Below are 118054 nucleotides of genomic sequence, written 5' to 3' on the forward strand. Positions count from 1 at the left end.
ATGACCTTGGCAAAGCTAGAACTAGCAGACTGAGCGTGTTCCCAGGGGTACTTGTTGTCTTCCTAAGGGGGACCATGGACAAGTCACTTTGCTTCTGGGAGCCTCACTTGCAAAATGGGACACCAGGAGTGCTTACCTCTCAGGCTCAGGGGGACAACTCGCCACACGTTAAAAACAAGTCTTTTTAGGAGTGCTGACTCCATGCCCGTGGCTGAATTGAGCACACTCTGGGAACACATCAGTGCCCTGCACGTTCTAATAGCGTCTTGTTGTCACTTCGGTTCTCCTGGTCACTAGAAGATGTTTAGTGCCCAGGTCCCCCCACCTGCATCGCGGTCCATGGTTTGGGTTTGAAGAGAGGATTCATGAGTAACTGGATAATTCTGCCTGAAGCCCCCAGCAGCGGTTCAGCCCCGCGGGGGAGTAATTCTAGGACCGTAATGTGAGTGTGTGTGTTGGGGGGGAGAGGCTGGCAACCCAGCTTTGCATTTATTTACTCTGACAGCTAAATTGGTGAGCAAAGGGGAAATCAGATGAAAGCCATTTCAGAGTAAATACTAAATACAAAATTTAAACATTCGGTTGTGACAAATGGGGAGGGGATGGTGGGAAGAGCACCTTCCTCCCCCCGCCCAGGACCCTGTCCTCCGAGGGTCATCTTCCTGGGCATTTCCTGTTTAAAGAAAGAGCACACCAAGAGCCTCAAGACCCCAGGCCAGCCATTTGCTTCCCCCCCACCCTGGCCTCAGTATCCTTGGTGGTGAACTGTGAGTGTTGTGGGAGTCAGGGGTCCTGGGAAGTGATGGAGAGGACCTTGGAGTTAGACCTGAGGTCACGGCCCCGTCCAGCCACTTGCTGGGTGGTTGAACTTGGACAGGTCACTTATCTGAACCTAGGTTTCCTCAACTCTGGGGATACTATCAACTTCAGAGCAGTCGATGAGATCTTCAGTGTGGAAGGCCTTTTTCTATTGCAAATGGGAACAGTTATAATCACCCCAAATCGCCTTCTGGTGTTGACATCCACGGAATACATTCAGGTCAGCAGACACATATGAAGCACTTACTCCATACCAAGCTCCCTGCTAGGCACAGGGGACATGGAGGAAGCTGCCCTGGTGCCTATCCATGTGCAGCCCACAGTCTATTGAGAGGCGACAGCGCCAGCAACGCAAGTGCGGGGTCGTGGGTGCTACACCAGACGAGCAGAGGGACGCTTCACTTGGCTTACAGGTGGGACTCTGGGAAAGGAATTACAGAGGAGGCTGCCCTCCAGGCAAGTCGTGGGAGCTGAGAAACTGGGAGGCAAGTGAGGACTGAGGGATGAAGAGCAGGTGCCCAGGCAGTGTTGGGGAATGAGGCTCGGGCGGTGGGTAAGGGATCAGATCATGGAGGTTGGAGTGCTGAGTTCAGGAACTGGATCCATGCTGAAAGCTTGGACAGTGGTGCAGGGAAGCAGCCTCTTGGCTCTGCCAACGCAGCATGGCACGGAGGTTACGGATTCCAGGTTTGGAGTCAGCCGGCCAGAGTGGATAATCCGACTCCGTGCACACTCCTTGAGGGTCCTAGGGCAAGTGACAAATTTCATGAGCATTCGTTTCCTCAACCATGAAATGGGCATTAACAGAGAACTGAGTCACAGGTGCTCACGGAGCATCCTCAAGCATCAAGGTTGCATCAAGGTTGGTGCTGGCCTGGTATCCAGTACGTGCTTAGTCACCTAGAGCCATTGGCATCACTAAGAGGAAGCAACGAACACACAAGGGCGCTAGCCAAGTGGGACTGCACTCAGGGCTGGACTCCCTGCCCCCACACTCTGCATCAACCCCTGAAGGGTTCCTGTCCCAGTGGAGGGACAGGAAACAGCTTGGAAACTGACTGGAATAAGCCCAGTGGAATACGATCAGAACTTCAACCTCAAAACATAGATCGTGGGAGGCCATCAAGGGCATTTAAAGCATGAAGATGAGTTGGCCAAATTGGAGGTTTGGAAAGATGTCTTAAGCTGTTGGCTTGAGGACAGAATCAAAGGGCAAGAGCGCTCCTGCGGCAGTGATGAGGTTGCTGTGGGGACCAGGAGGAGGGAAAGATGGAATAGAATTAAAAGTTAATTATTATATAGCTATGGCACTTTATTATGTTACATGTGACACTAAGTTTATAATTTTACAGATAGCACATCCAGGCCCCTAAGCAATTTACACATGAATGTCATGTGTGTTATGATCATGTGTGATACATACAACATATGCAAACACATGTGCTTGCATGCATTATGTAAGTTATTCTCATCTCTAATTTTAATATGCAAAGTTGATTGTTTAGGAGCCTGGCCGTAGGCAGTGGAGAAATAGGAAATGTCCAAGATAGTGCCTAGGTTTCTGATTTTTTTTTTTCTCTTCCCTCACTAGGCCATTCCCAAAGACACAGACTGCACAAGGAATGGGGAAGGGGTCAGGGGGATTCAGGAGCTCAGTCTGGGTCCCACGCAGCAGGTGGGGGTGCCCAGGAGTGAAGGGGGGACAAGGGCCTGTAGCTCAGAAGAGAGGCTGGAGTGGAGAAGGGAATTGAGAGACGGCAGGGAGGAAGGGCAGGTGAAGCCATGGCATTGGAGAGAGCTTGCAGCAGCCAGGCTGCACCCCACCCCACAGACACACAGACACACAGACACACACACACACACACACGGGGGGGAAGGGAGTTGACTTCTTGCTTCCTGGGGGAGGTAGCATGCCCCTGGCACTCACCTGAGATACAGAGACTGACTTAAATTATACAGCCCGTGCTAGGTAGAGGGAAGTGCTGAAGGAGACTTAGGGATTGAAGCAGCAGCAAGGCAGTGACCGTGGGGTGGGGGGTGATGAGGACAGTGGGGGGGGGGCAATGAGGACAGGTAGGAGGAGTTAGACAATGGTGGGGGGAGGACCGGGAGAGGCCATTGTGTTGGGGGTGAACAAGCAGTTTGGCCTGTTCGGGGTAAGGCTTACGGGGCAGGTTGTAGGGGGCCTCGTGAGCCTGGATGACCCCACAGGTCCAGGTGTTCCAAGCATCGTCTCTCATCTGATTAAACTCAAGCTCTCCCGGGCCCTTCTTCCTTCAATGCTCTTAAGCCTTCGCCTGGCTTTCGGCGCTCTGCGCAGGTGCTGTTCCCTCTGGGAAACCATCTGTGCCCACCCCTGCCACCCCCAGCTTGGTGGGGGCCCACGCCCTGCTCTCCCGCAGCCCCCGAGCCCTCTCTTTATCAGGCCCACAGCACACAGGGACCTGGCCACGCTCTCTCTACCCCTCCGCACCAGGGACACCCGTGGCCAAGGAGTAGCTTTCCTTCCGATGACGTCACCCTCCAGACAGCTTCTCAGATGGGAGAGGCCAGTTTTCAGAAGAGGGAAGCTTCATTTCTGTTTCATATTTGAAGACTTAAATTTTTTAATTATAGTTTTAAGCTTAGAAAGGTCACAGGGCGCATCCAAAATAAAATGCCATTCTGTACAGTCATCCTAGCCAAGTGACACTGGAGGAAAGAAGACACAGACCAGATTCTGGGGTGCGTTCCGACAGATCCGTTTGTTTTTAAACCTGGGACTCAGCCTCCCTCCAGAGACCACTGAGAACCTGCTTGAGGAGGAAACCAACCTGGAGGAAACACAATCAAGAGATTTCTGACCACAGCATTGGAACACCTGGGCTTTTCAGTTACAAGAGCCAATACACTTTCTGCTAAGGTAACTGGGGTATGGTTTTTGTCATGTGAACTGAAGAAGGGGTCCCAACCAACCTGCTCTCCCAGCTGGGGTGGGGCTTGGCTCTGGCACACCTGATGTCAGAGCCCTGGAGGGACCACGAGGGGTTGCAGCCCGCATTTGTCCCACCTGCCAGCTTGCATCGTGATCCCACGGGGGCTGGATAGCCACTTCCCTGTCCCCAAAGACGTCTAGGGGGTCAGAACAACTCTTTCATTCCCTGCAGAAACACCCGAACTTTTCGAATCGCAAAGGTTTATAAAGACATTGTCATTAATGGAATATCATTGAGAGCAGGAATTGCAAACTTAGAGTGGATATTTTAAGCTTTGTGGGCTATACAGTTTTGTGGGCAACTGATCAACTGTTATTAAAGTGAGAAAACAGCCACTGACAGGTAAATGCCTGGGCCTGTGTGGTAATAAACTTATCTCAGAGACAATCAAATGTGAATTTCAGACCATTTTGTGTCACAAACTAGCATTTTTTTTAAAAAAAGATTTATTTATTTGAAAGGCAGAGTTGAGAGACAGAGAGAGAGAGAGAGAGAGAGAGAGAGAGAGAGAGAAAGAAAGAAAATCTTCCATCCACTGGTTCACTCCTCAAATGGCGTCAAGTGCAGGGCTCTATCCAGGTTTCCCACGTGGGTGGCAGAAGCCCGAGCACTTGGGCCATATTCGGTTGCTTTCCCAGGCACATTAGCAGGGAACTGGATCAGAAGCGGAGCAGCTGGGACTCAAACTGATGCTCACCTGAGATACTGGCACAGTAGGCAGCAGCTTAGCCCACTGCATAACACAGGCTCCACAAAATAGCATTTTTCGTTTGGCTTTTTCCATGAACCATTTAAAAATGTAAAAACCATGGTTAGTTTGCTTGTGGGTTATACAAAAAGAGGTGGCATGGCCAGTGTGCTAAGAACATACATGGGATCAAATGTTTGCCTGCCTGGGTTCTCCCTATAGATCTCATTAACTATATGATTCTGGCCAACTCATTTTGTCTCCCTAGGTTCCAGTTCTTCTATCTGGACAAAGAGGAGGCTTCTTCTTCTTCTTTTTTTTTCATAGTGTCTCAGGTTCTTTGGCTCTAATACCAGGATTTTTTTTTTTTTTTTAAGATTAATTTATTTGAGAGACAGAGAAATCTTCCATCTACTGGTTCACTCCCCAAATGGCTGCAATGGCTGGAGCTGGGCTGATCGGAAGCCAGGAGCCAGGAGCTTCTTCCTGGTCTCCCACGTGGGTTCGGGGGCCCAAGCACTTGGGCCATCTTCCACTGCTTTCCCAGGCCATCACCAGGGAACTGGATCAGAAGCGGCACAGCTGGGATCAAACTGGTGCCCATGTGAAATGCCGGCGTGGCAGGTGGAGGCTTAACCTACTATGCCACAGTGTGGGCCCCTAATACCAGGATTCTGATATCTCATTTAGCAAACACTTAGTGAGCATGTATTAGATACCAGACATTGTTTTAAGTGTTGGGGGATACAGCACTGAGAGTTCCTTCTTAAATGGAACTTAAAGAGATGAAATGAATTTACATAGAATGTTGAGTAGTGCTAAGTGCTATTGACAAAATGAAGAAAAGCAAGGGGTTGGAGAACAGCAGTGCTGTGATATCCAACGGGAGGCCAGGCAAGGCCTTTTCATCATTAAACATTTGAGCAGAGCCAGGAATCAAGTAAGGAAGGGGGCAGTGAACACTGAGGTGCCTGCAGGTTAAGGCACTGCCTCAGATGCCTGCATCCCGAATCAGAGAGCCAGTTCCAGGTCTGGCTACTCCTTACTTCCTGTCCAGCTTCCTGTTAATGTGCTGGGAGGCAGTGGAGGATGGCTCCAGCACTTGTGTGAGACTCTGAGATTAGAGTTCCTGGCTTCAGCCTGACCTAGGCCTGGCTATTGCAGGCATTTGGCAAATAAACTGGTAGAAGGATACTCTATCACTCTGCTTTTCAAATAAAATAAAATTTAAAAAAAAAAAAAAAGGAGAGAGTATGTGGGTTTTGTAGGAGGAGAGCCCATGAACAGGCCTTGAGGGACAGGGGGGAGGCCAGGGTAGATGGAGCACAGTAAGCGAAGGGCAACGGCAGGCTATAGGGTCCACAGGCAATCTAAGAACTTTTAAGTCTCTGGATTTTATTGTGTGACAGAAAGCCACTGAGAGGAGAATATTTTAAAAGGATTTAAAAAGGATCACTTCGGAGGGGCCAGTGTAGTGGCACAGTGGGTTAAGCCATCACCGGCAACACCAGCGTCCCAAAAGGGCTCGAGTTCCAGCTGCTCCACTTCCAATGCAGCTCCTGGTCAACGCACCTGGGAAAGCAGCGAAAGATGGCCCAAGTGCTTTGGCCCCTGCACCCATATGGCAGACTCCGATGAAGCTCCTGGTTTCAGCCTGGCCCAGCTCTGGCTGATGTGGAATGAACCAGTGGGTGGCAGATCTGTCTGTAACTCCGCCTTTCAAATAAAATAATTTTTTTTTTAAAGGATCACTTTGGCTAATGGGTAGAAAACGGAGTAGTGGAGGCAGGGAGACAGAGCTTCAGTGGGGTACTGCAAGGGTCCAGGCAAGAGATGATGGCAGTAGCACTGGAGGTGGAGAGAAGTGGTTGGATATAAGATGTATTTTGAAGGCAGAAATCATAGGATTTGAAGGACCAGACAGGAGGAGGAATAAAGAGAAATCAAGGATAAATAAGTTGGCATCAAATCATATTTTAGGGGCATCATGATTACACATAGGAAATGTTTAATATTTATCAAGCAAGAATAAAATTTCCACATCTATTTATTTGGAAATGTATTGTGCATACCTGAATAGACAAGGGACAGGGCTGTAGAATACTTGGTTTCACAAAAAGTTTTTTTTTTTTTTTTGACTGTTTCTTTAAAAGATTTTATTTGAGAGAGAGTCACAGACAGAGGAGAGAGAAAGGTCTTCCATCTGCTGGTTCACTCCCCAAATGGCCTCAACGGCCGGAGCTGAGCAGATCCGAAGCCAGAGACCTGGGGCTTCTTCCGGGTCTCCCACATGGGTGCAGGGGCCCATACATCTGGGCCATCTTCTGCTCTCCCAGGCCATAGCAGAGAGCTGGATCAGAAGAGTAGCTGGGACTTGAACTGGCACCCAAATGGGATTTGGCGCCTCAAGTGGAGGCTGCTGGCCCCACATGTTAATTTTTGACATGCTTTGGAAACCTTTGCTGTGATCCTCTTCCCAGACACTAAGTTGCCAATTCCAGAAAATCTACTGGTTAAGGATGCACGTGGCATTTGATGCAACAGCCAAGATTAAGACAGTTCATTCCTATTTCTTCAATTTGATACTCTTGTATAAAACTGTGACATATTAGCAAAACAGTTAAACAAAGAAGAATTCTACTTAGCATACAGATAATCTAACAGGGTTGACTAGGTTACCACTTGTATCTTGCAAACCTTTCATCCTTTTGGCAATTTGTGATGTATTTATTCTTTTGAAACCCCTGTTTCCAGAGACTGAACACGATATGATACTCTCAGGTACTTCCATGACCTACTCCTTTTCAAGCAGTTCCCTTTGGAGCTGGAACAGCCAGGATCTTTCTCTCTTCTCTAGCAACAGGAGGGCAGGCACATGGGGGAGAGCTGCCAGGGGCCGACCCTCCAGCTACAGCCCTGTGCAGATGGCCCTTGGAAGCAGGGCCCCAGCTGGACACACTGGCCTGAGCCCTTCGTGATCAAAGCCTTCCACAGAGGTGCAGTCTTTACTCCAGAAAAGGACGAGAGAAGAGAGAACCACAGACGCTGTCTTGCATTTATTCACACAGAGGGATAAGAATTGGTACAAATAATAAACATTGCTTTAAATACAAATAAATACCTCTGGTTTCTAAAGGAAAAACTCTATATAATTCTAAGGTAAGTATTTTCTAAGTTCCTATTAAAAATAGAAGACTATTTTGCATTAAATTCTACTCCACTACAACCCTTTGAGGACTTAAGGATAAAACGGTGAGTTCCATACTCCAAGGAGTCACCAGAAAAATGGGAGGTAGTACTCCGACCTCCCTGACCCATCCTCCAAAAGGAAGGAGACACTTGCATCATAGATAAACACAGTTAATAAATGCAGAAAGTATTTTATATCTAAAGATATCTAAAAAGATTAACCTTGGGAAAAGTGGTAAGAAGTTCTCTAAACCAGTTCGGTGAATTCTGAAACCTCACGATGCTTAAGTTCCTCTAACGAAAGCTTCCTCGCACAAGGAAGCAGAGTGATGAACAGTCTGTGATCACCTGAATGGTTCCCGGAGTAACAGAGGGGATTCCCTGGTAAAGGAGCAATGGTCCTGGCCAAAGTTTGCCAAACCTGGCACCAAAAAGACTACAACTGTGCTCAAGAAACCATGCCCAAATCTGCTGGCTTACTTCTCTCCATATACTGCTGTATGTGGGATGTTCAAAGCGGCAAAAATATCGAGCGGAAAGTATGTCCTATGAACGAGGAATCAGTCTCATTACAATCCTGGTGCCAGAGTGGCTGCTCCACCGGCTTCCAGGGCTCAGTGCATGGCCTTCCTCATCCTACACAGACAGGATCATTTGCCCTCCTCTACTCGGACCCCTACACAATTATTAGAAAATAATGTATTTGATAGTGACCTATAGCAACGTTTATGTTTTCAGAGAAATTTTGTTCTGCTATTCAGACTGACCATGATACAATTTCAAACACAACAGTCTCATGCTATAAAACAATCTCATGCAGTAGTGCATTTTTATAAATCCCACGTTAATAATACTTGTATCAGAGAAGGCAGTATTATTTATATTTAAAAAATGATTACTACAGAATAAAAGTTGGATTTCTAAACAGAACTTCCACTGTGGTATAAAATGCTAAATTTGATTCTACAATTTTGTTGATGCGAACAATTTTAAGATATACACCATGTTTTCCTAATTGGGATTTTGAAACAACAAGCATAATTTTTAAACAGATCACTACAATGTTTGCTCAAAGAATCATCTCCCTTTTGCCAAGAACGTTCTCTTTTTTTAGTCCAATTGGAGGGATTTTCATAGTAAATTCTGCAACAACAGTTCAGAACATGATTTAAAATCTACCATTTCCCACCATTTCTTACTTTTTCTTTATGTTATGAAGACATGAGAGCACAGAAAAATGCTCTTTTTTTTTTTTGTGATGGACATTAATAAATTTAGTTTCCTGGTTTGAATAATAACATTTTGTGTGCTTGCCTTTTTCTCTGGCACACTATATAAGGTTTCTGGGGTCACAAATCCAAACAGATCAGCCAACTAGAGCATCCCAGTGTTCAAATCACAAGTTTTGGAGACAATCCTATTTATTCTGGATGATGCTCAATTCCACACATACTTCAAGGACGACACATCCATAAGAACATCCAAAAACGTTATGCTACCAAACTAACATGTGACTGTGCTCTGTCAGACAGTACCAATTACATCTACAAGGTACAAAGGCAGAGGACTTTAGGTGTAGAGACCAATTTGCTTTCGCTGCTATGGTAATTCACAATCATCATCTTCGAGATTTCCAGGCTGTTCTAGAATAAGGAGTAGTCCTTTTTTTATCTGGTGGTTTAAAGTAGGAATAGACAGGCGCTGCTGGGTACTCTGCATCGGGATTTTCTGCCATCATTTTCAGCTTTGCTTCAATGGCTTTTATCTTTGCAGTGACACTGGAAAAAGGGTAACAGAGGATCAGAGAGGAGCAAGGTACACTCAGAAAATGTCTGTGCGTTTCATCTTCTTCCTCTTACCCGCATCAGAATGGCAACAAGATATTAAATAACGAACATTTAAACCTTTGATTTAGAAGACTAAAAATAAATAATAAATAACCAGAGCTCTCATTTTAAGAGAGAGATCCAAGTCTGAACCATCTACTGTTTTAATCTAAGTCCAGATACTGCCGGGAGTACTTCCTGTGTATTTACATCTAATCTTCAGATAGACAACCTTCAGCACCTTGGTGTTTCACAGAAAGCACTCAAAAATAATTCTTGGGGCCGGGACTGTGGCCTAGTGGGTAAAGCTGCTGTCTGCACTGCCAGCATCCCATATAGGCATTGGTTCGAGTCCCGGCTGCTCCACTTCCGATCCAGGTTTCTGCTATGGCCTGGGAAAGCAGTAGGAGATGGCCCTGGTTCTTAGGCCCCTGCACCCGTGTGGGAGACCTGGAAGAAACTCCTGGCTCCTGGCATTGGATCAGCCAGCTCCGGCCATGGCGGCCATTTGGGGAGTGAACTAGTGGATGGAAGACTTCTCTTTCTCTCTCTCTGCTTCCGCCTCTCTGTAACTCTGCCTTTCAGATAAATAAATAAATCTTAAAAAAATTTTTTTTGTTCAATTCAAAATGACACTAGTAAGCAGGTTATAGTCCTTATTTGGCAGATGAACAAACAAAGGCACAGCAAGATGAACTTGCTCAGTGCTGAACAGCTGGTAAACGACAGAGCTGAGGGCTGGATGCAACTGCCTCTACAGCCCATGCTGCTCACTGCTACACCAGAACACTTCTCAGTCACTGAGTAACAGACAACATGCTGGCAACCCTACAGGCTCTTTTTATGGACCGATGTGTGGAATCACAATGAACGGGACACTGTGCCCAGCGTTTTACTTACAATGTTTCTAAGCCTTGCAAAATCCGCACAAGAACTGGTATCCTCATTTTACAGCAGAGACAATGATATGCCCAAGATTCTCTCAGGTAACCAACTGCAGAGCTGAGCTTCAGCCCCAGTTTGCCTACTGCAAAGCCCTTACTGTTTCCTCTCCATCAGGGTGGGAGCCGACCAGCTCTGTCTCACAGCAAGGGGGAAAAGTTGTGAGGGGTTTGCTTCTGATCAAGGCCACCGCTTACCCCAGACCAGATTGCAAAGCACTCAGGCAGTATTTTTTGCCATCGGGATCCTATTATTTTGTATTCTTGATGCCATGAATGGTCTACAGTCAGTGAGGAAAAGTTGGAAAGAGTGTACACAGTCTTTCAGAGATCCCTGGAAGGTATGCATCTGCTTCACACATCCATAAATTTACACGGGCAAGAAAGTAAAAAAACCAAATTACAATAAAAATAATACGGAGGTATTAGTGAGGTAGATTCTGGGACCTCTTTCATTAATGGAACAGCCAATCATTTATTCTGTGTGAGTCACAGGGAGACAACTGTCTCTAATTAAAAATAGAAGTTGATAAAAAAGACATATGCTGACATTCTCTAAACTGAAAAATAGATAGAAAACACTAGGCTATCTGGTAAACAACTGGCAAATACTGATCCTAAGAAACTGAACACGTGTTCACTGTAATGTGAAGGCCACTGTGCATAAGTATGGTCATCCTTTCCCATCAGGAGTTGATTTAGGGAAACCTCTATAGAGACCAGTCTGTGACCATAAAAAATTAAGAAATACCATGACATGAAACTTAAACATAAGATTAATTTCAATTTATCACTTGTGAAAGTTTTTCAGGGCTACCTCTCTGCCACAATTTAAGAGGTGCTGGGAAGTCTCTTTGGTTGGTGCAGATAACATACAAAGAAGGTATTTTCTTCTTCATCTGGCCTTCTGTCCACGTGGACATCACTTTCCTGGCTCGAATATGACTTCCGATCTTTCTCTATCGCTGATGCTCCTCCACAAGCCTTCATCCCCACCCCCAGACCAGGCTTCAGGGTGGTAGGCCTATGTTTACAGCCTACAGCTTCTCTCAAGTGGTAACTAAAAGGCTGAATTTTGAAGCCTGTCTGACTCTGAATTCTGACTCTGCTATTTGCTCCCGCATCATCTCAGCTAAGTGATTTCACCTCACTAAACTGCAGCTTCCTCCTATGTAGAATGATTTTCAAGGATAATTAAATGACACATTGTATGCAGAGTGCTTACTACAGTGCTTGCTTCATAGTAAGCTCAATAAATCCTTGCTATTGTTACTGTTATTGTTAACATTTCTCCCTAGGCTACAATCTAAAAATAAATAAATAAATTAAAAATCAACTTCTGCTCAACCATCCCACATAGCTTCACCCTTTTCTATCCAACCCTTAGTTCTCCTGTTTTGAATTAACTCCAAAGAAATAACTGACAATTCATAGAAACTAGAACCAAAACTATTATAGTTCCTGCAATGGTGCACAGAATTAAATGTCTGCAAACTAAATTTTGTATACGGGAACTTATGACTGGGGAGGAATTAATGTATACAAATGCCAAAGGGATCCAAGGCCTTATTAAAATGCTTGTTTTTAGAGAAAGGACTGTGTCTGCCAAGCATGAGGCTCAGTGTGTGGCAGCTAAATCTGTCCCTTTGTGAGTGAATGAATCTCCAAGTGGGAATACATAACCTGAGGGGGCAGCTGGAAGCAGAGGGAACGTATACATTCTGGAGGTTAACTGAACATCTCTCTCAACAAGTCACGTTAGTAGAATCTATTCTACACCTAGTCTGAAGATCTGCTGCAGTGTGAATGAAGGTGTAGAATGAGAAACAGCTTCAGTGCGTGAACACTGAGCCTGACAGTAGTACCTTACCTTAGGTTAGACTGAGTGGGCTCAGTGCTTGAGGATGGCTCAAGACTAATTGGAAGGATCTTATCATTCTTGTTATGATCGTATCTCTGAAAGGGAGAAAAACAGAAATTACTGCATCTCCAGAAACCAGCCCTTTATTGTAGTGCGTGGATTCAGAAACTCCAATCCCACCAGTACATCATCAGCTTGTTTTCAGAAAACTCTAGGACTGCTTTAGGCCTAGAATTAATGCAAAAATCCCCATGATTCTGGCCAAAAGCTGTAAGTTTAGAAGTTGAGAAGTTTCCATCTAACCATTAGTCCACCTTATTTGGCAGGGAAAGATTTTCAATTTTCGGATTCACAGACAGTACACAGCAAGGGCCCCCTTGAACATCCTTATTTTAACATATTGCCTCTTACACAATTTATTTTGATTCAAAATACTTTAAAATCCTGCTAGATTTTGCAAAGTACAAGTGTAACAGTCAACTCTTAAGAGGCCTGAGTGGAGAAGACAGGTAGTAAGGACTTGTAATTGCTGAATCAGCAAACATTCTAAAGGAAAGGCTTGGTTTAATTTGAAGTTAGAAAATTACCTACTTCTTATATAAATACAATATTAAAAAGTAATCAGGAACCTGTGGTCAAAAAGATTTATAGGAGAAGAGACCCACAAGGCATAGACATTTTCACATGAAAGGCAGGAATGAAGGATGATTTCTCTTGTGTGCCTTTTCAATGAGATGCAGAATGAGAAAATGACAGCCAGTTTAGCAGATGAGACTTGATTTTCTCTTGAGTAAAAAAAAAAGCATTTGGTAATTCTCCTTGTTGTTTCTAATTTTATGGCAATATGTCCTGGAAACTGAGAAGGCTCTGTGATTACCTGAAGCACTCATAGGAACCCAAAGTGTCTGATCTCTGTTTTTTACGTTGGGTAGGGGTAGAGCATCTTTGATCAAAAACCACACTCATACAGCTGAAGACTCCACCTCTGTCACCTCTGTCACAAATCTTTTTGGCAGACACGCCTGTCAAGACCCCACTGCAGGAGCGTCGACTCCTGGTTCTGCTCCGGTGTGCACCCCTCACTCCACCATCTCTGTGCCAGCTGCAACAGAAGGCCATTCACTGCTAAATTTTTTAGACAGCTGCAGTTTTTCTAGTGCATTCTCCTAAGAGACCAACTACAGGACAAACAGAGTAGTTTGCCACTTCTCAGGGCTTGCAGACTATAGAGACACCACAAAGACACACACACACACACACCCTAATAACTCTCATGTTATTAATAACATCTCTGGTGTAAGGATATGCCAGTGTTTTAAACACTCCTACAAACTGCCCATTTCTCCAGCATTTAGAATAAACAAATTCAAACCCTCCACAAGGCTGAGAGGCTGGGAAGAGTCTAATAATGCCTAAAGCAACTAATTTTAAAAATAAATACATTTTGCCTCCAAAGAACCACTCCCACCAAAGAAAGAAAGAAAAAAAAAAAAAGAAGTCTGGGTATACACACCAGCCACACGGAAAAATCAATCAGAAACAGGATCTGTGGGCACGAGGGGAAAAACAACGACGGAACTTAATCCCTCCTGAGGTGCTTTTTAAGACAAAAAAAAAAAAAAAAAAAAAAAAAAATCTGGCAACACACATAGTAAATATGAGTAAATATGACTAGGAGACCGGAGACCGAGGTGAAGGGGCGAGGCTGCACACGGGCCGTGGACAAGTGTCTCTCGTAGATCCACACGGGATGAGACCTCACCTCACCTCTGCGGCTTCTGAGACGTACCTTTACCTGCGCATGTGCCCATCGCACCACCAGCTTCTTAGACAGAGCCAGCTTGCCATTGAGACACTGGATGGCTTGCTCTGCCTCCTGTCCAGGAAAGGGATAAAGATTAGTCAGAAACACAAATACCTAACGAATTTTATTTGTTCCTACAGTGCTTACACTAGACTTGATGGCTGAGTTTCTACCAAAATTACTTTTGGAAAATAATTGGCAAAGGCAGAATAACAAAAAGGATCTGAGTTTTTTAAGTTCAGTCAGACAATGCTTTGAATCTTGGCTCTGCTGCTGGCAGCACAATGTCCAGCATGTCACTGAATGTCTCTGGGCTTGTCACCTGTAAACATGGATTCTACTATGAGTTCCTTGCTGTCGGCTGCAAACACTCAAGTGGTGTGAGCGAGGTATGCAGCATACAGTGAGCACCTGACAGATGTTAGCTAAGGGGACACCTCTTAGTAGGTGACTCCTTTCTGTTCACTCTTAACTGAGGGTAGCACCTCTTCTGTCAATAGCTGTGCTCCCCGTGGTGAACTCGGGCTTACTCCCTGGATCCAAAGTGAGAAACACTAAGGCTTCAAGGGACAGGGGAGTGAAGGAAACCAGGCCGGAAAAAGCAGGAGTGAGTCAAAGGGACTCTGAGTAAGGTATTTGTGTGAGTCAAGCTGTGCACCTGGTTTTCAGAGCCAAAAGTTCTCTGGCCCTTTCCCCATCAAATATAGAAGCAACGAGGTTACAAGGAATTCCTGAAGCTGGCTAATAGTCACTTTTAGGTCATTCCCACAATAGTCACTTAAGGTCATTCCCAGGAAACACGGCTGTACTTTCCCATCCTAACAAATCTTCTCTGCTCCATTTATATCCAGGAGGCATTTATTTTTTTTTTTTTAAAGATTTATTTATTTACTTGAAAGTCAGAGTTACATAGAAAGAGAAGGAGAGGCAGAGAGAGCGAGAGAGGTCTTCTATCCGCTGGTTTACTCCCAAATTGGCCATAACAGTCGGAGCTGCGCTGATCCAAAGCCAGGAGCCTGGAGCTTCTACCAGGTCTCCCACGTGGGTGCAGGATCCCAAGGATTTGGGCCATCTTCTACTGCTTTCCCAGGCCATAGCAGAGAGCTGGATCGGAAGTGGAGTAGCCGGATCTTGAAACAGTGCCCATATGGGATGCTGGCATTTACCCACTACGCCACAGCACCGGCTCCTATCCATGAGGCATTTAGCCAAGCATCACCTGCATTTATTTAGTGGGAGTGATGAAGCCCTAAGGAACTGAAGAGGAACAGGAAGTCCCAGAGGGCAGGGACAGACTGTCAGAGACTGAGTGTAATACTAGTGGGCATTCCAGTCTGGTCTTACCAACCAGTGATTCTCTTGTTCCTCCACCACCAGGCTATTCAACAAGTATTTATTAGGTACGCCCTCTGTGTCAGGCACTGGATGGTCACTGGCCATCCTTGCCCACACTGTAGCACACAAAGAGCGACAGAAAACAGATGTTTTCTTCTTCTTCTAAGTTTCACTTGGTGAATGAGAACTTACATGGCACTCTTTAATTCTGAGCTATCAGCAATAATAAAGTGCCAGCAGGGTTAAGTATTTTAAAACATAATTTTCTATCTCTGTATGTTGCTTCAAAGTTCACATATTCAATGATAGCATTAAATACCACCTCAATTTTCATAATACCTTCCTCCCTCATCAATTCTCCCAACTTCGTATGAGGTAAGGAAAGTATATACTTTTAATTCCTATTTTTAGATGAAAATTGAGGGCCATCTTTTGGCCTTTCATTCTCTGGCTCACTCCCTCAAATGCCTGCAACAGCTGGGCTGGAGCCTGGAACTCCACTTCGGTCTCCCACATGGTGGCAGGGCCCAAGCACTCAGACCGTCTTCTGCTGCTTTCCCAGGTACAGCAGCAGGGAACTGGATCGGAAGTGGATCAGCTAGGACTCTGTGAACCAGTGCTCTAATACGGGACGTTGGCACTGCATGCAGTAGCTTAATTCACTGCACCAAATATCGGCCAGTAGCCTAGTCTTTTAAAGCCAACATCTATCATGACCACTGATTTTAGTTGCCCATATGAATCTTTATCACACTCTATCATCAAGGAAGAGAAAAGTACTTACAAATGTCAATCATACAGGGCATTTTTACTTGCCTCAAGAAAACTTGGGACAATTAGTGTAACAAAATATGACTTACTGCCTATCATATTTGCAAAAATTAGAGGAAATAAAAAAAGTGAAGTCAAATGACACTCTCACGCAGTTTTAGAATATACTGATACATCATTTCTTAGGGCAATATGGCAGTTGTATTAAGAAAAAATATGCATGGCCTTTGATGATGCCATTCCATTTCCACAAATGTAGTAAACACACACGGTTAAAGCTACATGATATTCACTGAGTAACATTTACACCAGTGATTCCCTGAGAACCACTTAAATAGCTGACAACTGGAGATTAGGTAAATAACTACTCATATCTTCACATAATGACAATCATAAAATCATCAACAATGGTATTGATTAGCTTTTAACTGCAGTCTATGCCACAGATAATAAAATACACAAATTTCAGATACAGGTCACTTTTTTTGGTGAGTGTATGACTGTTCACACACACACACACATAAATGAAATCACATTATCATGCAGATTGTTATCTTGATGTTTGTGTGTGTGACTGTAAAGAAAGAAAAAGAGATTGGAAAGATATGTCACTAAATATTAAGTGGTTATTTCCTGGTACTGGGCTAAGTGATTTAAATTTTCTCTTTTGGCTATCTGTATTTTCATCTATTATAATAAGCACATTAATACTTTTATAATATAAAAATCATCCACATAAATTATTAATAAAATGAGAAATATTCTTACATATGACAAAGTTATAGAGAGTACTAGCATCATCTTTGTATTTAATAACATCCAAACTTGATTTTTTATCAAGGCCTTTCTACCCCAAGGACTAAATTTCAGTACATGCATACACCACAGTTGAAGCTGAACATTCTCCTCCTCTACATGTATTAAAATTTGTATGCATTTGTTCTGAGACATTGAGAAGAAGGGTGCATTTTTAAGAAATCAAAATAAAAGAGTTTGTGGGTGGCTTACCACAGATGGAATTTCTGTACCACAGGGCAAAACTACTCAAAGGAGGCTTTGTTGGCCAGCCACTAAAGAGACAAACAAAACAGAATAGGGGGCGGCGGGGAGGGGATGTCCATGGGCTCAATGTGGGTATCCCAAACCACTGGGTCAGAAAAGTAGATCAGTTGCCTTAGACCCTGAGCCTCAGGAGGATGGATTTTGGAAGCTGTTCACTAATTCATCTGTTTACTGAGTATCTCTTTCAGGACTCAGTGCAAGGCACACAGAGATGCATCAAACATGGCCCCTGCTTTCAAGGAATTGTTATTCTAGTAGTCAAGAGATGCACAGACAATGGTGACAGAGTTTGGGAGGTACAATGAAAGGGTGAGCAGCTTAATTACCTGCTTAGTCTCAAAGTTGACAAAACAGTACCCTCGAGGCTGTCCCTCCAAAGCACCCGACTTGTGGAAGAGGAAGTCAAACTGCTTCACCTTGCCAAACCTCTGGAGGAGCTTGAGGAGATGGTACCTGCAGGGGAAGAAGAGCTCCTGAGTATCCTCTGGCCACTTTGCTGGGCACTCAGCCTGAAGTGTGAGATAAAAGCAGTAAACACTGCACCCCAGGGGCGAAATCTCTCACCCCTGCCCCCTGCCGTCCTTCAAACTGCTGTGTGAGTTTATTTGGCAAACAGAGTTGTTTGCCTCTATTTGGAATGGGAACTAGAATTGTCATGGCTATGTGTCTGTCCAACACAAAAATGCCAAACAAAAAAACCACACCTAACAAACAGCTGTCTGGCCCACAAGCACCATTTGTTTTTCTTTTTGGAGAAAAGCTCAAAAATAGTGTCGATTTATTTATTTTTAATTTCTTGGCAATGACATAGCACTTGTGAATAACTATAACTCCCTCAAAAACATACACCCACGCTGAAAAGCCAAAGCATATCCTATCTCAAAAATAAACAAAGTAACAAACATATACATTCACACAAATCAACAATAGTTCTGGAAGACTTCCCTTAGATTTCATAGTTAATCATTAGACCCAAATTGCATTTCTATGAAACTCTGCCAAAAACCAAACCATGGCTGGTGGCACTTCCGTAAGAGCATAACAGTTTCAATCCCTAACGTGCCTGAAGATCAGGACGATGCTGGAACCACAACATGACTGAGAATGGTCTCTGAGAGGGCAAGGGAACCTGGCCAGCCCCATCAATCATTCAGCTATGGGTAATTAACCAACCTTAGTGACCTTAACACCACTTATTCTGTGCAGTAAGGTCCAGTAAGTATGTTAGATGGTCAAGAAGAAATTTACTCTTGGCAGGATGTTCACTCCAGGCTACCAGTGGCCACTCTTCCCCTCATCCTCTTCTTGGATTCCTTACTCCAAAACTTGGTTTCTACAGAGCTTTCACATTATTCAAACAGATGTGGCCTGAACAGGTTGCTGTGGCCAATCTCAATTCTGACTTCCTGTCATCTGATGTAAGGGTGAGACAAACCAACAGCTCTCCCGTTTCCTTTTCCTTTGGCCTTCCTCCTGGCATTCTCTGAGCTATTCAACTGGAGTCAAGGCTTTCTCTAAACAATGCTGTCCCTGTGATACTAAAAAGGTATCAGCCCACATGCTAAATCTGTTATTACTGGGAATTCTACCCCACAGGGAGTCAGTGAAGTTGTCGTTATGGACACATTTATATTCACATTGTTTTCAGGGAGAAACCCATCAGTATTTCATTCTTGAATAAGAATCTCCTTTGGGAGGCAGAAAGATATGAAATGAATCATAAGCTACACTAAATTTGATACTAAAGCACACCAACAAGCAACTACATTAGTTTGGATCAGGCCTCTGACAAAGGCGAGAAGGGAGACATACTGCAGGTCCAGCAGTGGAAGGATGCAGGCATCCGAAGGCACACTGTGGATATTTATCTGGTCTTCGGACCTGTCCCAAAAAGGAAAACTGCGATTCTCTTACTTTCTGAATTCCCAACTCCCACCAGGAGACCTCGGTGGCTGGGGGAATACAGGAGCTGCCTCTTCAGGGGAAAGGGAGACAGCTGAAGTGCACATTTCTGGTTTTACTTGATTTTCTGAACAGGCTTACAGCAAGAGTGAGCCTTTCAGACGCAGCCAGATGAGCTAGAGTCTCCCCAGGGTCTTTAATTCACAGCTGCATCTTCCACTACTATACTCATTCAAAGTAAAACCATACTAGTTGCCACAGAATGAGAGGTCAGAGCCATTTAAAAAAAAATGAAACAATCTAAGGGCTACTGTGGGCTGGTCATCTTTTCATTAGCTTCATTCTGCTTAATAGCAGGAAGGTAACGCGATTGGCATTTCCTAAGAAATGAATTTTAATTTACTTGGAAAAAAAAAAAACCCGCTGTCAGATTATTCTTTGTAAAGCTAACAAACACATTCTGTGCGAGAAGTGCGACCTTAAGATTCCAGGAACATCTGCTTAGGTCTGTGTCTTTCAACTTCTCCAGGATTTCTTTTCTTGTTTGATAATTCTGTAAAATTATCGCAACACTGAAACAAAAGGAATGAAATGTTTACTATTTTGCTTCCTGGAGATGGGGACTGCAAGCTCTGATAGTGAAAAAAGCCTGGAGGCTCTCGCTCTCACATCTGCAAGCACTTTTATCTGCTGCTGAGAATGGAGCTCACTACTCTCATCAGAGGCTCCCTCCACTTGATGAACCGTGCGCCCTGCAGCCTCAGGGCTGGAGAATCAGTCCACCAGCTCGCCACACATTTCTGCACCGTCACCAGTGTTTTCTGTGAAGAGCCCTTCTGCCTCATGGCACATGAGTACTTATTCCACATGGTGTTAAAACAGACACTCAGGATGTGTCAAGAATCAAGAAGGCACCTGGACTGTCCGAATGAATAAGCCTAGCTTCCTGCCATCAGGGACCTCACATTCTGGTTAGAAGGGAGAGGACAGGAAATCAACTATACAGCAGAGTGATACTTGGACACAAAGCTATGTGTGTGAGCACACAGATGAAGGAGGACCGACTGTGCAGGGAAGCTGATGATGAAGGGAAACTTCGCGAAAGCTGTGATAACAGAGAGGAAGCTGTCGGTATGCGTGATTACCACATACACAGATATAAAGGCAGAAAACAGTGTGATCCGCGGCAACAGAGTTGGGCAGATGACACAAGGCTGAACAGCACCCACAAGACAGGCTACGGAGAATGCTGTAAGCAACAGGAGCCAATGAAATGACATCTGATAGCGTTTTTAGCATAAAACTTGTTTTAGAGAAAATTTCATTTATAAGTATATAGAAATTATTATTTGTTCTGTTTTTTAAAGGTTTTATTTATGTATTTGAGAGGTAAAGTTACAGAGAGAGGGAGAGACAGAGAGAAAGGTCTTCCATCCGTTGGTTTACTTCTCAAATGGCCACAATGGCCGGAGTTTCTTCTAGGTCTCCCACATATGTACAGGGGCCCAAGGACTTGGGCCATCTTCCACTGCTTTCCCAGGGGGTGGACTGGAAGTAGAGCAGGCAGGACCTGAACTAGCACCCACATGGGATGACAGCACTGTAGGTGGAGGCTTAACCTACTACACCAGAGTGCCGACCCTAGAAGTTATTATGAGGGGCGGCGCTGTGATGTAGCTGGTAAAGCTGCTGCCTGCAGTACCGGCATCCCATATGGGCAACGGTTCGAGTCCTGGCTGCTCCATTTCTGATCCAGCTCTGTGCTGTGGCCTGGGAAAATAGTAGAAGATGGCCTAAGTCCTTGGGCCCCTGTACCTCTGTGGGAGACCTGGAAGAAGCTCCAAGCTCCTGGCTCCGGATTGGCCCAGCTCCAGCTATTGTGGCCATTTGGGGAATGAACCAGTGGATTGAAGACCTCTCTCTCTCTCTCTCTCTAACTCTGCCTTTCAAATAAATAAATCTTATGAGGCAAGTCTTTATGCTCTATGCTATGGTCCTTATTAAATGACTTTATTGTGTTTCAAATTTAAGTAAGCAAGCATTAAGGAGTTTTTCATACAAATCAAGGCATGAAGAAAAGCACGGCCAGTGAAGGAAAAATAAAGAATGGCTTGAGACAGAAACAGGGGTTTCTTTGGTTCTCACATGTTCATCCATTTATTCTCTCTCACATTCTAGTTTATCTAGTTCATCCCTTGAAGTCTGGCTGGCTCACCGCTGCTTTTAAGTTTATTTAACATACACAAACCAACCTCCTCTCCATGGAATATGGATGGCCCTTCCCAGATACCCCTCTGGCCAGTGGGAACAGGAGTCCTTTACATTCTTCAGGTAAGATACCTTAGGATTATCTTCAACTCGCCACTCCTCGCCAGTCTCTTTCTTCACCTCTCAGACTCACCCATTGGTCTCTAAGTTCACTGTCTCTAACCAGGTGATACTGATGGCAGGGCAACCTCGCCTAGCTAACATTCATCTTTGGTCTCTGCCCCTCCAACTCATTCCACACACTGATGTCTAATTTCCCTTCTTCTTTTTTTAAAAAAGATATATTTATTTGAAAGAATTACAGAGAGGAAGAGGCAGATGCAGAGAGAGAGAGAAAGAGAGAGAGGGAGGGAGAGAAAGAGAAAGAGGGAGGGAGAGAAAGAGAGAGATAGAGGTCTTCTATCCACTGGTTTACTTTCCAGATAGGTGCTAGAGCTGGAGCTGTCCCTATCTGAAGCCAGGAGCTGAAGCTTCTTCCAGGTCTCCCATGCGAGTGCAGGGGCCAAAGGACTTGGGCCATCTCCTACTGCTTTCCCAGGTCATAATAGAGAGCTAAATGTGAAGTGGAACAGCCAGGACTCGAACTGGTGCACATTTGGGATGTTGGCACTGCAGGCAGCAGCTTTACTTACTACACCACAGTGCCAGCTCCTAATTTCCCTTCTAACACATTAATTTCAGAATGCCAGTCTTCTGCTAAACACTCACAGTGAGTATTTTTGGCATGGAATTCAAACTTGTCTCAACGTATTTTAAAGATTCTAACAGTATTCTATGCATCCAGATACATTTTCCTTATTATTTGGTATTCAAAGTCAATAAGGTCTCAATCTTTCTTATTCCTACTTCTATCCTTTTATTTATGAGCTCCCCTCCACTTAGAATGCGCCTTCTACTTAAAAGTTCTGTTGACTAGGTCTTCTCCCACCTCTTATGCGCTGGCCATTAATTTTGCTTTTTATATTTAATATTAAATAGTAGAGTAAGAGACAGCCAGCTGGGAGTGCATATTCTGGCTGGAGCCACAGCTCAATAGACTAATCCTCCACCTGCGGCACCAGCACCCCGGGTTCTAGTCCCGGTCGGGGTGCTGGATTCTGTCCCGGTTGCTCCTCTTCCAGTCCAGCTCTCTGCTGTGACCTTGGAGTGCAGTGGAGGATGGCCCAGGTCCTTGGGCCCTGCACCCGCATGGGAGACCAGGAGGAAGCACCTGGCTTCGGATCGGCGCAGCACACTGGCTGCAACACTCTGGCCGTGGCGGCCACTTGGGGGGTGAACCAATGGAAAAAGGAAGACCTTTCTCTCTGTCTCTCTCTAACTCTGCCTGTCAAAAAAAAAGAAAAAAAAAAAAAAGAAAAAAAAAGTGCATATTCTGTTGAGAGGCAACTGATGGGCATCCTGGCATAATGTGAGAAGGACTTGGATTAAAAACTGATAGGCACTGGGGCCGTAGCGGGTAAAGCCACCGCCTACAGTGCCAGTATCCCATATGGGCGTTGGTTTAAGTCCTGGCTGTTCCACTTCTGATCCAGCTCTCTGCTATGGCCTGGGAAAGCAGCAGAAGACAGTACAAATTCTTGGGCCTCTGCACCTGCGTGGGAGACCTGGAAGAAGCTCCTGGCTCCTGGCTCCAGATCGGCCCAGCTCCAGCTGTTGGGGTCATCTGGGGAAGTGAACCAGTAGATGGAAGACCTCTCTCTCAGTGTCTCTCTCTCTCTCTCTCTCTCACTCTTTCAAAAAAAAAAAAAAAGCACTGAAAAGCACACACAGAATGATTCGAATTAATCACAAAATGTGAAAAACCAACAGGAAAAGTGGAGTTTTTTTTTTTTTTTAATCCCTACTGTGTTACTAATTCCCATACTCATTCATGATGGTAAATATGTGCTATCGTGTTTTGTGGTTTGTTTTTTTTTTTTTTTTTTTGACAGGCAGAGTGGACAGTGAGAGAGAGAGAGACAGGAGAGACAGGTCTTCCTTTTCTGTTGGTTCACGCCCCAATGGCTGCTGCGGCCGGCGCACCGCGCTGATCCGATGGCAGGAGCCAGGTGCTTCTCCTGGTCTCCCATGTGGGTGCAGGGCCTAAGCACTGGGGCCATCCTCCACTGCACTCCCGGGCCACAGCAGAGAGCTGGCCTGGAAGAGGGCAACCGGGAAACAATCTGGCGCCCCGACCGGGACTAGAACCCAGTGTGCCAGCGCCACAGGCGGAGGATTAGCCTATTGAGCTACGGTGGCGCCGGCGATATCGTGTGTTTTCTAATTCAAGAAGTAAGAGAACACTGGACTAGGAAGGGAATTCAACAAAATAAAAAAGAAATCAGGAAGAGGGGTGGTAAACAGCATGGATAAATGGAAAGAGGGATAAGCAGGGATGGTTGAGTGGAAGGAGCAGGAACTGGCAGCGATGTGTGGGTGGGGGTAAGTTTAACTGGGAAAACTGGAGGATGCTCTACAAACTGTCAAGAATCACTAGAAGTTCAGAGATTTGGATTCAACAATACTTTCTGAAGTTGGACTACATGACAGGTACCAAATGTTCACATGGATTACATCATGTAACAGATTAATGTTTGAAAATAATTGTTTTTTAATAATTCATCTAGGAGCACCATTATCTACCCTGAGAAGAACAGGACCCCAAAGTTCAGATGTTTCAAAAACCTGGAAAGAAATTACGTACTTCCACGAGACGAGACTTACCTTATTAAAATGCTAGGATTCTCTGCTATCAGTAAGTAAATTAAATGAGGTAATACTAAACATTTCATATTCACCAGAAGCTGTGACTGGTGGTTATGTCTTTTAAAAGAAAATTTACTCCTCCTTAATAAAACACTTTGTTTGACATATAAATGTTCTAAGGTAGGGAATCCAAAGAACAAGTAAAAACGGTCTTGGGTGACACAGAAGTGGAAGCCACAGGTGGAGCATAGGCACTTCCAGTCTGCAAGGCCCTGATTTCGGGTTAGCACTTGATGGGCGTCTGTGGCCTGATGTTTGGCAGAGCAGAGATATCGGTGGGGAAGTTCTGACCCCGTGTCCCCGTTACTAATGCTGTAACTGGAGAAAGTGCTCACGCACACTGAAGTGGCAAATGTCCATGTGAACCTGCCCGTCAAGCACCAGGACACAATTGCAGTCTCATTACAGAGCGCTGCAGCCAACACAACCAATGCTGTTTCCACACTTTAGATTTCCATTCGGACAAGCAAAGGTGGGAATGGAAACAGCTCGGGAGAATCCCCTCATAGTTTGGGTTTTAGATGATGGAAAAAGCTTTTTTAATGAACAGACATTAATTGAGAGGTTGGACAGATTCCCACATTCATCCTCAAAGCCATAAACCACAAGAAACGAACACACTAAATGCAACCTATAGTCCAGCATCCCTGTGACCAAGGTAACATAATATCTGGGCAACACATCTTAAATACCATTATAATTTCTACAGGGACACAAATCTACATTTAGCTGATTTGAGTTTGGGCAGGTTTAAGAAACTAAACTTTCTGTTATGATCCTGGATCTGTAACTTTATATATCCTTTTCCTCTCTCCTAAGTCCAACCCTCAAATATACTCCCTCTCATCCCACACTCAAACTCCTTTGCTTTTAACACTATTTCAAAGGGAGTAACTTTAAGGACTGATAAAATACTTCATGCTTGCTTGAAGCACTGACCCCAGACAGCTCAATCTACTCACCCTTTAGTGCTCTGGCACCAAGCACGACTTTCCTCCACCAAACAACTGGAGAGAAGGAAAAACCTCTCTTTCCTCTCAACTAAGAAATTCCTTCCCACTATAATAGCTGTGATGGAGACTGAGGAGTCAGGACGATTCGGTTTGGTGACCCTGGGCAAGGCCCTTCTGCCTTGGGGCACGCGGTTTCCTCTATCGCAGGCTAAGTCAGCTGGGTGGTAACAGAGGTTTCCAAGTGTGTTCCATGGAACTCCCAAGTTCCACAGTCACATCATGGACTGCCAGAGAAAGGGTGACAACTGACAGGAGGCTGTGGGTGTACTTCTTTCCCCCTTTAATCAGACAACTCTGAGCTTTTATTTTACGTATGGCTTCTGATTACTTTTGCTTTAAATCAGAGCTCCTCCAATTCAAAATAGTCTGAAAACTACTTAGCATGGCACTTGGCACACTGCAGGCCTTCACATCACTTAATGTGTGAAAAACAAAGGGACTGAGATGATCTCTAAGATCTCTTCCCACTCTGATCCTGCATGTTCTGGGGCTGCTGAAAATGAATTATGATCAAGTTGTTACCCTCTGCCTATGTGCAAAGACTACTTCTGCTTGTTCCTTTAAGTGAGGGGACAAAAGTACACCCACAGCTAATTCTAGCGAAAAAGTCCCCTATGGCTACTAGGTAGAAGAATTCAAACAGCTGGAAATGGGAGAACATCCTTGGCAAATGGGAAAAAAGAGGTATGTGGTTTAAAAGTAACCGCATCTCTGTCTTTCCAGGAGCAGAGTCCAAGGGTAAGAAAAGTGACAAGAGGCTAACAACATCAAATCCCCTTAAAAGATAAAGTAAAAGTTAAACAAATGGGCCAAAGTGCACCTCGGAAATTCTCCAGAATGTCGTCACGGCCAACAGTCCACTTCTGTGAGTGACGGGTTAGGGTGACTTAGACTTACTCTGTGATTTTGGGGTCCAGGTTGCCGATCCATAATCGGTGGCCTTCCTGCAGGGAGCCCTCTGAGAGGATGGATGCATTCTCCAGGGGGAGAGTTTTGGTTTCTGCTTCCATCAAATCTCTGAAATATCAGAGGAAACAGGAACATTCAGGTAGGAGAGAACACCGTGTGAACGTGACACTTCAAATCCAACTCTACGTCGACTCAAGGAGGGCCTGCCCTGGGCAAGCCTTCAAAGGTCTCAGTTCTTCCACAACCAGGGCCCAGGAATTGGTTCTCCTGGGATGGCTCCTCTGCCGCTGAGGGGAGGGGGTGTGATTCTGCGTGAGGAACTGAAGTGCTCCTCCTTTGAAGCCAGAGGATGCCTGGACAGGAGCCAGTGTCCATTCACTACACCGTCCGTATTCCAGTTCAACAACTGTCACCCCAAACAAGCCTCAGGAGCCACAGGGAAGAGTCTTACAGCACTGGGAGGGACAGGTAGTGAAGCGCAGCATTACACACCTCTTCCCTCAGAAGAAACCACCTAGGAAACCTGCATATAGATTTTGGAGCTAGAACTGCGTTTGAAAGCTGGCTGTGTGGCTTAATGAGTTACCTGAATTTTCTAGGTTTCAGTTTCCTCATATAGGGTATTACAGAAAGTTAATGGAGGGGTTGGTGTTGTGGTACGGTGGGTTAAACTGCCACCTGCGATGCTGGCATCCCATATGAGCACTGGCTCAAGCTCCAAGTCCTGGCTGCTCCACTTCCAAACCAGCTCCCTGCTAATGCACCTGGGAAAGCAGTGCAAGATGGCTTAGGTAGTCCCATGTGGGAGACCTGGATGAAACTCCTGGCTCCTGGCTTTTGCCTGGCCCAGCCCTGGTCACTGGGGAGTGAACCAGTGGATGGAAGATCTCCCTCTCTCTGTAAATGTGCCTTTCAAATACACAAATATTAAAAAAAAAAAAAAGTTAAGGGAAAGGGGTGGGAGTTGTGGCGCAGCAGGTTAAGCCACCATCCAAAACACCCACATTCCCGATCAGTGTGCCAGTTTGAGCCCCAGGTACTCTGCTTCCAAACGTCTCTCTGCTAACGCGCCTGGGAAGCAGCAGACAATAGCTCAGGTACCTGAGCCCCTACCACCTGGATGGAGTTCCTGGCCCAGCCCTGACTGTTGCAGCCATTTTGGGGAGTGAACCAGTGGATGAAAGAGTTGTCCTTTCTTCTTTGCCACTCTACCTTTCAAATACATAAATAAAAAATCTAATTTAAAAAAAGGAAAATGTTTATGAGAAATGGAATTAAAATGACTTTATTTTGGAACCAAAAATTTCTGAAATCCATCAACACTGTTTTCATATACACATATTCTACATTATGAAAAACATTTTTGAACCAAAAATTTTCTTTGCATGAAAATAACTCAACACTTTTTATTTTTAATATTTTTATTTACGGGGCAGAGAAAGAACACACACACACATGTAAGCTCCCATGCTCTGGTTCACTCCCCAAATGCCTGCAATGGTTGGGGTTTGGCTGGGGCCAGAATGCAATCCAGGTCTCTCAGGTGGGTGGCAGGAACCTACTGATTTTAGCTATCACTTCTGCTCCCCTCAAGACTGTGCTGGTGGGAAGGTGGGGTTAGGAGGTAGGAACCAGAGAAAGGAACCGAACCCATCCACTAGATGTCACGTCTCTGAGCTTCAGTCTCCTCATCTTTAAATAAGATTTGAGGTGGATGTCTGGCTTAGGCAAGCGCATTCCAGAGCAGAGTGCCAGGGTATGAGCCTGGGCTCTGTTCTCAATTTCAGTTTCCTTTTAAGCACAGCCTGAGGGGAAGCAGGTGATGGCATAAAAGAGCTGGGTCCCTGCCACCCATGTGGGAGACCCAGCCTGAGTTCCCTGTTCCTGGGTTTGGCCTGGCCCAGTCTTGGCTGCTGTGAACCTGTGGGGAGTAAAATCGCTGAGTGGGAGATACCTAATAGGGTAAATACATAAATAAGAGATTTTCCCATGTTTATAACACAAGTTCGCTGAGGGGACCAAAAACGATACATGTGAAATACAGTTTTAATAAATGTGTAACATGGTAGAGAAAGAAAAGATCAAAGTCCAGGAGAGCTGGCAGACTTCAGAACTCCATTCTAGCGAAAAGGTATCCTTATATCCCCACAAGTGCCTCAGTGATCAGCACTGCAGGAGTTGTATCTTAACAACAGCTGACACATACTTTTACTCATCTCAGCACACCCTGCAAAGCAGACACGGCAGTCCCTATGGAATTGTTTACTAAATACATTTATCTACCCTCCACACAGGAGGGATTTTTCTTACATTCCCATCTTCAATTTGTTTGGCAGCATGTGACAAGCAACTATGAACTGTTCAGCCATGGGCCATGGTCTGAAAAAGAGAAATGGATAAGCCGTAGCTCTTAATCCTACCTCCTAAGAAATAGAGACTCCCAGGGGCCGGCGCTGTGGCACAGTGGGTTAACGCCCTGGCCTGAAGTACTGGCATCCCATATGGGGTGTTGGTTCAAGACCCGGCTGCTCCACTTCCAATCCAGCTCTCTGCTGTGGCCTGGGAAAGCAGGTGGAAGATGGCCCAAGTCCTTGGGCCCCTGTACCCGCATGGGAGACCCAGGAAGAAGCTCCAGGCTCCTGGCTTCAGATCGGTGCAGCTCTGGCCGTTGTGGCCGATTGGGGAGTGAACCAGCAGATGGAAGACCTCTCTCTCTCTCTCTCTCTCTCTCTGGCTCTGACTTTCAAATAAATAAATAATTAAATAAATCTTAAAAAAAAAAAAAAAAGAAATAGAGACTCCCAGGACTGGAAACAAGAACAAAACAGTTCATCTTCTTTCTGCTCTCCTTTCCTACTGATCACTTGCTAAAAAAAAAAAAAAAATTACCGCATGTTTCTATCTTTTAAGCATTCTCTAGTTTACTGGGGTCAGATCAGGGAATAAGATTCCTGTCCTCAGGATACTTCTATTTACAAAGGGAGCAGAGCAAACCCAAACCAAAAGGAGAAAGATATAACTAGTGATGAATGGTGGAAGCACCAGTAGGCAGGGAGGTCTGACAAGGGGAGGGGACTGCTTTAGGCTGAGCGGAGAGGGAAAGCCTCTCGGAAGAGGACAACATTCCGAGACTTGAATCACGGGCATTTCTGATTTTTTTGTCCAAAAACAGCAATCATACCAACAGCTACTCAGTATCACCAACAGGAACCAGGTTTAGCGGGAAACGTGCAGGATATGGAGCTAGAGAGACTTGGATTTCAATCCCAGCGTTTTGGGGGCCGCTGTTTCCTGTAGTTGTGGAGTCTGACGGCTCTGCTTCTCGTCCAGCTCCCTGCCGAGGCGCTGGCAGAAGGCAGCCAAAGATGCCGCGAGAGGCCCCCTCCCCCTCAACTCTCCTGGAGACCTGGGTGGGATTCCTGGCTCTTGGCTTCAGGTCCCCGGCGTTGGGGCCATTCGGGGATGGAACCGGCGGATGGAAGATCTCCATCTTTCCCTCTTCCCTTCACTCTGTCTTTAAAATACATGTCTAAATCAATAAATCTTAAGAAAGAAAAAAGAAGTCCTCGCCCTTGCTCCTAGTTAAGGGTTGACTTCAGTTAAGTCCCACGGTCTCGCGACCCCTAAGAGTGGCGGCTTCTTGGTATGCGCTCTGACAGTCACCTTTTTTCTTCCCATCTAGTGTTACCTCTGGGTGTCATTTAAGGGTTGATCTTCGCGCCCTCCCTGGACGGAAAGGGTTTGGCCAGTCCTGCTCGTGGTTCTGTCCCCAGCACTTCGGACACCGCCCGGCTCTGGGGCTGGGGCACGAGATTCACTGAACCGTGAACGAACCACACGAGTCCTTCTCTGCGCAGAGCCTCGCTCTCCTCCTATGTGCTACAATGGGTACAATTATTCCTACCTCGTGGGGTCGTCTGTCTCAAATGAGCCGACGTCGGTGACTGCTCAGCACAGTGAAATGTAAGAAAACACTCAGACGGCGAGCGACTACCAAAGCCCTCTGGGTTTGTAATGGCGACACTCCCTTAGATTGAGTTCACAATAAAAAAGCTTTTTTACATCTACCTTTCCAGTTACAACAACCCTGGGGGCTAGGGAGACACATTTCGGAGAAACTCAAGTCCCGGGCAGCAAACGCGCTTGTTCTCACTAAAGCTAACGGCGGGGTCCAGCCGGGAAGCCCGGCTCCCTAGCCCTCGGCCGCCACCGCTCAGAGCGGAGGGGGTCAGCACTCGGGTTGTTATTTCCGGGCCAGCGGCGGGACAATCCGGGGCGGGGCCTGAGGAGCCGTACCGCCAAGGCAGCTTCTTCTAAGACCTCCTCGCGGGGCTGGCGCTGAGGAACAGGGACACTTGGCGGCCCGGACTCACCTCGTGGCCTCGGCGTTATGCCCTCAGCTCATGCCCGGACAGCAGGTCCCGATCCGCGGCCCCACGGACGTCTAGACGCGTCCGCCTCAACGCCGCCGGCTGCCAGGCCGCCCGTGACGCGCTACGTCTGCGCCGCTGCCCCGCCCCCTGACGTCACGGCGCCCGCGCCGCCGCCGTGGCCGCCGTCGCACGCGTCTTCCCCTAATAGCCTGGGCGATAGCCGGTGAGTGGCCTCGACTGGACCTCCGGGCGCGCGTGGGGTCCGGAAGCCAGACGCCCTTACCTGAGGACCTCTAGGGGAACGCAGGAGAGCGGGCTACGGCCCTCAGACCCTTTCGAATCTGCCTTGACCTTTAAGGCTTGAGACGGGACCTGTCGCCTCAGGGCGCGTGTCGTCAGCTAGGGGTTTCGGGGACGTTGGGGGATTTGCCAGTATCTAATAGCACACTGTATGGCGGGAACATTTAATTCTTCGAAAAATCCCATTGGGAACGGGTTATCATCCCGTATGACTAAAAAAGCGGAAGTCCAGAAAGATAAATTGGCCCAGGCCACTGAGCGAGGGAGCTAATTCCAAACCCCGGTTTGTCTTGCTTGCTGTCCAGAGACTGAACAGTTGTCAGTAGCCCTTGTCCAGCCACGTCGTCCTGACCAGTCGTATTGTCATTTCCGTTCTGCAGGTGGGATTGAGATTCAGGGTTCGGTCAAATGTCCGTGGCCAGGGAGTGCTGGGCCGAGGACTCTTCAGTCTGGTGTCTTTTCCTTCAGCCACACTCCAGAACCCTGGGGAGCTTTCCAGGCGGGAGGCTGACATGACAGCCTGGTGATTTAATAGTTGAGGAAACAAAACCTCGGCGGGAGAAGTGACCCGGCACAGCCCGGAGTCAGGGGTCGTGGAGCGCCCCAGGTGCCTTTTGGAAGTGGCTGATGGTGCTGGCGGGCAGTGGTGAGGCCGGGGGGGGGGGGGGGGTTGGCGTTCACATCTCCTAATTCTTTCTCCGCTAAGATAGCCCCTCTTTCCTTTGTGCCAGGGACGTAATGATTCTGTGTACACTCTGATCCCACAAATACCTTTGAATACATGACACCGGGTTTAGAGAAAAGCATGCCCTGCTGTCTCCAAGCAGAAATTTGGCAAACCGACAGTGAATGCAGGCAGAGGTGGCAAGGAGAGCCCAGCGTCTACCATTGGAGATGCAGAGGCCAATTCTGGTGCTAGCATTTTGGCCCTGGGCAAGGACTTAATCTTCCTAGACTTTGTTTCAGGAATGTAGCGCATTTATACTGTGTCTGTCTGTGTCGGGGCTCAGTGATGGGCAATAAGAATATAGCAGTGAATGAGAAAGTCATGGATTAGTCTTCGCAGTGCTTATAGTCCTATAGAGGGAATTAGGCAATCAGATAATTATACAAATATTAACTTGTATTAAAAATTAAGTGGGATAATGATGTATAGGGGGTTGAAGGAATTCTCAGCAGAACACCTGACCTATGTGGGCTGAAGGAGGTGGCCAGGGAAGACAGGCTGTAATGCAGTGAGGGTTAAGCTGACATCTGGAAGAAAAATGAGGAATAAGTAGAGGTGCGGGGAGATCATTCCAGGCAAGTCAATGTATCTGAAGATTTGGAAGAGGAGCACTTGAGGAGATGAGAAATCAGTTTGTTTTGCACGGTAATCATGACTCTGGTTATTGTGAGATTCAAATAAGATAACAGATGCACCAAGTGTTTTATACACAAGAGACCGCATGTATGTATTTGTTAAAATGAACAGATTGTAATATCCAGCTGCATTAGAACGGGTTGTTGGGACCATGAATAAGCCAGGACTTGGGATTTATCTTCTAGTTCTTTCCAAAATCAAAATGCATTTGTGGGGCAGGCGTTTGGCACAGTGGTTAAGACCTCACTTCTGATGCCCACAACCCTTTTGGGAGTGCCTTCGTTGAGTCCTGGCTCTGCTCCTATTTCCAGCTTCCTGCTAATGCAGATGCTAGGAGGCGGCAGGTGGTGACTCAAGCTGTTGGATACCTGCTACCCATGTGGGAGACCCAGATTGAATTCCAGGCTCCTGGCTTTGGCCTGACTCTGTCCTGGCTGTTGTGGGCCTTTGGGGAGTGAACCAGCAGATGAAAGATCTCTCTCTCTCTCTCCCTTTCAAATAAGTAAATATATTTTTAAGAGTACCTTTTGTGAAGAATAGGGAAGTTCAAATTTTGAGACTCAGTTATAGAAGAAGAGAGTGTGCTGCAAGGGGCTTTAAAAATATTTCAGCAGTTTGAATAACTGTTAGCTGCTTTTATTGTGCACCTCCTGGATGCCATACGTTATCCTGAGTGTTTATATATACAATGTAGTATAGTGGTTAAGAGACTCTGGAGCTTGATTGCCTGATGCAAATCTTGGAAAATTATTTATTTGTACCTGTTTTCTGTACAGTGGGGATAATCATAGTACTTACCTCAGGTTTGTCTTCAGGCTTGAATGAGTTATATATGCAAAACACTTAAAATCACTTCTGTCACATAATCACTGTATGAATATAGCTATTGTTACTGTTGCTATGATTATCTTTTTCAAAACTCATTAACATCAACATGATGATGATAGCAGTGGAAACTGGCTCAGAGAGGCTAAATGAATGATACGAGTCCACACAGCTAGTAAGCGGGGGAGCTGAGATTCCAGTTCCAGACTGTCCAAAGCCCAGGCATTTCCAGCATACTGCCTCCGTGTATACATTAGTTGTTTTTTTTTTTTAAAGATTTATTTTATTTATTTGAAAGACAGTGTTACAGAGAGAGGTAGAGACAGAGAAGTCTTCCATCTGCTGGTTCACTCTCCAGATGGCCGGAGCTGTGCCAATCCGGAGCCAGGAGCTTCTTCCGGGTCTCCCACGCGGGTGTAGGGGCCCAAGCACTTGACCCATCTTCTGCTTTCCCAGACCATAGCAGAGAGCTGGATCGGAAGAGGAGCCGCAGGACTAGAACCGCTACCCATATGGGATGCCGGTGCTTCAGGCCAGGGTTTTTACCCGCTGTGCCACAGCGCTGGCCCCAACATTAGTTTTGTTTAATAATACTTGAGTTCTCATAACAAGTTTCTTTTCTCAACTGTAATGTTTCATCTGTACTAAATGAATGTTAATGTGCACATGTCCTGAAGGTAAAGGATCCAAGAACTGCTTTTATTAAACTTCTACTTTGAAATTTCCTGACTTCTGTGCAATTAAAATCTATGCCTTAAACATTTCAGCAATGTGGTTTATTTATAGAGTTGTCTTCCGGTTCACGTGTACCGGGTCTGCTTTTGGGTGCTGCATTTTCTGTCAAAGGTTGTTTATTTCTAACTCATTTTGATTTCCTGTTGCTTTGTCCATTGGTATTATGACCTGCAACAGGAACACCAGGAAGCCTGTCTTAAATGGAGCAGAGTGAGACCCTGTAGATACACATTAAAAAAAAAAAAGACACATTATGATGCACCATATTCGGATATAAGTGTGAGTTAGGCATTGGCTATATTAGGCAAAATCCTAGATACAGCCGCTTAAGTCTGAGCCAAATTTTTGTGAACAGCTTTGCTGAAATAAGGCTGAGCTATTATTTCCATTTCCTTGGGCAATGACTTAATCTCTGAACCTCAGTTTCAACATCTGTAAAATGACTGTTCTTTCTTTGTGGCATCATTGAGAGGATTATCTAAAAATTATGGGTAAAGCAAGCAACTTAGAACTGCCCTCAATTAAGAGTAGATTGTTTATAATAATGATAAAGTAGAGGAAACGTTTTCCTTCATTTCCACCCAGATGTTTTTATAGACTTTGTACAATGACATTTAGCATCTCTTGCTATTAAAAATTCTATCAGGAGAAATTATTTACCTTTGCGCTTTTATTTTTAAAAAATACTTATTAATTTTTATTTATTTGAAAGGCAAAACAACAGTGACTTTTCCAACCACTGCTTTACTCCCCAGATGGCCACAACAGGTGGGGCTGGGATACCCTGGGGACAGTAGATAGGAACTCCATCTGGGTCTCCCCCATGAATGGCAAGTATTCAAGTACTTGAGCCATCATCTGCTGTCGCCCAGGCACATTAGCAAGAAGCTAGATTGGAAGTGGAGGCGGGACTGTGTCCCAGGCACTCCAATATAGGATGTAGGTATCACAAGCTGTGACTTAACCTGATGCAGCACATTGTCTGTTCCTGTGCTTTTCTTTTAAAACATAATGATGTTGATAATAGTTACCGTTTTTTTTTTTTTCAGCTCTAGCCCCACTTTGTACATCAGTAATGACATACAGATACTCCCCAACTTATTGTGGGACTATGTCTTAATAAACCCATTATAAATTTAAAATATTGTTAAGTTGAAATACACATGGGGCAAACGTTTGGCCTAGTGGTTAATATGCCCCATCTCGGCCAGCGATGCAGTACAGCAAGTTAAGCAGGAACCTATGACACTGGCATCCTATAGGACTGCTAGTTTGAGTCCTGGCTGCCCTGCTTCTGATCCAGCTCCCTGCTAATGCGATCGGGAAAACAGCAGCAGGTGGCTTAAGTATTTGGGCCCCTGCCACCCATGTGGGAGACCTGGATGGAGTTCTAGGCTCCTGGCTTCCATCTGGCCCAGTCCCAGCTGGAGTGTGAACCAATGAATGGAGGATCTCTAATCTTGCCCTCTCCCTGTAACTTTGCCTCTTAAATCAATCTTGTAAAAAATGTTCTGTCCCATTTTGGAGTATCTGGGTTTGGGCGCTGGCTCAAGCTCCTGATTGTAGTTTTCTGCTAATGCAAACCCTGGGTGGAAGCAGGTAATGGCTTGAATAGTGCATTCTCTGCCACCCATGTGGGAGACCTGGATTGAGTTTCTGGCTCCTTGCTTTGGCCTGGCCAGACCTGCTGTTGTGGGCATTTAGGGAGTGAACCAGTGGTTGGGAGCTCTCTATCTGCCTCTCTTTATGTCTGTTTGCCTCTCAAATAATAATAAAAGAATATGCATTTAATAATGCCTGAGCTACAGAGCATCATAGCTTAGTAACACTGTAGCAGGGTGGGGGACCTGTTCTCTGTGGAGGCTATTTGGATATTTATAATATCATTTGTGAACCATACAAAATCATCAACTTAAAAATTGGCCCGCTGTGGATGTGTTGAATTTTGAGTCCTGCCTGCAGTTGCCTTGGCAGGGCAGGATTTTTATTTATTTATTTTTAAGATTTATTTCACTTATTTGAAAGACAGACTTACAGAGAGAGGTAGAGACAGAGAGAGGTCTTCCATCCGCTGGCGGTTCTATCCCAGATGGCCACAACAGCCGGAGTTGTGCCAATCCGCAGCCAGGAGCCAGGAGCCTCCTCGGGGTCTCCCACATAGGTGCAGGGTCCAAGGACCTGGGCCATCCTCCACTGCTATCCCAGGCCATAGCAGAGCTGTATCGGAAGAGGAGCAGCCGGGACTAGAACCAGCGTCCATGTGGGAGACCGGCGCTTCAGGCCAGGGCGTTAACCTGCTGCGCCCCCGGCCCAAGGGCCAGATCTTAAGTGGGCCTGCGATAGCGCTTGGGCCAGATGGCCCCATCCCTGCAGCATTAGTGTGCTGGTTGTTTACCTTTGCAGTTGTGTGGCTGCGTGGGAGCCGTTGCTCCCTGCCACTGCCCAGCATTCGAGAGACTATCACACCACATATCACAAGCCTGGGGAAAGGCCAGAGTTTGAAGTATGATTTCTACTGAAGTTGTCTCTCTTTTACACATTGTAAAATAGGAAAACCAGAAGTCAAAATCATTGTAAATTGGGGACCGTGCATATGAAAGTTTATTGTGTCTGACTCTGGCATGGAAGTCTTTGAAAGGAAATGTCATAGCTTTCAGTAGGTAACATTTTTCTGGGTTCCTGCTGTGTGCTAAACACTGAGCCCTGTGTTTTACCTGCATAACCTCATTGATCCTCAACTCCCAAGAAATAAGTATAATTCTCCCTTTTGAGGAATTCAAGGCCCAGAGATGTCAGGAGCATGTGGTCAGTGGTAGAGCTGGGGTTGGACTCCAGGTCTTCCTGATTGCAAATTCACTCCATAATTTGCTGCTACAAAATATTAGGGTAAGATTTTTTTTTAATGAAGTGTGGACTGGTTTTCAGAGACAGGCGCTTCCAAGTGTTTGATGCTAATTCTTCTTACTTTTTAGCTGAGTGACATCCAAATTCCTGGAAGAGGCTATTAATGCTGCCTTTGTCACTTAGCTGGGGCGGTTCTATCCCAGAGGTAGCTGCAGGCAATAGCATCTTTCCGTAGTCACAGATCCCGGAAGTATAATGTGCAACTTGTGTTAACACAGTGGAGGGTGGCATTTTCCAGAGCTTTAGTTCTATACCATGGAAGACCTCAACCCTCAATCATGTTTCAGAGTCACATTAAAGTAAAAGTGCATTCTAATTGGTAATCAGTGCATAAGGAACCAAAGAAAATTTTAATTAAATGCTGTCGTGTAAATTTTCCAGTCATTTTATGCCTGTTTAAATGGTTTTCTTATTTAGTTTAAAATCCTCTAGTGCTCTGCACTCTCTCTTTAAACTTTATCAAGATTTTGTGCTTTTCCTCCTATGAGGGTTTAATTAGCATCATTAAAGGGTTAGGCTACTTTGCATTTGCTTAGCAGCAGCGTTTTGGTATAATGGAAAGAGCTTGGGGTTTGGAGTCCTAGAGACAAGGTAAGTTACTGAAATCTCTGTGAGTTTCTGTTTCTTCATTCTTTGAAATGAAGCTAATATTTCTTCCCATGGCCATTAGGAGGAGGAAAAGGGATAACATCTGTAACCTGCCAACTCCATAGCTCAGTTTGTAGGAGTTACTTGCTCATTGGTATGGATGATTTTCTGAAGTTGCAACAGGGTTTCTTACTTAGATCTCCTTTTTGTCTTGTTCTTTTTAGTGGATGTCCATAAGGATTTTCAGTCATGGCCTTGGGCTTAAAGTACTTCCGCCTGGTCCACCCTGCCTTTCACAGTTACCTTGCAGCCTTGACCAGACCTGTTTCAGAAATGACACTGAAGACAGTGAGTGGAGGACAGCAGGACCACAGGCGATACATGGGCTCTCCAGCTGTACCGGTCCGCCATTTTGCTACCAAGAAGGCCAAAGGTAGAGACATATGACCTCCTCCCCCTCCCCACACCTTTCTTGTGTTGGCCCCTGTGCTGGCATAGCTGGCAGGGATCTCAGAGGTGTGTTGAATTTTCCTTCTTGCCCACATGAGGAAATGGTATCTCAGTTCCTTTGAATAGCTTAAAAAAGTCATGGTGGGCTGGCGCTGTGGTTCACTTGGCTAATCTTCTGCCTGTGGCGCCGGCACTCCGGGTTCTAGTTCCGGTTGGGGCGCTGGATTCTGTCCCGGTTGCTCCTCTTCCAGCTCTCTGCTGTGGCCCAGGAGTGCAGTGGAGGATAGCCCAAGTGCTTGGGCCCTGCACCCACATGGGAGACCAGGAGGAAGCACCTGGCTCCTGGCTTTGGATCGGTGCAGCGCCGGCTGTATCGGCCATTTAGAGAGTGAACCAACGGAAGGAAGACCTTTCTCTCTGTCTTTCTCTCTGTCTCACTCTGCCTGTAAAAAAAAAAAAAAAAAAAAAAAAAAAAAAGTCATGGTGGAAGAGACAGCATTTGAGTCCAGAGCCTGTTTTCTCTTGACTGTGCTACCTCGTTTATTTTCTTGGTGCCTCAAAATGCCTACTTTCTTTCTTTTAGATTTAGAATTAGAGATATAAGTACCAAGCAAACCAGAATGCTTGTGGCAGGGATCAATATACTCCGTCCTTACAGGAAGATGCATGGTGGAAGTATAATTAAAACCAGAAGGTTGTTGGATGAAGGGGACATTAGAACTGTGGATGTAGATGGATGATCTTAATGGCTTGTGTCATCCAAGAATGAGACTCTGAGGTACTGCAGGTCTTAGCTTAAATGCCACTTCCTAAGGGAAGCCTTCCTTGACCTCTCAGACTAGGTCAGGTCCCCTGTTACACGCACTCGTGTGTACTGTTATCTTTCCTTTGACGCATTTAGAACAGCAGTAATCAATTAATTAATTGTAAGGTTTATTATTGTTTCTGTCTTTCATGTTGGAGTCAATGAAGATAGACTCTGTATCTTTCCTATTGAGCCCTTTATGAGGCCTGACACATAGTGTGTATTTAAAGATTTTGTTGAATGAGTGACAGAAAATTATCAAGCAAATCAGCTTTTACAGAGGTGGGCCTGGGAGTTCACTGCCAAAGATAGTGCTTGACATCCATAGCTGAATGTTTTCTCACTGACTTTCCTTTTCTGGTTTTGTGCTTCTCCTTTGTGTTAACAGGGCAGTTAACAAGTTGTTGATACATTGTGAATACTTACATTCTGTTAATAGTGACAGTAACAGTAACTTTTGATATATGTGTTGTGTTGTATTTTTTAAAGTTCCATATATTTACTGATTTGATCTTTATTATCATCTGTTGAAGGAATTAAAATTTTCCAGTGAAGAAGTCCTATAGTTACCTCATGAATCCAGATCCCACCATTTTGCAAATGAGGAAACAGATATATTTATAAAACATGTGTCCCTAGTCATATGTGGTTGGTGGCAGAATTGGAAACCTGACTCCTGAGGTCTCCAGCACTGTGGTCTTCTAGCACATTGGACAATACAGCCTAAACATTATCTTCTCAAAACAAAACAAAACACCGTCTTCTCATTTTCTGTGGGCTACTCAGTTTTACCTTCTTTGATTGCCTCTTTAAAGTTGGTTGTTTGATTTTTCTCTAGAGTTATTGGATTCTTCCTGTTTTAGAGGTGCTAACCCTTTTTTGATAGTGTGTGTCACAAGTATCTGCTTTTTACTTTGTTTGTGGTGTTTTTCTCGAACATAAGTTTTAATGTGCTCATGTTTTTCAATTCTTTTCTAGTCATTTTTATATATTGTTTAAGAAATCTTTCCCTATTCCATGGCAACTTATTTCTGAATGTGTGTGAGGTAAGAAATCTGATGTGAAGTTTCTTTTCCATATGGGTAATAGGTTGCATCAGCATCACTTACTGAGTAGCCAAATTCTTACTCCTGGATTTTCAATCCCCCCTACTGAATGACAGGTTCTTTATATGTATGGCTTTGCTTCGAGCTCTTGATTTTGTTGGACTGCTTGTCTCTCTGCTGAAATCACTCATAAATTCTTAAATCTGAAAGTACAAACCTTTCCCACCACTCACAAACTTCTTATATAATTTATAATCATACTGTCAAGTTTTCTCCAGAAAGATCTTACACTGTTCTTCAATCAAAGTTTATTTCTGGAATATTGTTTTTATTTTCTTCATCTTTGTATATGATATATTTAAAAATTTTTTTGAGTTGTAACATTCACAGTGAAATGTATACATAGATCATAAGGGTATGATTCATGATGTTTTGATAGACATATTGATAGTAAAATAAGTTAAAAATAGTTAAATAAGTTAAAACTAGTAAAAAATTTATTTACAGTCAAGCAAATAAACATAGCTATCATCTCACTTGGGAGGGGTATGAGCACCTCTTAGTAAAAATCCCCAATATGATACAATATTGTTAAATATAGTCCTCAAATGATATATTGGACTTCTAGACTTGTTCCTCCTACATACCTGCTACTTTGTGTCCTTTGGCTTATATCTCTCCATTTCCTTCTTCCCCCCACCCTTCATATCTCATGTTCTATTCTCTGTCTCTGTGAATTCAACTTTTTAAAGTTTCAAACATATAAAAGTGAGAACATGCAGAATTTTTCTGTGTCTGGCTTATTATACTTAGCTTTCTATCTTCCAGGATTGTCCCTATTGTGGAAAATGGCAGGACCTCCTTTTTTAGGACTGAATAATCCATGTGTGTACACACACACACACACACACACATACACAACACACATACATTTCTTTATCCATTCATTCAGTTGACAGACTGATCGTTTCCATATCTTATCTATTGTAAATAATTCTTTGTTCTTTTCTTATAAGCATTTGAGGCTATAAATTTATAAATAGAACTTTAAGTGCTTCCTACAAGTTTTTAGTGTCCAATGTTTTTATTATGGTCATTTCTAAATATTTTTAAATTTTCGTTTTGCATTTATTTTTATTAGGTCATTTCTAAATATTGTAAAATTTTCATTATGCATTTCTCTTTTTTTTGAGTATTATTTAAAAGTGTTTAAAAGTTCTTTTTTATTTATTTTTAGATTTACTTATTTGATTTACTTATTTCCATTCTGTGGTTCACTCCCCAAATGGCTACAACGGCTGGAGCTGGGTCAATCTGAATCTAGGAGTCAGGAGCTTCTTCTGAGTCTCCTAGGCAGATGCAGGGACCCAAGCACTTGGGCCACCTTCCACTGCTTTCCCAGGACATCAGCAGGGAACTGGATCAGAAGTGGAGCAGTCAGGACTTGAACTGGTGCTCATATGGGATGCCGGCGCTGCAGGCTGAGGCTTAGCCTATATACCACAGTGCCAGCCCCAGTTTAAGCATATGGCTTTCTCAGTTAGCTTAATCTCACTTTGGTTAAAGAACATGTTCTTTTTTTTTTTTTTTTTTTTTTTTTTTTGACAGGCAGAGTGGACAGTGAGAGAGAGAGACAGAGAGAAAGGTCTTCCTTTGCCGTTGGTTCACCCTCCAATGGCCGCCGCGGCCAGCGCGCTGCGGCCAGCGCACCACACCGATCCGATGGCAGGAGCCAGGAGCCAGGTGCTTTTCCTGGTCTCCCATGGGGTGCAGGGCCCAAGCACCTGGGCCATCCTCCACTGCACTCCCGGGCCACAGCAGAGGGCTGGCCTGGAAGAGGGGCAACCGGGACAGAATCCGGCGCCCCGACCGGGACTAGAACCCGGTGTGCCGGCGCCGCTAGGCGGAGGATTAGCCTAGTGAGCCGCGGCGCCGGCTAAAGAACATGTTCTATTGATGCTTCCTGAAGTTTGCTTTGTTGGATAAAGTGTGGTTATTTTGTGTAGAGGTCCAAGTGTGCTTGAAAACAGTGTGTGTTCTCTTTGGGATGCATGGTTCACTATATTTTCTTCTTTTTTATTTGAAAGTAGAGTTGCAGAAAGGTAGAGAGAAAGGTCTTCCATCCGCTGGTTCACTTCCCCAAATGGCATCAACAGCGGGAGCTGAGCTGATCCGAAGCCAGGAGCCAGGAGCTTCTTCTGGGTCTCCCCTGCGGGTGCAGGGGTCCAAGGACTTGGGCCGTCTTCCACTGCTTTCCCAGGGCACAGTAGAGAGCGGGATTGGAAGAGGAGCAGCTGGGACTAGAACTGGTTGCCTGTATGGGATGCTGGCGCAGCAGGTGGAAGATTAACTAACCTACTGTGCCATAGCGCCAGCCTTGGTTCTCTATATTTTCATTAGATCAAGTTGACTAATTGTGTTGATCAAATTTTCTATTTATTCACTTTCCCAATTTATTAGTCAAAAAACATATTAAAATTCTTGTGATTGTAGATTTATTAGTTTCTTCTTTTTAGTTATGAGGCTTTTGTTGCTGATATTTAAACAGTTTCCAGTGAATTGTTTATATTATCATTTTGAGGTAGCTTTCATTATTTCTAATAATGTATTTTGTCTTAAAATCCTTTTTGTTTGATATTAATGTAACTATACCAGCCTTTCTTCTTTTGGTTAATATTTGCCAGGGTTATAATTTTTTCAGTCCTATACATTAAGCTTTCCCTGTCCTTAGGTATTTATTAAATATCATATATGACTGAATTTTTAAAAATTCAGGACTGGCATTATGGAGCAGTGGATTAAGCTGCCACTTGTGACGCTGGCATCCCATATCTGAGTACTGGTTTAAGTCCTGGTTGCTCCCCTTCCTATCCAGCTCTCTGCTGATGTGCTTGGGAAAGCAGCAGATGATGGCCTTTGCCACTTATGTGGGAGATCTGGATGGAGTTCGTGGCTCCTGGCTTTGGCCTGGCCCAGCTCATGCCATTGCAGCCATTTGAGGGATAAACCCAGTAGATAGAAGATCTCCCTCTGTCTCTCTCTGCCTTTCAAACAAGTAAATAAATGAATCTTTTTATTTTATTTTATTTTATTTATTTATTCGACAGGTAGAGTTACAGACAGTGAGAGAGAGACAGAAAGGTCTTCCTTCCGTTGGTTCACTCCCCAAATGGCCACCATGGCTGCCGCTGTGCCGATCCAAAGCCAGGAGCCAGGTGCTTCCTCCTGGTCTCCCATGTGGGTACAGGGCCCAAGGACCTGGGCCATCCTCCACTGCACTCCTGGGCCACAGCAGAGAGCTGGACTGGAAGAGGAGCAACCGGGACTAGAACCCGGCGCCCATATGGGATGCCGGTGCCGTAGGCGGAGGTTTAGCCAAGTGAGCCACAGTGCCGGCCCCTGGAACTAGATCTTGGCTTTACTATTTCCTGACCTGTGACATTAGGCAAATTATTTTGCTTTTATCTTTTATTTATTTTTCTAAAAAATAAAGGCATTAATTCACTATGGGTTCTCTGCCATGTGGATAGTGCTCTTTTCGATATATGAGTGACTTAAGGGGTATCCTCATAGCAGCTTTACAGATAGGGAACCTGGTACTCAGAAAAATAGGGTAACTTGCCCACAGACCATAGAGCTAGTAAGCATTATTATAACCAGGATTTTAACCAATGTCTGATGATAAAGCTTGTGTCTCACTAATGTGTGAGAGAGTGTTCAGCACAATTTTGGGTACCTACTTGACACTCAGTAAATATAGGTTTTTTTTTTCTAGCACTGACATTTTGCCCTACGTGGAGTATATACTTCTTCACCAACTGCTTATTCTCTTTGTTTTTCCTTATTTTCTTCTGTTTACTGGATGTGGACTTTCTAGCTAAAGGGAAAGGACAGTCCCAAACCAGAGTAAATATTAACACCGCCTTGGTTGAAGATATAATCAACTTGGAAGACGTGGATGAAGATATGAAATCTGTGTTGGAAGCACTCAAGGATAATTTCAATAAGACTCTCAATATAAGGACCTCACCAGGTAAGTGACTGCTGCAGTATTTTGGGGAGGGGTGGAAAGAGCCTGCCTTTGGCAGAGCTGAGTTTTGTGTTTTAATTTTTTTTTATATATACATTATTTAAAAGGCAGAAAGAGACAGAGATCGTCCATCTGCTGGTCCACTCCCCAGAATCCCCTGTTAGCCTGGGCTGGACCAAGCCAAAGCCAGGATCTTGGATCTCAGTCAGGATCTCCCATGTGGGGGACAGGAGCCCAGCTACTTGGGCCATCAGCTGCTGCTTCCCAGGATGTGCGGTACAGGAAATTGGAACTGGGAGCAGAGCCAGGATTCAAGCCAGGCTCTCTGATATGGTGTGCCTGCGTCCCAGGCGGTGGCTTCACTGCTGCACCACGTGCCTACTCCATAGCTGAGTGTTTTTCCCGAGCTTTGTAACTGACGACCAAGAGTAGTTCTCTTGCTTTTCTGGTCCTTGGTGTCATTGTCTGTTTCCTACTGTATAGCTCTGGGGGAGGGATGGGTATTAAAATAATGGTATGTAATGGTTCTAGCATAGTTCCTGGCACATAGTTAGCAGTATATTTATTTATCCTTTCAGCAAGTATCTGTCTACATGAACTAGTTGTTGTGCCAGTACATGGTAGTGAACAAAAAGTCATGGTCTCTGCTCTTATGGAATTATACTCAAAAAATGTGGAATTTCTTTGTGACTACATTTAAGTCCTGACGTCTTTGGTCTGATTTTTCCAATTTGTGTTTTTACTGGAAACTGAATGGCTGCAAACCTGCCCACCTGAGTCATTTCTCTACCCCCGAGCTTGACCAGGAAGATGCTGTTTGGGTTAATAACTTCCTGAAAGTGACTTTTCTAAGTGGGAAATGTCAGAACTGTCTAGGAGAACTGTTTGCAGATGTGATGAGAAGGGAGTCGTCAGCTAATGGTGCAAGCATGCAGGAAAAATCCAATTGCTGTTAAATTGGCCTTTTGCAAATTGTCATCATGCCATAGTCAAGCCTGGGACCCCCTCTGAAGGTATCTCATGGAACCTTGGCTGCTTCCACTCACATAGTTTGTAAGGAAATTAGAAAGTGCTTCATGACCTCGTTCTTAAGAAAAGCAAGTGAAAAATACACAGCTCCAATTAAAAACACTATCAGAAATGTACTAAGTTCATAGATGAGATCCAGTGTGAAATCAGAAGACCATTCCCATCATGTGTCAACCTCTGGACTGGGGCATTTCTGCCTTTGCTGACAGTAGAGCGTGCCATTCAATCTCTCCCAACTGTTTATCTTAAACTTGCTTATTATTTTAGGTATGAAACTGATAAAGTGCTCTGTCTCCCCCGTGCTTTCTGGCCTGTTAACATTCTGCAGCCGAAACCAGAGAGCGGTTTGAGGGGAGCTCAGGGGGAAACGTGATACTTAAAATTAGCCAGCAAGCTCCACTCTTGTTGAACTTAAAAAGACGATGGGCCTGGAATGAGGTTGGGAGTGTAATTTGTTAAATGTTAACCTCTGAGAAAATGAGGGGCAGGAATGAGATTGAGGGAGATTCTCGCTGGGGACAGATTGAGGGGAAAGGATTTGATGCATTATGTCGATACGGATTTAGGGAATGGGAACCCCCGCAACTGCACTCTGAAAAGCCTGAGTTGGGACTTCTGTGGCAAGCGGTCCTATGGTAAATCAGGAAGGTTGAACTAAGATCCATTTTCAAAAGGCCTCCTATTGGTATTTCCTCTTTGCTTCTTTCTCTTGAGAGCTATGTTTGTTTAATGTTCTGTGTAGAACTTGGGATCATGAAGAAACTAGGGAGACAGGTCAACCTAGGCCAGTCTTTTTTGCCAGATTCTTCCATGTTGTCTTTCATTACTCTCTGAAGCAGCAGGCACTCTTCCTCATAGTTTCCCACTATCCACCAGCAGTCTATCTCCAAGGCAGGTGATACCTTTTAACAGTTGTTCAGGACATTGGTTCAGGACATTTATGTGTTTGTTCTTGTCCTCTTTCCCTTTCACCCATCCATGTGTGCCTTCATTCATTCATCACAGCCTTACTGAGCACTTTGCCTGTGCTGATTACTTTACCAGGTGTTGTGGATACAGAGGGCATAGGCACAGTTCCCAACTTTCAGGAGCCTAGAACCTAAGGCGGAGGGAGGGACAGACAGGTAAGTTGGGCCAGCACTCTGCCTTAGAAGGCTATTGTGGCCACCTGGGGAGTGAACCAGTGGATAGAAGACCCCTCTCTCTCTCTCTGTACCTCTGCCTTTCAAATAAGTGAAGTCTTAGTCTATCCCATGGAAATCATCCAAAAGGAGTATCACATATTTGTTAAATTTGATTTCACTCCCTTTTTTTTTTTTTTAAGATTATTTATTTGGAAGTCAGAGCTACACAGAGAGAGGAGAGGAAGAGAGAAGGAGAGAGGGAGAGAGAGGGAGAGAGGGAGAGAGAGAGGTCTTCTATCCACTGGTTCACTCCCCAGGTGGCCACAACAGCTAGAGTTGAGCTGATCTGAAGCTAGGAGGTGGGAACTTCTTCCAGGTCTCCCTCGCGGGTGCAGGGGCCCAAGGACTTGGGCCATCTTCTGCTTTCCCAGAGCAGGATCGGAAGTGAAGCAGCCTGAACTTGAACCAGTGCCCACATGGGATGCCAGCACTAGAGGTGGTGGCTTTGCCTGCTGTGCTGCAGCACTGGCCCACTGCATACTTTACATAATGCACATTTTCATGAACTTTTTTTTTTAAGATTTATTTATTCATTTGAAAGAATTACACAGAGAGGGAGAGACAGAGAGAGAGAGAGAGATCTCCATCCACAGATTCACTCCCCAAATGGCCGCAACTGCCAGGGTTGTACCAGGACAAAGCCAGGAGCCAGGATCTTCATCCTGGTCTCCCACATGGGTGCATGGGCCCAGACACTTGTGTCATCTTTTGCTGCTTTCCCAAATACATTAGCAGGGAACCAGATTGGAAGTGGAGCAGCCAGGACTCGAACCTGCACCCATGTGGGATGCAGGCACTGCAGATGCAGTTTAACCCACTATGCCACAGGGCCAGACCCATCCATGAACTTTTTAAAGAACTCCTCATAAGTGCTTTTCATATATTCTTTCATTTATTCTCATAAAAACCATATAGGTATAATTTTTATGCCCCATTTATAGATTGGCACACAACGGCCCAGAAGATTGAAGGGATCTGCCTAGGATTACACTGTTAAGAAATGGCAGAGTTTGTATTTGAGCTCATGTCATTGATCTTCAGAATCATGGATTTCGCCAATGTATTCCTGGCTAATGTCTAGCTTGTGATGACAGTGAATCTGGTTGAGTATTGCAAATAGGCCTTTGACCAGAGTATGGTCATGGATTATTTGAACACATATTGATAGGACAACTACAATTTGTTTTTTGTTTTTTTTTTTTTTTTTTTTTTTAAATAACATTTTTATTTTTTTTTATTTTTTATTTTTTTTATTTTTATTTTTTTTTACAGGCAGAGTGGAGAGTGAGAGAGAGAGACAGAGAGAGAAAGGTCTTCCTTTGCCGTTGGATCACCCTCCAATGGCAGCCGCTGCAGCTGGCGCACCGCGCTGATCCGATGGCAGGAGCCAGGATCCAGGTGCTTTTCCTGGTCTCCCATGGGGTGCAGGGCCCAAGCACCTGGGCCATCCTCCACTGCACTCCCTGGCCATAGCAGAGAGCTGGCCTGGAAGAGGGGCAACCGGGACAGAATCCGGTGCCCCAACCGGGACTAGAACCCGGTGTGCCGGCGCCGCAAGGTGGAGGATTAGCCTATTGAGCCACGGCGCCGGCTTTACAATTTGTTTTAAAAACTCCTCCCTTCCACCCTTTTCTCTTTGTGTCTCAAAAGGAGACATCCGTGAGTGCTTCAACTGTGAATGGTAAGGATTTTCTTCTAGTTTCATTTGCATAGGAAATCAGAGAATTTGAATAATGCCGCCTTTCCATCTGTAATTGTGGCTGTACTGCTTATTTCTTGGATTTCTGAAATTTTTGCCAGGGTTTTCTAGAATTCAGATATGGATAAAGGTCAAATCCAGGGTTAACAGTGAATTTAATACAAGGGTACTTTAGAAAGTTCATGGATAATGGATTAAAAAGTAAGTTTATTTTTGGAGTAAACAAATTTTGAAATCCATGGGTGCTCATAGTTTTTGTCTTTTTTTAAATGTTTATTTTTTCTTCTACCTGAAAGGCAAAACGGCCAAGAAAGAGAAAGAGAGACTGACTGAGACTGAGAGAGCTCTTCCATCTGCTGGTTCACTCCCCAGTTGTCTACACTAACTGGGACTGAGCCAGGCTGAAGCTAGGAGCCAGAAACTACATCCATGTGGGTGTCAGGGGACAAAGCACTGGAACCATCATCTTCTGCTTCCCAGGATTTTTTTCTTTTTCCTTTTTTAATGGGCTTCTTTCTGAAGAGGATTTAGGTATCAAAATCAAGGTAGCATAAGGGAATGGTTCCGAACTTGGCTATGTGTCAGAATCATCCTGATGAACTTAAAAAATTGAAGTCTCCCCAAAAATCACAGGCTCCATAGCCTCTCCAGAGTCAGAATCTGGGGTGGGGCCCAGCAATCCAAGTCACAAAGCCCCTGGCTGATCGTGTTGCTGAGCAGGATTTGTGTTCCACTTTCAGAAAGACCTTTGACTGAGATAAGAATAAAGCACAGCTGAGTTTGGGTCTTGGCTCTTGATGGTTTCCTTTTGTTAGCTCTATGCTCTTGGCCCAGTTAGCCTTCTCCAGGCTCATTTTCTCATCTGAAAGTGAAGAGAATAATGCAATGTCAGAGAGAAATTATAAGCACTAAAAAGGGTACTGTTTATTATTTTGGTATCTTTTATATATTCGATTGTCTGTATTTAGCTAAAACCCTTTAGCTGGAGTCCTCACTTTAATCCTGTAAGATAGTTACCTTATGTCTGAATTGGAAACCAAGACAGAGAGGATAATTGAACTGGTCCCACGTTTCACAGCTAGTAGATGGCAAAGTGGCTGGAGGCAGGGGTGAGGGGGTCGGAGTTGGTGGGGGGGTGGAGTGGAGGAGGGAATCAATGGATCAGCTCTTTCTACTTTTAGCTCTGGAAGTCTTGGGTCACAGGAGACCCCTCAGGTTCAGGCGGAGAAGGATGGGTGGCCACCCCAGTGGCAGATAGGAAATTCCAGCTTAGTTCTAGCAGTGTCAAGCACTTCCCATCACTATCAGTACTGCTCCAATAGAAGTGCTTAGAATAGTCTTATCACATTGATAAGGGATCCCTAAGTGTGTGTGGAGTCTGAATTAAAAAGGGGGTTAGCTGTGGGGCTACTAAGGTCCTAAATTTTGTATTGTAATTCTAAGACCCTGTAATTTTAAAACATTTTTATTTTTATTTTTTAATTTTTTTTTTTTTTTTTTTAGGATCCCTTGATCAGATTACTGTGGTGACTGCTGATGGGAAGCTTGCTTTAAACCAAATTAGCCAGATCTCCATGAAGTCACCACAGCTGATTTTGGTGAATATGGCCAGCTTCCCAGAGGTAAGGGGGCCTTGCTGAAAGGGTTGTTCTCTGCGTTCTCCTTGGGGATAGAGGAGGCTGGATCACATCAGGAGGATGCAACAAGAGAGAAGACATAATAGAGGGAACTTAAGGATAAGGGAAAGCTCTTTTCTATTTCTGAATACCTTCTTTGTTAAGCTCAAATGCTGGAGATCAGGCAAGAAATTGGAAAACTGAAACAAGACTCACCTACAAAAAGCAGTGATGGAGATGCAGAGTTGGGCATCTGGCCAACATGGCAGGGCGCTCTGGGAAATTGGAAAGGCTGGGCTGTGTCTGTGGGAGGGCCTCTGCCCAGCTCCTGCTGATCACTGCCAGGCAAAAAGTGGGCCTGGTAATGAGAGTTAGTGGATACTAGGATTTTCATTTCCAGAAAATCTAGTAAACTCAAATTATTTTATGAACTTGTTTGTCAAGTGATGACCAGTTCCCTTTTTTTTTTTAAGACTGTGAAATGAAACATATTAATGGGCAGATGTGGTCTGAAGGCCACCAGTCTGTGACGTCTGCATTCGTATTTGGAGCAGATCCTCCAGGAACTCATTCCTTTCAAGGTAGATTGACTTAAAGAATTGAATGGAGCACAGTGCTCTCAAGACAGGAAGGTGGGTTACATTAGATCATTGAAACCTTGAAGCTTAACTATTTTAAGTTTAGTTGAGGAAGATGAGTAGGCTTTTCCTTGTTGGTCCACTAAGAATTGGTCTGGATTGGAAGTCCTAGTGGACCCGGGATCTGGTCCTGTCTCTGCCACTAATGGGCTGTTTGACCTTGGGCAAGTTGGTTCTCTCTCCTGGCCTCCATTTCCTCATCTGCTAACATGAAGTGAAGGATCCTTCCAATTCTGGTCATTTCAGTAGTTCTGTCCAAAAACACAGGCCATCATTTGGAGTCAACAAACTAGGTCAGAGAAGAAGAGAAAGGGAAGAAAGCAAGCCCTTATTAAGCACACACATTCATAAAATAGAGCTGTTGCACTTCATGTGCCAGGCACACTTGTAGGGTACTGTTACCACTACCCCTCTATTCTCCTTACTTCTGCCAGAGTAAGCTGTTGAGAATATATGTTGGAGCTGGTGTGGCGTAGCAGGTTAAGCTGCCGCCTGCGATGCAGCCCATATGGGCTCTGGTTTGAGTCCCAGCTACTCCACTTCTGTTCCAGCTCCCTGCTGATGCACCTGGGAAAGCAGTGGAAGATAGCCCCAATCCTTGGGGTCCTGCATCCACATGAGAGACATAGATGAAGTTCCTGGCTCCTGGCTTTGGCCTGGCCCAGGCTGTTGCGGCCACTTGGGGAGTGAACCCACAGATGGAAGTTCTCTCTCTCTCTCTCTCTCTCTCTCTCTTTCTTTCTCTCTCTGTTCTGCCGTTTGGTGAGTGAATAGTGGAAGGAAGGTCTCTCTGACTCTCTGGGTAACTCTGCCTTTCAAATAAATAAAATAAATCTTTAAAAAATATGTTGAATCACGTCATTCTCATACTTTAAATTTATTATTGGCCTCAAATAATCTTTAAGAAAAAGTGAGAAATCCTTACAGTAGCCTAGAAGGCTTTGCATGATCTGGCCTCTGGTAGCCTCTTCAATCTTGTGCCCCTGTCATCCTGAATCAATCTTTCTTTCTTTCTTTCTTTCTTTCTTTCTTTCTTTCTTTCTTTCTTTCTTTCTTTCTTTCTTTCTTTTTTTTTACACTTTTTACTTATTTGAATGGCAGAGTTACAGAGAGGCAGAGGCAGAGAGAGTCAGGGGTATGGGGAGAGAGATATTCCATCTGCTGGTTCACTCCCCAAATGTCTGCAGCAGCTGGGGCTGGGTGGATCCAAAGCCAAGAGCCTGGAGCTTCTTGTGGATCTCCCACAGAGATACAGGAGCCCAAGCACTTGGGCCATCTGCTACTGCTTTCTCAGGCCATAGCAGAGAGCTGGATCAGAAGTGGAGCAACCAGGACTGGAACTGGCACCCATTTGGGATGCCAGCACTATAGGCAGCAGCTTAACCCACTACGCTACAGTGCACGGTGTTCTAACCTTGCTTGTCTTTCAGTCCCTCAGAGTCCTTTGCATCCTAGGCTTTGCCTGTACTGTTCTGTTGCTGGGAATGCCCTTGTTTGGTAAGCTACTACTTGTGTTTTTGGATCGTAGCTGAAATGTCACTTTGGCAGGGAAGCCCTCCTTAGTTCACCCAGTCTAAACTCTTCTTCCACACTAAGCTTTCTCATATAGCAATTTTTTTCCCTTCATTGCACTTATCACTCATTAGTTACACATTTATTTATGTTTATTTTCCATCTCGCTGGTGTTGAATTGTAAGCTTGGAATATAGGCATTAGCTAAGTTGTTCATTGTGTCCAGCATCAAACACAGTGCCTAGCACGTGGAATCAGTCAGTAAACTCTCCTTGAAGGGATGGATACTTGTCATTAGGTTGATGGAAGAGAAGCACTCAGTGCTGGTGTTACTGAGGAGCAGAGAAAGGGAGGAAAAGAGAACTGTCACCTCTTTCCTTTTCTGGCCCCTCTGAACCACTGAGGCCTCTCTTCCTTGTTCATCTAATCCCATAGGCACTGCAGGCCAATTTAGGGAATAGCCTCCTAATTACACAGCTTGAAGACCTCATCAGACAGATTGCCTTTCAGAGCCCGCCACTTCTGTTATTAAATAGCAAATGACATTCACAGAAGCAGCTCCTGATTGGCTACCAGAGCATCTTAAGAGGCAGGAGGAGGTATGAACAGCCTAATTTTTTCTTAGGAAGTTGGAGTATGTCTTCATTTTTTTTAACCAAAGCATCTTTGCCATTTCTCCAAGTTGAAATTCAATGGATTTTGAAAAAATTTTGTACAAGCATCTCAGAGAAGTTCATTTATAGGGACAGAGTGAGGAAGTGTGAGTTACATTGTCTTTTGAATTCCTTTATCTCATCTGGTGTATATATTAAACAAATAGCTCTAACTAAACATTTCCTTCCTCTAGCTTAGAAGCCGTCTATAGAGTACCCAGGTTCGAAGCTTTAAAATGCTGAGCTAATCCTCTCTGTGTTTATGTAATTCCTTTCTGTTTCACATACTGTTGGTTTTTTTTTTTCCAAACCTGAGCGTTTCTGTGTCATGCTGCAGTGACACAATACAGATTTACATGCATAATCTTAGTGCATTAAAGACAGAAAACCGTGTTGCATTTGTTTAACATGTGTCCCGCTTGATAAATGATACACACAGTTGCTGCCTTCTATGAACTTGCCTGCAGCTAGAGTTAATGATGGGAGAGAAAAGAAGGGAGTAAAAACCCTTGAACAAAACAAGGCAAATGAAAAAAAAATCAACAGGCTCTGTAACACTTTTTGGAAGGAAGAGAGTTAATGTGTATTAAGTGTCTCTTGTGCTGCCAGTTCCTTTCTTGTGTTTATTTCATACAATCAGCCCAGGTGCTCTGTAAAGTTAGGTATCATTTAGTCCATTTTATCCATGAGGAAACTGAGGCTCAGAGTAGTACCCCTTCGAAGTTTGCACTGTTGTCATAGAGCCAGGATTTGAACACAGATCTTTGCTGGATGTGATTGCCTATGCTCCTTTCTCCATTCATTCATCAATTCAACACATACTCTTGGATTCCCTTCAGTTGATTAGGTTCTATTTGAGGCACTGGGAATTCAGTGTTGACTAGGAGAGACTAGGTCTCTGCTTTGATATACCTTACATTCCAGGTGCTCATTGAGGTATAAAGAAAACGGAAGGCCAATAGTTGATATGATTCTAACAGAGCTGACATGAATCTAAATCCTCAAGGACTCGTTCACCTGTCTACAAAAGTTTCATGTCTTTAGTCCTTCAGAACTTAATAGCTTAAGAATAGCAATGGTAAGGGCTGGTGTTGTGGTGTAGCAGGTTAAGCTGCTGCCTGTGTCACTGGCATCCCATATGGGTGCCGCTTTGAGTCCCAGCTGCTCCACTGCTGATTGAGCTCCCGCTACTGCACCTGAGAAAGCAGCAGAAGGTGGCCCAAGTGCTCGGGCTCCTGCCACCCACATGGGAGACCAGGAGTTCTTGTGGCTCCTGGCTTTGGTTTGGCCCAGCTCTGGCTGTTCAGGCTAATTTGGGAGTAAACCCAAGGATGGAAGATCTCTCTCTGCAACTTTGCTTTTCAAATAAATGAAAAGAATGGCAATGGTAGAAACTGCTGATTGATCACAGACCTCTTTCCATGTGGAGTCTAGAGTCTTTCTCAACACGATACTCAAAACAACCATAATCAGTTGGCCAGTGTTGCCCTTTGAGAAAGTATTTGGCTTGGGGTACTGGTGAGCATACCACCAATGGGAATAAAAGCTATGGATAAGAGAGAGAAATGTCACAGGAATGTATACCTTTTTTTTTTTTTTTATCTGAACCATAGTGTTTCTTATATCATGTTGGGAAAATAACTCCAATTCTCTGAGGTTCTGCATTCTACCATGTCAAACCAAAGTATACATATCTAGAATATGTTAGAAGAACAATTTTTTTCAGTAGGTTTCTTTGCAAAATGAAACTTTGCTTGATTAACATATTTTTCCTGTATATGAAAAGGCATAGGAAAGTTCAAGTATAAAGTAAGCAATAAAATGAATTTTGTAATAGATCTGAGCCATATCATTAATATATTTATTCAATAAGCTTTTACTGAGCACTTACCTAGTCCCTGGTACTGTGTGTTGCACTGGGAAGGTATAACAGGTATAACAGAAACACAGTCCCTGTCCTGTTTAGTGTCAGCACTAGTTGCTCTTGTGCCCACAGAGAAAGGTAATATGGAAATTCTTGGGCCAGAGTGTGAAGTGGAGGTGGTGGTGGTGGGATGTTGTAGTGGGAGACCATTGGTCATTTAGTGAGAAGCCACCGAAGAGGATTGGGGACACTTGAAATTAGCCTGTTCCTCCAAAGTAGAGATTTCCCCCTAATTGTTAACTTTGAAAATCTATTTCATTTTATTAAAGGAGGATGACAGTTCTCTTGTAGAGGAAAATTGATTTCACTTCCTTATCCAACTCTTTTATGTACATTGGCCATGCTCTTTATTTTTTTAATATTTATTTATTTATTTGAGAGGTAGAGTTACAGACAAAGAGAGGGAAAGACAGAGAAAAAGGTCTTCCCTCTGATGGCTCACTCCCCAACTGATTGCCAGTCTGGAGTCAGGAGCCAGGAGCTTCTTCCTGGTCTCCCATGTGGGTGCAGGGGCCCAAGCACTTGGGCCATCTTCTGCTGCTTTCCCAGGCCCTAGCAGAGAGCTGGATTGAAAGTGGAGCAGCCAAGACTTAAACTGGCACCCATATGGGATACTTGTGCCCCAGGTGGAGGCTTAGCTCACTATATCACAGCACCAGCCCCATGCCCTTTATACACCAGACCTAGTTCCAAATTATTTTTGGCTATTAAAAAAATCAAATTCTTTATGTAACAATTACTGTATGCACTGAACTTGGGCATCTGGAAAAAAATGCAGACAGGGTAACATCATGGGACTGAATCTTCATTCAGCTTTCCCTTCACACTGTGCCAATAACAGAAAGTGCAATGTGTGGGGTTCTTTGTCTTTTGGGTTCTCAGGGAAGACCATGTCTGCGCTATAGAAAATAGAGGCTGTACTTGATTGTCAGAGAGCCCTTCCAGCTCTGATTATCTGGTTAGAGATAACCAGTTTAAGAACTTACTAGGGACTGGCAATGTGGCATGATGGGTTAAAGCCCTGGCCTGAGGCGGGGGTGCTGGTGCTAGTCCTGGCTGCTCCACTTCTGATCCAGCTCTCTGCTATGGCCTGGGAAAGCAGCAGAAGGTGGCTCAAGTCCTTGGGCCCCTGCAACCACATAGACCTGGAAGAAGCTCCTGGCTCCTGGCTTCGGATCGGCGCAGCTCCAGCCGGCCATTGCAGAGTGAACCAGCGGATGGAAGACCTCTCTCTCTATCTACCTCTCTCTGTAACTCTTTCAAATAAATAAAATAAATCTTAAAAAAAAAAAAAAAAAGAACTATCGGGCTGGCACTGTGGTGCAGTAGGTTAGTCCTATGGGCGCTGGTTCTAGTCTTGGCTGTTCCTCCTCTGATCCAGCTCTTTGCTATAGCCTGGGAAAGCAGTAGAAGATGGCCCAAGAACTTGGGCCTTTGCGCCCGCATGGGAGACCTGGAGGATTCTCCTGGCTCCTGGCTTTGGAGTGGCCCAGCTCTAGCCGTTACAGCCTTTTGGGGGAATGAACCAGTTATTGGAAGCCCTTTCTCTTTCTCTTTCCCTCTCACTGTCTGTAACTCTACCTCTCAAATGAATAAATAAAATCTTAAAAAAAAAAAAAAAAAAAGAACTTACTCTCTGGGGGACAGACTTTTGGCCGGTTGCTTGAGATGTGTTTAAGATACTGGTTCCCACATTGGATTGCCAGAGTTTGACTCTGAGCTCCAGCTCCTGATTCCAGCTCCTGCTAATGCAGACCTTGGGAAGCAGCAGTGATGACTCACGTAACTGCCTTGCTGTCACCCACATGGGACACCTGATTTGAGTTTCTGGCTTCAAGCATCAATCTCCTGGCTGTGGCTGGCATCTGGGGAGTGAACCGAATATGGGTTCCCTCTCTTTCCCTCTCTCTCTGCCTTTCAAATAAATAAATAAATACTTAACAATAAAAGAATCCGGTTAAGGAAATAATTTACTATTTTAAGCAGTGGCCACACCGTTGGAGTCTTTTACAGCCTCCCAAGGGGATTGTTCATCTGTGTGTGGATGGTTGTTTGACCTTATGGTGACACCTTATATGGTGAAGAATTAAGGTCATTTGAAAAATGGATAAGCTTTTTAGGTACCTCATACACAAACAATAGCAACAACAGCAGACACCTAGTAAATTAAAACAGGTGTGTATCCGCTCCCATACATTCAAACCAGAAACTCGAGAGGAACTCCAGGCCCAGAGTTGCCAGATGAATACAAGTGATGTGTACTGGCTCTGGTCAAACCTAAAATTCTTTTGAAAATGTCAGAGGCTTTGGTTTCATGAATTCCACATTGTTGTGCCAATCTCTTTCTGTCTCTCTTCCCCCATCTCTCTCTCTCTCTCACACAGACACACACACATGTGCGCGCGCACACACACACACACACACACACAGTTTTCTTGTTATCCTTTACAAATCAGGTGTGGTTGCAGTTATAGTGTAGCTTAAATGTGAGGTGAGGCGCTTTGAGAAGTCAGCATAGCAGTTGACAATTGGCACGCTGGTGAGCAAACCTGCTAGAGGAGCCCTGAAGGACGTCAGGACAGCAGCTACATGAGGGCATCGACTCCGCTTTGTGTGAGGGTTTGTGGGTTCTTACCTTCGTAGGATGATGACTGGGTGTTACCATGTGTGAGCACAGAGAGAGAGGTCTTGCTCATGTTCTCTGCCTGTCTCCTGAGGTTCAGGTGTCACAGGGTCTCAGATTGGAACAGAGGCTTGCAGCTTCCTGTTCAGAAGAACTAGCTTTCCTGTAACGCACACCAGCGGATTCATTGCTCACTCAGAAAACGTGAGTGAGTTTGGTGTGAGTGTAGATGCGAATGAGTTAAATTTATTTACTCATTCCAAATCGGCACTGGTACATTTTGAGTGTAAAATGTCAACTGGAATTTTTAACGTATGAAATCTTTCATCTGTCTTTACACCAATCTTTGCACAGACCAGCCCCCCTCCCTTGAGGATTTATTGTGGTTTTGATCTGTGTTGCCTCAAACCATTGAAATCTTTTCAAAGAAGCAGAGCTGTTTTCTTTTTATTTTTTCTTCTCTTTTTTCCCTCCTGCTGTACACTGGTACCAGGAGTGGACAGAGTTTGCTATTCAGCTTGATCAAAGCACTCTACACCAATGTAACTTCCTGATCTTACTGGTAACAGAACTAAATGTTTCCATGTTCTGCCAAGATGGGTTGCCAGTTATCGACGGAGGGCTTGCATCTGGTAATAATTATTTACTAATTCTGTTTACCTTTTGATCTGGTTTTCAGTGTACAGCTGCAGCTATCAAGGCTATAAGAGAAAGTGGAATGAATCTGAACCCAGAAGTGGAAGGGACATTAATTCGGGTACCCATTCCGAAGTGAGTTTGTCTGAAATTCACATATTTCAGTGAAATGAGGTGGCTGTCCTTGGAAAGAAACCAATGCCCCACTGTGCTGCTAAGCTGATAGCCCGCCCTACTGCCCCTTTCATCTTGGAAAGCTTCTTCTGAGATCCAGTTTACTGATTTGGAGATATTTTTGAGTGCCTGTTGTTCTAGAGGCTGTGTCTGTAGCAGTAGCTTGAGAAATCCCTTGTCCTCATGTAGTTTACATTCTGGTTGGAAAGAGGACAAGTAGGTAAATAAAATCATTCCAGGTAATGAAATGCTCTGAGGAAAGAAACGGCAATGGGCTTGAAAAGAGAGTATCTTGGTGAGGGTAGTGGTGACACGCAACTGCAGCCTGAAGACTCTGGAAGGAGGTAACATTTGGGACTTACATTGTGGTGCAGCGGGTTGAGCTGCTGCCTATGATGTGGCATCCCATATAAGCACCCGTTCTAGTTCTGGCTGCTCAACTTCTGATCCAGTTCCCTGCTAATGCACCTGGGAAAGCAGTGGAAAATGGCCTAGTCTTGGGCCCCTTCATACACATGGGAGATCCGGATAGTGTTCTTGGCTTTGGCCTGGCCCAGCCCTGGTTGTTAGGCCATCTGGGGAGTGGTCCAGCAGATGGAAGATGTCTCTCTCTCTCTCTTTCTCTCTCTCTCTCTAACTCTGCCTTTCAAATAAATAAATATTTTTTTAAAAAAGAGGTAACTTTTTGTGGAGAAGTAAATGATGAAGAGTAGCTGGCAGAGGGAAGAGCATTCTAGACAGAGTGGACAGTAAGCACAAAGGGCCTGAGTCAGAAGTGAGATCGGCGCTTGTTCGTGAAGAGCCATTAATCCCTGCTGGTTGAGTTTCAGACATAAAAACAGAATATTAGCTGTATTAGTATATAGAACTTAAAATTTCAAGTGAACAAAAAATGCTGTGTTCATTTTTAAATAAAGAAGAAGAAGAAGAAGACAAGATCAAGGCATGTTTGAGAAAGAAGCCAGCATGGGGCAGCCTCCAGGAGAGAGTGGTAGGTGCAGGTTGTACATGCTGGGAAAGGTGCCTTCTGAGGCATGGGGCTTTGTTCTAGGTCAGCAGAAAGCCACTGATGGGGTTAAAGGAGGGGCTGACTTGATCTCATGTGGACTTTTTGAGGGTGTCTCTGGCTGCTGATTAAGACGGAGAATACATGGGACAGGTGAACCCAGGAAGGCGGGATGTGACTCCCTCAGCCCAGATGAAACCTAAGTCTTCTCAGATTCCTTGACAGGAGATTTAAATTCCTCTTTAAAAAAAAAAAGTTAATTTGAAATACAGAGTTGCAGAGAGGGAGACAGAGCTCTTTCATCCACTGGTTCATTCCCCAAATGGCTGAAATGGCCTGGTCGGAAGCCAGGAGCCAGGAGCTTCATCTGGATCTCCCACGTGCGTGACAGGGGCCCAAGCACTTGGACCATCTTCCACTGCTTTCCCAAGTGCATTAGCCAAGAGCTGGATTGGAAGTAGAGCATCCAGGACTTGAACTGGCACCCACATGAGATGTCAGCTTTACCTGCTGCACCAGAGTGATGGCCCTAAATCCCTTTTCCCACACAGACTTTCACATACTCACTGAATTAATTTGTTTGATCATTCAAAAAGTATTTATTAAGCAGTAACTACATGCCAGGTACTTTCCTAGTTGTTGGGATATAGCAGTAAACAAAACAAACAGCAAAAGGTCCCCATCTTCCAAGGCTTACCTGATAGATGATGAGTAGGCATGGTAAGTTGAAAAGCAATGTGATGTCAACATACCTACCTAATATAGTGTCAAGTGATGGTAAAGACTATGAAGAGGGTAAGGAAAGTAAGGAGATAGTCTTGGGGCTTTATTACAGATAAGGAGGATTCAAAAGGAAACAACGTTTAATGAATATGAAATGAATGCAGCTTCCAAATAACTAGGAGGGAAATTAAGTCTAACTCGAATCAAATGTCTTTTTTTTGGAGTTATCCTGGATTTTTTTTATATTGCCTCATTTGTCATATGAACCTTGTAAAGTAGGTTTTTTCCCCTCTCCAGGTTTGGAAATTTAGGTTCAAAGAAGTAAAAGGTAAAATGATCTCTCCAAGGCCACACTGCTTGTGCTGAGGCTGGGCCCTAAACTCAGGTTTAGTTGATTCTAAAGGATGTGTGCAGGCCGCCAACAAGAAGTAGTCCTAACACAGAGAATCCAGGAACTTTCCCCACTGAATGTTTTTCTAACTTGGGGCCAGAAAATGACTGTCTAGTTCTGCTGTGTCCTCAGTGCTCTGTAGGGCTGAATTAACATCCTGCTTTGAAAGCAGGTATCTTACGGGTCAGGTAGACTTGGATTCAAGTCCAGTACCTGTTTGCTTGGTCACTTCATCAGTCTGCTCAGTGAGTTCTCTGAGAATGTCTCTGGGCCAGGCTCTGTGCTAGGGATGTACACACCCACAGGTCCTGCACACACCTTGCCTTCTTGGAGCTCACAGGCTGTGTGCCAAACCCCTTGTTGTTTACCTCTAGCTAATTTGTGGAACTTCCTAGGACCCACAGTTTGCAGAGGAGAAAACTGAAACTCAGAGAAACTAAGGGACTCGCCCAAGATCACAGGGCAAGGAAGTACTGCAGAATTAGAATCCCGATTACTCCCTGCATTTTCTTTGCAGAGGGTAGTTCAGCAAAGTGCTAGGTGTGCTCATGGACCTTAGAGGTGAGATTTAGTAGTGGAATAGATGATAACCAGAGGTTTATTTCCTAGTTCTTGCTGTCCTGTCTGGGAAACCTTAGACAAGCCACTTAGCCTCTCTGGGCCTCTGTTCCTTCATGTCCCATGTGAAGGGCTGTCCTCAGTGGCCTGCCAGCTCCCTTCTGAAGTTCCAGAAGCCTGAGACCCCATCAGTTAGTGCTGCTTATTGCTAACTAATTCTTAGAGTGGCCTGATTGAGAATCACATTTTCTTTCAAAGATATGGTTGAAATAATAGCACCCCTGCAGCCCCACAGGAGTCCATGATTGCCCTGGGTGCACAGCATGTAAGTTTGAAGAATCAGTGTGTTTAACTTCAGTTTCCAAGGACATAGACATAGGGATCTGTTGCATTCTTTTCTACATTATTTTATCTTTGTTAATGGGTGTAATCCAAGAGAAAGTTGTTGGACCCAAACCGCCTCTCCTGCAAAACTCATTTTTTATATACTTTCTTCCCTTTGACAAGGTGGTGGGGTCATGAGGCCCCTTATTGAGTTATAGGTTTGGTAGTTTTCCAGATAAAAAACGAATGATCTGTTCTTTATTATGGAGGCTGTGTCATGTGAGAGGAGAAAGGCTGATTTAGAAGGAAGAGGACTGAGTTTCTATGTGGTTTTGGCAGTGACTTCCATATGACTCTGGGCATATCACCCAGCGGCTTGCTGACTTCTAGCTCCTTATTTGTAGAACAGTTGAAATAGTGCATAATAATAGGCAGAGATGCAGTGACAGTGATAGAAAAAATAGATTAGCTAATTTAGCTAATGTGACTTCCTTAAACTATGTGACTAGAAGATACTGTTATTTCAGTGGAGTTTCAATTTGTTATATATCTATCATTTTAGGATAAAAAGGAGGAGCAAGCAAGGGAACTAATATGTTGAACACCTACTATGTGCCAGGAATCATTATGTGCCTAACGTACACATGGAAAGTTGAAAAAAGTATAAAGGTTAAATGTGTGCCTTCGTGCCACCTAAGCATGAAATTGAGTTCTAGCCCTTCTACCTTTTAGCTTTGTGACAGTGGCAACTTTCTTTGCCTCTCTGAATCTCACAGAGTTCATCTATAAAATAATAATTTATGGATTTTGCCTTACATGGTTATTGGAAGATTTCAGTGAAATAATGTTCATGAAGTTTTTGATAGACTGAGTTAGTGCTAAATGTTACTGTTTCCTTTACTTCCTTCACAAATGTGTGGTCCCTTTTAGGTGCGAGGAAACAGGTTCAGAGAGGTCAGCCATCGACCCCAGGTCACACAGCCAATAATTGGCAAAGCTGTAAGGAAGAGAATAACACATCACAGCTCGCGTTAGGAGTTTGTGATGTGGGGGGAATGAGAAGCATAAGTTCCTAGGATCAGTTTCTAGTTATAATATTTTGAATGTAGTTCCAGGAAACTTTGCCTGTCCTGGCTGATTGCGCTCTTCCTCTGCCTGGTGACACCTGTAAGTTGGCATTTTTATCTTCACTCTGAATGCCCAGAGCTAAGTTTTATTTTCAGTCACAGCAGATCTTAGTGTGACTACTTCTCCCTGTTGCGCTGCTCTGATTCTTGCATTCCTGTTTAAATGAGTATACCCTCTCTGTGATTCTTACTGTCTTACTCTGCCTCTGAGCTTTTGAGAAGTAGGTGGAAGATAATCCTAAATCGATAACAGGCCACATGGGAGCCTACGTGGTCCCCATCACCGGCCTCTCTATGGCCTCTGAGAAGCAGCTCTTGTGGCTTCATGTACATTTTCATCCTGGCTGTCGTCTTCTCAGGTGAAATGCCACCAGGCCCACGAGGCTCTGTTTTTGTTTGTTTGTTTGTTTTTTTAATTTATTTGACAGGTAGAGTTCTAGACAGTGAGAGAGAGACAGAGAGAAAGGTCTTCCTTCTGTTGGTTCACTCTCCAAATGGCCACCACAGCTGGCGCTGTGCCGATCCAAAGCCAGGAGCCAGGTGCTTCCTCCTGATCTCCCATGCGGGTACAGGGGCCCAAGCACTTGGGCCATCCTCCACTGCCCTCCCGAGCCACAGCAGAGAGCTGGACTGGAAGAGGGGCAACAGGGACTAGAACCTGGTGCCCATATGGGATGCCGGCGCCGCAGGTGGAAGATTAGCCAAGTGAGCCGTGGCGCCGGGCCCTTCTTCCTTCTTCTTATTGCTTTCTGGGCACTATTTATTAAGCACCCATCTGAGAGTTGCAGTACCCCGAGGAGCTGAACTGAATGCTTTAGACTCGCCTCCAGATACTCCCAACTACTCTATGGGTGAGAGGATATTCTCAGCCTCAGTTGGCTGCCGAGAGACCAGAAGCTCCTCAAGTTGATGTCCACTGCCAGACAGATAGGAAATGGCAGAAGTAGGGCCAAAATCGGGATCTTTATTGCTGCCTTTCTTCCTGTTCTTTTCTCCTGAAAGATGATCTCCCTGGAATATGTTTTTCACTTTTTAAATAGGAATCTTGAAAAGTTTTGAGTAGCAGTTTATTTTAATCAGGTCAGATTTTGGTCTCTGCCTTATTTGTATGCCCCAAGACAAACACACCATCCCAAACTCATTGTTTTACTAAGATGTCAATGAGAAAGCCACCCTAGGTGGGGTGGGGCTGTTGGGGTTGGCGATTGTTGAGTGCGTGTCTGGCTTTAAGTGACACTATAAGGAAATCACGAATTCACGCGGAGAAGACAAAGGCACGCGTGGTTGACTCTGTTCCCCGCTGAGGCTGCGTCCTTCCTTCATCCTTCTTGTCTTCTTCTATCAGTGTCTGCGTAGATCTTATTTTACACTAAGCTAACTAAAAATTGAAACACCTCTTCTTCGCAGGGAACCACCGTAGCCATTTGATTTTCTAGGGTTTTCCTGTGCAAGGCCATGTATGTGTATCTCCTCCATTTTTCTTGTGAGGATTTTGGATTATATTATGCGTACTGTTACTGCACTTTTTTTTTCACTTAACAGTGCATCATTGCTTTCCCTGATGAGACTTCTTCACTCTCTTAAGGCTGCTTAGTGTTCATATTTTACACGTAGCACGAGCCAGTTTCCAAATGTCAATGTCTGGGTTTAAATTTCTTCACTTTTCTTTCACTTTTTCCTCACTGCTGAGGCCTCCCTCCCTGTTCTTCCGCTGGGAGTGGGAGGTTGGGGAAGGAAAATTGGGCAGCAAGTGAACGTGGAGGGGAGGGGCCTCAGTGTTGCTCTTGCTGCTCCTTGCCCGAGGGCTTGTTTGCAGCGTGCTCCTCAGGGCCACACTTTCCAGGTTTCAGGGCCAGACAACCATCTGCTGCACTCTCGTGAGCCCTCCACCATCAGACCCACACTTTCTGTCACTGTTTACAGAAACCTACTGGGGTTGAGTATCTCCCCGGCCCCCTGTGTGGCAATACTAATATCAAGCAAAATGACCCTGTATTGAGTGCAAGCTAAATTCTAGGTCCTTTGCTGTATTATCTAAATTGCTTTGTTCTGTTATTACATGTGTTTTTCATTTTTAAAGATTTTATTTATTTGAGAGATAGCGTTACAGAGAGAGGGAGAGACAGAGAGAAAGGTCTTCTATCCACTGGTTCACTCCCCAAATGGCTGCGCTAGCCAGAGCTGGACCAATCCGAAGCCAGGAACCAGGAGCCAGGAGCTCCTTCTGGGTCTCCCATGTGGGTGCAGGGGCCCAAGGACTTGGGCCATCTTCTACTGCTTTCCCAGGCCATAGCAGAGAGCTGGATTGGAAGAGGAGCAGCTGGGACGTGAACCAGCGCCCATAAGGGATGCTGGCACCGCAGATGGAGGCCTAGCCCACTATGCCACAGCGCCGGCCCCATTATGTTTGTTGTTTTTATACATAAGCAAAGTAAGCATGAGAGAAGTTAAATAACTTGCTCAGCTGTGTTTAGCTCATAAAAGCTGAGTTGAGCAGGACTCACACTTGGGTCTGTTTGACTTTAACATCTGTATCCTTGCGTCTGTGGACTTCTAAGAGTATGTTCTGTTTTTGTTTTGTGTTTACTTGTTTGTTTTTGTGTCAAGGGTCAGCTGTTGGTACTTTAAATGTTAATTATATAACCTAACTATATTTAGTTTTAACTTTCAAATAATAAAATGAACCCATTTCAAGTGTACATGATGAGTTTTGGCAAATATATGTGACTCTGTACCTGTCATCCCCATCAGGATGTAGAGTATTCATTCACCCCAGCGAGTCCCACTCTGCCTCTTCACGGGTCAGTCTCCAGTCCTACTCCTCTGGTGCCAGACAACCACTTGCCTGCTTTTAAGAGAATATAGTTTTTGTCTTGGGATGTGAAACTTCTGGGACATTCATGAGTTTATAACATATTTTTTAAATATTTCCTGTATATCAGGCATAGTTGTAGACACTGTAGATAAAGTAATGAATAAGCCAGACAAAGCCTTTGCCCTTCTGGGGAGATGGTCAATAACATACATTTACAGTGTGTGTGTGGAGAGGGTGGGAGAAGAGAAATAAAGGATGCCATGCCATGGATGGGAGTGGTGATGGTGGTTCAGTATTTTTTTTTCTTTGAAAGTCAGAGTTACAGAGAGGAGAGGCAGAGAGAGAGAGAGAGGTCCTCAATCCGCTGATTCACTCCCCAATTGGCCGCATCGGCTGGAGCTGGGCTGATCTGAAGCCAGGAGCCAGGAGCCTCTTCTAGGTCTCCCATGTGGGTGCAGGAGCCCAATGACCTGGGCTGTCTTCCACTGCTTTCCCAGATCATAGCAGAGAGCTGGATTGGAAGTAGAGCAGCTGGGTCTCAAACCAGCACCCATATGGGATGCCTGGTGCTTCAGGCCAGGGCATTAACCCGCTGTGCCACAGCGCTGGCCCTGGTGGTGGTTCAGTATTAAGGAAGATGTATGTCCACACAAGTCTTCAGAAGGCCAGTATGCGAGGTGAGAACTGGATGATGTGAGGGAGTGAACCATGCTTATATATGGCGCTGAAGCAGGAAGTGCAAAGGCCCTGAGGAAGGAGTCCACCTGGGACATTCAAGTAACAGCAAGAGGACCTGTGTTGACTGTGGCACAGTGAAGGAAGAGGAACCAGAGATGAGAGCCGAGGGAGTGGGGAGACTGACTCATGTAAGGACTCATGGATTTCCCTGAGGATTTTGGCTTCTTACTTGGAGTGGAATGGCAAGCATTGAGAAGCCTGGATCAGGAGAGAGGTACAACTTAGATTCTGAGCATCTTCCCAGCTGCTGTTTTGAGGGTTTTACTGTAGAAATACAAGGTGAAAGGAGACCATTAGGAGCTACTGCAATCATGCCAACAAGAGATGCTGGTGTCCTGGGTTAGAGTTGGTCGTGGAAGAGGTGGTGAGAAGTGGTTGGATTCTAGATGAGTTTTAAAGGAAAAGCTGCCAGGATGTTTTGATGTATTGGATGTGGATTTAGAGAGGACTTCAGGGTGACTTCAGAGTTCTCAGCCTGAGAAGCTGTCAGGAAGGAGTTGCTGTTTACTGAGATGGGCAGACTTGGAGGGGATGGGTTGGATGTGAAGGAAGAGCAGGGTTGGTCAGGCCTATTAGGCGGTGCCCTGGGCATCTAACTGGAGAGGTCAGTAGGCTGTTGGGTCAGTGAATTTGGAATGCAGTGCACGGGAGTCATGAACATGTAAAGGAGGCCATGAAATTGCCTGAGATCAGAGAGTAAATGTCGATGATGAGGAGAAGTGCTCTGGGACTCAGCCCTGGACCCATCGCTTCATGGATTAGGGGTCAGTGAGATGAGGAGGAACGGGCAAAGGAGACTGAGAACAAGGGGCCAGCAAGGGAGGAGAGGGGGAGGGGGTGGGGTCCTGGAAACCAGGTGAGGACATTGAAAGAAGAGGTACGCTGAATTCTGCTCATGGCTTAAGGGTGAGGTCTGCCAACTGATCATTGGATTTAGCACCCTGACTTCCTCACCAGTTTGTCCCTCTGTGTTTTACTCTCTGGGTATGGTAGCACGGGTCCTCTGAGAAGCAGTTGCCTCTAGGATGTACAGGAGATAAATTGCAGCAGACGCAAGTGGAGATGGAGCAGGAGCAGACAGGGGTTTAGGCTCAACACCAGAGAAGAAAAGAGACGACTGGAGAGAAGGAGACTCACTGCAGTGCAGTTTTGAGGAAGTCTCCGCCTGGCTGAAGGGGCCTCCAGGGCAAAGACAGCCCCCGGATGGATCCCATACTGTGTGTAGTGGTCTGGCTGCAGTACCTCTGCCATGCATGGTGGTTGGCTGGGAGTAGCTGGGGAATGTGTCCTCCGTGTGACCTCAGTGTGAATGTCACAGGGGGCTGAAGGTGCCAGGCATTTGTATTCCTCGTAGTAGGTTCTTCTGGAGGACGATCTGAGTGGCACCTCCATGCCCGCTGCGATACCTTGGGCAAGTTGGTGAACATTTTGGAGTTTCAGCCTCTTTATCTGTGAAATGGGAATACGTGGTATGGTTTTGAGCAGTCATAGAATATTGTATGTGAGGCCTGCCTGGCATATCAAAAGGACTGCATAAATTGTAATTCCTTTGTTTTAGAGTATTATTATCTTGGAACCATCTTTTTTTTTTCCTCTGATTAAATTTGGGAGTAAAACCAAGGACATTTTATTTCTATTTGCTGATTTCTCTTTTAGTCCTTAATGCCATCCTGCCTTCTCTTCCTCACTAACTCCCTCCCCCAGACTCATGCTTGTATAGTTTTCTGTCCTTCCCTTCATTTTTAGGGTTGGGAGGAATTGAGTCATTATGTTGTAATTATGTGAGAATTTAAGTTGCTCGGGAACACTGTAGTTTGATTGTTGATAAGCACTCAGTTTGTTCTGTGAATATGAATTACAGTGAACACACCTCCTGGAAGGCATAGTTCAAATAAGAAAATCCAGTGACTAGTCCTGCCTGTGGTGTGAGGCTTGCTGTATGCTTCCAGTGCAGGTGAGAGATTCAGACTCTTCTTTGGCATCTCTACCGATTGAACCGCTCCCCAAGGTCTCAGGTCCCTCTCTTCCTCTGAGCGTTGTTGGAATGACAGACATGGTGCCTAGACTAGGCTGTTTCCCTCAGACTTTGTTCCAAGGTGATAGGAAGGAGAATTACACTTAGAATCAGACCAGGGAGCTCCCCAGACAGCAGTAAAAAGCCCCTGTGTTATCGTTCCCCCAGCCTCAATTCTCTTTCTCAAGTGTTTTCCCCACCAAATGCTGACGTGCGCTTTCTCTTGGCTGATGACTAGGCTTTGTGAGGGAGAGCAAGCTGCGGAGGGTAGGGTAGGGTGTGCTCCAAGCTGAGGCAGTGGGGAGGGGTAGCTGCTGCCCTGCCAGGGAGAGCCCAAGATAGGCTCGTTATTTAAACTGTGCAAGTCAGCGTCCTCATCCGGAAAATGGGATAACAGCAAAATATGCTTTCGTGACAATTGACTGGGAGACGTTCCTGTGAGAGATAAAGGGGAGAGGAAGCAGTAGTCGTCAGGAGAGCCTAAAGTTTGCAGAGCAGGTCTGACACCAGTGAAGACAGGAAAGGAACTCAGAAGTGAGGTTAATGTCACTTGTACAACTGTCATTGTCAGGTTTGCAGTCCTTACTGATCCTTCCTGTGACCTTTTCTGTTGGTGTTAGGTGACTCTTTCGGGGGCGTTGTCTTCACTGCCCTGGGACATGCTGCTTTCATTCAGGGTTCCACTTGGAATGCCCGTACTATTCAATGGAAAGGCATATGGCTTTTTTAACAGCTTCCTTGACATATAACTCACCCATTGACAGTATACAACTCTGGAGTTTTGTATATTCATCAAGAAGTGCAGCCATCAATGCAATTGATTTCAGGAAATTTTCATCATTACCACAAAAAACAACCCTGTTTCACTAGCAGCCGCCACCCCTTTCCCCAAAAAACCTCTTAAGGTTGCTCTAGGCAACTACTAATCAACTTTTATCTCTATAGGTTTGCCTATTCTGAATGTTTTATACAAATGGAATCACACAATATGTAGTCTTTTGTGATGGACTTCTTCACATAGCATAGTATTTTCAAGATTCAGCCATATTATAGCATGTAACAGTACTCTTTTTTCTTTAATTATTAAAATTCATTTTATTTATTTGAAAGACAGACCGAGATCTTCCACCTGCTGGTTCACTTCCCAGATTCCTACAAAAGCTGGACCTGGGGCAGGCTAAAGCCAGGAACCAGAAACTGCATCCAGGTCTCTCACATGGGTAGCAGATACTCAACCACTTGAGCCATCACCTGCTGCCTCCCAGGGTAAACATTAGCAGAAAGTTGGAATCAGGAGCAGAGCCAGGACTCAAACCCAGCACTCAGATATGGGATGCAGGCATACCAAATGACATCTTCACTTCTGGGCCAAATGCTCACCCCCCAGCCCCCTATTTTTAGCTTTTTGAGGGACTGTCAAACCTTTCCACAGGGACTACACAGTTTACATTCTCACTAGCAATATTTGAGGGTTCCAGTTCCTCCATCTCTTTGCCAACCCTTGTTACTATTACCACTCGAGTGGGTGTGAAGTGACATTTCATTATGTTTTCTATTTGTGTTTCCCATGGTTAATGATGTTGAACATCTTTTTATGTGCTTATTGGATTTTTGAGTATCTTTTTTCAGAAAAATCTCTATTCAAGTTCTTTGCCTAGTTTTAGTTTGGATTGTTTGTCCTTGTGTTATTTAGTTGTAAGATATCTTTATTTATTCTGAATATTATGTTCTTATCAGAAATATAATTTAAATCTCTCTTAATTGCAAAAATAATACATGTTTTTCATAAGAATTCAAATCTGGGGCTGGTGCTGTGGCTCTGTGAGTTAAAGCTGGCAGTACTGGCATCCTATATGGGCGCCGGTTCAAGTCTCAGCTGTTCCACTTCTGATCCAGCTCCCTGCCAATGTGCCTGAGAAAGCAGTGGAGGATGGCCCAAGTGCTTGGGCCCCTGCACCCATGTGGAAGACCTGGAAGAAGCTCCTAGCTCCTGGCTTCAGCCTGGGCCAGTCCTGTCTGTTGCGGCCATTTGAGGAGTAGACCAACAGATGAGCAATCTCTCTCTCTGTCTCTCCTTTCTTTCTTTCTGTGGCTCTGCCTTTCAAATAAATAAATAAACTTTAAAAAAAATTCAAATCACACAGAAATATATAAAAAGTTTAACTGTTCCCCAAGTATTCTTCCCAGAAGTAATGAGTATTAATGTTTAGTACGTATATTTCCTTCCAGATTTTAAAACTGGAGTCCATATGGAATGCCAGCATTGTAGATGGTAGCTTAACCCACTGTGCCTCAACACTGGTCCCTAATAATAACTTTTTTTTTTTTACATGACCCACACACATACAGATCTCTAGCAACCTTGAAGGAAAATAAAAACAGAAAATACCTAATGACTGACTTGTGCTGGGACAGCCACACAGCCACAGCCTGCACTTGAACAAATGCAGCTGCCTTTCAGGCCTCATTCTGCTGCCTGCTTGCCATTGCTGCTGCTGCAGGCTGTTCCATTCACTCCTGGATGAGTGCCAGTACACTGTCTCTTTCTACCTCCCAGACCTGAGGAGGCTCCACGCAGCTTCAGGATGACTGCCTTCTCCTGTGACTTTTTAGAAATTACCTCCTTTTGTTGCAGGTCCCCAGTGTGTGCAATGGGCTCTCTCTCCCAGCACAGATGTGAGGCTTGGAACACACAAGAGCAGTCAGGAATCAGGAGTGGAGCCTGGGTTGAGGAGAAAGTTGCCACAAATACTGATGCAAATGCTTGCATGAAAGGACAGGTTCCTGTGTCCTTACCTTGTCCCTGTCCTCCTCCCTTTGTTGTCATGAGCCTATTTACATTAACTGGCATTTGATAGCTCTGGGTCAGACCACTTGTCCATTATATTCCTCTGTGGATTCTTCCCTCCTTTTTCCTCACTGCTTTTGGATATGTAATGGGAGCTGGAGGAGTAGCAATGAATTATATGGCCACACACCATGGGTGACAATATTTTGATCAGCAGCAGACTGCATGCATGGCTGTGGTCCCCTATCTCTCTCTGTCACTGTGCCTATCAAATAAATAAAAATTAATTAATTAAAAAAGATTATAATGGAGCTGAAAAATTCCTCTTATCTGATGATGTTGCAGCTGTCATATGTCATAGTGTGATGCATTATTTACATAGCGTGACATACTACATGTTTATGGTGATGCTGCCAACCATATGAAAGTATAGCGTCTACAATTATGTATAGTACAATCCATAATACTTGATAATGAATATCTATATTGCTGGGTTTTGGACTTTAAAAAGTTCATGGAAACATGGAATTAAAAGATGAGTTTATTTTGCTGCCAAAAAATGAAATTCATACATAGTTTTCCATCTACTGGTCCATGCCCCAAATAGCCGCAACAGCCGGGTTTGAACCAGGCCAAAGTCAGGAACCAGGAGCTTCTTCTGGGTCTCCCACATGAGTGACAGGGGCCCAGGGACTTGGGCTATCTTCTGCTGCCTTCCCAGGCACATTATCAGGGAGCTGGACTGGAAGTGGAGCAGCCAGGACATGAACAGGTGCCCATATGGGATACTGGCACTGTGGGTGGTGTCTTAACCTTCTATGCCACAGCACTGGCCCCCATACGTAGTTTTTCATAATGCACATTTCCATGACTTCTTGAACATCCCTTGTATTCACATTATAATATATATATATTTATCATTGTTTAGGGGGTTCTATAAAAATACCATAAACCAGCAGCAGCAACCTCATATGTCTCGTGTTTAGCACGTCTCTTGAACTAAACCATCTGGGTTTGTGTAAGTAAACTTGATGGTGTTCGCACACGATGAAATTGCCTACTGATGCAGTTTCTCAGAATGCATGCCGTTGTTAAGCAGTGCCTCGCTGTATACCAGGCATGTCTGGGTATGAGACCAGTGCTGTTCTTATTACACCACTAGTAAAAATAGCTGCTTGAATTGTCTAGTACCAAAAGAGAGGAAGTATAGCAGGAGGCCTGAGATCTGGGAGTCAGGTTGCACTGGGCTCAAATCCCAGGTCTACCAGGATCTCGTTGTGTGACCTTGGGTGGGTTACTTGATCTGTCTAAACCTCTTGCTTTCTAATCTGTAAAATCCACATAATGGGACCACTAATATCATAGGAGTGTTGAGAAGATTCACTAAGCCACTGCATGGAGGAGAGTGCTACTGAGTCCATAGGCTCTGCAGGTGTTCTCATTGTTATTATTGAAGGGAGTAGATGACACCTGGATCAGATGACAGAGCAAATATGAACAGACCTTAGATAATTAAGTCCTTATCTAGCTTTATTTTCTTCATAGCACTTATGTGTCTTTTAAAAATCTCTCTCTCTCCCCCTTTCTCTCTCCCTCCCTCAATCTTTTCTTCCCTCCCTCTCTCCTTCTCCCCCTCCCCCGCCTCCTTCACTAGGATGTAAATGCTTTGACATTACTTTTGTTCATTGCTGTATCCCTAGCTGCTGGAGCAGAGCCTAGCACGTAGTCAGTAGATAACAGTGCAGTCAGTATATGGAGTCAGTGAATGTGCGCACTCACTGTTTGCCCGCTGCTGTTCCAGGTGCTATTTGTATTAGCTAATATATTCATAAAAATCAAAATCTTCTGCAGTCAATATATTATCATCTTCATTTTACAGTTGAAAAAACTAAGTCGCAGAGGAATGAGGTTCTTTGTGTCCAGTGTCAGTTATTAAGAGGAAGAACAGGCAGCCTTTCTCCAGAGCCTGAACTTGTAGACATGCTGCTATATGCTGTCTCTCGCTCTCTCTCTCAGAGAACATCACTGTTAGTTTTATTACAGTATTATGACAAGTTAAAATAGCTCAGTGCCTACATGTGCAAAGTTCTTTAATGCTCCTCTCTTACCTGCTCCTAACACTGTGGAAAAAAGGGAGCATTCTCCCACCCATGCAAAGGTTGCAGAAGTAACAGCCGTCTGTTTGCTGAGCATCCCACCACATAGCAGCACAGTGGCTGACTGCATCCTCACAGCAGTCCTATAAATGATATTGGACACATTTGGCAAATGGGAAAACTGACACAGAGAGGTAATTTACTTGTCCAGGGCTGCATAGCTAAGAAACTGTAGACCTGGGCCTTGAACCCCGGGCAGTGTGGCTTCAGAGACTGTTCTGTTAAACGCTTACAAATCAGAGAGGAAGAGTTGATTGCCACAGTTATTTGACTTGTAAGTGGCAGAGCTAGGATTGGAAATCAGGACTGTTTTGACCATAAAATCTGCTCTTTCTCGTATACATTGAGGCCGAGGCAAGAGATAACGTCTGCTGAACCCAGGACTTGGGCTTCCATCCTTCTGGGATTGACGTGGAAGGAGAAGAGCCACTCAGCTGGGAACGTGGAGCCACGGTCCCTGCCCTCAACGCTCTTTCTCTTTTTGTTGTGCTGGAGTGTATTTCAGGTTTCAGTCACAAGACAGACCTATGACGGGGGTGGCCACTTGTGTCCCCAGAGAGCCACAATTACTGTTGGTGGTAGACGTCCTTCCAAAGTGTATGAGTTCCTTTAGGCTGAAAGGACACCTCCAGAAGATCGGATGTCTTTATGAGACATTAATGGATGTCAGGCAGGCTGGTAGGCTGGGGGCAGGGCTGGTGTGCCTAGTGGCATAGGAAATCTGGCTGGGCTACACAAACAAAAACATTTCCTTCAGGGCCGGTGGCCCCAAGTCCTTGGGCAGCTCCCACCAGCAAACAATGAAGCCGGGCATGTGTCTGCTGCTGATTGCGGCTGATGCTGCTGCCGGGGGAGTTTCTGAGAAGCCCGGTGAGGAGGTGGCAGGGTTTCCCTGAGGGACCGACTGTCAGAACTGTGTTTTGAGGATGCCATTCCTGAAGTGCAGCTTCCTTCTCTCAGCCTGTGCCCCACTCGTGGTCCCCATTGTCCTCACTGCCCGATGCTCTCCTCTGTATCGCTCTGTCCCTCCCTGCTCACCATTCACTCCATAGCCCAAACTCCAAGTGACTGAATCTGTTTTGACCATTTTCTCCCTCACCACTCCTGTTGCCCCCAAGTCCTAGAGATCCTGTAGTAAGAAGAATGACACAGACACCCGGGGTTGAACTCCTGCCTGTGTGTGCACTGGGAGCATTCCAAGACCTTTCATTTCATTTACTCCTGTCTTCCACTCCAGTAATATTCTTACTGCTGTTTGATACATGAGAAAACTGAGTTTGGACAGGTTGACTATCATGCTCAAAGTGCCGAAGCTAACAAGTGGCACAGCTGAGGTTCCAGGCCTTAAAATTTGTCCTTTGCTTGTTTAAAGCCTGCTTTATGTGGCCAAAGAGCATTCTGAAGTTGAGTGTGTGTTGCATTGTGATGGATTTTTGCTGTGATTGTCCGAGCTGAGCGGGCTTCCTTTAGTGCATAGCTTTCCTTGCACACGTGTCCCATTCTCCCTGAAACAATAGGAAGTATCATTGCAGTCAGTGGGGTTCTCTGTTGTGTTAGTTACCAGCGGGGCATGCCCTCTGCTCATTGTTCAGGGGAACCTGCTTAAGGAATTTTGCAGGAAGGCCCCCATCCAGGATGTTACTGGAAGATCTGCCTGGCGGAGTTTGTACAAACAAAGTGTGACCCTGCCAGCCCGGCCCAAGCCCCTGCCTTATGCTGGGAGGCTCTCTGACCCCAGCGGAAAAGGCTGCTGTCTTCATCACCCGGCCAAGAAGCTGCCACAGGGGGTTCTCAGCTTCCTGTCTACCTGTCTGGAGGTCCCTGGGGAACACCAGCCATGTGCTTAGATCTGGTTTGCACATATCTGATCTCTCTCTCTTTTAATTTTAAAGATTTATTTGTTTCTTTGAAAGGCAGAGTTACAGAGAAAGAGAAGGAGAGACAGAGAGATCCTCCATCCACTGGTTCACTCCCCAGTGGCTGCAAGAACCAGGAGCCTCATACGGGTATCCCACATGGGTAGCAGGGGCCCACACACTAGAATAGTAAATTTTTTTAGTTTTTAAAAATTACGGCAAAATGTACATTTTAAAATGTAGTCATTTTTAATGGTGCAGTTCAGTGGCAGTTAGGTACATCGCACACTGCTGCGCTGCCTGTCTCCAGAACCTTTGTACCTGCAGACTCAGAACTCTGTTTTGCTTTAGACAGCTCTCTACTTCTCCCTTCCCTCAGCCCCGGGTAATCACAATTCTACATTCTGTCTTTAGGAATTTGACAACTCTAGGAACCTCATACTTTGAAGTTGGGCTTATTTCGTGCAGTGTAATGTTTTTCGTGTTCATCCGTGCCACAGGACATATCAGAATCCATTCCTTTTGGGAGACTGAATAATATTCCGTTGCAGGCGTGTACTTGAGCATCTGTATTGCCTTGAAGGAAGGGCCTGTGCAGTGCTGCCTTCGCCAGCCTCTCCTGCCTTCTTGTCTGGGATAGCCTTTGCTCCCTTTCTCTGTGCTCCAGCAACGCTGCCCTCTCCTCAGGAGCTGTGGTCTTCTTGCTTAGAGAAGCATTGCCTTTCCACATGCCGTTCCCTCCTTTCACTATCACCCTCTGCTCTTAGCCACTCCACCATCAGTTAGCTTAAGTGTCCCCACATTGAATTCCTGGGGTCCCACTAGGAAAGCTTGATCCTACTTCCTTCCCCCACTAATTATTTTCGTGGAACTCTGTATCTTTATAGTGCTTACTGCAACTGTGACCTAGTGATTAATCATGCATGTGTTTGTTTAATGACTGCCTTCCTTGCCAGACTGTAAATTCTTGTGTGTTTAATGCTTTATCCTTTGTTTCTGCTGTAGTAGTGAGCATATAATAGGTACCCAGGAAGTAGTTGTTGAATGGAACTATGAATTGAATGAATTCATTCTGAAAAAAGGACATTTCAGGGCAATGTACTGGCAGCATTTGGATTTTAAAATGTATGTAACCTGTTAAATTACTCGTCAGATCTCAAAAAAATCATCTTGCTGAAGCATAGACTTTTGTCCTGTCATTTCTCAGTTGATAGGAACTTTAAATAAACTCTTATTTAGGTGCATATGCCTCTGGGGTTGCCGGAACATAAATAGCAGCAACCGCACAGACAGCTTTTGTCTGAGGAGTGCTTATTGTCTGCCGGGCTTTGTGCTGGCTACTTTCTACATAGGAGGCCACGTCAAAAAGGTAGTGAAAAAATATATTAAAAGATGTTTATTTTGGTGCAAAAAAATTTTTTTGGAATCCATGCATTGCTTTTTCATAATATTCATTTTCAGGAACTTTTGAAGATCCTTCATATACATGCATTTCAAAAATTTTTTGCACCGAAACAAACTTACCTTTTAATTCCATTTCCATAAACTTTTTGAAGTTGTCTTTTAAATGAGTTTCACAGTAGGTAACTCAGGAATGGAGGTGCTGTTTGTTTGTTTATAATTTCTGTGTCCAGATGAGAAGACCAGGCTTAGCGAGTCTTACTAACTGGCTTAAGGTCACTGAGCCTGTAAGTGGCAGACCCAGAAGCGGGTGGGTAGGAGCTGAGCTGTGTAGCCTGGGGTAGAGCACACACCGGCCCCGGTGCCCTTCCTGTCACCCGCTGGATTAGTCTCTTTTTATCTGTTTTATGGATTGGACGTCTGCCTTGGTTTTCTTTGAAGACAGGGCTTTATGGCTAAAGGAAAATTTGAGGGGCCAGCACTGTGGCCTCGCTGGTAAAGCCACTAACCTGCAGGGCCGGCATCCCATAGGGGTTTGTGTGTCCCAGCAGGGTTTGTGTCCTGCTGCTGCATTTCCGCTCCAGTTCCCTGCTGATGTGCCTAGGTAAGCAGTGGAAGATGGCCCAAGTCCCTGGGCCCCTGCACCCTTGGGAGACCTGGAGGAAGCTCCAGGCTCCTGACTTCAGATTGGCCCAGCTCTAGCCATTGTAGACATTTGGAGAGTGAGCCAGCAGATGGAAGAAGACCTCTCTCTCTTTCTGCCTCTGCCTCTCTGTAACTCGGCCTCTCAAATAAAACAATCAATCAAAAAAAAAAAAAAAAAGAGAGAGAAAAATTTGAACACTCTAGGCCTGCACAACAAATTTGACCCTGCACACTTTCTAGCCTCAGGTTCTTCCACGTGCTTCTCCCTGACATGCCTTTCCTCTCTCCTTGGCTGACAAGTTGCTGTGTGTCTCTAAGACATTTCCCAGGTTTCAAGACAGAGTAGTTGGCCCTTGGGTATGCTTCTCCTCCAGAGGTGCCCCACCCCCAAGCTCTTAGCATCGTTTGTGCACTGCCAGACTGGTTTGCCTCCACCACTAGACTGAGCCCCTGGAAAACCTGGTCCAGGCCTGCCTGCTCTCTGGGGCTCCTCTGGGTCTGTGCCCGACTCAGGATCTGGCATGGAGCACAGGGTTTGGCCAGGACTTGCTGATGACTCAAACCCCAGGTTGGAGTGGGGGCTCGGAACCAGCAGCCGAGTTGAGGAACCTTGAATGCATACTCTCAGAACCCCATGAATATGAGGTGGAGAAGAGGATCAGATGTATTATTCCCTGGTTTGGAATGGAATTAAAACATTTCTGTAATGTGTTTCTTTTCTAAAGCAGATGTGCCCTGTTGTTTCATGAGAAAGTAATTAAGTGTGTTTGATTAAAACAAGCATAAACGTGATCATTGATTGAAGGCTGCTATATGCTGCTCTCTTTTGGCATTTTGTGTCTGTTGTGTCTGCTTCTCCTGGTCATCCTGTGAGGCATCGTTTATCTTCACTTTAGAGACAGGGAAACTAGGGCTCAGTGGGATTCAGTAGCTTACCCAACCGCTTTGGGGATGAAACCCGACTACCTGGTGTCAAAGCTGGTGCCCAGCCATCACCGAACTGCTTCTGGTCTTGTAGTTTACATGCCTCTCAGCTCAGCACCCCAACCAGCATGGGCCCTTCCTCCTCTCAGCCCAGCACCCCATCTCCCCCTTCGTCCTCACTGCGCTCCCATATCCACTTCCTTCTTACTATTACCTCTGTATTTGCAACCCAAAATGGAAATGTGTTTGGCAGTGTCCATTATAATTGAACACTATTGTGTGTGGAAACTGTTACTAATAGTTTAGTAATGTCACATTTACAGCACAAATACAAAGTAGTACATTTTATTAAGGCCAGATTATTACATGTATGTTTTGATTATTTTCTTTATATAAAATTTTATTCTTAAGATTTTTTGAATCCCAGTTTATATTTTTTTAAAACATACAGCCTTTTTCTTCCATTTAAAACATAAACATAACAAAGTAGTGAAAAGAAAAGTTGGTTAGGTAAAATGTTTTCTTTTATTAAGGATTTTCTAAACAGCAGGATACCTATTTCAAATTATATGTGAAATACAAGATTGAAATACTTCAATGAGGTCTTTTTAGAGAAGTTTAAGAAGTTTCTTGCAGACTTAGATTCATTTATTTTCTGCCCCTCCTAGTATTTCAGCAGGATTAAGTTTTTTGAATCAGTGGATCAAGTTTTAATTTCCCTGTTCCTTCCTTATACTGACATATGCTTTGGCAGCACAAAAAAGAGACCTAAACATGTCAGCATGATTTTTGTTCAGTGAATTAAAAACCATAAAAGTAACAAGATCTGATCCAAATCCCTAAACTCCTGACATGGTGGTTTTGTCCTTTTCAGTCCCAAGATTCATATTACTGACTTTGAAAGACTTTCTGCCTGGAAGCAGAAGTAAGGCAACAGGGCATGGTTTATTTGAACTAGATTACAAGGAGTAGGCAACACACAGTGGTAGAAACAACACAGGCCAGGAAGATCTGAGTTTGAATCCTAGTTGTGTCACTGGTGCCCACATAGAAGTCACTAAACCTTTGTGAGCCTCAGTTTCCTCACTGGGAAATGCCAGTGTTGGAATCTCCATCGAAGAGGTGTTCTGAGGATCAGCAGGGTGACACGCTTACTCACCTGGCGTGGAGGAGCTTCATATTGGTAGGGCTCAGGGTCGTTTTTTAAAATTTATTTATTTATTTTACATACAGAAGGAGAGGCAAAGAGAGAGAGAGAGGGAGGGGGGAGGGAAGGAGGGAGGGAGAGAGATCTCCCATCCACGGTTTCATACCCCGATTGGCCATAAAGGCTGGAGCTGCGCCAATCTAAAGCCAGAAGCCAGGAGCTTCTTTCGGGTCTCCCACATGGGTGCAGGGGCCCAAGGACTTGGGCCATTTTCTACTGCTTTCCCAGGCCGTAGCAGAGAGCTGGATCGGAAGTGGAGCAGCTGGGACTCGAACCGGTGTCCATGTGGGATGCGAGCACTGCAGGCAGCAGCTTTATCCGCTAAGCTACAGCACCGGCCCCAGGATTGTTTCTATTTTGAGAGTACCTTTAAATAGACAAATCCAGAAGGATTTGTTTATAACACAGCTGTCTACGTTGTCTTCAGAGCCTATCCTTTCTCAAATTCTTTACATTTTTTTTCATTAGAGAATATACAAGGCAAATGGTGCTAAATCTTGAATGATTGCCCCTCACTGTTTCTCCAGACGTGTTCCTGGAGCTTGAGCTCGTCCTTACTCAGCACTGGAGGGTCAGGAAGCATATGGCAGTGATGTCCCTTTCAGGACCCAGGGGGCAGAGAAACTTTGTCATTTGGAGACCTTTGGTTTTTTAGATAGGCCATCCTGGGTTTGGCCTCATGTAAAATACCAGACTTCTTAGGGCCTCACTTTCTTCATCTGTAACATGGGGTTCATGATCCAAGGCTCTCCAACATGTGGCCACTCATCCCATTCTTGTCATTGCCTTTGTTGTCGTCTTTTTTTTTTTTTTTTTTTTTTTTGATTGATTGATTTGGAAAGCAGAGTTACTGAGAAAGAGGAAGAGGCAGAGTGAGCCAGATTTTCCATCCGCTGGTTCACTTCCCAAATGGCCCCAACAGCCTGGGCTGGGCCGGGCCTGGCCTAAGCCAGGAACCTGGAACTCTGTCCAGATCTTCCACGTGGGTGGGAGGGGCCCAGACACTTGGGCTGTCTTCCACTGCTTCCTAGGCCATTACCAGGGAGCTATATAGAGAGTGAAGAAGGCAGGACTCAAACCGACCCTTACATGGGATGCTGGCATTGCAGGCAGCAGCTTAACCTGCTGCGCCATACGCCAGCCTCTCATTCCCTTCTTTGTTACCTGTATTGCAGCCAATTCCTCACGTGAAAGTCTCTTTGTAGCTTCAGGCCTTTATACATGCTCTTCCCTCTTTCTGCAAATCCCCCCTTGCCATGACAGTTTTGGCAACTTGGATTTGTTACTCAGATATGAGGGTGGTGTTACTAGTCAGGCTAGAATGAGTTATGCTGTGGTAACAAGCAATCTCAAGGTCTCCATGGCTCATTGCTGTTTATTTCTTGGTCATGCTACAAGTCATTCTGGGACCTGAGCTGCTGGAAATTCTATCTCAACTTCTATGAGGTCAAGGGAAGCAAATGTGCTGATACACACAGAGGAATGAGGAAATGCACTCCTACTGTGTGTCTGGAACGGTGACAGCCAGAACACTAGCGATCAGACCTAGTGATTGCCGCAGTTACATATTTCTTCAAGAAAGTCTTCCTTTTCTGCCCCTTCTCTAAATTCAAGCAGTTCCTGATCAGTTAGCTGCTTCTGCTAACTGAAAATGTCTCTTTACTTAATTCTCGCCCTAGCTAAGCTCCTTAAGAACAGGACAAAAGTTCTGTCATGTCCGTCAGACTATCCTGCATGCCCGAAACTTGGCACTGAGTTTGTATGGGAGAAAGGAAGGAAGGGCAGAGCTGCTGGCTGCCTTGCTGGGCTGTGGAGAGTGAAGGTAAAATAGGAATGATAGTAGTTGCCTCCTGTGGTTGTTATAAGGATCAGTGTAGAAAATGCTTATCCCAGTGACTTACTGTAGGCTCTCAATATGCTATTGTTATGATGATGTTATTAATAATAATAATAATAATAAATAAAATTGGCATTTATTAAGTACTTATAAAGTGTTAGGCACTCCCGTGTACTTAGGGAAGTTAACCAAGTACATTGGTTTTCATATGTTATGTGGGGACTCATGTCTTGACCTGTTTTGAGGTGATTAACAAGTGATCTGTTATCATAATTGTTAAGATTATGCAAGTTGCTACTTGTTTTGGGTGATTTAGAGATGACACTGTTTTTGTAACACCATCACTCATTTGCATTGCTTTCTTAGGGGGAGACAAAGGGATAGAGTTACAGCTAATAATTAATTCCTTTCATTGAGCACTTAAAATGTGCCAGGGTCAGTGCTCAGCAGTTTACACGCATCATCTCATCTAATCTTCACAGCACCTCTGTACGACAGGTGCTGCTATAATTGCCATAGACAGATGGGGAACTCTGAAGAGGGACAGTCAGTTATGCATCTTGTAGGTATTGTGGCCAGGGTTTGATCCCAGGTCTGCTTAGACTCCTTGACTTATGGCTTCTAGCGGTACTGTTGCTGGCTGTGCATAGCTAACCCACCAGGAATTGTACTTAACCTTGAGCACGTGTCAGGAATGTGAAAATTGTCAATCCACAGAGAGTCAGGTTACAAACTGTTGAGCTAGTGGACAGAATAAGGTTACATTCCTGGCTAGCAGTTAATATATGGAATGATTTTGTTATTTATTTATTTATTTTGTCTTTTGTCAGAGTAACCAGGGAGCACAGAGAAATGCTGGTGAAACTGGCCAAACAGAACACCAACAAGGCCAAAGACTCTTTAAGGAGGGTTCGCACCAACGCAATGAATAAGGTGAAGAAATCCAAGGACAAGGCCTCAGAGGACACCGTTAGGCTCATAGAGAAGCAGGTACTGTTGCCAGCAGACGCGGTGTTTATGTACCTGACCCGAAGAATCGTTTGCTCATATCTGAGGTGGAATGCCTCTGATTCTTTCGTTCGTGTGGCCCACACTGATCGAGTCTGTTCTGGGGCCTAGCCCTGTGTGCTGGGTCTGGGGGGTGGGCACAAGCGCAGAGGGAGATACTGTGCCACAGGCTCTGTGCTGCACACGGTGCAGTACCTCATCCTCAGCACTCCCAACCTGAGATAGGCAGTGAGTAAACTGAGTTTTGGAGAAGTGAAGTAGCTTGCCTGAAGTCACAGCGCTTTAATAAGTGGTAGAAATGGAGACTTCTTCAGAGCCTGTGCACTAATGTTTTTCTCATTTTCTGGTTGCTGAGAAGGGTGTGTTCCGTGTTCCCAGTGTGCTGTGGAGTGGTACTTGAACAGTCTTAAAGGAGCTACTGGGTACAGCTGTGAGAGATACAGGGGAAGGTAGAACAGCATGTGCAAAGGTACTGTGGTGCAAAAGAGTGTTGTTCAAGCAGATGATTGGAGCTTGAACCTGGAATGAGACTAGGGAGTGCACAGAGAAGATGGAGTGGCTAGATCATGGAAGAAAATGTCTGGAGGTTCCCGTGTTGGCTGTGCATCTGTATCAGTCATCTATGGTCACAATAGGACATAACCATCTACCCTAAAATTCAATGATTTATAATATCAAAGTGTTATTTCTTGTTTTTGTTTCGTGGGGCAGCTGGGGTGTCACTGTTCTAGGCTGTGCTCGGTGGGCTTGGCTCCAGGTCTGGGATTGAGTTCAAGTCTACTTTATGTATCTCTCAGTCTTCTGTAGTCACCAGGTTTATATAGTCATTTTTCATAGCAATAGCAGATGCCAAGAGCATAAACCCAACCTCTCCAGTACATTTTAAGGACCTGCTTCTGTCACATCCCATTTCCCAAAACAAGTCATGTAGGCCAAGCCCAGTGTTATTGGTACAGCGACATTCAAACATTCAAGGAGTGCAGGGCTGAGGGAGGGAATGAGTACTTGTTGAATGATCTACCTCAATACTGTAATCACTTGGGGAGCTTAGATTTGGTTATGTGGAGCCCCAGTGCCAAGACTGAGTCAGTGAATCTGGGGTGTGACTCAGGAAGGTTTTGAATGCTTCCTGAAGGAGGGCACACAGCCTGTTGGTTAAGCTACTGGTTGGGACACCTGGATCCCATATCAGATTGCTTGGGTTCGAGTTCTGGCTCCACTCCTGATTCCAGCTTCATGCTGGTGTGTACCTGGGAAGCAGCAGGTGATGGCTCAAGAAGTAAGGTCCCTGCTGGCCACACGGGAGACCTGGACTGAGTTCCCAGCTCCTGGCTTTGGCTTGGTCCAACCCCTGCTATTGCAGGCATTTGGAGAGTGAACCAGCAGATGGAAGCATTCTCCTCTCCCCATCTTCCCCAAGTAAGTAAAGAGAGGGTTCTGTCCTTTAAAAAAAATTCTCATACTTGAAAGATTGTTTTTTCCAAACAGCGAGGATATTGCATCTGTCTTTATGAGAGATGACCAGAATGGCCAGGTAGAAAACAGACTTAGGATGCAAGGCTGGAGGCAGAGGGACCAGGGAGGCTGATGCAGAAATCTGACCAGAACGGAAAGTGCAGACGGCAGGAAGCTGAGAAATACCGTGGGGAGTGGGATGGGAAGATGAACTTATGGTATTTAGGAGATAGGATCAGTCATGTTTGGTGTAATATAAATGGGTTGACAAGCCTGGAAGTTTTCTGTTCCACAAGAAAAGCCTTATTTTGGGAGGTTGCAACAGGAGTGTGGCCGAGACAGGAAGTGAAGAGGAAGCAGCTGAGGCCAGGAGCGTCCCTATGGGAACCTCTGAAGGGGAGCATTGATTGTCCAGCTGCCCCAACCGTCAGAATGCCAGTTGCCGACTGGCCACAGCAGTCACCCAGGGATAAGTTGGGTTCTTGGGCCCTGTGTCTGCATTTTCTGATTCAGTGAGTAGGTCCAGCATGTGTATTTTTGAAAAAGTTCTCCAGATAATTCTGTAAAAACACCACATGCTGGATGATAACAACACACATGCTGGAAGGTAACAGTGTGGACTTAGAACGACTGTTCTGCACCTGACATCCTGGGACCTCTCCTGGGGAGGTTACTTGACTCCTTGGCGTCTGTTTCTTTTGTAAAAAGAGATTGGTAATTTCTACCTTGAAGGGTCGCCCTGAGTGCTAGGAAGCCCTCGGAGCTCCTCTCTTGCCACCTTTCTGTCCCCTGTTGCCCTGCATCACTTAAAAGAGGAGGTTCTTGAGTGAAGTGGTATTTTCTGAGCACTGATCAGGTCTGGGAACAGTCTGGCCCCTGGCCGCGCTGCTTGTTCCTCTCCTGGGGATTCCACCTCTGTGGTCGAGACGTGGCCTTGCCCTTGCTCTCTGGTGGCTAAGCCAGTGGGCCCTGGGGCCTGGCAGGTCCCCATCACTCAGCACACTGGGGCGTCTGCCTCAGGGACCAGAGCACAGCACTCCTGAAGGAGGAGGAATGATCAGCTCAGCAGGGCGCTGGTGGAAGCTGCTTGGCAGACCTTGCTGCAAGCCTCCGCTCGTTAGCACTGGCTTTTCTTCCTCCTCATCCTCTGCCTCTTCTTTCTTCTTTTTCTTGGTCATATCTTCTCCATCATCTTCATCTGGGCTTCTTGCTGTTGATTATTGTTTTTTTTAAAGTGAAAATAACTTAGTTTTTCTGATACTAAACTAATATATGTTTACTGCAAAAAAAAAAAAAAAAAAGAAAGTTACTCAAATCTCATCATTCACGGGTCAGGGAACCTTTTTTCTGCCGGGGCCTTTTGGGTGTTTTAGGTCATGCACAGACCATATAAAATTGTCAACTTAAAAATTAGTTTGCTAGGGGCTGGCCCTGTGACATTGCAGGTTAATCCTCTTCCTGTGACTCCGGCATCCCATATAGGTGACAGTTCAAGACCCGGCTGTTCCACTTCTGATCCAGCTCCCTGCTCATGGCCTGGGAAAGCAGCAGAGAATAGCCCAAGTCCTTGGCTCTGCACTCACGTGGGAGACCCAGAAGCAGCTCTGGGCTCCTGGCTTCAGCATGGCCCAGCCTTGGTTGTGTGGCCATTTAGGGAGTGAACCAGTGCGTGGAAGATATCTCTCTTTCTCTCTCTCTCTCTCTCTCTCTCTCTCTCTCTCTCTCTCCCTCCCTCCCTCCTCCTCCTCCTCCTCTCTCTGCAACTCTGCCTTTCAAATACATTTTTTAAAAAAATTAGCCTGCTGTCGATTAATTGAATTTTGAGTCTCATCTGCATTTGCCTTAGCAGGGCCAGCTAAATGATTTGCAGACCTCATACAGCCCTCGGGCTAGACGTCCCCTACCTCTGCAAGACTGACCATTGTCAGTTAACATTGTGTGGTCTGTCAAGTTATCTCTCTTAAACATATGTGCAATATGACAAGAAAAAAGATCATACCGTTTGTTTAACACAGTATGTTGTAGGTATCTTTCTGATGTAAACATATTTTTTGAAAAAGATTTATTTATTTATTTGAAAGGGAGAGTTACAGAGAGAAGGAGGGAGAGAGAAAGATCCACCTTCCATCTGCTCATTCACTCCCAAAATGGTCACAACAGCTGGGGCTGGGCTAGGCCGAATCCAGGAGCCTGGAACTCCTTGGGTGACCTTCTGCTTTTCCAGGTGCATTAGCAGGAAGCTGGATCAGAAGGGGAACAGCCAGGACTCAAACCATCTCTCATATGGGGTGCCCAGGTGGCAGCTTAACCGCTGTACCCACAACAACCATATGGGTGACCAGTTCAAGATGGCCCAAGTCCTTGGGACCTGCACCCACACGGGAAACCCGGAAGAAGCTCCTGGCTTTGGATTGGCTCAGCTCTAGACGTTTCAGCCATTTGGGGAGTAAACCAGATGATGGAAGATCTCTCTTTCACTCTGTCTGCTTTTCTCTCTGTAACTCTGCCTTTCAAATAAATAAATCTTTTTATATATATATAATTAATATATATATAATTAATATACTATATACATATAAAATCATTTAAATGTTAGCTCTCTCCATTGTTGTTAGTAACTTCATTGATTGTCATATGGCTAAAAATTTGGCTAGGAGAATATGCAGCAGACAGCCTTGTGTACACTTCATTTTGCTCTTTTTCCCTGTCAGAAGGCACCAAATTGGAGCTTTTGATGTGTGTTTTTTGTTTTTGTTTTATGTAAATACACTGCAGCTGATTGTTGCTTCATCAAATAGTTTTTAAAATTGTGTTTACTTTTGTTCCTGATTATCAGAGTAATGTATGCTCGTTGTAGAAAATGTAGAGGGTGGGAGACTGTTTTTAAATAATGGAGATAAATGCCCTCCATAATCCCACACTTCAGAGGTAACTGCTCTTAGCATTTTAGAATGTTTTGTCTTCCCTTTCTCTTTTTTTAACTGCATAGTTTTTAACATGATTGAGAACATTACTATATAGCATACATTTTGTATCCAGCTTCTTTTTTCTGTTTGGCATTAGAGGCATTTGCATTTTCTAATGTCTTAGAACACTTGAACAGCCATTTTCTAATGGCTGGTTCAGTAGTCCTGTTGTGGTTAGACCCACAGTCTAGTTTTGTGAACCTTCTTTTTGGACATTAATTTTTTAAAAATTATGAGTGAGATTGCAGTGATTATATTGATATATAAATCTTTGTTGAGATGATTTCCTTAGGATAGAATGGCCCAAGTGTGGAATTGTTGCACAGAGAATGATATTTTTCCGGTTCGTGGTATCTTAAATTACTGCCTGAATCACACGTGAGAGTTGTTAGTGTGTGCCTTCTCTTATAATTTTGCCTTTTCTAGTCCCTAACAGTTGAACTTAGAATTTCTAATGTGAGCTTAAAATGTTGCTTATCTTGAAGTACTGCCTTTACTCCATACTACTCTTCAGAGAAGATTGTTTTTCTGTATAAATCAATATCATCTTTCTAGAGGGCAGTGTGGCAGTACTTACCAAAATCCACCCCTTTCAGATTTAGTGACTTAGTAATTTATCCAAAATAAGTTACGAAGAATCTTGTCTACAGGTGTGTTGATGTATTATGAATAATGGTAGAAGACTAGAAACTGGACATTTCTGACTGTGAGAAAATAGTTTTAAGTATTCTACAGATATGGTCACTTTTGTACAGTTTTTTTAAATGATAGGTTCTGCAACAGTATTATGCTTTCACTTTTTGTAAAGAAAAGTCACGTGTACATAATGCAGTTGGTAACTTAAAACATCAGAACAATGAAGGTGTTCTTTTCAGATGATGGTATCGTGGATAATGCTGATTTTATTTCATGTGACATTTTCTTTTTTTTTTTTTTAATTCTTTTGAGGTCAGATTTTTAAAAACCTGTTATAAAAATGTTTCATCTTTGGTGTGTAAGAATGAAATGATTGGGCTGTAGGTCCACCCCCACATTCTCTCTGACCCCCAAGCTCCCTCAGCCTGCCCCAGCTTGCCAAGCCCAGCCCGGGCAGCCCTGCTGAAGAGGGCTGGGGCCTTCCACTCCCACTCCGACATCTGCCGGCCTGCTGTTCCACCTTCCCTTCAGTTTGCTGTAAGCGGGCCTGCTGACCATGAGAGCACTTGGCAGAAACCACCAGAGACGCTGGCCAAGATCCTTTCACTGCTGCCGTCCTCTGAGGAACGAGTGAGGCTGGGTGCTGGTGGGGCTGACGGAGGGGTGGCTCCTGCAGCCGGGGCACCGGCTGGGCAGCGGGCGTTCCGAGCCATTTTCCAAACTTGTAAGGAGGATGACAGCGATGATGTTAATCTTTACGAGGCAGCATATTACAGTGGAAAGAGCTCTTGCTTTGCAGTCAGACAGGCCTGGATTCGAATCCTAGCTGTTACAGTCAGCAAGTGGCTTTACTTCTCCTCACCTGTAGAGTGGGGGCAGCAGTGCCGACACAGCGTACTTCAAGGCGCTTCTGGGGCACCTGCACCTCAGTAATGGCTCACCCTATTTGTCCGCCCCACTTCTCTCCCCAGCCTTCGGACTTTAAGTATGGCACTGGGATTTACACCTTGACCCTAGAGGAAAACCTAGGCCAGGTACTGGGCCCAGGAGTGGGCACATGGCCCCAAGGGAGTAGGTGCATCAAGCTCGTGAGTTCTCGGCTCAGCCACGACCCTGACTTTCCTGTGATCTTGGGCGTGTCTGTTGTCATTCTATGCCTTGGTTTGCTCTACAAAATTAGTGTCCTGCCTGCTTTACAGAATCATGTGAGGGTTGGATTTGAATGCAGTAACAGGACAGTTGTACGACTGTCAGGTGAAATAACACGTTAAAGGGAGATGAAATGCTATCTTGAATGCCGTGAGGATTGTGTACAGTGACACACGTGCAACTTTGACCCTGTGTCCGGCATGTAGTACATGCTCAGGAAGTCAGGGCTGCTGGAGAGGGCGCTACCCTTAACCACCGACACTTCAGGACATCTGATAAAGATGGAGGAGGTGAACTTGCCAGGCAGACCACCCCTCAAGGCACTTTGAACCTAGTCTGTGATAGGACAGATAGTAAGCATTCTCAGCGATTAATTTGAAAAGAAGTCAGGTAATGTTCTTAAAACTCATAGTAACACGGCCATGTTTGTGCAGCATGACCAGGTTAAAATGTGCGTGTATACTCATGCTTTTGTTTAACCCTCGCAGTTACTCTGAGGATGGGACCAGCACCCTCATCTGACAGATGAGGACACTGAGACGCAGGGGGAAATGATGTGCAGGTTGCCACCCACTGAGAATTTAAGCCATACCCAGTCCCAGCCTCAGCACTGTTTTCCCATTTTCCCAGGGGCAGTCGCAGGCTGCATTCCTGGCTGTCCCTGCTCCAGCCTGCTGGGCACTACGCCACACCCTGTGCGTGGCAGCTGCAGGGGCAAAGGCATCTCAAGGGCTGTGGCTGGCTCAGCAAGGAGGGACCAGGCTAGCATCCGAGTGACTGTGGCCCCTGAAGCTTTGCTCTTCCCCCTGCAGAACACAGCTGCTGCAATCCCGAGGGTCCAGCCGCCTCCCTGCCTGGGACCAGTTGCTCCAAGTCCCTTTTAGTTGCTGCCCTCTCTGGGGCATTAGTTCCCAGCCCCTGGCCAAAGCCTGTGGTCTGCAAATAAAGATGTCAAACAGGTGTTGTGCCATGGAGCACAGGATCCAGGGCAGCTTCGGCTCCTGCCAAAGCCTCCTGTCTGGGGCCTCCTGCTCAGGCCGTGTAGACAGGGCAGGGAGCCTGCAACACCTACTAAAGCTGTATTGTGTTGTGTTTTCATTCTTAGAGCAAGTGCGTGGTTACTGCAGAAAATACAGAACAGCACAGAAACTTCATAATTCCTCACTTAGTAAATATCTCCTGAGCACTTGCTCTATGCTGGATCTTGGACTGGATGTGACAGATGTGGGCATGAATAATGCATTAACCTATCTTCCTACTTTTAAATCACTGTTAATATTTGGCGAGTTTCTTTTAATTTTTAAAAACATACAATTTTTAAATTTTTTTGAGGCCATTTCTGTTATGTACATATACTTGGGATTTTATATCCTGCTTTTTCTTTTATTGAAATATAAATTATGGGACATGTACTCTATAGAATAGAGCAGTCAGAAACAACAAAATCTGGTCATTTGCAACAAGATGGAGGAATCTGGAAAACATTATGCTGAGTGAATTAAGCCAATCCCAAAGGGACAAATATCATATGTTCTCCCTGATCGGTGACAACTAACTGAGCACCAAAGGGGAAACCTGTTGAAGTGAAATGGACACTATGAGAAACAGTGACTTGATCAGCTCTTGTCCTGACGGTTGATGTACAATGTAATACTTTATCCATTTTAGTGTTTTCTCTTTGTTTTTGTTCTAGTACTATTGGTTGAACTCTGTGATTAACACACAATTATTCTTAGGTGTTTGAATTTTAACTGAAAAGTGATCCCTGTTAAATATAAGAGTGGGAATAAGAGAGGGAGGAGATGTACAATTTGGGACATGCTCAATCGGACTTGCCCCAAATGGTGGAGTTAGAATCATGCCAGGGGATCCCAGTACAATCCCATCAAGGTGGCATGTACCAATGCCATCTCACTAGTCCAAGTGATCAATTTCAGTTCACAATTGATCACACTGATAGGTCTAAGAGTCAAGGGGATCACACAAACAAGTCTAGTGTCTGCTAATACTAGCTGATAGAATCAAAAAGGGAGAGAACGATCCATCATGGGAAGCGGGCTACACAGTAGACTCATAGAATGGCAGATGTCCTAAATAGCACTCTGGCCTCAGAATCAGCCCTTAAGGCATTCGGATGTGGTTGAAGAGCCCATGAGAGTATTTTAGGCATGGAAAGCCAAGACACCCTGGAAAAAAAAAAAAAAAAAGACCTAAATGGAAGATCTCTGTGAGTGAGATCCCAGTGGAAAGAACGGGGCCATCAAAGAAGGAGGTACCTTTCTTTGAAGGGAGGAGAGAACTTCCACTTTGACTATGACCCTGTCGGAATAAGATCGAAGTCAGTGAACTCAAAAGGCTTCCGTAGCCTTGGCAACTCATGACTAGAGCCTAGGGAGACTACTGACGCCATAAACAAGAGTGTCAAATTGTTAAGTTAACAACAGGAGTCAGTGTGTACTTACTTCTCATGTGAGATCTGTCCTTAGTGTGTTGTCCAATGTGAAGTAATGCTATAACTAGTACTGAAACAGTATTTTACACTTTGTGTTTCTGTGTGGGTGCAAACTGATGAAATCTTTACTTAATATATACTGAATTGATCTTCTGTATATAAAGATAATTGAAAGTGAATCTTGATGTGAATGGAATGGGAGAGGGAGCGGGAGATGGGAGGGGTGTGAGTGGGAGGGAAATTATGGGGGGGAGCCATTGTAATCCATTAACTGTATTTTGAAAATTTATATTTATTAAATAGAAAATAATAAAAAATGCTTTCTATAAGTCAAAAAAATATAATGTGAGCATGTTTACATAATATTGTGAAGAGCTTGAAACATTGTTGAAAAAAGTCTTTTTGATTACAAAAGTAATTCATACTTGTTATAAAAAATCCAGACATTTCAGGAATATATCCAGGCTGTTATTCATATTCCCACCCTCTCTGTAAGAAATCAGCAATCTTAGCCATTCTAAATGATATGCATTCAGCTACTTCCCCAACTCTAAGGCTTTAGACTTCCTGACTTTTCATCATTAAAAATAGAGCCAGAGTCATCAATTATCTTTGTGTATAAAATTTAAAACAAAATTTTCAGATCCTACTCATGGTGCAATTTCTCAATTGAGAGGTTTGGGGGTTAAATGGTATGAACATTTGCTTCAACTTGAATTCCTGTCGAAGATATATAAGTTTATCCATTTCACTATAGCTTGCTGGCATTGAATATTGTAATTAAAAACCACAACATCAAATTTTGCTAACTGTGATAGCTGAATTGTATCTTGTTTTAATTAGCATTTCTTCAGTGTCTGTTGAATTTTCCATGTTTGTTAACCAGATGTACTGCATCTTGCTTCAAGGCATTTTTTTTTTCTATTTTATTGGGATCTTAATAGTCTTCTTAGCAGCAGCCTCTGAGGTGAAGGAAATTCTAGAGGCTCCTTAAGGGACAGATAAGGCTGACTTCTCTTAATAGTGTAAAAATAATTAAGAATTTGGACTGTGGAATCAGTCAACTGTGGGTATTTGAAAGAGTTACACAGAGAAAGAAGGAGAGGCAGGGGGAGAGAGAGAAATCTTGGCATCTGCTGGTTCACTCCATGATTGACCGCAATGGCTGGAGCAGCACCATTCTGAAGCCAGGAGCCAGGATCTTCTTCCAGGTCTCCCACATGGGTGCAGGGGTCCAAGGGCTTGGGCTGTCTTCTACTGCTTCCCCAGGCCAAAGCAGAGAGCTGGATCAGAAGTGGAGCAGCCGGGACTCAAACTGTGTCCATATGGGATGCCAGCACTGCAGGTGGCGGCCTTACCTGCTACGCCATAGTGCTGGCCTCCACTGTTACTTTTTAGTTGTTTATCCTGAATAAGTGATTTCGCTGTCTCAATTTACTCGTCTATAAAATGGAGATAATATAGTCTGTTTCCCGGAGTTGCTGTTCGGAGCTGGTGAGACTGTAAAGTTCTTTGTACAGTACCTGTCTGGCACTCATTCAGAAGGGACCTTTGTGCCTGTTGGTGTTTCCCAGTTCCCGTTTCCTATTTCTAGAACCTTTGGCCCTCTCCCCTTTTCCAGCCCAGTGACTGTGCTGTCTTGTTTGGTGTTCCTGCAGATCAGCCAAATGGCCGACGACACGATTGCAGAGCTGGACAGGCATCTGGCAGTGAAGACCAAAGAGCTCCTTGGATGAAAGTCCGTCAAGGCCAGCCCCGGTCCCGTGCCCAGTCCCTGGTGGCTCCTGTGGGTGGCCGCATGCACGTGGAAGGCTCTCCCCATGCTGCCCTTCCACACGAGGCCTGGGCTTCCAGCTGGACAGTCAGACTTGTCTTGTTCCTTCTCCTACCCCCTGCCCGTCTTACTCTGCTCCGGGGGCTCTGGCAGGGGCGCCCCCCGAAGTGTTTGCTGCTGGGCCAGGGCTCCTCAGGACATTTGCCGTGACCGTGATGTGGCCCAGGACTGGGACCACGGGCAGGCTCCACAGCACCTGCTGCATCCCAGGAGCCTCCGTTCCCGTCAGGCCCTGTTCCTGCTGCACTCTGCCAGGGCTGACGTGGGCCTTCACCTGTGACCGGACGTCCTTGCCACAGGGGCACTCTCACCCATGGTAACCTCAGCCACAGAGGGAAGGGTAGCCTTGGTCTGCTGGATGACCCCTAAGGACCTGTATGTAAAGCGCTCAGACAGGACGTTTGTCCCTGGGTCACCTGCACACAGCCCCGCCCTCCACCTGGGCCACTCTTGGCCCTGTCACCACCAGTCCTGTTCGTCTGGATATCTCGCCCTCTGGGACACCTTCCTTTCCCCTCAACCTTGGACCCCCATCTTTGGCTATTGTAGCACAGTCTACTATTTGGTCTGAGCCCTAATGATTCTCTTGCTAATGAGTCGGTACCTCCTCAGAACTTGGCATGAATACCTGAAGCATAGTAGGCATTCATGTCTGTGCTATGAATAAATTGCCCATAGTAGCTACTCAACAAATGCTGGCTGCTTTGCCTTTCTTTCTAGTCTTAACACTGCCTTTCTGGCATTTTCTACTCTTTTTTTTTTTTTTTTTAAGTTTATTGAGTTATTTGAGATGTAGAGTTATAGACAGTGAGAGGGAGAGACAGAAAGAAAGGTCTTTTATCTGCTGGTTCACTCCCCAGCTGGCTGCAATGGCCAGAGCTGCGCTGATCTGAAGCCAGGAGCTTCTTCTTGGTTTCCCATGTGGGTGCAGGGGCCCAAGGAGTTGGGCCATCTTCTACTGCTTTCCCAGGCCATAGCAGAGAGCTGGATTGGAAGAGGGGCAGCTGGGACTAGAACTGGCGCCCATATGGGATGCTGGTGCCAAAGGCGCCGCCCCATTTTCTACTCTTGTCCTTGTCTTCAGATTCTCTCGGTGGTGAGATACCTTGCCCCAGAGCCGGCTTCTCCTCTCAGGAGCCTTCTGTTGTTGACAGACAAGTGGTTGTGGCTCATCCGTGGGTTCTGGGTTAAGTTAGGGCCTTTTCCCTCGCTTGTTCCTGATGTGACCATCATGAGCTGGATGCAGTTCTCAGCATTGTTTGTAAGCTTCACAGTAAACGTCATGGCTGTGCATTGTCTCCATTTACAAACAGGAAAGCTGAGACTCGAGGGCATTAGATAACTTGCCCAAAGTGACCAGGCCAGAAAGTAGTAGAGGGTCTCTCTGACTCGCCGTCAGCTCGTTTCTCCACGGAGATCACTCTCCTTGCCCAGGGTTACCTGGCTCGCAAGTGGCAGAGCAAAGACCCAAACCGAGGCCCGATGCCAAAGCCTGTTCTCTGCCTGGTAACGTAGGGAGAAAAACTGGTGGTTGTTGCCTGCTATACCCTACACTCCACATGGAATGCTCCTGGGACCAGCTGGGTGAGGGTTTTCCCTCACACACCAAGCTGTTCTCCACTGGACACCAGCTGGCCATCCTGTATTGTAACTGAATTCCACGCAGAGGCTGTGGAGACAGCATCAGGTCCCACTCTGAGAGCTCTGCCCCACGAGGCCGCCTCTGCTTCCAGTGCTGTCCCTGAGTCCAGGATTCTCTGTGGCCCCCTCCTTAGGTTCAGTTAATTTTCTAGGACGGGGCCAGCACTGTGGCTCAGCGGGTTAACGCCCTGGCCTGAAGTGCCAGCATCCCATATGAGCGCCAGTTCGAGACCAGCTGCTCCTCTTTGGATCCAGCTCTCTGCTACGGCCTGGGAAAGCAGTAGAAGATGGCCCAAGTCCTTGGGCCCCTGCACCCACGTGGGAGACCCAGAAGAAGCTCCTGGCTCCTGGCTCCTGGCTTTGGATTGGCACAGCTCTGGCCGTTGCAGCCAGTTGGGGAGTGAACCAGCAGATGGAAGACCTCTCTCTCTCTCTCTCTCTCTCTGTCTCTCTCTCTCCCCCTCTCTCTCTGCCTTTCCTCTCTCTGTGTAACTCTTTCAAACAATAAATAAATCTTTAAAAAAAAGTTTTTTTTTCTAGGACTGTTCACAGAACTCAGAGAAACAATGACTTATTGTTTGCTGGCTTCTCATAAGGGATATTTTAGAGGCCGGCAGTGTGGCCTAGCAGGTAAAGCCACCTCCTGCAATGCTGGCATCCCACATGGGTGCTGGTTCATGTCCCTGCTGCTCCACTTCCGATCCAGTTCCCTGCTGATGGTCTGGGAGGAGCAGCAGAAGATGGCCCAAGTGCTTGGGCTCCTGCCATCCATGTGGGAGGCCTGGATGAAGCTCCTGGCTCCTGGCTTCTGCCTGGTCAGCTATGGTCATTGCAGCCTCTTGGGGAGTGAAACAGCAGATGGAAGACCTCTCTTTATAACTCAGACTTTCAAATGAATAAATGAATCTTTTTTTTTTTTTTTTAAGATGATATAGCTGAATAGCCAGGTAGGAGCAAGGTAAAAAGGGAGCCTTATGTCCTCCCTCCGTGTGTGCTGGTGGAACAGGGCTAGAGCAGCCAGTGAGCAGTCAAGGTCAGAGGTCAATGGAAGACGCTGACACCATCTCCTGCTCCGCTTCCCCATCCTCAGAGCGCACTCAGCCCTGAGTGGCCATCACACACTGCAAGCAGCCCAGGCTGGGGGCAGGGGACAGGGCTAGAAGTTGCCATTAAGGATCCTCCCTGGGGGTAAGCCACATGGCGGGGGCTTTGCAAAGTCTTCCGTGAGTGGCCGAAAGCTCCGCTCCCTGAAAATGTGCTTCTCAAAGATGCAGGATTTTTTAATAAACAGAGGAAATGATGAATTATGTTGTAACTCCACTCCAAAGGCATTTGGTTCTTAACAGCCAAATCCTCTGTAGTCTTTAAATAAACAAAAACTTATTTGGTGAACAGACGGGAGGGAAAATGAAAGATTTTCTGTACTTGGGTTCCACATGTCAACAATTTCTCTCCCGTGTGTATGTTGGCCAAAGCTGTACATCATGATAAATGAATAAAGGAAACTTCGGGCCCAGGGCGGTCGGACAGCTCAGCAAATGGCTTTCAGCTGATTGCGCTATTTCAGTTGACATTTATCAAGGAGGTCCTCTGCTGCTCGGGTGTCGCAGCGGCAGAGGTGGCAGGGCCAGGGAGACGACCTGCTTGGATGTGCCGAGAAACGGGGGATGCCAGAGCACCTCGTTTCCCCCTTTGCAGCAGGAAAGCTGGCCGGAAGAATCAGCCGCCTCCTGTGCCCCACCGGTGGCTATCAAAGTCCCCATGAAAAATCCAGGCTGAAGAATGCCTCCCTTTTGTTGTATCTTTCCTCGTGTGTGTGTGTGTGTGTGTGTGTGTGAGAGTGATAAAAAGTTAAACTTGTTACACGTCCTCCTTTAAAAATCAGTGTGTAGGGGGCCCGTGCTGTGGCGCAGTGGGTTAACGCCCTGGCCTGAAGTGCCGGCATCCCATATGGGCACCGGTTCAAGACTCGGCTGCTCCACTTCCTGTCCAGCTCTTTGCTATGGCCCGGGATAGCAATAGAAGATGACCCAAGTCCTTGGGCCCCTGCACCTACGTGGGAGACCCGGAAGAAGCTCCTGGCTCCTGGCTTTGGATCGGTGCAGCTCCGGCCGTTGCGACCATCTGGAGAGTGAACTATCGGATGGAAGACCTCTCTCTCTCTCTCTGCCTTTTCTCTCTCTGTGTAACTCTGACTTTCAAATAAATAAATAAATCTTTAAAAAAAAAATCAGTGTATATCCTTCTAGACCTTTCTCCCTCTCCCTCTCTCTCTCTGTATATGTGTGTGTATGTAAATATACATATATTATATATATATATATAATGTTTGAAAAGGAGAGAGGGAAACTATTCTGTTCATATTCAGAGGCTTTTTACTTTTAAACCCAAAACAGTCATGACCGTCCCTATGTGTGCTTCTCGATAGAATTCCTTGTTTTACGCAATGATCCTATAATATGGATCCACCGGAACTTACTCCACTGTTACCTGGTGTTGGGTTTTACCAATCGTTTGTAAAGCACTGAAGGCTGTTTCTACCTACAGTTTGTGTTTTTAGGTAGAAAGGGATCCATACTCTAAAACTGGTAAGTTTTGCTCTTCCTCCTCCAAGCTCTCAGGAACTTCTATTGAATGTCCAGTGTGGACCAGGTGTTCGTCCATATTCAAACTTGTTCTCCTATATTTAACCCTCACTTGCTTTTCAATATTTAAACAGTCCTAATTGATGTAGATATCGATATTTTCATGTGAGAAAAGAGGGTAAGAAGGGTATTTAACTTGCCCAAAGTCACACAGCCAGTAAGCACTAGGGTGAACCTCTGAGGAGAGGGAGGCCTGACTCAGTGCTTTGGGTCCTGAGTTTTCACTGAGCACTCGCTCAGAGTGGCCCCAGCCCTGCCCCGGGCTTGGATGGCACGGAAGGGTAGCAGAAGTCGTGCTGTTGAAGAGCAGTTAGCAAACCTGCTTGTAAAAGACCGCACGCGTGTGAAATAGCACAGGACCTGGCTCAGAGTAAACACTGAAGAAATGGCAGCTCTCGCGGAGACAGTGCAGGGTGTGTACTCATAGCCTCCCTGTCTGGCGGGCTTCTCCCCAGCAAGCGGAAGGATGGCGAGCAGGGAATCGTGGTCCCAGCACCACCCACAATGGTATCCACGGCATCAGGGGCTGATGTTTGCTCGGTGAATTTTCAGTTTTCCAAGCACTTCTACATCCTTTATCTTAGTGAAACTTGGCCGTTAGGAAAAGATAATGAGATGACTTCAAAACCTTTGTGGGAAAGTGGAATTAGCAGATTGAGTTTATTTTGGTGCTATAAAAAAAAAAGTTGACATCCATGTGAAGTTAATTCCTAGTTTGTGTTTTTCCCTGAGAGCCCTCCATACGCTCATACGAACGCGTATCTTCAGAAGCCGCTGATTGGGGCTTTCTGTTCCCTGGTGCCTGTGGTCGGTTTGCATGATGCACACTGTTTCGGGGATCAGTTTGACACACACATGGGAAATAGCAGATTATGCTGAGGGTCCCTACAGCCTGCCTTAGGCTCTGGCTGTTGCTGAGGCTTAGACTGTAGGGGGTGCCTCAGCCTCCTGTTACTGCAGTCCTAGTTCTTTGGTTTCCTGTTCTTTGTGCTGCCTGAAAGCATCCCCTGTGGTCTGTGCCGCTCGCTGCCCTTTGCGGCCCTCGCTGGCTTGCTCTTCCTCATTGCATGCGTGGTGTATCTTTCCTCTTTACTTTGAGTCTCTTCAGTATTCATTGTTTGGGTGTATTTCTTTTCTAGAACTTTTTTTTTTAACATTTATTTATTTATTTGAAAGTCAGAGTTACACAGAGAGAAGGAGAGGCAGAGAAAGAGAGAGAGAGAGAGACAGAGAGGTCTTCCATCCGCTGGTTCACTCCCCAATTGGCCGCAATGGCCGGAGCTGTGCTGATCCAAAGCCAGGAACCAGGAGCTTCTTCTGGGTCTCCCACGTGGGTGCGGGGGCCCAGGACTTGGGCCATCCTCTACTGCTTTCCCAGGCCATAGCAGAGAGCTGGATTGGAAGTAGAGCAGCCGGGACTCCAACCGGCGCTCATATGTGATGCCGGCACTGTAGGTGGCAGTTTTACCTGCTACACCTCAGCACCAGCCCCTAGAATTGGGTTCTGCTCTATGATCCACCCTGGAGCTCCCTTTTTTCCTTTAGTGTTTTAAATTGTGGTAAAACACTCCTCACAGGAAATTTACCTGTTAATTAACCTTGTTGAAGCGCACGGCTCAGTAGTGTTATGCACATTCAGTGTTACACACCGGTCTCCAAAACTTCCCACCTTGCAAAACGGAAACAGCACCCACTGGCAACCACCTCGCTCCTTTCTCTATGCTAGGAGCCTCGTGTGAATGGTATCTTGTAGTTGTTTTACGATGTATTTATTTGAAAGGCAGAGTTACAGAAAGAGGCAGAGACAGAAAAACAAGGAGATCTTCCAGCTGCTTGTTCACTCCCTAAATGGTTGGGCCAGGCCAAAGCCAGGAGCCTGGAACTCCACCTGAGTCTCCCTTGTGGGTGCCAGGGACCAGAGCAAGCACGTGGGCCCTCTTCCATCGCCTTCCCAGAGGCGTTGTCAGGGACTTGAACTGGTGTGCTCCAGTATGGGATGCTTGCGTCACAGGCAGTGGCTTAACCTGCTGTGCCACAACACTGGCCCCGTTTGTCTCTTGGTGACTGGCTTATTTCACTTAGCATAATGTCCCCTTAATGTAGCATGTGTCCGAATTTCCTTTCTTCCTAATGCTGAATAATACTCGTGTATGTGTGTGTGTGTGTGTGTGTGTGTATAGCTCTTTACAGAAGACTGAAGTATACTGGTATGTTGTGTAGAACACATCGACTTTCTTTATACTCAGTGGTGACACTAAGTGGCTTGCTGTCTCAACCCTCAGCAGTTTGGGCACCAGAGGGTGGGCTGGCGAGCAGGGTGGCCTCTGCATAGGCAGGTGCGGTGTGTGTTACATGAGCAAGCGATGACCCCTTTCTCTCGTGTTCCTTTCTTCTGCTCCTAGCCCATCCTGTGTTGTCAGACTAGATCAACCTGAGACACGCCTCCGCCTTGTCACTCAAGACTTGTCTCCTGAGAAACCTTCAGGGGTCCCCAGTGCCTGCCACCTTGTGGCATTCGGTGACCTCTGCAAGCTGGGCCTGTCGAGGTCCTGATTGTGAGGTCACTCTCACAAGGTCCCCATCCAGCCGTGCGTAAGCTGAACAGCATTAGCTTGTCTGCCTCAGGAGCCCTGTCCCTTCCCCGTCCGTCCATGCGCGTGCTCGCTCGCTCGCTCACCCGTCCATCCTGATGTCTCCTGACCCCTGGGCCGGCCCCACCTGGAGGGTACCCAGGCCTGCACACCCTTCTGCATTCCTGTCTCTCCAAAGGGCCCCACCACTGGCATTAGTCCGCTCTTCATTGCTTTAAAATACTTTAAAGGAGCTTCTCTGTGAAAAAAAAAAGGGGGGGGGCTTCTTTCAGCTTCCAGTTTGGAAATTACAGGCGGCCCCATACGCCAGCGTCTCTGGAGGCTGCTCATGGCAGCTTCAGGGAGCCAGGAAAGAGAGAGAGAGAGACCTAGGCCGAACTTGAACTCAAATAATCAAACCACCCTCCAAGGAGATGCCCCCAGTGACCCGAAGGCCTCCCACTGGCCCCACCTCCCGGCCGCAACTGTTCTAGCAGGTCTCTACCCTATTATTATCTTGCATGAGTTTTTGGGAGACAAGTCCTATCCTCATAACACCCCCGCCCCGCCAAGGTGTGAAGCCAGGATGTTGGGAACCACTGCAGCCTGCCTCTCTCTCACCCCCTATTCAACAAGGCTGCTGCCCGTGCGGGGTGGGTCCCCGAAGAGGCAGGGGGTAGGGCTTTTCCCTAGTCCCAGGCTCTCCCTGGGCCCTGAGCTGCAGAGCCCCTGAAGTGAGGCAGTCCAGCAGCTGCTCCACAGGCTCCTTCTCCCAGCCCCTCCTTGCTGACCGTGACAGTGACAGTGGCTCACAAACACCGCCCTTGACTGTGTGCTGGGCCCCTCTCGGAGCCGTTTGCCATTTTTCGTTTTGCAAGTGAAGTTGGGAGCACAGAGAGGTTGCTACTTGCCGGAAGACACACACAGGAAGATTTGGAACGCGGGGAGCCAGGAGTCTGAGCTCCAGGTATGCGGCTACATACATGATTCGTGGAGGCCAGTTTCGCCCTTTCTTTTTCTTTCTTTTTTTTTTTTTTTTTTGAAAATTTTTTTTTATTTGAGAGGTAGAGTTACAGAGAGAGGAGAGGCAGAGAGAGAGAGAGAAAGTCTTCCATCTGCTGGTTCACTCCCCAAACGGCTTCAATGGCTGGAGCTGGGCCGATCTGCAGCCAGGAGCCAGGAGCTTCTTCCTATGCAGCGCAGGGACTGTGGCGTCCTCCACTGCTTTCCCAGACCACTACAGGGAGCTGGATCGGAAGAGGAGCAGCTGGGACACCAACTGGTGTCCATATGGGATAACAGCGCTGCAGGCAGAGGCTTAGCCCACTACAGCACAGTGACGGCCCCCAGGTTTGCCCTTCCTGTTCCCAGTAAAGGCTGCTCCGTTCATCGGTGGGCACTAGGGAGGCACCTGACAGGGCCTGTGGCTTCTGGCTGGGCCAGAGAACCTGCGCCAGCCACTACGGCCATCTTCATCTGTCTGGGGACAAAATAAAGGCCACGTGGCACAGGTATTCTGCAAATTAAATTTATTGAACTTGAATGACTATTGTACAATCTTAGATCTTATTCTTCCTACTTTTATTTTTGGTGTTAAAATATTATTTCTATTAGGAAATAAAACGTTGATGTTTCTAAAAAAAATCCTCATTTGGAAAATTAAAGAAGTCACTATTGGTTCCCTCCTGTGTTTTTTTTTTTTTTTTTTTTTTTTTTTTTGGTTTGAATCCCAAAGTCTGGGAGGGAGGGATCTCACGCCCACTCCTGGCACGAGGTCCCCGGGGCTGGCATCCCAGGCGAAGCTGGAGTTGCTGGCGCGAAGGGAAGCTGCAGAGGGAGGGAGGCGGTTTGACCCGTGTGGGCGTCGGGGACCCTGCGGGTGAGTGAGCAGTGCTGGCCGCGAGGCAGTGTGGGAACCAGGACAATAGTCAATCAGGAGAGGTGGGAGCGAGGAGAGAGGGGGACAGGGACAGGGACGAAGCAGGGAGGCAGAGAGGCAGCCGCAGATCAGATACGCCGCGCGTGGGGTCCCGGGGGTGGGGGAGAGCGAAGGAGGGAGGGAGACGGTGACGTGGGTTGGGGGCAGGACCCTCTGCTGGGAGATTCAGGGAGACACCCCTGCAGAGTGAGGCCTGTGGCCCAGGCCTCCAGCGAGAGCGCGAGCGGCGGGAGCGCACGGAGGCCGCCGAGCAGAGAGAGAGAGAGAGAGAGAGAGAGAGAGAGAGAGACGGGGTGTGGCGGGCGGAGGAAGCGCCGCCCGAGCGCGGGCCGGGCTGCGGGGACTAGATAAGGCCGGCAGCCGCCGGAAAGCGGGGAAGGAAAGACGCTTGCACAGCCCCGCGGCGGACACAGCCCGGGAGGCCGCGCCGGCCCCGAACAATGGGTACTTGACTTCAGGGGGTCATTAAGGAGACAATTAATGGAAAGAGTCGCGGGCCGCCTCCCCCGGGAGGACGGGGAGAGGGCACACGTGGACTGGCTGAGGGCGTGGCCCGTGTGCCCACGACAGACCCCTGGCCCCGAGCGCCCCTCGTCCGGCGCCCTGGCCCCGCGCCCGCGCCCACGGCGCGCCCGCCTTTCCCATGTCCGGGCCTCGCTGCCGCCGCCGCTCCCTGTGCCTGGAACGCGGTCCCCTGCCTGCCCCCGCCCCGTGGGGTCGGGAAGCCAGCTGCGTGCCCTCGGTGCCTGGGCGGGCAGTGGAAGCAGCCGGCCCAGGAGTCACGGATCCAGTCTGACACGTGTGATGGGAGTGGGGACGGCACAGCGCAAAGCAATGCTTTTGAAAATGGGTCCTGACTCTGTTTCACCTTACCGCGGTTTTACAAGGAGGGGCTTTCGGGGGATCCTTAGCGAATTCCTGATGGTGACTGAGCCCAAGGAAGAGGCTGCACCCTTAACGTCATCCCACAGATGTATCTATCTGTGTGTGACAGCAGGACGAAATGTCAATTTGGGGCTGTGAAAACAGGGGTGGCTGTTTTCTGTTCTTTGCCCTGTGCTTAAAGATGTTTGCCCCGGAAGAGGGGGAGACAGGTGCTAACCCTCAGACTCAGCCTAAATGCCGCCTCCTGCAGGAAGTCTTCCAGGAATGCACCCAAAGTTCAGATGTGGTCTCCCTTTTTCCCTTTTCTCCTGCTCCACCGACTAAAGGCTCTGATGGCAGCTCAGATCCAACTCACACAGTGGGGATGGCCTGCGGAGGGGCAGGGGGCTCCTGGAAACCAAGCCAAGCTGCCCGAATGGGCGTCTAGGTGGGGGACCGCTGCTATCCAGATCGTTCAGGGCTGTTTCCTGGCTGGTGGTGGCGACACGGCAAACAGGGCCTCCTGCTGGAGCCCCAGTGACGTCCCTCAGACCACCCCAGTGGGGTTGGAAAGGCGCTGAGCCCCTTCCACCCAAAGCTATAGATGGAAAGAACCCCCGAAGCCACAAGCTTCTGGTGGAATGGAGCCATGGCCGAGAAGGAAGGAGGAAGGGCATTGGTCCTGGGCCACCCGCCGCCATTTACGGAGCATTCCTGCAGGGTCGGCCCTGGGCTGCGTGCTCTGAGCATCTCAGGCCGTGCCTGCACCAGCCCTGTGAGCTCGGACGTCGTTACCCCTACTTTACAGAGGAAGAAACTGAGACTCAGCCCAAGTGTCCTGCTCACGGTCACAGGAGACAGCGAGAATGGGACTCAAATCGGACCTGTTCTGTGGTCGTGGGTCCGGGTGATGGAGAGACCATGACTCTCCCCACTTGTTGTACCAAAGGGGACACTGAGGCAAAGAAAGAGCAAGAACCCACCTGCCGGCGACATACTAGATGCGTGGCGGAGCTGGGACCTGACCTGTTTCCTGCCACACAGCGGGTCAGTCCTTAGCTCTCTGCAGCCAACAGCCATCCAAGGTCTCCCGCAGGCAAATGGAGAAAAAGTCTGTGCCAGGGGAAAACCAAGTAGCTCAGAATTCACCCAGTGCCTTGGATCGGCAGAACCTATTGGTGCCAGCCTGAGGAGCCCTTTCACAATGAGATTCTCTGTATCCAGATCCAGCCCCAATTGGAAACTGGACAGACAGGGGCCGGCCCCGTGGCTCATGGTTAATCCCCCGCCTGCGGCGCCCGCATCCCATATGGGCACTGGGTTCTAGTCCCGGTTGCCCCTCTTCCAGGCCAGCTCTTTGCCGTGGCCCGGGAGTGCAGTAGAGGATGGCCCAAGAGCTTGGGCCCTGTACCCACATGGAAGACCAGGAGGAGGCATCTGGCACAGCTCTGGCCATGGCGGCCATTTGAGGGTGAACCAATGGAAGGAAGACCTTTCTCTCTGTCTCTCACTGTCTACCTCTGCATGTCAAATAAAAAAAAAAAGAAAGAAAAGAAAAAAAAGAAAAGAAAAGAAAGTGGACAGAAGGGGGAGCAGGATGGCTTCCACCCAGAGATGCCTGTTGAATGTAGAACAGGCGAGCAGGTGAGTGGCTGCTGGCTCATTTCTGGCTCCTACCTGGTTCCCTTTCGGTGCTGCACCTGCTGTCAGAATCATCTAGCAGCACAGCCCTTGGGGCAGGAGTTGCTGTGCAGTGGGTTAGGCTGCCACGTGGAGTGGGCAGCCCGAGTCCCGGCTACTGCGCTTCCCGAATCCAGCTTCTGGCTCGTGTGTCCTGGGAGGCAGCAGGCAATGGCTCAAGTAACTGGGTCCCTGGATGGAGTTCCCAGCTCCTGGGTTTGACCTGGCCCAGTCCTAACTGTTGGGGAGCTGGGTGGGGGGCATTTGAGGAGTGAACCGGAAGATGGAATCTCTCTCTCTCTCTCCATCTGTTGCTCTGCTTTTTAAATAAAGAAAGAAAACTTTTAAAAGATTCCCAGCTTTTGTTTGCCATGCCATCACCCCCTCCCTCTTTGCAGAGAGAACTGGCTGACCTCCTCCTAACCATGCCCCATTCCCCAGCTGAGGCTTTCATACACGCCCTGTCCCCCGCCTGGGAAGAAGTCCCAAATTCTTAACCCAAGGTCTTAACAGCAAAGGTGTGACCTTGATGGTCTCTCCCAACTCCTCTTTTCTCTGGCCTCCCCCTTGCTCTGGCTCCAGTGCACCCTGGCTTCTCTGGGGCCCTCTCCAACCCCCCTCCCCACGCTCCGCACCCACACACCTGTCACATCAGGTACCCTGCACATGACTCTCTTTCTACTCCAGACCCTACTGGCCATGCTAAGCCTTTGCATCCTGCAGCTCCCACCAGATCTCACTGCCTCTGGGCAGCCTTGCCCGATCTCCCCAGCTCGGGTTAGGGCCCTGAGACTGCTCCTGGTGCCGTCTTCAGCATCTGCCTCTTGCCCAGACTGTGGGCTCTGAGAATGCAGGGACCCGTCGTTCACCACGGCACACTCAGCGCCTGGGACAGAGCCCAGCACACACTGTACACTCAGCTCACTGTGCTGCCCATTGAAACTGATGCGTTCCACAAATATGCCAGTATCCTGGTAGGCGCTTGTTGGGCATCTCTGATATGGCAAACATGGTTCTGCACACGCCCCCGAAGGTGGACGAACCATTGGCAAAGTCGCTGCCTTCAGGGAATTTACAGTCTACTCAGGACGTTAGGTAGATAAAGAAATCATGCAATGCCAGGCACAGCCAAGTGCTGGACTGAAAATGAAACAGGTGACAGGGGTTAGAGAACGTGTGTGCATGTAGGTGCTCACTTAGACGGAGGTGGTCAGGGAACACTGCATGGAGGAGGTGACATTTTAGCGGCAACGCAGACCGGTCCTTGCTGGAGCCCAGGGTGTGTCCAGGGATGGTGGTCTCCCAAGCCTGCCTCCCCTTGGGAGCATGGAAGCCCGAAGAGGCCTTTGGCGAGGCTCTGAGGCGGGTGCCGAAGCCTCAAGCTGCTCTTGACAACGGCTGTGATTGGGCTGTCTCTGCGTGGCGAGAGGCGGCAATTGCTTTGTGCGCGAGGACGCGGCTGATTGTGGCCGGGCGATCGGCACCCACAGCCCGCGGCCGCCGGGGGTTTACCACGCAGCCCCGGCGCGGCGGCGGGCCGTGCGCAGCGCGCCAGCCCAATCTCGCCTCCTATATTCAGAGTTGATTAGACGCTATTTCTGCCTGGATTTTCGGAAGGCTCAAGAGCTGTTTTAATCACCACAGTGGCTCATTACGGCTCTGCAATGACACTCATGTCCTTCAGTTCTCTTCTCAGATTAGATTCTACAGTCCGATGAATATTGGATGATTTCATTACATACAAATGCAATCAACAGTTTTGCATAAATTTCTTCTCTTTTCTTGAGTTTCAATTGACCCCAGCACCCATGGTGGCAGGCACGATCCACATGCAAATGAGCTGGGCTTGCTGCTGGGAGAGGGGCTGGGAGGAGGCGGGCACTAGCACCAGCCCGGGGAGGCAGCCCGCCTTGATTGCTCAGGCTTTGGCAGAGGGGCGTCGGGGAGGGGGCGCCCTGTGGTGGGCAGCCTCCCTGGAGAGGCAGGGCTCCCTGATCGGATGAGGCTCCCACGGGGGAACTGAGGCACAGGAGGGCTCCGAGTGCTGCAGGCTCTCTCTCTGGGTAGATCTGGAATGCGGAGCTGGGGCCCCGGCCGATGCCCCCCAGGGCTGTGCTCAGGACCCTCCCGGGCAGGGGCTGTGGGGCAACCGCATGGACCCAGTTCCATATTTTTGCAACTGGTGGGGCGATGAGCACAGATTCCTGCTGCCACGTCTTCCACCCATTGAATGCTGGTGCGGTTGTTATTATTATTATCACTGTCAAAGGCATCGTGGCTGTTCCTTCTGGAGGCATTGAGCTAAGCTACGAGGGCAATCAGCAGAAGTCAAAAGGTGGCCCTGGGGGAGCAGGCATTGTGGTGCAGCAGGCTGAGCCAGGGTATGGGGATGCCCACTGCCCATACTGGGGTGGCTGGGATGGAGTCCTGCCTCCACCTCCACTTCCACCTCCACCTCCACCTCCACCTCCACTTCTGATCCAGCTTCCTGCTAATGCGCACCTCGGGAGGCAGCAGGGGATGGCTCAAGTACTTGGGTCCCGGCCACTCACATGGGAGACTTGAATGAAGCTCCTGGCTCCTGGCTTCAGCCTGACCCAGCTGGCTGTTTGCCAGCATTTGGGACATGAACAAGCAGATAGAAGACCTCTCTCTCTGTCTCTTGATTTCTCTCTCTCTGCATTTGGGATACAAACAAACAAACAAAGCCAGCCCAAGGCAGGTGGGTCAGGAGCCTGGAATAACTGTCCTTGCCTCCACTTTCTTGATCTCCCTGCATCTTGCCTGGCTGGAGGGGCAGGAGCTGCTCAGCCCAGGGCTCGGAAGGTTCCTAACCCAGCTGAACGTGGTGCTTGGCGACCTCTGCCTGCCCTCTCGCTGCAGGCCCAGGCCTCTGGCTCACCCAGCTTCGGGATGAGAAGGGGCTTTCTATGGCTCCGAAAGCAACCCTCTTGGCCCTGTGCTCTGGGCCCCCAGCCCACCTCTCCTCCGTCCGCCCCACAGCAAGGCTCGGGTCAGCAGGTGCTGGCTGTGCCCTGCTGAGTCAGCTCTCCTGGGGCCCGCCTTCCTAATTCCTGCAGCTTCTCTTCCCAGAAGGCAAGCTGCAGCCTCCAACCGGATCTGTCTTCCAGATGTGCCTGGCAGCTGGCCCAGGTCGTGGCCCTGGCCTGGACCTGACACCAGGCACGAGGCTGGTAGGGAGAGGAGGGGGACCAGTGCTAACAGCTGTGCACCCCATACCCCATCACGGCCAGGACAGAGCTGCGTGTCCCAAGCCTCACTTCCTCCGGGTTGCTTCTTTACAAAATCTCCAAACACGAACACAGACATGACACAGGCAGTGTAAGGCCCAGAGAGATGCCTATGCAAAGTAGCCAGAGACCCTCAGAGATGTTGTCACGGATGTGATGAGACCCTGAAGTGGATAGGACCCCAGCCCAGCAGAGAAGAGACACAGCTGTGCTGCCTCATGCCCAGGCTCAGCCTCCCTCCTCGGCTCCCTCGACTGGGGTCATGGAGACCCAGGGATGTGAACTGAAGCCAGGGGCTCCCATCTTGCTGGGCAGACGACTGAGGTCCAGAGAGGGCAAAGCTGAGTTAAGAGTCACACAGCACTGAAGTCAGGGTCTCATGGTGTGGGGCGGGGGCTGCTTCCCTGTTCCTCTGCACCTGCTGCTCTGCTGGAAGTGGTGTGTGCTGCCCAGGGCTGCCATCTATCTGGGATTGAGAGATCTGGGACCTCAAGGCTGTGCCCCTTAGAGCTTTGGGAAGGAGGAGGAAGGGGGTGGGGCTGGCTTCTTAATGCTTCCTGCAGTAGCCTCACTAAGCCATCCCTCTTCCCTACCCCCAAACCGCGCCCTCAGTCAAGGACAACAGGGAAGCAGCCATCTCATGTCCATCACAGACCTATTCCCACAGCCCCGAAGAGCAGACTGGGAGAGTTCATGGACTCCTCAAACAGACTGGGATCTCTCTACCCAAGCCCCTGTCTTCAAGACATAGAAGCCCCCTCTCTCTGCCATCCCCCTCTCTCTGCCATCCCTGTAGGCCCTCCTGGTGGACTGAACCCCAGCCCTCCACCCACTCAAAAGCGGGCACCCACTCACCTCACCAGTCTCCTCTTTTTTCCCTACTCACCTTGGCCACACCCAGGCACCTAACACATCTGCATTGTAACCCTGGGCCCCGAGGGGCCCAGAGGACAGAGCTGAGCCCCGGGGGGCCAGCAGGTGCGGGCTGAATCCCCGACGCCTTGCTTGCTAGCAGGATTGACTCAGACAGGCAGCCTCACGTCTCTGAGCCCAGCCTCCTCTGCTGCTGAACACAGCTGGCAGCCCTTCCCTTGCTGGGCGGTCAGGAGGACCCATTCCTGGCAGTAGGGGTTTGATAAAGCATTTGGAAGGCACCAGCGACCGAGCACGGGCCGTGGGGAGGAGGCTCAGGTGTCAGGGACAGCACAGGCAAGGGCAGGAAGGAAAGGAACCCCAGAGAGCAGGGGAAGGAACCAGAGTGGGGGCTGCTCCCGCAGGCTGGAGGGTGGGCGGGGCAAGGGCCCGAGTTACTTACTTATTTATTTATAACAACAATCGAGAGTCTGTTGTAGCAGGGAAAGGGATGATCAGAGGAAGCTGCCGGGTGCCAACAACACACCAGGCAGCTACGCCGTCGCCGTCGGAGCAGCAGCACCTGCGGTGAGCGGAGCCCAGGTACCGAAGCATCTGACGAGCGCGTCTGCGGGTGAGGGGCTGAGGCCTGGCGAAGAGCCGCGCTGTCCTGGTTTCCACGGCTGATAACTATCCCGGCCCGGATTTGAACTCTGCTCTAGCCTGGCCCCAGAGCTGCTGCTCGGGCCCCCCACCTCCCCCTGGCAGGTGCGGCCGTGGGGAGCAAATGGCTTAGACTCCCTGGCAGCAGGTGGTGGAGGAGAGTAAAGCAGGCCTCCTTGGAGGGCCTGAGCGTCAAGAGGGTGGCAGCCTGGCTCAGGCGAATCAGGGCCCGGGTGGGGGGCAGAGCAGCAGCCGGGAGGAGGCTGAGGCAGCCTGAATGGTGGAGTGGGGGCTGGCAGACGGTGGCCGTGCTGCCCGATGGCCTGGGGCTGGGGTGCCTCATCCCGATTTGCTTTTTGCTGGGGTCCCTTTCCTCGGCCCCATCCGGCACAGCTTGCCGGAAACACAGGGTTCCAGAGACCCCAGCCCTGGGCTGTGACCCTCTTGCTGCATGACCTTGGCCGAGCCGTGACCCTTGCTGACCCCTACTGGCTGCAGCCAGACCAGTGCTGGCCTCGTCTCGTGTGACCTGGATTAAGGCACTGCACTTGCTCAGGGACTTTCCTCATCCGTACAGTGAGGACCCGAACTGAAGTCCAGAGTCCTTTCTCCAGATCCTGTGAGGTCCAGAGTTCTGATTGTCAAGTGCATGGCCTCCCGGTGGGCACGGGGCCGTTTCTGGTGACCAGACTCACACGTTTCTCAACAAGACAGGAATATTCACACCAGGTAGAGAACTGAAGCCCCAAACAGCCTCCCCTTAGCTCAGACCTGAGTCCTTTCTGAGTTTCAACGTTGCGGATAAGGGACTGGGGCATAGGACGGCTTTTTGCACAGAAAGCATTCAGAACGGGGCCTGGCACATCTTGTAGGCTCAAGACACAACATGCGCTGCGGTGGGTCCTGCGTGTGCCCAGAGCTCTCCCACGGCCCCCGTGCCCTCAAGACACGGTGCAGACAAGTTAGCCTGGCATTCAAGGCCTTTTGTGAGCAAAGCCTTGCCCAGCGCTGGCAGGCCAACTTCAAGTCCGTTTGTCTTTCTCTCTTGGCGGGTGTCGCACTGGCTGTGTCTTCAGCCTGCAGCGTGGCGCTCTCGAAGCTCCTGCTCTTAACCCTCGTCATCCTGCAGGTGCCACCAGAGCTCTCACCGGAGCACAGGTCACAAGTTCTGAAAGTGGCGCGGCTCCCCCTGGAGCCTGGGTTCTGTGGTCCTCCTCTGGCATGCAGTCCGGTGGTGAATGAATGCTCTTTAGCTCAGGGACTGTTTGTTGAATGAATAAGTAAAACACAGCTTTGGAAGGAGGGAGCCCTAGGGGGTCTTCCCTTTCCCCATAGATGCCCCAGAAGTTTCTCAGGACGCTTTTCCCTCTCTCCCCAAATTCCTTCGGTGATTTTTAAAAAGGGAGATGGAATCCATGCAGGGGGCCTCTGGGATGGTGGGGCCTGGGGGGGGGTCAGTACATTAGGCAGAAACCACTTGTCCATGTTGGCGGAGGTCCCCGGGGCTTGGGGAGCAGGGGCGGGGCCTAAGAGGCCTCCAGTGGTCTGGAGCAGTTGCTATAAAATAAACTCCATAATCAGGTAACTGCAGCCGTGTGGGGGATGGTTCCTGCGCAGCTGTGGGCGTCCTCCGGGCCCGGCCACGGGGACCTGTCTAATCTCAGGGTAAGGCAAACATGGCTCTAATTACGACAGAGGGCTGGGGCCTGGGCCGCGGCCGGAGTTGGGGGGGGGGGACGCCGGGGGCCCTGGCAGCGGAATTAGAGCATTTAAACTGTCAGGCCAAATCCGGGGGAGGCCTGATTACCTGGCTCACGAGGAGGCCACTTCGGTTTGGTGTCGACTATAATTTCCTGGCCGCCGGCCGTGAAGCCAGGGGCCACCTTCTCTCCCCCGTGATGGGGGTCCGAGCTCTGCCTTTCCAACCGCTCTCCCCCCACCCCACTCTCGTGCCAGGCCAGGGGAGGGGTCTGGGCCTCCCAAGCTGCCCCGAGGGGCCGAGAGGGAGGCAAGCCCGGCAATCACACACACTAGGCTTGGCTCGTGCACAGTGCGGCCACAGCTCCTAGGTCAGTACTTTAAGGAAAGGTGTGAGCGACACACGCACCGCGAGTGCCTGCAGTGCAGGTGAGTGGGTGTGCGCACACCCTACAGTCCCAGCGTGTGCGTGTGTGCAGGTACAACGTGTCACACACTGGCCACGTGTCTACAGTACAAGAGCCGTGTCTGTGGATTTACATGCAGTGACCCACCAATGAGGCGCATGAGCAGCTCCTGTGTGTGGGCCCCGCCCAAGCACCAGCACATGCAGGGTGTGCAAGTGCCAGGGCTGTGCGTCCACAGTGGTACAGAAGGCCACTGTGCCGGGCCAGAGGCCATGAAGGCATGGATCAAGTGTGCCTGGCTGACGGCAGGGTTCTAGACCTGCTGGAGGCTTGGCCTGGGGAAGCTAAGTGTGCATGATGGAGACGTTGAATGTGCCTTTGTCCCAGGCACGAGTGAGCTGTGGGATGCATGGATGAAAGACGTGAGCAGCCGGCTCTGCGGCTCACTAGGCTAATCCTCCGCCTGCAGCGCCAGCACCCTAGGTTCTAGTCCTGGTCGGGGCGCCAGATTCTGTCCTGGTTGCTCTTCCAGTCTAGCTCTCTGCTGTGGCCAGGGAGGGCAGTGGAGGATGGCCCAAGTGCTTGGGCCATGCACCCGCATGGGAGACCAGGAGAAGCACCTGGCTCCTGGCTTCGGATCAGCGCAGTGCGCCGGCCGCAGTGGCCGTTGGGGGGTGAACCAATGAAAAAGGAAGACCTTTCTCTCTGTCTCTCTCTCTCACTGTCCACTCTGCCTGTGGGGGAAAAAAAAAGACGTGAGTATCTGGAGACTTCTTGGGATGTGCCTGGCGTGCACGTGTGTGTGGGTGCGTGTGGTGTGTTAGCGTCCACACTGCGTGACCTGGGGGTGTGAGCTCCAGAGGCAATGCCTGACCTGTGGGGTCACAGGGCCCTGCATGGACAGGCTGTGTGACTTTAGGCAAGTCGTGCAAGCTCTCTGAGCCCCACTTTTCTCATCTACAAAGTGGGTGATACCGATAGCAGGGTGGATGTTTCCTGAGCACTCGCTAGATGCCTGGTGCTGTGCCGTGCGCTTCTCACGCATCCTCATCTCATCGACTTCACAGCAGCCCTGAAACTTCAGTATTGCTCTGGCCTCTGTTCTGCGAGGGATCTCCACGGCTTAAATCATGCTGAAGCCAGGATTCAGACCCGGGCAGTCTGCCAGCGGCGTGAGCTTCTCTCTGCCAGGCTGAAAGCACAGGACCTACTCCATAGGCTGTACTGACGGTGGACTGAGCTAAGCCATCCAGCACGGTGGCTTTGCCCCGTGGGTGCTCAGCCAATGCCTCTGCGGGATGCGTGCCTGTGGGACGTAGGGCAAAGTGGGAATGCACAGGGCATGTGTTTGTGCGTGACAGAGACCTGCTGGCATGTGTGGTGTAGACACACATGCACACAGGGTATTTGCACAGAGATGTATTTGACGCGACGAGCACGACACCCGGCATGCAAATCAACGTACTGCGATGTTTGGGGCTCTGCCGCATTGCCGCGTGGCTTTGGAATCGCGAGCACGCATCCTTGAAGTCTGTGCTGTGCATGAGCCTACCCGAGGCCCTGTGCATGCTTATGGCTCAGGCTACACACGGAAGGGGCAGGCATGGTCACACGTGTGCATGCAGCAAAGCACGTGTGTGCACAGAAGTGACAGATACTGCAGCCGCAGCCACACGTAGCCAGGCGTGTGGTTGGGCCAGCAGGGCTTATGCGTGGGGTGCCATGGGTATGGCGGGGCACACGGGGTGTGTGCTGCGTGTCTGCCAGGGCCTGTGGCATGAATTTTTGAGATGTGCACATCTGTGATTATCGTTCTGTGTCTTTGTAACAGCAACTACCCTCTGAGAATAACCCCAATTCCCCACGCCAGTCTGTTTTTCTCCAAAGTCGCATCGCCTTCAGACGGACCCCCAATTCAGGGCTTTTAGGATGGGCGCTTCCTCCCTGGCCAGCCCAGAAACTTCCAGCAGGTTCCTCGACTCCCCCCCCCCCCACTTCCCCGGGCTTAGCACAGGGGCTGGGACGATTGAACCATCCAGGGTGGTGTGCAGATGAGGCTCCAGGCTCAGGTGCAAAGCCTGCCCCCGGGCTGCGTGCGGAGTCCAGCGCCCCGCGCGTCCCAGCTCCCGCCCGGTCATTGCCGCGCCAGCCCGTACCCTCACCCGCTGGCCTTCCCTCCGACCCCGGCCGCGGCCCGGGGCGCGACCCCGTGTACCCGCGGCGGCGGCCCCGGGCTCGGCCCATTTCCCGGCGGCCGCAGGGCGGGGAGCGAGGGGGCCGCGGCCGGGGCGGGCGGCAGGAAGCGGCGCATTGTTCTTGAGCCGCGGCCGGGCAGGGAGTTCCCGGCCCCGCGCGGACATAAAAGGAGAACGCAGCGCTCCCCTGACCCCTCCTCGGCTCCCGGCCCGCGCCGCGCCCCCGCCGCCCCGCAGGCCGGGCTCGAACCCGGCTCGCCGCCCCCGGGGAGGCCTGGAGCGTCCCCGAAGCCAGAGCCGCTGCGGGCCAGTCCCGGGGCCTGAGTGACCCCCTTTGTGCCCTGGGGCTGCCCACACCGGGCCTGGAAGCGGGGGAGGGCTCCAGGTCACCGCCAGCGAAAACCCGGTTGTGCAGTTTTTGCAGACCTGGGCTGGCTGGCTCGGTGGGCGTTGCGGTCCACTGTGAACCGAATGCACTGAGTCCTGTTGGGGCGCACTCGCTCTCGCATCTCCGGCCTCCATGGGTTGAGGAAGACGGCCCCTGCTCCTGGCTCTGTCCAGGGCACAGCCATTTTTTTTTTAAAGGCAGAGATAGAAGGAGGGGGAGAAGAGAGAGATTGATCCATTTTCCCTCTGCTGGTTCATGCCCCAGGTGACAGCAATGGCCAGGGCTGGGCCAGGCCGAAGCCAGGAGCTTCATCTGGCTCTCCCACTTGGGCCATGCTCCGTTGTATTTCCCAGATGCATTAGCAGGGAGCTGGATCGGAAGTCGGGCAGCCAGCGCTTGAACGGCCCCCCCATGGGATGCCGGCACTGCAGGCAGAGGCTTAAACTTCTACCCCACAGTCCCCGACCCGGGACGTAGCGATCTTGAATGGGGTTGTTTTAAGATGCGCTGAAGGCAGGAGAAAGGATGGGGTTGGCACCACCAGCACAGCCCAGCCCTCAGCACCGAGGGGCCCAGAGAGGTGGCACGGGCAGCACCGGGTCACACAGCAGACACAGGCCTCTCCCTGTGGAGGGAGCCCGCCTCCTGTGCCCTGAGATGTTGGGGACCCGTCCCGAGGGGCCAGGAGAGTCTGATTACGGAGCCCCAGCCTCCCGCCCACCCCTGCCCCTGCCCAGCCTGGGAACCCTACACCGGGGGTAATTGAGATCAGATGCGGCTGTGACCTGCACAATGCTCCCGGGAACCTGGAAGCATTTATTGTCTGGAAGACAACCCTGGGCCGGCTCGGGGCTGTCCTCCCTCCCTGGTGCATCGCCGGATCGCCGGATCGGCCCGCAGCCTCTGGTGCCGCCCGGGGCTTGAGCGCTGGCCTTGATGAATACCACTGCTGAAAGCGCCTTCCTGGCTCTCTCCTTCCTGGGGATACGGTTACAGGGGGCCAGACTTCCTGCCCAGTGGCCGCCTTCGCCTTGGCCGTGTGGATGTGCGGCGCCCTGGCAGGCAGGCAGGCAGTCCGGCAGTGTCCCCTTGCAGCTGGGGCACCGGCAGGCCCCGTCTAGTTCCGAGCCCGGCTCAGATGTCACCTCCTCAGGGAGGCCCTCCCTGACCACCCTGTACGAGCCCACCTACCCACAGTCTCTCCCTTTCGCCTCCTCCTGCCACTCATCTCTAACGGCTGTTTGTTGACTTTCATATAACGTTTATTTCCCCTCCCCGCTTCAAGACCGTGCGCCCTGTCTGTGCAGGCAGGGGTCTCGTCACCCACGCACACTGCGGGGCCCTGGGACCTGGGCCTCTGCCTGGCACAGGGTAGGTGCTCAGTAAACCCTGGCTGAATAAGCAAAGCCACGAGCGAACACCCACCTTTGGCCTCTGAACTTGGAACCTGACCTTGAGTTCCTTTGCTCTGAGCTGGGCTTTGCCAGCCGCGACCCCACCCTCCGAGGTGCTGATGGTGGTGTGCACCCACTGGCCTGCGTTTTAAGGCCTCAGGCTGAGTTCCGAGCTCTGGCCCTGGGTCCCAGCCCTTGACCCTCCTCTCCCCAGGCTCTGCTGTGTGACTTCCTGATTGGGCGCAATTCTTCAAGCAAAAGGCTGTGGGAGAAGCCCAGTGTCTGAGGCAGGTGCAGGGTGAGGAGGTGGGGGGAAGGCCTGGTCTCCCCCTGTGCTCCGTTTCATCCCCTCAGCCTCAAGGACACGGCCAGGAAACCCAGCTGACTCTTCGGGTGCTGATGCCCCGCGGTGGCGGTGCTGAGAGGCCTGTTCTACACGTCCGTTCATTCTGTCACTCACTCATTTATCAGACACGCAGGGAGCGCAGCCACGTGCTGGGCTCTCTGAGCCCTGGCCTCCTGATTCTGTTTCTTTTTTAAAGATTTATTCATTTATTTGGAAAGAGTTACAGAGAGAGGGCAGCGTCAGAGAATGACAGAGAGAGAGAGAGAGAGGGAGAGAGAGAGGTCCTCCATCCACTGATTCGTTCTCCAGGTGGCCACAAGGGCCAGGGCTGAGCCAGACCAAAGCCAAGAGTCAGGAGCTTCTTCCAGGTCTCCCATGTGGGTGCAGGGGCCCAAGGACTTGGGCCATCTTCAGCTGCTTTCCCAGGCCATAGCAGAGAGCTGGATCGGCAGTGCAGCAGCCGGGACTCGAACTGGTACTCATAGGGGAAGTGGATGCCGCAGGTGGTAGCTGAAGCCGCTGCGCCACAGCGCCGGCCCCCTCTCCAGTTTCTTGTGTCTGGGTTCTGTTGTTCTCGCATTCCACAGCACATTGCACATGGCTGGCCTGTGCAGTCTCGGGCATGCGGGCACCTTGTGGCACGTGGGGAAGTCTGTCTTCTGCAAGAACGCAGCCCTCCTGGGCCCAGCGTGGCCAGCGGGGTGACCTTGCGTGCGGGAAGAGCTGCCCATCTTCTTTGGATTCCAGCCCCCTGATGCAGCGTACAAACCTCCCGTCTGCACTTGATTGAATGCTCTCAGTCATGGTCCTGCCGTTTTAAACAACACGTGAGCCACGGTGAGGCCCCTTATACAGTGGGAGGGAGCGAGGCCTACGAGAGGGGGACTGGCCACTGGGGCGGCTGACGGAGGCCTGGTGGGCCAGGGGCAGGTCTGCCAGCTCCCAGCTGGGCGAGGCTGGACACGCTGTACTGTCATGGTCCCCACCGTGCTGGCACTCGGTGACCGGGAGGAGAGAGATGCTGTTGGGGTGTTGCCCACACCCGGCCACAGCAGGTGCCAGGGCGGATCGGAGCAGGGAGTTGCCCCTTTGCATCAGGGGTTTTGATGGGGGCTTCCTGGAGGAGATGACGAGGGGCCAGGCATGGATGAGAGGGGAGGGGCGTTTGCAAGGGCAAGTCCAGGATGGACAAAGATGGCCGGGCCTGGGTGGGAGAAGAGGGGTGGGGGTGGGGATGGAGCTGGAGAGGCAAGGAGCTGGTGGCCTGCTTCCGGGTGAGGGGTTTGCATGCGGTCGTCTGTGTGGGCCTGGGAGGGCCCCAACCTCCACTCCACCCAGAGCAGATCGCGGGTGCAAACCCCTCTCTCTCTTGTACTTGAGGTGGGCGTGGGGACTCAGGATTTTATTTGTGACAAGTGACGTTGTCTCAGCCATGGGGGATGGGAAGCGGGGAAGGGTTAACCCCCCTCTGCCATTCTGATCCTGGCAGGGCTTTGCCCTCTTTAAAGGGCTGATGGGGCAGGCGCTTGCTCCAGGGTCGCAGGCCATTTCTAGAACCTGGCACTCTCGCCTCCTACATCGAGGCTGTTTCGGCTCTGCATCAGCAGGAACGCACCCCTGCAGGCTCTGCACAGATCTGGGGCCTGCTTTCCAGGTCTCCTGGCAGGTCCCCGACGCTCCCCCTCTTAGCTCTGTTCAGTGGGAGAGCGCTGGAAAAAGGCGGCCTATGCTGCCATCTGGTGGCCACTCCAGGTAGGTGAGGGTGCTACTTCTGGGCTCTGGAGCGCTCGCGTCACGGTGCTTTGCTCTGGGGTATAGGCTGCCCTGTTCTGGGGCTTTGGTCCTCTGGGACTCTAGGTCCACTAGGGGTCGTATGACCCATCCCAGATCTTCCTTCTATCTCCCAAGTCTCAAACACTTAGCGCCCTGAGTGTCTAGTCCTGTTTCCTCCCACTCCCTCGTGCTTATTAAATCCACTCTATCCCCAGGTCTGCCTTTCAGGTGGATCTGGGCTACATCCCTGCTCTCCATCCTGGGGACCGTGGCTGCCATCCAGTAGCATCTGGGCCCCCACCTGGCCGGCTGCAGTGGCCTGTCTGCAGCCCGTTCCCCGGGCTGCATCCAGAGTGACCTGGCTAAATCCCATAGCCGTGTATATGACCCAGCGCCTAACACTATCAGTGGTTCCCCAGCACCCCCAGGACAGAGCCCCTTGGCCTGGGCTCCCCTCTGGGACAGCCCCCAAGCCCCATCTCTCACTGGCTGCCTCCTGCCTACCCTGCTCGGCAGAACAGCAGAGGGGTTGCAGGCTCGGGCTCAGCTTTGCCACTGGACAGCTGTGTGGTCTTGGCCAGGGCCCTGAGCCTGGTTTCCCAGTCTCTGAAACAGGGCTGGCGATCCCAGGGCCTGCTTCAGAGGGTGCTGTGAGGAGCTGGGGTCAGTGGGAGCCAACCACAAGGTGGGTGGGTACGGCCTGGGGTGTTCCGAGTCCGCCCGTGGTAGGGAGAATCACTCCTCGCCCAGAGCTTGTGCCCTCTCAGCCACTCAGCCATCGCCCGGAGGCTCCTTCTGCCTGCGACACCCTGTTGTCCTGCGGCCAGGGAGCCGGGGGCAGTCATGGCCCAGCACCAGCGTGGACAACACGCACGGAGTCTCACCAACCAGGGAGCTCGCCTGAGCCCCAGCGCTCAGTTCCAATCATGTAGCTGTGATTGATTGATCGACTGATCCACTGATCGATTTTTCTTGTACTTGATCTCCAGCTCCCAGTCCACTGATCTGGCCTGACTCGAACCCCACTGCCCAAGTCATATGTTAAAAAAGAAAGATTTATTTTCTATTTGTTTGAAAAGCAGAGTCACAGAGAGAGAGGGAGAGAGAGGGATCTTCCATCCGCGGGTTCACCCCCAAATGGCTGCAACTGCCAGCACTGGGCCGGGCTAAAGCCAGGAGCCAGGAGCTTCTTCCAGGTCTCCCACAGGGGTGCAGGGGCCCAAGGACTTGGGCCATCTTCTATTGCTTTCCCAGGCCACAGCAGAGAGCTGGACGGGAAGCGGAGCAGCTGGGACTGGAACCATGTGGGATGCTGGTGTTGCAGGTGGAGGCTTATCCCACCACACCACAGAGCCGGAGCCCCAAGTCCCATTTCTGCTGTTCTGGCATAGCCTGCCCCCGCCCCCAGACTCTGCTACTGTGCCTGGCCCACCCTGAGTCACATTCGCTACACCGTCTGGCTGTGCCTGGCCACCCTGAGTCACATTCGCTACACCGTCCGGCTGTGCCTGGCCCACCCTGAGTCACATTCGCTACACCGTCCGGCTGTGCCTGGCCCTCCCTGAGTCACATTCGCTACACCGTCCGACTGTGCCCGGGCCACTCTGAGTCACATTCGCTACACCGTCCGGCACGTCCTCAGCAGACACTCGTAACACTCGGAGGCCAGAGGTTCCTTTGTGGGAGCCCAGGGAAAAGCCGTAGCCTCCCTTTGGGCGGGGCCACAACCTGCACCACGCGGGAGCGTGTAGGGCTCTCTCCGGCAGACTGCAAGTGTTCTCCGAGTGCCAGCCATTCTCACCACTCCTCGCACTGGGAACTCTGCCTGGGCCTTTGCACATGCTACTCTCGCCACTAACAACACTTTCCTTTTCTCCAGGAAAACCCTTGGGGTTGAGTCATGTCCTATGTGTGCCTCTCTGCCTCCTCCTCGTGGCCTGGGCAGTGGTCAGTGTCTCTGTCCCCCATCAGAGGGGACAGGGGGGCACCTGTCTTAGCTCTCGGGGTCCCAAGTGTCCAGCACAAAGCAACGCCAGGTGACTGATTATGAAGTTACACTCTGAGCTCCCTACTATAGGACAGAACTGGAGTGAGACCCGGAGACAGATCTCAAAACAGCCTGGACAAGGCGGCTGAGAGCCGCGTTGAGCCTGGGTACCTTTCTCCTACTTAATCACGATGCTAGCCGTTTATCATTATCAACCAAAGGCCGGGGTCTGGGCCAGTGGCTTTTCTCCTTCAGCACCTGCACAGGTGATTATCTGCACTCTGGAGATGAGTACACGGCCAAGGTCACAGTCAGGGCTGGGGCAGAGCTCGCGCCTCCTGGAGGAACTCGAACTCGGCGCCTCCAAAAAGAAGCACTCAGCCAGGGAACGTGGGGCCGCGGGGCCGAGAAAGCACCCAGGGCTGTGGGTCCCAGAGGCCGCCGCAGGGCCAGCGAGGGGGTGGGAGGGGTCAGGGACGGCCCTCCCCAGGAAGCAGACTGGAGGGTGAGCTCCCGCCCCTCCAGCCCCCCGCAGA

General features: G+C 47.8%; 2 protein-coding genes across 4 annotated transcripts; one reads left to right on the forward strand and one right to left on the reverse strand.

The window, feature by feature from the left end:
• Nucleotides 1–7523: 7523 nt before the first annotated feature.
• Nucleotides 7524–30612, reverse strand: RBM18 (RNA binding motif protein 18). 3 transcript variants are annotated; one of them, XM_008273366.4, is made up of 7 exons: nucleotides 30482–30612; nucleotides 28419–28487; nucleotides 26097–26216; nucleotides 17598–17724; nucleotides 14089–14175; nucleotides 12309–12394; nucleotides 7524–9449 (listed from the first exon to the last, which is right to left on the reverse strand). In XM_008273366.4, the coding sequence occupies exons 2-7, from the start codon at nucleotides 28475–28477 to the stop codon at nucleotides 9290–9292; spliced, it is 639 nt and encodes a 212-aa protein (XP_008271588.1). In that variant the 5' UTR covers nucleotides 28478–28487; nucleotides 30482–30612; the 3' UTR covers nucleotides 7524–9289. The 3 variants fall into 3 exon arrangements, with proteins under 3 accessions (XP_008271588.1, XP_008271589.1, XP_089158246.1); XM_008273367.4 differs by lacking the exon at nucleotides 28419–28487; XM_089302120.1 differs by lacking the exons at nucleotides 7524–9449; nucleotides 12309–12394; nucleotides 14089–14175 and adding an exon at nucleotides 14961–15207.
• Nucleotides 30569–91918, forward strand: MRRF (mitochondrial ribosome recycling factor). Its single transcript, XM_002720494.6, has 7 exons — nucleotides 30569–30704; nucleotides 37421–37629; nucleotides 43375–43530; nucleotides 48943–49061; nucleotides 57085–57176; nucleotides 80556–80715; nucleotides 91050–91918. Exons 2-7 carry the CDS (start codon nucleotides 37446–37448, stop codon nucleotides 91125–91127), a joined length of 789 nt encoding a protein of 262 aa, XP_002720540.1. The 5' UTR covers nucleotides 30569–30704; nucleotides 37421–37445; the 3' UTR covers nucleotides 91128–91918.
• The last annotated feature ends 26136 nt before the right edge of the window (nucleotides 91919–118054 follow it).

The sequence above is a fragment of the Oryctolagus cuniculus genome, chromosome 1, assembly GCF_051225735.1.
Source record: "Oryctolagus cuniculus isolate XC-2025 breed Fujian yellow rabbit chromosome 1, ASM5122573v1, whole genome shotgun sequence".
In the NCBI taxonomy this organism is placed as follows: Eukaryota; Metazoa; Chordata; class Mammalia; order Lagomorpha; family Leporidae; genus Oryctolagus; species Oryctolagus cuniculus.

What these genes read in the sequence shown, in the direction of transcription:
- RBM18 (XM_008273366.4), bottom strand. Translation starts at nt 28,477, where the DNA reads ATGGCTGAACAGTTCATAGTTGCTTGTCACATGCTGCCAAACAAATTG. An exon ending in CTGGACCCCAAAATCACAGA is followed by an intron (nt 17,725 to 26,096) that starts GTAAGTCTAAGT and finishes CTTCCCCTGCAG; the next exon opens with GTACCATCTCCTCAAGCTCC. An exon ending in TCAACTTTGAGACTAAGCAG is followed by an intron (nt 14,176 to 17,597) that starts GTAATTAAGCTG and finishes TTTCCTGGACAG; the next exon opens with GAGGCAGAGCAAGCCATCCA.
- MRRF (XM_002720494.6), top strand. Translation starts at nt 37,446, where the DNA reads ATGGCCTTGGGCTTAAAGTACTTCCGCCTGGTCCACCCTGCCTTTCAC. An exon ending in CAATATAAGGACCTCACCAG is followed by an intron (nt 43,531 to 48,942) that starts GTAAGTGACTGC and finishes TTTTTTTTTTAG; the next exon opens with GATCCCTTGATCAGATTACT. An exon ending in ATATGGCCAGCTTCCCAGAG is followed by an intron (nt 49,062 to 57,084) that starts GTAAGGGGGCCT and finishes TCTGGTTTTCAG; the next exon opens with TGTACAGCTGCAGCTATCAA.